General features: G+C 42.0%; 1 protein-coding gene across 3 annotated transcripts; it reads left to right on the top strand.

The window, feature by feature from the left end:
• Positions 1–29,881: 29,881 nt before the first annotated feature.
• On the top strand, positions 29,882–121,890 carry PIK3R1 (phosphoinositide-3-kinase regulatory subunit 1). Of its 3 annotated transcripts, XM_061129629.1 has the most exons (16): positions 29,882–30,021; positions 41,090–41,807; positions 92,391–92,483; positions 92,923–92,997; positions 100,238–100,369; positions 101,140–101,341; positions 101,552–101,631; positions 113,146–113,248; positions 113,781–113,879; positions 113,987–114,167; positions 114,433–114,558; positions 115,281–115,423; positions 115,633–115,809; positions 115,908–115,976; positions 116,685–116,855; positions 117,698–121,890. In XM_061129629.1, exons 2-16 carry the CDS (start codon positions 41,474–41,476, stop codon positions 117,885–117,887), a joined length of 2,175 nt encoding a protein of 724 aa, XP_060985612.1. In that variant the 5' UTR covers positions 29,882–30,021; positions 41,090–41,473; the 3' UTR covers positions 117,888–121,890. The 3 variants fall into 3 exon arrangements, with proteins under 3 accessions (XP_060985612.1, XP_060985614.1, XP_060985613.1); XM_061129631.1 differs by lacking the exons at positions 29,882–30,021; positions 41,090–41,807; positions 92,391–92,483; ... (2 more) ...; positions 101,140–101,341; positions 101,552–101,631 and adding an exon at positions 109,639–109,686; XM_061129630.1 differs by lacking the exons at positions 29,882–30,021; positions 41,090–41,807; positions 92,391–92,483; ... (2 more) ...; positions 101,140–101,341; positions 101,552–101,631 and adding an exon at positions 110,924–111,735.
• The last annotated feature ends 22,289 nt before the right edge of the window (positions 121,891–144,179 follow it).

Genomic DNA, 144,179 nt, shown 5'->3' with positions numbered 1-144,179 from the left:
TTTTCTGGCAGTTCTGTAATGCCTTTTTTCTTTATTCTTCTTTTGTTCTCTTCCTTTGTGATTCATTGATTTTCTATAGATTTTTTTTTCTGTGACTGCTTTCAATTAACAGAATGCAACAGACATGATGTTGTAACAGTGAGGGCTCTAAACCTTAAGAAGGTATTTTTATACAGCGAGTCCTGACCACCACATATGGATGGTGCCGTCAGAGCCTCACCTGAAGCTTACATCCTGTTGGACCAAATGGACTTAACTTACATATATATAATAGGTAGCAAATTTCTTTTATGCTTAAACCTTTATATTCTGTATTTTCTATCAGTTATAGCTGAAATGATCTTTGTATAAGGGCCATTACCAAACAAGAGAGTTTTTATAAGCTAGGCAAATACCTCAAGAGAGGGGTTTGGGGAAGGAAAGATACATGTATGTGTATGGTTGAGTCCCTTCGCTATTCACCTGAAACTACCACAACATTGTTAATCGGCTATACCCCAGTAAAAAATAAAAAGTTTAAAATTTAAGGGGAGAAAAGGAATGTAACTCCTTTTCACTTAGATCACTTAGAGCTGTCTTGTAAGCACAGAAATTTGGGACAGTAGAGGAAGATATGAGGTCACACAGTATCCTATTGCCATTACAACTCTTCATGTCACCTGTTAGGAAGGGAGAATGATGGAAAAGTAACTAAACCTACTGAGCCCCTACTACGCGCTAGGTACTGGCCTTGGTTCTTTATGAATCTTATTGAATCTATACAAAAACCTTTGGAGGAGGTCCTCTTAACACTGCAGATGTAGAAGCTGCAACTCTGAGGGGGTAACTTGGTGAACATTGTGTTGCTGTCAGGCAGGTCTTCCATCTGGCTGCAAAGCTCCTTCTCTTCCCCTCTCTCCTTTGTTCAATCCTGGAAGCACCCTTTTATATCAGCTCTGTTATCTCCACCATTAAGCATAATTATCAGTGAGGATTAGGAAAGGAAGGCATAAAAGCAACTCTGGGCACATGAAGCCCTGGAGATAGGATTAGAGGGATAAGATTTGCCCTCATCCTCACTCTGTTCCTTGTATGGGCTATTACATATTCATGGCCATATGTGTTCCATGTAGAACCACTGAATGTTGAAGCATAAGAGAACTTTGTGTCATCTACTCTTATCTTTTCTTTCTACAGTTGATGAAACTGAATCCAGAAAACTGAAATGACCTGCCCTAAAGCCACACAGTTAGAGACAGTGCTTGAACTAGAACCAGAGGGTGCTTTTAGCTCCACCTCTCTGGACTATAGCATAGCATTATTTCAAAGTTCCGACTCTGGAACCACACTACCTGGGTTCAGTCCTCAGCCCCGTCACTTCCTGAGTGGGTTGGGCAAGTAATTTCCCCACCTGATAAATGGAGCAAATAACATCACCTCTCTCTTGGATGTGAAGCACATAAAACAGTATCAAGAACACAGTGAGGGCTATGTGTTTCTTACCATTGACCAGCTTACAACTCATGGTCTTGGTGACATTGATTCTTTGCCCATTCTGGCCCTGTCTTGAGCACCTCCCAGGAATCTTGCTATACTCCGGTTACCTTCAGTGTGAACTGAATTACAGTCTTTCAGTCATCTGCCTATATCTGCTCTAAAAAAGAATTTTTGATCCATGTGCTATGAGGTAAGGGAGACAATAGGACAAGACCCCTGATTTTGATCCTAATATCTCTAACCTTTAGTTTCCCCTTTTTGCTTTTCTCACCTGTTGATGGCAATAGAAGGAGCGGGGCTCAGAGTTCTCCTCATCTCACCCTCTCAATTTTGAAATCTGCCACTAGGAAAGGATCTGATAAGCTAATTCTTGGGTAACTTACTGATAAGGCCTAACCAATAACCTATGCTTCTAGGAACATTTTGGAGTTTTACAACAGGTTAAAGCCTAAACCAAAAGATCTCTAATGTTAGTGTTTTGGTATGAGTTAGGAGAAGGATAGGTTTGCACTTTGGTTTTGTGTTGCTGGTATGGGACTGAGGAAAAGGAAAGGGAGGAAGCCCATGTCTTTCTTATGAACTCAGGTTCTATCCTCCAGGCTGGGAATGAGCTAACCATGTGGGCACTTGGGGAGAAGTACTGAATTTTTTCCCAGGATTTCTTGAGGCAACTCAACTAGGATAGAAAATCAGAATTTCTTTCAGGGGAACCAAAGAGTGGGGGTAGACGGTGACTCCACCGAAAAATAGAATGTTTACTGAGAACAAAAACATGCATCATATCTAAGCCAGAATAGGATAGAGTGACCCACAAGCAATGCCAGGAATGAGTCTGAGCCCTGACCTTACACTCTTTTTTAATTTGAGCTGGCTCTGTGCACTATGAGACAGTAACAGATTCAAGGTCCCAAAACATGTTCACTTGTTGCTGCCCTTTCTTGCTGTTCTCAGGGTTGGTACACCTTCTAAAGAGCTGTGGATGGAGGAAGCCATTGACTAATGTGACCAAGACTTACTTGGACTCCTGGAAAAGCAAAATTCCAGCCAGGCCCATCCATCAGCCCACACAGAGCTCCCTCTCTCTGCACTTATTTCAAATAAAGTTCTGTGGAAATGTAAGGAGGAAGTGGATCTACAGAAACTAGAAATCCAAATGTAACAGTTCGTCTACTAGAGGAGAAAAGCTAGATCAGGAACCTAGTGATGGGCATGGGAGTAGGGTGGGCAGCAGGAGCAGGAGCAAAAACGCATGCCTTCCTGATTGTGGGTCATTATAGGCCTTTATGCAGCAAACACTAGCTACAGCCTTAATAGATATGTTTTCACACATTAAATAACATGCTGCTATCCAAAAGTCTACAAGCAATAAATGCTGGAGAGGGTGTGGAGAAAAGGGAACCCTCTTACACTGTTGGTGGGAATGCAAACTAGTACAGCCGCTATGGAAAACAGTGTGGAGATTCCTTAAAAAACTGGAAATAGAACTGCCATATGACCCAGCAATCCCACTTCTGGGCATACACACTGAGGAAACCAGATCTGAAAGAGACACGTGCACCCCAATGTTCATCGCAGCACTGTTTATAATAGCCAGGACATGGAAGCAACCTAGATGCCCATCAGCAGATGAATGGATAAGGAAGCTGTGGTACATATACACCATGGAATATTACTCAGCCATTAAAAAGAATTCATTTGAACCAGTCCTAATGAGATGGATGAAGCTGGAGCCCATTATACAGAGTGAAGTAAGCCAGAAAGATAAAGAACATTACAGCATACTGACACATGTATATGGAATTTAGAAAGGTGATAACGATAACCCTATATGCAGAACAGAAAAAGAGACACAGAAATACAGAACAGACTTTTGAACTTTGTGGGAGAATGTGAGGGTGGGATATTTCAAAAGAACAGCATGTATACTATCTATGGTGAAACAGATCACCAGCCCAGGTGGGATGCACGAGACAAGTGCTCCAGCCTGGTGCACTGGGAAGACCCAGAGGAATCGGGTGGAGAGGGAGGTGGGAGGGGGGATCGGGATTGGGAATACATGTAAATCCATGGCTGATTCATATCAATGTATGACAAAACCCACTGGAAAAAAAAAATAATAATAATTAAAAAAAAAGAAAAAAAAATAAATAAATAACATGTTTCACACATTAGATAACATGTTTTCACATATGTATATCACTGGTTTTTCAAACACATTTGGAAGCTATAATGTAGTAACATGATTAAGCTGCTACTAAGTCGCTTCAGTCGTGTCCGACTCTGTGCGACCCCAAAGACGGCAGCCCACCAGGTTCCTCTGTCCCTGGGATTCTCCAGGCAAGAATACTGGAGTGGGTTGCCGTTTCCTTCTCCAACATGATTAATATCATCCCTAATTTATAATTCATTGTCAATGAATGCATAGTAAAATTCAACGACTCTTATACAGGGTTCCATGAACTTATTTTGACTTGCAACAGAGCTTCTTGTTCTTGTAAAGGTTGGAAACACTGGGCTATGTATATGTCTTTTCATTGTCACCACCATGTGATTTCAACCCAGTGCTCGGTGACAACCTAGTGGGGTGGGATGGGGACAGGACAGGAGGGGGATTCAGGAAGCAGGAGACATAAGTATACCTGTGGCTGATTCATATTGATGTACAGAAGAGGCCAACACAATACTGATGTTCTTGATCACTGCCTCCTGTACAACATCACAAACATAGTTCTTCAGGCACTCTGTCTATCAGATCTAATCCCTTAAATCTATTTGCCACTTCCACTGTATAATCGTAAGGAATTTGCTTTAGGTCATACCTATGTTCACAGACAGATTCTTAACCACTAGACCACCAGGGAAGTACTATTTTATTTTCTTTTATTAAAACTGTTGACATCCAAACCAATGCTTATGTATATAACATTGAAGAAGTGATACTTCTTCAAATTTATATCCTCCTTCATCACCTTTGTACTCCTCCTCATCAGCACCAAAGAATCAGCTGCCCTTTGTGTTTTGTTGGGAAATCCATGTTCACAGTATCTGTTCCCATGTTTAGTAAGCAGACTTTGTTTCCTTAAGTTGAGACACCACCTCTGTGACCTGACATTTATTTTAGGAGCCAGAATGACTATTAAATATGAAATTCTTTCAAAACATGTATATATTTCTGCTTCCTCTATCAGATAACACAATCATAAAAGGGCTAATGTACTTTATACTCTCTGAACTCTGAAAGTCTATGATTTGAGAGCACTAATTTGGAGAGTAGGAGCAGAGATGAAGAGATTAATTAACAAATGGTATCAAATCAGGCTAAACAGGAAGTCACTTTGTGTGATGGAGGAAAATTAATAAGACTAATTTTAAAAGTCAACGAGCACCGCACTTAAGTGTGGGCTATGAATAGCGAGTTTGAAGGAACAGTAGTATGGGAGGTGGGGGTAGGGGAGAGGTAACCTTCCAGTGGGGAAATCTGATAAACATTACCTCAGCCATGTGATCAAGGTCAACATCAACAGTCATAGGTCATGTTGATAGTATATACCCTTGATATGATGTGATGAAAATGGCACCTTACATCTGAGGTCCTCTACCAGAACCTATTACGTTAGTCTAATCACAAGAAAAACATGAGACTTGTCCCCAGAGAGGTACATTCTCTTATCTCTTACAAAATCACTAGTATACCTCAAAACTGGCAAAGTCATCAAAACCAGTGAAAGCTTGAGAAACTCTCACAGCCAAGAGGAGCCTAAGAAGACATGGCAACTAAAGGCAATGTGGTGTCCTAGATGGAATCCTGACATAGGAGAAGGACGTTGGGTAAACACCAAGGAAATCTGAATAAACTATGGACTTTAGTTAATACTATTTTGGTATTAGTTAATTGATTATAACAAAGGTGCATTAGTAGATGTTAATAATAGTGGAAACTGGGTGGAGGGTATAGGGAACTCTGTAACACTCAGTTTCTTCCACAAATGTTAATTGTTCTAAAAACTAACAGCTATTTTTTAAATAAAAAATTTAAGAACAATTATTTAAAATAAGAACAATGACAATTTTTTTTTAAAAACAAGCTCACTGAGCCCATACTTGGGTGGTAAAAGCTCTTATTATTAAGAAGGGACCTTTCTGCCTAATGATTCAACCTCATCTGAGTTTTCCTGGAATTCTCTGTAATGAAAAGAATATATAAACTATTGACTTACTCTGTATTCCCATGGCCAACTCGCCTTTTCTAGGCCACAGCCACCTGGAAACTTAAAGTTAAAATTTATAAGCATAAGCTATGTGTTTCCCCCAGAAAGAGTAAAAGTTATTTTATAGTCATACCAGGGTTGGATTTCTGGCTGTACCATTTATAAGCTGTGTAACAATATGGAACATATCACTTAACCTCTCTGAAACTCAGTTTTCTCCTTTCTTAAAAAAAAAAAAGAAAGAAAGAAAAAACAAAACAAAAGACATTGCAAGATTATGACAAGCAAGACAACATGCAGTCCTTAAGTCAGTCTCCAGCACATCTAAGTTCCCAGTAAGTGATAGTTAATAATAAACAGGGTCTACAATCCACAACAAGATGAGATCATCCCTTGGGTTGCACCGAAATATAACTTAGAGCTCTTCCCTTCCAGTCCTCCTTCCCACCCCAGCAGGTCACAGGGCATCAAGCATCTAGAAGGCTTTCTGCCAAAAAACGGTCCTGGTTTGTTATCTCAGGGAGTCTTGGTCATTTAGCAAAGTCAGGGTCTTTGTTATCGTTTTCATCCCCACTGGCCGAGCAGAGAAAGACCAAGCCACAGGATACATCTCTGCCTGCCAAGGTCCTGTGTTCCTGAAACAAAAACGCGCTGAAAATGGCAGTTCGCGGCTTGGGAGCCCGTGGAGAGGGGCTGCTCCCCGTCTTCCTCAGCACCTGTCACTGGGACGGTGGCTCCCGCCCCGGGGCTCCCGGCAACGCCGCCCAGCCCGCTCAGCGACTAGAAAGCGCCCATTGAGGGCTTGCAGCTGCCGGGGCCGCTTGCCCAAACACTACATAAAGCCTCAACTTCAGCTCCAGTGAAGAAGTCACTACTGTGTTCTTCCCGAGCCCCAGTCACGGCTATCAAACATTCAAAGCAAACTGGGGATGGTTAAACACTGCATGTGTTTACACCCCGAATCTTGAATCACAATGGGGAGGCTTGAGCTGCCAAGGCCCGGCTTTATCCTGGACACTGAAGTCTGTTCTCTGACCCACCGAACAGGAGTAGCGTTGAGTAAATACCAGATCACTTTGCTTTTCATAGATGTTTGCTCTCCGGGACTTCAATGGGGTTCGTCTCCAGGCGGGGTTGAAGGGCACATACTTGCAGAGTCAAGATGCTGTCTCACGTGAGTGGGCGTTCAGAAGCTTTAAGGCTTTGGAAGCCATCCCTAAAGAGAAAATCCAAACAGTATAAAATAAAATATATCCAAGCAGATGAAAGGATAACTGGGATCCTTTAAAAAAAGAAAAACTGCTATGAAAAAAGTGAGGAGGAAAAAGAAGGATGGCAATGTGGTTAGTGGGGTGAGCTGAGGGCTGGATGTTTAGAGCTTCGTAACACTGTTCTCTACCTTTGAGAATTTAAACACTTTATTCATTTGAAAAAAATTCTATAATAAGAAAGACCCTTTGCCTCGCCCCTTTATCTAGGATAAAATACAAAACCTAGATTTTCTTTGAAATGTCCCAGTCTGTTCTGTGTTTTTAACTCTTTCAGGTTTTTTATCCTTTACATTACATGTCAGGATTTTGATTTTTCAGACTATAGAAAAGTACATCATCATTGTGATAAATCGAGAAATCCAGCAAGGAAGCATAAAGAAGAAAGTGTAAGTACTATATCTTTGAATTAGAGTTTGTATTTTTGTACACTTCCTTGCCACCTTTATATACAGAGAGAAAGAAAGAAAGAGAAAAAAGTAATTTTAAACATACTTAAATAGACTCCAATTTTGCTTAGCTTTATACTATGTGTTGTTTTTCTTTTTTTTAACTTCTCATGACCATTCCCCATACCACTAGATATTCCTAAAAGAATGCCTCATAATGGCTTTGGAGTATTTTCACCCTATGTTTTTCGATGCCAGAAAAAAGTTCAAAACAGAGTTTTACTTATACCATGCCATACTTTAAAAAAAACAGAACAAGCTTTTTATAGCTAGAGAGTATAAGGAAATTTATTTTGTACTGGATATATACCACTTTCTCCAGAATAATTTAAGAATTGCAGCTGGATTCAACATAGTATTTGGCAAGTACAAATATAGTAGTAAGATGAAGTTTTCTTACCTTCAGATGTGCTCCAAAAGGGAAATGAGACAAAGAATGGAAATTCAGCACAAGGGTGGGTTGTAGATGTGAGGCGCGAAGCCAGAAATGGGAGATGGTGACTCAGTTCTCAGACACAATCTCACACACACACACACACACACACACACACACACACCCCAACTTCTGCAGTCTGTGTACCAGCTGACAGGACCTCTCTCTTTTAAGAACTTTGGAATCAAAACTCAAAGGGATCCAGTGAAAATCATAAAGATTAAGAGGAAAAGACATATTGCATATTAGAAATGCAGAATAACAGAAGAGATGACAGGCAGATCCAGGGACAAGCTCTCCAGCATGGTCTGGGCACTTGCTACACCTACAGCCATACATCAGATACGAAGGTGAAAGAAGAAGCTACAGTGTTCAGCCCCATGGAGCTCCCAGACTAATGGAGAAGATGGGATGTAAGCAAGTCATTTCAGCTCAACATGAGACTTGCACGGACGGAGAACGGAAGGCAGCCCTTAGCCAGCCTGGGAGCAGAAGGATGAGGATTCATGTGCCATCAGAAGGTCTCAGAGAGGATGCAGCCTAGGAGCCAAACTGAGAAGAATGAGACCTTACAAACATAGGAGGAAAGGGAAAATCACGGGGGGAACACTGAGTTAGCAAAGAAAGAGAAACAACTCTATTTTAAAACATCTTTTTGTCATGGGCTTGAGACCCAATGTTATTTAATATAGACTTATCCTTTTTTCCTGTAATATACATACAGAGTATATAATACTCTGAAGCACCCCTGAAAACTTTTGTGCTGGACAAACTTTGATAATTTTAAGCGTATTCCAAATAAATGAAGGGACAGTCATTTAAAGAAACCCTACTTAGTTTGTTGGGATTCCCTGGTGGTTTAGATAGTAAAGAATCTGCCTGCAAGGCAGGAGACTAGGGTTGGATCCCTGGCTCAGGAAGATTCCCCTGGAGAAGGGTAATTTGTTTATCTAGATAATCCCTTATTCCATTATTTTTTAAAAATATAGGATTACACATACACCTGCAGTTGGTGAAATGGTGAAAATAGATGTCTTCCTACTTGTTGCATTTGTTAGTTCGAAACCCAGAAGGACCTTGAATGAATTTTATGTTTATTTTCTGATGCCCTGTCTCTCTCTCACACATACCCACTTACTTAGTCAACTTATACAGTGAATATTAAAATTCAGATAGCAAAGGCAGACAACAGTACAGACAAATGTGGCCAGTTGTTGTTCAGTCCCTAAGTCCAGTCTGACTCTGTGATCTCCAAGGACTGCAGCACACCAGGCTTCCCTGTCCTTCACTATCTCCTGGGGTTTGCTCAAACTCATGTCCATTGAGTCGGTGATGCTACCTAACCATCTCATCCCCTGTCATCCCCTTCTCATCCTGCCCTCAGTCTTTCCCAGCATCAGGGTCTTTTCCAATGAGTCGGCTCTTCACATTAGGTGGCCAAAGTATCGGAGCTCCAGCTTAAGCATCAGTCTTTCCAAAGAATATTCAGGATTAATTACCTTTAGGATTGATTGGTTTGATTTCCTTGCAGTCTAAGGGACTCTCAAGAGTCTTCTTTAGCACCACAATTTGAAGGCATTGATTCTTCAGCATTCAGCCTTCTTTATGGTCCAACTCTCACATCTGTATGTAACTACTGAAAAAAAACAGAGCTTTGACTATACGAACCTTTGCCAACAGAGATGTCTCCGCTTTTTAATATGCTGTCTAGATTTGCCATAGCCTTCCTTCCAAGTAGCATCTTTTAATTTCATGGCTGCAGTCACCATCTGCAGTGATTTTGGAGCCCCCCAAAATAAAATCTGTCACTGTTTCCACTTTTTCCCCTTGTCTGTGGGCCATTAAAAATGTGGCCAGTGTGAATGCAAATTTTAAAGATTAATCTCTTTTTTTAAAAAACAAGTTAAGTTGATTTTGAAAACTACCACATTTGCAAAGCTGACTTGGCAGTTTTAATTCTCAGGCTTTTTTTTTTTTCCAGTTTGCAACCTCCCACAACCTACACAGTGACAGTTAAGGCAGGTCAAGACTATAATTACCACTTAGCAAATAGAGAAACCAAAATGAAAAGGCAAGGTTGGCTTTTAGCTGCTCTCCCAGGTAGACCTTTATATTGTCAGCTGTAAATAGAGAGGTTTTCTGCAGTGACTGGAGGCTGCATCCTCAGATGAGCTCTAGGTCCACTGAGTTACAACACAGCCGTTTTCAGGAGGTGAATCATGCCCTCTACTTCAGTTTAATTAGAACTCTCAAATCTTGATGGTATTGAAAGTATCTATGAATCTATGGCAGGATGGTCAAGGGCCCCACAAACTAGCTGAAGGGACAGGAGGCAGGAGACTATTCTTATCTCCCTATATTACTGTTTCGATCCCCAGGCCAGAAAGTGTTTCACTGTAGTTAAAGTAAATACAGACTCAGGATAACTTTTTTTTTTTTTTCAAACAGAAAAAAAATTTTTTTTTTATTTGTCCAGAAGAGCAGTGGTAACACAAAAGAGGACAAGTGTAGTTGTTATTTAATGAGTCATCTTGGTTTCATTTCTCTTAACTTGAATTTTTGTTGTTCAGAATATAAAGTTCCATGGATATGTTTCTAATTTGAAGGAACTTAAACTACTTCACAAGGTTATACTTTAAAAAAAATAAGATAGTATAGAACATGGCATGATTGTTTATATGGGTTTTAGGTCACTAATACCACTGTTATCTTTTTCTCCTAGAGCATGGACTATATACTTATTGGAAAATTTTCTTGAAATAGAAATATCTCTGTGTTAACTTTGATTCTGGAATAATCAAAGATAATTTCAGTGCCGATGTTCTGGTGACGACTACTGCGTTACACATTACCCTGAAATCAGTAGCTTAAAACTGACCATTTTATTTTGGTCACAGTTTTGTGGGCTGGGAATTCAGGAAGAGCTCAGCCTAGGCAGGCCTTGCTGGGGATTTTTCAGACTGTTGCCATCAGATGTTGGCTGGGGCTCCTACCATCAAAGGCTCCACTGTGCTCTCTCCTGAGTGTGTGGTTGTGGAATTTCTATGGGAGCTTGGCATGGTTCATTAACAGAGCACCTACACCAGCATGATGGTCTTGGGGTGCTCAAACTTCCCAGATGCTGCATGACTTCCCCCAAGCTATCAGTCCCAAGAGAACCAGGCAGTAGCCTTTGCCAACCTAACCTCCGACATCACACAGCATCACTGTCACAGACTCAACGGGTTACAGATGAGTCACTAAGATTGACCCCCCTCTTATAGGGAGAAATATCAAAGACACATTTTTAATCTGCCAGATACATGTCTGTGTTTGTGTGTTAAATAACGACTTGGAGTGTATTATCTTAAACTAGCAACCTAGATCCTCCTCAAGACTGCACAAGTCTGTGAGTTCATTTTTTACTTCCAGTACCTAGCACAGGGCACTGTGTTGTATCAAATGCTCCAGGGCTTCCTTGGTGGCTCAGACTATAAAGAGTCTGCCTTCAATGCGGGAGACCTGGGTTAGATCCCTGGGTCAGGAAGATGCCCTGGAGAAGGGAATGGCTACCCACTCCAGTATTCTTGCCTGGAGAATCCCATGTACAGAGAACCCTGGTGGGCTACAGTCCTTGGGATCACAAAGAATCAGACTCGACTGAGCAAGTGAAACACACACATGTTAAACTAAGCAGAGAACTGACAAGCTAAAGACACTGTAATCCAAATGAAGAAGGGACTTTGTGGCTGCCAAATTTTTACCTTTTTGTGAGCTGGAAGGATGACTGTGCTGATAAAACCATTCTATATAGTAACAACAGAAAAGCTTGGGGGTTTAAAGGTAAAAGGAATCTCAGAAATCCTATGGCCCTACCCTTCTTTACAGCCTTCCTCATTGTACCCCAAGGGCTTCCCTGGATTTGGAAGATCCCCTGGAGAAGGAAATGGCACCCCACTCCAGTACTCTTGACTGGACAATCCCATGGAAGGAGGAGCCTGGTAGGCTACAGTCCACAGGGTCGCAAAGAGTTGAACACGACAGAGTGACTTCACTTTCACTTTCATTGCGCCCCAGTTTTTCCGGCTAAAGCCCAGAGAAAGTAAGTGACATAACTAAGTGACAAATATCAAGTCTCCAGTCATAAATTCTAGTCACTGCTTTTGGTACATTATAAAACGTTTTTGTCAGTCACTGTTTGGGGTTATGACTTGATCAAATTGTAGGGGCTTCCCTGGTAGTTCAGATGGTAAAGCGTCTGCCTGCAATGTGGGAGACCTGAGTTAGATCCCCGAGTCGGGAAGATCCCCTGGAGAAAGGAAATGGCAACCCACTCCAGTACTCTTGCCTGGAAAATTCCATGGATGGAGGAGCCTAGTAGGCTATAGTCTATGGGATCACAAAGAGTTGGACACTACTGAGCACCTTCACTGTGTTCACTGGTTCACTGTGGTTTAGATCTTTTTCATGTATAAGGGTGAATGAGGTTGAGACTCTACCAACCTGTTGACTCAGCACGAGTTCTTTTATTACTGGACTTTTCTATCCATTTCATCAGGTGGATAAAAGTCTTAGAAATGTCTCACTGGGAGGCCCCAGGAGTGGCTATCTTCAGTCCCAGGTCAGAAAACCTAACTTCCTAACGCTTTCCTCCTATCTTGCAATAAAATCTTGTAGTTTCTATGACCAGGCAGTGTGGAATCTGGAAGGCTTCCTGCAATCTACAAAAAGCTGTGAGGTAACGAAGGTGTCCCTAAGATTGCCTAAAACCTGTCACAAGGATCCACTGTATTTCTAGGTAGTGACCACCCGGCATACTGTGACAACGTGAGATGCTGTCCTAGCTGTTTGGAGTCTTGGAAGCAGAAAGATAGCCCAGTCCCCTGTTTTGCACTACATTGATGCCGTTTTGTCTGGAAGAATAGGATTTTTAAAGTGACCACCCAGATAATTAATATAAGGAAAGAAATCACACCTTCTCCTTTGAAGTTTCTGCAGCTCCCTTTAGTGAGGGAAGTCTCCTGCCATAGCCTGTGTCAGGGCCATGTTTGAGGCTTGTTCAATTTAATAAATTCCATAGTTTTGCGGAAAGGCAAGCAATAGAACTGGTGCCTCGGACTTGTTCTTAAACTAATTTCTTAGCTCTGTAAATATGCCTTTAATCCATTAAATTGATGTTTGTGAAAGAGACTGGCTCATAGCATGAACTCAGTACGTGTTAAGTCCCCTTTTCCAATCCCTCAGAACTATATAGTGAGTGACTCATGTCCACAATGTTAGTGTTTCTCTAAAATCTTCTGACTCTTTGTTAGCAATGAAATGTTGTTAACATTTGCTTTCCTGACCTTATTAAGGCAGAAAAATCTTCTGGAGCTCTTTGTATTAGCATTCCCCAGAAAACTAATAGAAAAAAATACAAATATATATATGTATAGAAAGTGAAAGTGGCTCAGTCGTGTCTGACTCTTTGTGACCCTGTGGACTGTAGCCTGCCAGGCTCCTCTGTCCATGGAATTCTCCAGGCAAGAAGACTGGAGTGGGTAGCTGTTCCCTTCTCCAGGGTATCTTCCCAATCTAGGTATCCGACTCAGGTCTCCCACAGTGCAGGCAGATTCTTTACCATTTGATCCACCAGGGAAGTCCATATATATGTATGGAAACATAAATGTACATATGTGTGTGTGTGTGTGTATATATATATATATATATAGAGAGAGAGAGAGACAGGGAGAGATTTATTATAAGGAATTAGTGATCATGGAGGCTGACAAGTCTCCGTGAGACTTGCAGTCACTCTCAATAAAATCTGCATTCAACAAGCTGAAGACCCAAGAAAACCAGTTTATTTCCAATCTGAGTCCAAAAGCCTAAAAGCAGCAGAACCAATACTGTAGTTCCAGTCTAAAAGCCAGCAGAGTTTCAACTTTAGGAAGAGCCAGTCTGAGTTCCAGGGAAGGAGAAAAACCAATGTCCCAGCTCAAGGTGATCAAGCAAGAGGAAATTCCCTCTCCTTTGAGGGAGGGTCAACCTTTTTATTCTATTCAGGTCCCCAAATGATTGGATGAGGCTCACCCACAGTAGGGAGGACAATCTGCTTTACTCCGTCTGCCTGTGCACATGTTCATCTCATCCAGAAACACCCTCACTGACACATCCAAAATGTCTGGGCCCTCTGTGGTCCAGTACAGTTGACACACAAAATGAACCATCACATTCCTCTTCCAATGAGTGCTAGCCAAACTGAACTTCAGGTGAGATTGGTATGGTTGTAACAAAAAGGACTTTCTAGATTAAATGGATGTGTCCCTGAGGATGTGTCACATATCCAGTCCTCCGTGCCATCAGGTGTTACTGTGTGCTCAGAACGTTTCATTCCAGCGCTTTGCCCTTATTCGCCCAGTCGTGTCTGACTCTTTGAGACCCCATGGACTGTAGTCTGCCAGGCTTCTCTGTCCATGGGGACTCTCCAGGCAAGAGTACTGGAGTGGATTGTCACGCCCTTCTCCAGGGTATCTTCCCCACCTGGGGATCGAACCCAGGTCTCCCACGTTGCAGGTGGATTCTTTACCATCTGAGCCACCAGCGAAGCCCACAATAAGTTTGTGGTTATGTAAAGGAGAAAGCGAAAGTCACTCAGTCGTGTCCAACCCTTTGCAACTTAACCTCATGGACTGTAGCCCACCAGGCTCCTCTGTCCATGGAATTCTCCAGGCCAGAATACTGAAGTAGGTGGCCGTTCCCTTCTCCAGGGGATCTTCCCAACCCAGGGATCAAACCCAGGTCTCCTGCATTGCAGGCAGATTCTTCATCATCTGAGCCACCAGGGAATCCTGGCATTCCAGAACATATGAATAAATGTGATGCTCCCCTATCCCTGCCCTGGGAATGCATTTACAGGGATAAGGCAGGGCCAGAGGCAGGAGGATGTCCTATGTAGAAAGTTGCCTCAGTCACTATCCTAGGAAGGGGTGCTGGTGCGAGCCCTCCATCTTCCCTTCAGAAGGTGAAATACTTGCCTTCAGAGGTATCACAGGGCAAGGACAGTATAGTGCACTTCACAGACGTTCACAGACAGCAATGGCATTTTAGTGCCCGTAGTCAGAAGGTAAACCATCTGCACAATCATGATTGATCCAAAATTCAGATGTTGTAAATGTGCCGCACTTCGGTCCTATTTAGAAACCAGAAGCCTTTTCTCATGTGGTAGCAGCAATACTCTTGCCTGAGAAATCCCATGGACAGAGAAGCCTGGCAGGCTACAGTCTATGGGGTTGCAAGAGTTGGATGCGACTCAGTGACTAAACCACCGCAGCAGCAAGTCTGCACCTTAGCGGTTGGGGGTGTTGACTGCAGGGTTCAGAGCCTGCAGCTATTAGGGCTCCTACTGCTGCCAACACAGAAGTGAAAATGGGGAACCTTGTAGAGTTTCAGAGTAGAAAAAAAGTTATAAAAACAATGGCTGAAGAAGCCTTGTGTTAGCTAGAATTTGTGCTTGTGCTAGCTAGAATCCATTATCTTTATAATGAATCGCTAAAGAGATTGTATCTATATAATGTTGTATACCCATTGCACTGTCATCTTCCTCATGATACAGTCTGAAAACAGAAACAGAGAACGTAACGAACTTGTCCTCAGGTCACGCAGCAAGTAAGTAGCAGAGCTCCCTGCAGGGGTTTGAAAAGAGAGAGTCTGGCTCCATGTCTAGTCACCAAACTAGATGTCCTATCTAGTTTGGTGGGTCCTATCTCTGCAACTCAAACTCCCTGCAGGGGTTTGAAAAGAGAGAGTCTGGCTCCATGTCTAGTCGCCAAACTAGATGTCCTATCTAGAGAAGTGGGTCCTCTCTCTGCAACTCAAAACAAAACCACAATCTCCCCCAGTGACCCCACCGGGTTACTGCCTTGTCCTGCCAAGGCCCAGGGGGATTACTGAGCAAAGGTTCTCCTTTTGTGTTTTCAAACTACGCCACGTAAGCCACCGGTAGAAGTTTATGGGGATGAAATGAAGACCAGCCCTGGTGAAGTCAGAGCCTCTCCTCTGGACCCTTCACCTAACTTGAGACTTTTATGCCCTGCCCGCTCCATCCACCATCAACTACAAGCCTCTCAAAGGTTTTTATTGCCCATTCCACTCAGACTTGAATTTCCCTTTGAAGTTTTTGTTAGTTTTCTAACAAAAATCTTGGCACTGAATTTTAATTTCCATAGCAGTAGGGCTGCCCTCAGGAAATATTTCCCTCTCCTCCACTGGTCCTCATCACAAAGAAAGAGGGCCTCCTCTTCTTTCTTTGTGAGGAAAGCTGTGGACTGGAGAGGCAGCGGTGAGCAAAGCAAGCAGGGCCCTGCTCAGATTAGTGGGGAAAACAAACGTGATTCAGAGACTTACACATAAATAGAAAGCTTGCCGTGACAAGTGCTATAAAGGAAAGGTGCAGAGTTCAGTGGGCCAGAATGGGGAGTTGACCTACTCAGGAAGGTCCAGGAAGTCTTCCCTAAGGAGGTGACCCAGAGTGAAGGTCTGGAGAGAAAGGGGAGTGCGTCACAGGAAAAAGCTGCTCAGAGGCCATAGACCCAGACAGGAAGGAGTATGGGGATTCTGAGGAACCAAGAGAAGACCAGCGCAGCTGGAGAATAGTGGATGGGGATGTGGCAGATAATGAGGGAAGAGAAGGAAGCAGAGGCAAGACCATGTCAGCCCGCATGAAGCGGGGCTTATATACCTAGAGCAGCTCTTGCAACTCTAACTTTTCATCAGAATCACCTAGGGAGTGTTTTAAAAATACTGGTAAGAAGATCCCACTCCAGAACAACTCAATCCAGACTTCTGGAAGTGAGACCCAGGCCTAAGTTTTGTTTGTGTGTGTGTTTGCTTGTTGTAAGGCCTCCAGATGATTTTATTGTGAAGTTTGGAATGAGAATCATTGCCCTGCAGCAAAGAGGAAATGATAAAACATTTAAAAGATGTATATTGTGTGTGTTTGGGGGGAGATGGATGTCATCATCAGATTTACACTTCAAAAAGCATCCTTTAACTAGAACCATGGAGTAAGAAATGCTAGGAATTAAAGGTTTCAGAAAGACCAATTGAGTAGCAAGTAAATGATGCAACAATTTTGGATTTGGGTAGCAGCAATGGAGGGCTTCCCAGGTGGTGCTAGTGGTAAAGAATCCAGTGGAAATGAAAAGAAATGGGTAAAGATGAGGGACTTCTCTTTAACTGAACAACTGGGACTGGTGGAATGGTGAAATGATGGACTTGGTACAGGAGAGAGATGATGATTACCGGGATTCTGCTTATGCAGCAGACTAGATAATTGTCCTGTTTATTGAGACAGGGACAAAAGCTAGCCCCAGACATGGTAAGAGTGAGGGTGGGTCTTCAGTTTTGGCCTGCGGAGTATGCTTTCATTGCGTGCTTTACTTCTCTTTTCTCCAGGTGATCAATATGTCACTCACCAGTCCTTGCTATTTATTACCCATTAAAATAAACAATAGCTACGGCAACAAAATTATTGAGCACTTACTAAGTTCAAGTCACTGGCCTTATTAATCTGCTTTCAATTTACTCAAAGAAGCTTACTTATGAGTGAAAAGGCTTTCTTAGTTAAGTATACATATTTCCCTACCACAGTTCTATTTCATCTTCTCCTTAAAATTTTTTAATGCTATTTATTAAGACATTGAATGCCAAGTGACAGAAGCCCCACTCCAATAAGCTTAAATAGAAAAACATTTTGTTGTAATGATATGAAGGTATCCTCGTGGATACAAATTTGAATCTGCAGGAAAAGCTGAAATCAGGAACTCAGGACTCCATGGTCGCTCTCCTCAGTTCCTCCTCTCTGCACAGCTGCTTTGTTCTCTCTCCTCACAAACCAGCTTCCGTGACGTTTCTTGTCAGCATAAAAGAAAATAGGGTAACTGACAATTTGGGAGCTTTAAATGTTAGGGCTCAGACTGACTGACTCAGCACAGAATCCAAAATCCTGAGAAAGGAACTCACTGGCCACATGTCCTCCTTTGGACCAATCAGTTGTGGCCAGGAAGTATGAGCTGAGGAAAAGGGGGTGGTCCTCCCACACTGATTCATAAACCCCACTGCACTCTGGCTGAAATGGATGCTCCTATGATAACCTGTGGGGATTGCATTAATACCAGGCTTGCAAATCTTGGAGAAGCAGAGGCTAGGCAAATAGGGCAAGTTTTCCGATCCATCCCAACTGAGTAAATTCACATATGTGAACCATCAGCTCCATCTGAAAACAGTTTCAAAAAGGTTGATAATTTACAAAATATTTTATTTCTCTGGACTGGTGCTATCATGACATCTGAAGCTTCCAAAATTTCTAGAATGTCATATTAGATAGTGACTATGCCAGTATATTTGTATTTGAATGTATATGATTTGGACCGGCTTCTCTGGTGGCTCAAATGATAAAGAATCTGCCTACAATGCAGGAGACCTGGGTTCAATCCCTGGGTCAGGAAGATCTCCTGAAGAGCGAATGGCTACCCATTCCAGTATTCTTGCCTGGAGAACTCCATAGACAGGGTAGCTTGGCAGGCTAAAGTCCACGGGGTTGCAAGGAGTCAGACATTACCAAGCAACTAACACTTTTCATGATCTGGACTACAAGGTTTTGAATGGATTCGACAAAGCAATGCACTAACTGTGGAATTATGCTGATTTGAAATATCATTTGCACTTCTGTAGATGAAAGATTATATAACAATTTCTAGCTCTTTTGATTCTCATTAATATTTGATTAACACTGACTCCCCAAAGCCCTAAAAGCAGGAGCAGGGGTTACAATTTCAATTGCATTTGGGAAAATATGTACTTTGTTCCCTTGGAAATGAAGGAGAACATATTTAATGACAAGTCATGAAGAAGCTGGTTTTGACAGTGTTTTCTTTTGAAGCTCTAAGATAAAATGAGGACTTTGCACATGACAGATGATGAAGATGATCAGAAATAAAGATTTTGGCTGAGCTTTCTTATGGATGGGCCTTGAAAAACATTAGGAAATAATCAGGTCGATATTTCCATTCTAAGTTCTCAGGGTGGGGCCCTCTTTGCAGACCATACTCATGTATTCATGACTTTTGGAATGTCCCTCAAGGCATTTACCATCCAGTTAGAACTAAATGAATGCATGGTTAATAACATTTATAAAACTTCTACTTCTGAGAGTCCAGCAGACAGTCTACATTAGTTTTAGAGAGAAGTCAAGGGATGGGAATCCAGGCAGGCATGAGTTGCCCTGCCCTGCCAAAACTGTGAAATAACTGCCTCCAGACACTTTTATCAGGCTTCCCTGGTGGCTCAGTTGGTAGAGAATCCACCCGCAATGAGGGAGACCTGGGTTTGATCCCTGGGTTGGGAAGATCCCCTGGAGAAGGGAAAGGCTACTGACTCCAGTTTTCTGGCCTGGAGAATTCCATGGACTATACTCATGGGGTCACACATTTATCAGCACAGACTGGGTTTTCTCACTGTTGGCCTCTCTGATCTTACCTTTAACTTCCTTCTCCATCTTCTGGAGGGTCGCTCTGATTTGTTTCAGTCTTGCTCTCAACTCACCTTTGACTCTTTCCTGCTAAGGCACTAACTGAAAATTGAGGTGTTGTCTCAAACACAGCAGGGCAGCAGATTGAAGGTTTAGATTCTGGATCTGTGTCTGCTGTTATCAGTGTCATCTAGGGATCTAGTTTTTCTCATGTCCCCAGACCTCAGTTTCCTCACCTTTAAGACAAATGGGAAAGAATTAGATGCTAAACTCTCTCCCAGGTATTGCATGTTAGTCTGTGTAAAAACAGCTTTCAGATGTGTTTGTATTCTAAAAGGTATGAGGAGGGCAGTCCCTCTCCCTCCCCAGTATAATTCAGAGGAAGGGTCAACAAACTCTTTCTGTAAAGAGCTAGTAACAAGTTTAGGCTTTGTGAGGCATACAGTCCCTGTTGCAACTACAAACTCTGCCAGGCAAGCATAAAATCTGCACAGAAAATGGGAGTTATTTTTGAACATAGGTGGTAGGCTGGAGTTAACCTGCAAGATAGAGTTTATAAACTCCCGGTTTAGAAGATGCTGAATGAGACCAAGTTGCTCGAGTTGAGTTCAAAACTCAGCTCTACCAGTTCCCTGACCTTTTTGTGCCAGTTTCTTTATCCGCAAAGTGGGAGAGATGGCATAGTGGAGAAATGAATTCTTACGTGTACGGCATGTAGACCAGTGCTTGATTCATAAGAAGTGTGGTTAGCGGTTGTTCTCCTCCCTCTTTTCACATTCATGTTATGTTTCTGCACACTGTCTTTCTGTTGATGAGCTTAGCCCAACAACCTATTCTGCAGGGAGGTGTTACTAAAGCAAGGGCCACTGGCCTGCCAGGTGAAGAAAGACCTATCCCTGGAAGGAAACTAGTCTCTTCTGAACTTTCTACTGGTGGACAGTCACAGCTCTCTCCAAAGCTTCTTACTAGAGCAAAAGCATATGAACTTGGCCTGCCTCAGATGAATGGCTCTCATGCCACCTTGTAGGATATCACCTGAATCTAAGATGAATGGTCTTGTACCTTCTGCAGGGTAGCCTGTTGTTAAGCCAAGAAGTTTCTGAACCCCTCGCTAAGAGAGGATGAATAAGGAATAGCCTGACAAAGCCACCTCTGTCAAAGTACTGAGCTTTGGACTTCCTTGGTGGTTCAGCAGTTTAGACTCTGTGCGTCCAATGCAGGGGTTGCAGGTTTGATTCCTGGTCCGGGAACTGAGATCCCATGTGCCATGAACTATGGCCAGTAAAAAAAGGTACTGAGTCTCAAGATCTGTAGAATAATAGATTTCTGGTATTATACCAAGGATTGGTGAGGGAATGTCTCCTGCATGCGGGGAATGTCAGGACACAGTTTTAATGTGGTCCAACATGGCCTGCAGAAGGGAGATGGTGGTGTTGCTGGGTGTGGAGAGGGCATTTGCCATCATTTTTGGCCAGGTAAATGGTTTGGGAAATGGGCACATATTCTTTTTTCGTTTTGAATTGAGTGACTGAAAAAACAGCAGGAATTGCCATCTCTCTGCCACAGAATTGTGTGGTAGAGTCTTTTATAGCATTTCACATTTAAAGAAGCTTTGTCCTTAGATTACATCATCAGCCTGCATGGTTCCTCCTGTTTTTTCATGTGGCTCAGTGCCTGAATTATGTACAAGATTATTAATCTTTTACAAGGCCATTGTTGACAGACCTGTAGTCAGGTATACGAGTCATAAATCTTGTCTTCCATAAGTCAACAGTGCCTGTTATATCTGGCAAGTGCTTACCAGGCACCAGCTAAACCAGAATCATACCAGTGGGGCCATGGGCCAGACCAGTAAGGCCCTGTATTTAGGAGACGTAGGTTCTTGTCATGATTCCATCACTAACTGGCTATGTGACTTGCAGCATCACTTAACTCAGTATCATAGAGACAGTTATCTACTCTCTCTGAGACTCAGTTTCCTTCCCTGAAATATAAGAGAATTAAACTCTTAGGTTGGTACAAAAGTAATTGCGGTTTTGAATTGTTGGAAGTTTGTTGTTTGATATTGGAATACATTCTTACATGTGGTTATGTTATACATCATTTTAATGTGCATTTCTCGCTTTATGTTTTTTGGTAATGACTTATTACTTGCTGTTTATATTTATTTGAGACTAGGGAAATGGTGTTAGACAAAACGTAAATTCAAGCGATTTTTTTATTGAGTTCAAAATGGGTTGTAAAGCAGCAGAGACAACTCGCAACATCAACAACCCATTTGGCCCTGGAAATGCTAACGAACATATAGTGCAGTGGTGGTTCAAGAAGTTTTGCAGAGGAGACCAGAGCTTTGAAGATGAGGAGCATAGTGGCCAGCCACTGGGGGTTGACAACGATCAACTAAGAGCATCGTCGAAGTTAATCCTCTTACAGCTAAATGAGAAGTTGCCCAAGAACTCAACGGTGGCTATTCTATGGTCATTTGGCATTTGGAGCAAATTGGAAAGGTGAAAAGGCTCAGTGAGTGGGTACCTTGTGAGCTGATTGGAAATAAAAAAAATCATTGTTTTGAAGTGTTATCTTCTTATTCTATGCAACAACAACAAACCATTTCTCAGTCAGATTGTAATGTGCAATGAAAACTGGATTTTAAATGACAACCGGTGATGACCAGCTCAGTGGTTGGACTGAGAAGAAGCTCTCAAGCACTGCCCAAAGCTAAACTTGCACCACAAAAGGTCATGGTCACTGTTTGGTGGTCTGCTGCCCATCTGATCCATCTGATCCATCTGATCCACTACAGCTTTTTTCAATCCTGGCAAAACCATTATATCTGAGCAGTGTGCTCAGCAAATCGATGAGATGCACCAAAAACTTTAGCAGGCATTTGTCAAAAGAATGGGCCAAATTCTTCTCCATGACAACGCCTGACCACACATCACACAACGGATACTTCAAAAGTTGAACAAATTGGTCTGCAGAGTTTTGCCTTATCTGCCATATTCACCTGACTTCTTGTTAGCCCAGCCACCACTTCTTCAAGCTTCTCGACAACATTTTGCTGGGAAAGTTCTTCCACAACCAGCAGGATGCAGAAAATGCTTTCTAAGAGTTTGTCAAATCCTGAAGCATGGATTTTTACAATATAGGCATAAACAAGTTTATTTCTTATTGGCAAAAATGTGTTGATTGTAATGGTTCCTATTTTGGTTAATAAAGATGTGTTTGACCTAGTTATAATGATTTAAAGTTCACAGTCCAAAACCACAATTACGTTTGGACCAACCTAATAGATGCAACAGGTACTTGCCAACTCTGTGATTCAGGATTACCCAAAGACGGAGATGAGGTGTTCCCAGAGGTGTGAAGTTCTCTGATCAGCCCAGATCCTGAGGGAACTTCCCTGGTGGTCCCATGGTTTAAACTTTACCTTCCAAGGCTGTGAGTTCAATCCCTTGTCAGGGAGCTAAGATCTCTCAAGCCTCATGACTAAAAGACATAAAACAAGCAAAGTTTCTCCTGGATTTGTAGTGATGATAGATTAGCTGATAATTGCAATGATTAGATTGAAAGTTGCCTAGAAGTGACTTGACCCAGATTCAGGGTAAGGAGCACATTAACCAAAAGAGAGGTATCACTAAACAACAAAGCAGCACATGATGCAGTCCTAGAGTTTAAAAGCCCCAGAAGAGATTTTATTCTGCTGCTCTCCATCTATGAGACCTGGGTCAAATCACACAGCCTTCCCAAGTCTTCTTCTTCATCTGCAAAATGGAAATCATGATGCATGCTCTGCCTACAATGTAAAGCAGATGCATCGATTGAAAGAATTCATGACCAAGCCCTCTTGAATCATTACAATCCAATGCAAAAGCCATCATAAGTATGCCTCCCTGTTTACAACCGAAAGCATAAGATGTATTTTTCAAACATATCCATGGTTAAAGAAGCTCATGCCCCCCCAAACCATCCTAAATGAGGAGCTGTCATTCCCTCACAATGCATGTTGTTCATAACTGAAGAGAGGAAATCCTTAACATTGTGATACAGTCACCCAACAAAAGATTTTAACTACTTTTAGAAAATTGGTACTGTCAGAATATAGCCTTACCTGATCTAAAGTGTTTTCTTTGCACACCCAGCTTGGCAAGACCTAGAGGAAAGACAGTGTGGTGGAGACTAGACTGGAGAGGCTGATGGTAATGGGTTTCCTTTATTCTGTGAGGCTGTCTGAATCCTTGGGGTCAGCACTGACAGTTCTGGATCCCCTCCAGTGGAGGGAACAAAGGCTGGGGTTTCTTTTGAAAAATTCTTTCTGAGCACTGAGATTGTCCAACACAGTTTCCTTGATAAAGGGCTCATTATCTATCAGTGTGACTTTGCCCTTAATTTTTATGCTGGCAGTGCCAACATGAGCATATTTAAGCCAATCCTTTTACCCAGACAGCTGTAACAGCACCCTAACAATTTGTGCCAGTGCTCAAAGCTTGGGCGTAGAATATAATCAACTATGGGTGAAATTTCCAATTAGTTGAATCACCAAGAAATACAATTTATCAGCTTGCTTTTCATCATATTTACACTTCTTGTCCTTTTCCAAATGCAACCCCATTTTAAATTTAAAAAACATAGAACATTTCAGGATTGCTTCCTTAGCTCAACTGACTCATGTTTATAGATCTAAAGAGGTTGCTTTTGTTGGCGAAAGGTGGCTCCAGACTTTGGAAAAGATGACCCTCTGAAAAAGAAATCCATATTAACAGTGAACGTATGAGCAACCAGCCAGAGAAGGAGAGTCTGTTTATGGTGATGGAGAAAATCTTATGTATCACCCAAGTCTAAACAAGGTGACTACATTTTAGTCTCTAAAACTGGAAGGACTGGAATGTGATGCTAGCTCAGAAAGCTGAAAGCTAACTAAGCATACTGTAAGCTTTGTAAACAATTTTTAATCAAAATGACAAAGCTTCAAGGAGCCTACACAAAAGGGAGTCAAAGAGTATAAGTGAAATAGTACCAAGGGAACGCTTGTGAGGTGGGGTATATAAACAACACCGCTCACTGCTGGGGGAGGGGTGCTCTCCACCGTGTGCCTGGGACACTTTAGAAAGTTTTTCCAAAGCCAGGATGAAACATCCCTCAAGCTTCCCCACCACCATGTAGTATGGATGTTTTCAAGGTTTACCCACGTTGTAGCATGTATCAGAACTTCATTCCCTTTTTTATGGCCAAATGATATTCCATTGCACATCAGTATACTTTAGTTCATCTGTTCATGAACACTTGTGTAGTTTTCAACTTTTGGTTATTATGAACAGCACTGTTATCAACACTGCATGCAAAAGTTATCTATTTGAATCCCTTCTTATTGTGGTTTTAATTTGCATTTCCCTAATAACTAAATATGCTGAGCTTCTGTACACTTTATTCTTGGGTAAAGGGTTCAAATCCTTTGTCTATTTTTAAAACTGTTTTGTTTACTTAAAAAAAAATATATGATTGTGTTGTAAAAGTTCCTGACCTATTCTAAACACAAGTCTTAATGTTGGATATATGTTTTTCAAATATTTTCTCCAAGATGTGGCTCTTTATTTTCATGAGTGGTTTTTGAGGAACAAAGGTTTCTGATTTTGATGAAACCCGATTTATTGATTTTCTTCTCTTGATAGTTCCTGCTTTTTGTGTCCTAATATTTAAGAACCCTTTCCTAAACCTATGTTCTCTTTTAGAGGTTTATAGTTCAATTTTTAAGTGTAGATCTATGATCCACTTTTAATCAATACCCATATTCAGTGGGATACTAACATCAAGGTTGATTTTTCCTTGCATGTAGCTTTCCAGCTGCTCCAGGCCTAGTGATGCTTTAGCACCACTCATCGTCTAGAAGCATTAATGGCCCTGTTGCTCTGTCCTCAAATCTGGTTCAGACCTTCAGAGGTTCTGTCTGAACAACCTTTGCATTCTATTGCTTTAACAATAGCACATACAAGAATTTCCAGTGGTTTCATTTAAACTTCCAGACCTTTCTCCCTTACTGAGTGTCCACAGTGAACCAGGAAGTCTATTATTTGCTGGAGTTATACAAAATACAAGTGGTTCCTGGCATTCAAGAAAATAGCTACAAAATTTTGTTTGCATGTTTCATATTTTATCAACTCAAGTCAGAGTATCATATTAATTTTTTTTTAATCCAGCTTCTTATTACAGGGGATTTTGAGAGCAGATACAGAATGGAATTAACTGGAAACTATCACTAAGGTGGCTCATTTACTTCCATTGCATACTGGTTGATTTATTCAGTTTCCTTCCCAGAGTGTGAGGACTAAAGAGCTGAAAGAGACAAGAAATGCCCAGACCACAGATTACGACCAAAGAACTCTGAGCACAGGTGATGATGATCTGACACATTCAGTGAGGGTACAGTCAGGAAGTTGCCTCTCTTTCTGATCCTTCAACATGGTTATCAGCATGTACAAGCTCAGAAACAGCAGAATGAGAATTCTCAGTCTGTTGGCCTTCTGAATTCTTCCTCTGCTAGGAAGTACTATTCCAGCCAATAATTTTTTTATGCTCCTCGTAATATGAGTTTAACCTGGTTAGCTCACAAAGAGAGGAAAATTTTAAGCTAAATAACACAAAGATTGATTTTTCTCCCATTTTAGTTATCAGGGCAGGAGATAGGGAAAATAAAAATATTGGGCAAAATGTCAGAGTATTTTGCCCCAAGGTTGCTAGCACTAGTATCTCACCCATTACCAATTCTCAGCCATTGAATTCCTGCAAATATTTGGTGTTGTAGAGAACAGAAGATTCGAAATACATGAGCCTTGAGATTAACAGTTTGACCTCAAGTTCATTATCTTCTTGGCTGTCCTTCCTTTTTTATTCTTTTTTAAGGCTCACTTAATTTTATGTCATAGAGCATCATAAAACTATAAACTGGTGGTCATAACTTATGTGGCCTAAACCCAGGGTTCAAAAAATGTTGAATGAATTGCCAGCATTTAATAATTGGGAAATCGCCCATAAAAAAAAAAAAATCTGGATTTCCAATTTCTTTCTGAAAGGCCTGGCAAATCTGGGCTCACATTCCTGTGTGGTCACAGTCAGCTAAACTCTAGTACCAGTTGCTTCCTTTAAGACCAGCCATTTAGGCTCCAGTATCTCCCCCGTTGGCTTTCCTATGGCACCTTTCCCACCTGGGTCCTTTAAGACAGTGGTTCTTGAACCTGGCTTCAAATACTGGAATCACATGAAGAACTTTAAAAGCTACTCATGACTCTGTTCCAGCCCCCAAAGATTTTGATATAATCTGTCTGTTGTGTAATCCAGGCATTGGGATTTTTATAAGCTCCCCAGGCAATTCCAAAATTGAGGACCCCTCTAAAAGCATCTCAGAGTTTAATTTGCATACAGAACACCTGGGGACCTCGTTAAAATGTAGATTGTGATTCAGCAGATCTGGGATTCTGCATATCTAGCAAGCTCTTACACAGTGCCCCTGCTGCGGGCTGTAAGACAAAGGCTTGAAGGCATTTGCTCTTGTTTAATTTTGATTCTGACCCTGAATGACAGACTTAGGTTTCAAGTCTAATGGAAGTTTATTCTTTTTGTTTTAAGTTGTTTATTTATATTTATTTCTCGCTCTTCTGGGTCTTTGCTGCTGCATGTGAGCTTTCTCTAGTTCAGCGAGTGGGGGCTACTCTCTAGCTGTGGTGCGTGTGCTTCTCATTGCACTGGCTTCTCCTGTTGCCGAGTACAGGCTCAGTAGTTGTGAGGCACAGGCTTACACATGCAATCTTCCTGCACCAGGAATTGAATCAGCGCCCCCTGTATCGTCAGGAAGACTCTCAACCACTGAACCACCAGGGAAGTCCTAACGGAAGCTTATTCTAGTACTCCTGTCATTGAAGTAGCTGGAGTGATGGTGACAAACGAGAATATCCTACTGGTCCTCTTTGAGGAGGGTATTTCTCAGATTGCTGTGGCCTCTAAAAGCCTTTCAGTGTTAGGGGCCCTTGACCCCTGTAGGTCTGCCTTCTGAGCCACCTTTGCTGTCACCAACTATAATATCGTGTCACCACACGATAAATCCTCTCTCCCTTTGGAAAACTGTACCTCCTTTGACATTTTGAGCTCTTTGATGGTGGCACTGCTGCCAGCCACCAGTTCGGCTATTACTGATTGAACGGTGGTGTTTGCGCATTTATTTGAGCATTTTATTGCAGTGGTTTCAGTTTGTGTTTCCAGATGCCTTAGGCCTGGAGCAACGGTTCTCACACCCTAGCATGCCACTTGGAAGGCATATTAAAACAGATTCACAGGCTCTACCCCCAGTATGTCTATTTCACTGAAGAGGGAATTTGTACTTCCAACAAATTCCCAAGAAGTAATGCCATCGCAGGTCCAAAGACCTAAAGATGCTCTTGGTCTCACCACATGGCTTCTTATAACAGCTACATTTTGGGAGTCCAGATAAGATTAGATTAAAGGCAAAGGTTATTTTTTTTAAATCTGAATACTGCTGTTCTGGTGACTTTCCCTTTTATTATTCAAGCTAGTAGAAAAATGAATAAATATTTGAATATTAGTGAAATGGTGAAGAGGTATCAATTTAACAGAGATGAAACAAAGACTAAAATTATTCAATTTATGGAAAGAGCCATTTGTCCTTCCATGCAACACTCTATGGACTTATGCTATGTGTTCAAATATGATAGAAAAAAATATATATATACTGGAAATAAGTGGCTGAAGTCTATCTAGAAAAGGAAGCTTGATCAAGGATTTCATGCTATTTTTAGTTTAGGGAGACTAGAACCCCACTAGAGCAGTATATAAGTGTCTTTCCAGGAACTCATTATGTAGGAAAAGAGACAGCTGGTAAGGTTTCTGCAGGCCCATGCCTAACAGAAATACAGCAAATGTCATAGCAGTTATGTCTCAGCTTATTGGATTGGATAAAAGTTATTCTGTCACAGGGTGAGGCCCCTCCTTTCATTTATAAAGCTCATTGTATGAGGTCCTTCATTTCACAGAATGTGTGGGAATGATGTAGCTTGGTAAACTTCATATTTCCTTTTAGATGAAGTGGATTCTTACACAAGTAGGTAGCTGTCTGCTTTTGTATCTCCACCTCAAGAAATACGTTGGAATAACGAAAATGCCAGGCCTGAAGACCCTAAAGCAGAACTAGGCTGTCCATCAGAATGTGAGTCACCTTTAGGGATGATTGTATTTCCTAAAGACAGTCAATAAATTTCAGGATATTCTTCCTCTACTTCCATCGCCCATTAAAAAGAAAGAAAGAAAAGGAAAGAAAAAACACCAGAAAATTTAAAAAAATACCTGAAAAAAAAAACCCCACCAAATTCAAAGTTTGACAAAATTAAGTTATTGGTTAAAAAAAAAAGTAATATTCTTGCAAGGAAATTGGGAACAGGGCTTTAGGGCAAGTAGGTTGGGCGGGTGCAGGTCTCGAAACCGCAGAAAGAGGAATTTGGGAAGAGGTTTTTAAAAGGCGGACTATTACATGTTTTCATGGGCTGAAGAGGAACAGAGGGGGTGGTGGCATCCCATCGTACCGTCAGAGGAAGGTTTGTATCAACAGCAGATTTTTCTTGAGCAACTAAAATAATGAGGACTAGCTGAAAAATGTGCATTGAAAGTTAACAAATTTAAGGAATTTACAATTCACGTGAGCTTCCTCCCACCGACCCCACGAGCAACTGCGGTCTGCCTGAGCGACCTACATTTGCTCCATCATCTCAGGACTGGGACGCATCAGTCAGCGTGCGCCCTCCTCATAAAACTCTGCCCTTCTGGCGGGCCCGCCTGGCTCCCGGGGGCGGCAGTGCCAGCCAGGCTCCTGGAGTTCGAGGCAGGCTGCGGGCGCCCGTCCCTCCGGTTCACCCTTTCACCCCTCCTTCACCCCCAGGCGCCACGCGGGGTGGCGCGGTTTTTCCGCCCACCCCCGCGGCCGCACAGGCCTAGCCGAGAACTGCAGGGCCTCCGGCTTTGGCGAGCCTGGATTCCGAGTCCTCCCCGCCCCAGCCACTGCGCTGGGACGCTGGGGGTTCGAAAGAGGCTGGGTGTGTTTCAAGACACCGCGATTAGAGACGCAGCTTCTAAGTCTGAACTCGTCCTCGGTCTCTCCCAGACCCGCCGCCTCCGGTCTCGAAGACGCCCGGCAGCCGGCTCAGCCCCAGGCGGGGAGCAACCTGGCCGGCCCGGCGGGCGAAAACCCAGAGCACTCGGCCGGGTCGCCCAGGGCATCCCCGCGGCTGGGGGCGGAAGGCGAGCCGGGCCGCAGGAAGGGTCAGCCGGCTCCGAGCTCCGCCCAGCTGGCTCGCAGGCCGCGCGGTGAATGGCAGCGGCGGAGGGCGCGGTGCCAGCGGAGAGGGGCGGAGCCGCGGGCGTTGGTTGGCGCGGGCTCGGAGGCGGGGCGCGCGGGGCGGGGCCGGAGGCGGGGCCTCTGCCGGGCGCTGGAGCTGCGGGCGCGCGGAGAGGAGTCGCGAGCAGCTGGAGCGGAGTTGGAGGAAGCGGCGGCCACGGCTGGCAGCGGGTTGGAGACGGCGAGCTCGGGTCGGGAACGGCTGGCGGGTCTGAGCTGGGCCAGGGGCTCATCGGAGCCGTGCGCGCCAGAGGCTGCCGGTGCAGCCTGGGCCCAGCAGAGGAAGGAAGCCGGCCGGCCGGGGAGGTAGGCGGCGGCAGCGGGTCCGGGTGTGTGCTCGGGAGGGGGAGGCGGTGCGTGCGCGCGCGGCCACAGCCGCTCTCTTCCTGTCACCAGCAGCCGCTTCTCCTTCTGCAGAACCGAGCCGGGGGAAGCGAGCCGGCCGCCGTCCTCCCTGCCGCTGGCATCTGCCGCCCTCCGGGCAGCCGCGGGTCCCGTTCGCGGCCAGCGTCCCCGCGTGCTCCCGGCTCCCTCGCGGCTCCGGTTTCCCTGGTCCTCTTCCGAGCGGGGTGTGCGCGCCGCCGGGAGCATTCGTCCCCGGAGTTGCAGGCGAACTCGGGCTTCCGCCACCTCTCCGTCACCGTACACTTTCCTGAGGGTTCCCCCAGTCGCCCGGCTGCAGTTTTCCGGAGCCCTTAAGCGGAGGAGAGCGCCCTGACCGCCGCCTTCGCGATAGCGGGCCGGATCTCTGCTTTCGCCCGCGCTCTCCGGCTGCACCCGGGTCTCTGCCCGGGCTCTTCCCCGGAGCGGGCGGGGGTCCCAGGAGCTCGCCCGCGGCCCCCGCCCTTCGAAGTTTGCCTCCCTCCTCTTCCGGGGTGGGGGCAGTGTGCCTCGGGGCGGCCGGTCGCTGGGGCCCCGCTCGGCGTGTGATGCCGCCCGGGCCTGTGGCAGGTTGTTGGAGGCAGATTTAATGGGGTCTTCGGACAGCCCGGAAATCTAGCTTTTTGTAACGTGAGGCGAGACCGGAGGGACTGGCCCCGCAATATGGAGCCGGCTAGAGGGAGCGAGAGAGCGTGGGAGCCCGAGCTGAAAGATCGTGCGGGAATTGTCTGGAATCCACAGCTCTTACGCTCACTTCTCAAGGGCAGAAACTGCCCGGCAGATCACAAGACAAAGAGAACAGGAAAGCTCAGGCCAACCGCTCCAGTGCAGAAATGTACTTTGGTAACCAGATTCGATCGTGTAATGAAAGGGTGTGAGCGGAATGGCTGTTACATGTTGAATGCAAAATGTGTGTGAACTGGATTTGGGGAAATTCTGCTTCTCTGGACGCAGTTAATATCAGAAAGCTCTCACTTTTACCGTTAATCTCTGGTTTAGCTGCAGCACTGCTGGTATATAAGTGTGAGTTTACTGGGTTTGGGGGTTTTATGACTTTAGAAGCGATAGGGGTTTTTCCGGCCTTTTTTCCCCCCCTCTCCAGTTCTTTCCTCTTTGTCAGTCTGTGCGAAGTACCAAAGGATAAAACAGTTCCGGGTTTTGAACGCAGCATTAGGTTGTCATTTCAGTGTGATGGGGCTGAAGTTTTAGTTGTCAGGCGGGACATTCACAACGTAAGTGACCCAGGCGTTCTGTGAAGTGGGTTTTTTTGCCTTTTTTTTTTTTTTTTCATTAGCTTATGTTGCGTTTTGGCAACTTTAAAGGTGATTAGGTGTTAGTTAGGAAAGGTCAGAATAGGTAGGTATCAGCTAGAATAGGCCAGAGTAGGAAGACAGGTTTATCAGTCATCATCAGGAATGTGGTGACTTCTGCACAGAAGGCCCCAAACACTGAAATCGTTGAAACACACAAATCATTGAAAGAGAGGGAAAAAAAGCACTCCTAGCCATAATTTCTTGATAGAGTACACTGTCTTGAAATAAATAGTTTTTTAAAAGCAGTAGATGATAGTTTTCTTAGGAACAAGAGTTACTTAAGCTTTGGGAAGCAAGTGGTTTGGTCATTCCAGAGAAAATACCCAGGGTAATTTTTTTTTTTTTTTTTTTTTTTTGAGGGATTCCTCTTCAATTTGCAAAGATATGTTTGGTTCAGGATCAGGTTTAAACTGGAAAGGCCTGTGGAGGAGGCTCTCTGCCTTGCAGAAATGCTGGGTTATGTCAACTACTGGCCTCTTTAGCTTCTATATGCCAATTGCAACTACAGAGTTGTACTTTTTTCCATAGAAGTATATAAATTTTTGTGAATGGAAGAAAGTTTTGTATATCTGATACTGGCTTTCAAAGTGTGTTATCATGTAGCTTTTTAACTTTCAGCTTGATTCGGGACCTGTTCTTGTCAGTTGCATAACAGATATTTGCATTGTACACATTACTATCTGCTGTTTTATCTGCTTTTGTAGAATGATGGTATCACTGTGTCTTTTCACCTCTGTGATGCAGAGAGCAGAGTTGCATTGATTAATTGTATTGTCTTTCTCTAGCTGTGTCTTTAAATTTATTAAGAACGGTAAACCCCTAAAGTATTAAGTTGATTTGGGAAATAGAAGTGGTACAGTAAGTCATAGATGATATGTTTTTGCTTATTGACAGTGGTGGTGGTAGTGCAGATTTATCTGCTGGAAATGTTAACTGCACCTAAGCTGGTTATAGAGGGTTTTGTATTTTCATGCAAGCCTGCTCCACTTACTCAAATTTTGTGTTGTTAAAAATTTTGCCCATATCTTTAATTAAAATTTCATGAATGCCATGTAATTCTTAGGCTAGTATGTTGGTCAAAATCTTTCTTGGGTATTTTAAGGGAGTATTCTAAAAAGATATCTAATCTGAAAGATTGTCCACTTGCTTATTAAAACAGGAACAATTCTAGTTCAGCTCCCATTGTGTTTGCATTTTGTCATATGCAAAATGAATTTTAGTGAAGAGATGGTCAATGAGCAGATTAAAAAAAAATTTCATGGTCAGGTAGAATATTGAAAGCTAAGATCATGTTTGCATTTGGTGTTTTGCTTTTAATTCTCCCACAACTGAGGCATACACAATGCAGAAGAAAAGGGGAAGTGCCTTTTTTAGTATATTATACATTTAAACGGGCTCCCCACAGCTCTTCTGTATTTTGGAGGACACAGGAAGGCAAGAGAATAGAGTGTCCTAGTGAAACCCTTAGAAGCCCTTACTTATCAATGGAAGGAAGGGGTTATCACCTTAGAAGGCAAGGCATAATATCATCTATATGACGGCTTTTAATAAAAAACTTAGCCTGTAATTCATTTTTGAATTATTCATCCTATTCCTTTTTCCACCCACTCCTCTGCATCCCGGTCTCCTCCACCTACATCCTAATGTGATTACTTGCCATGATTCTACCAACACTCTTATTGGAATTACTTGCTTAAGAAAGTGGCAATTAAAGGCTATTTCGCATACATGATGCCAAAGCAGCTGAAAATAGACTGTAATTACTCCTAACCATGTCTGTTTGGGTGATGTTAGGGTTTTTGTGTATTTGAAAGGATAGAGTGAGTGTAATATACCTTTTGCTTAAAAAAAAAAGAAAAATCCTAGTATAAAAACATCTTTGGAGACTTTATCCTCCCAGCATTGTTTTCCTTAAAGTATATCTACATATATGTGCTCCTCACCCCCACCCCCCACACCGGTAGTCAAAATGGTGTTCATCGTAATAATCACCCCAGAGAGTATTGCAGTCACAGGAGTCTGGCAGAAGGGAGGAGAGAGTGAAGAAAGGGAGGTGCCTGGGTCAGGCTGGACCCCTCTCCCTCACTGGACTTCAGTGGTCCCACCCTGGGCTCAGCCTTAGGAGCTAGGGCTGCAACAGGAGCAGCCCCTGCTTTCAGTCCCTGGAGAATTGTGTGAGTGGGATCACCTGTTTCCTTTGAAGGCAGGTAGGAAAGCAGCCACCACAGCTTCCTGAAGAGGAGTGTTGTCCCCTAACTCTGCCCCCTCCTCATACCACCCTCTCACACATCCCTGGCCCCTCCCAGGTCTCCTCAGCCCTGACCTCTATAGAATCACTCTCTGCCCCAGGACTAGATGGACAAAGTCCACAAGCAACCCTTATCTGTCTATCTATTTACTCTGAAAAGGAGTTAAAGAAACAGAGTTTTATTTTGGCTAGCTTCAGGAATCTTTCTGTACAGTTTGCAGAGTTTAGAAGCAGTGCCAAAGGAGAATTCTTGGCAAATGTTTCCAGTTTTAAATAGGAATTGTCTAAGTAGCAATCAATGCTAATAATAATGATAGGAGTAACGATACTGCTGCTCCAGCTGTGATTTACTAGCTGTCTGACCTGAGGCACGCTATTTAACTTCTCTGTGCTGATTCTCCTATCTGTAAAATGGAGATGATAAACTGTACCCAGAATGCAAGAATTGAATGAGTTGATATATACAAAGCTAGAAGGACAGTGCCTGGCCCCTAGTAAGCGCTGTGTCGGTGTTAATTATATTAAGCTCTGATTATCAAGCCCAGAGCTCAGTCTCTGTATAAATAATTTCCTTTCATCTTCCTAATGAACAGTGGCACAGAGAGGTTTAAGAGACTTGGTCAAGTTTGAAAATCTAGGCCCCAGTGGGGACAAGCATCTTTGAGTGTGAAGTCCAGTGCTTACACTCACCTGCTTGCTAAGAATTTTCCACAGTAACAACCTATTTTCACAAGAGGAGAGACGCTAGAGTGTCTTCTTCCTCCCTGCCATTCCAGGGCGGCCTCCTCTCAGGGCTTCCTTGCCCGGGGTGATGCAGAGAACTGGAATGGTCCACCCCAGGGCCTTTTCTGGGTGACAGGATGTGTTTCTCAGGCTCTGGAAGCCGCAGCGCAGCCTCCCTGTGATGACCACTGAGCCTGAGAAATGCGTCCAGCTGGGGCTGTGTTTCTGCGCCTCCGGCAGTGCTGGCGCCATCCCATCACTTTGCTTTCTGGAGAGCCCCATGTCCTTGTTGTTTGACCAGGGCTTGTCCTGTCCCCACACACCCAGCCCCCAGAGAGCCTGCGGGCAGGAGTCGTGGCTCAGATGCCCAATTCCCCCAGAGCCTGGCAGCCTGGCACTCGTTCTGGTTGGTTTGAAAAATGAATGGAGATACTTGAGGATGCTGATTTGGGGCTTCATCCCAGCCCATCATTTTATTTTAATTGAGATGAAATTCACACCCCATAAAATTTTACCCTGAGCCCAGCATTTTAGGTTGAAATTCATTATGTTTAATAAGAAAATTTGATTTTCATGATTTCCAGGACACCATATTTGAAAGGGGAAAAGATTTTTAGATGATGAACTGTGTTCTCTGTTTTTTAAAAAAGTGGTGTGAGTTTAGTTAGGGAGCTTGCCCTACTCAGAGCTGCCACACTGAAGATGGAAGGATGAATTGTAGGGCCGGGGGCCCAGGAATTGATCTGTAGCTTTGCAGCTGGATTGAAGGTCTATCTTGTGCTGAGAACCAGGGCCAAACAGCTGATTTCCTGGCAAGGTAGAATCACATGATCAGGATATATTCTTGGTTTACTTAAAGTGATTTGAAAATGTTCTTTATTTCTGCCTCCCCACCAAGATTTCTAAATCTCTGTCCTTTGTAAATGAGAATGAGTAAGTCAACAAAGTCAGAGGACTTTTCAAAGAGTTGTGTTTGGTTCTTTGCCCAAATGCCTGCAGGTTAGAAGGTTAAATTGAAAATTTACTTTCAAGCAGTTGTACATTAAGAAGTCATGGATTGCTTCTTGTGGGGCATCAGAAGCTACTTTATTCTGAGGAACAGAATGAGAATTGGTCAGTATTTTAGCAGAGAGAGTAAATCTGCCTTCATTGCAGGCAGTCTGTAAAAGACTTGAAAGATAGGAGCAAAATAAATTCCCATGAAGGAACTTTTGAACTGTTTCATATGATGTTCTATAAGAGTAAGTTAATTTGTTATTTGTTCCTAGGTTTTCTTTATACCTTTTGTTACAGTAACTCAGGTTATGCACTGGCTTAGAGCCTATGTCATGAAACTGCCTCCATTATTTGAAAACATTAAATTACAAATGGTGGATACTGTTGTTGTTTAGTCGCTAAGTCACGTCTGACTCTTCTTGCGACCCCATGGACTGTAGCCCGTCAGGCTCCTCTGTCCGTGGAATTTACCAGGGAAGAATACTGGAGTCAGTTGCCCTTTCCTTCTCTAGGGGATCTGCCTGACCCAGGGATTGAACCTGCAGCTCCTGCATTGCAGGTGGATTCTTTACCGTCTGAGCCGCAAGGGAAGCCCCATGGTGGATATTATCTGCATATAAAAACCTAAACTGTGGAAATAATTCCATTGGAACTGAGTGGAAATAGTTCAGTGGACAGGTGCATGTAGCCAAAGAGGTTAGAGATATAAGCTTGTGAACCTGGGGAACATATAGTTTGGGCTCCACACTGACCACAGGCCAGTAATCTAGGCACTGCCAGTGTCCGAGGTTGCAGAGATTTCTGCTGTGCTGGTGCGAATCTGAGGGGGAGAGAAAGACAACTTGCCAGTCCTCTGAACATCATCTCCCTGGTGGCTGTGGATGATGATTTACATCTCCCTCCCCCACCGCCCAGGAGGGACTGAGTTGTCAGAAGTTGTACAGTGAGAGGACTGGGGTAGCAGCAGGAGGCAGTTAGGTGACAGAAGCTGAAGCCTGTAGAGCAGAAATGGACAGGATTCCAGAAGAGGGCAGCCTTCTAGAAGTTCAGTTCAGTCGCTCAGTCGTGTCCGACTCTTTGCGACCCCATGAATCGCAGCACGCCAGGCCTCCCTGTCCATCACCAACTCCTGGAGTTTACTCAAACTCATACCCATCGAGTCGGTGATGCCATCCAGCCATCTCATCCTCTGTCATCCCCTTCTCCTGCCCCCAATCCCTCCCAGCATCAGAGTCTTTTCCAATGAGACAACTCTTCGCATGAGGTGGCCAAAGTATTGGGGTTTCAGCTTCAGCATCAGTCCTTCCAGTGAACACCCAGGACTGATGTCCTTTCCTTTCCCTTCTCCAGAGGATCTTCCCAACCCAGAAATAGAACCGGGGTCTCCTGCGTTGCAGGCAGATTCTTTACCAACTGAGCTATGAGGGTAGCCCTTCTAGAAGTTCGGTGCCCAATATTTGATTCACCCGCTTATGGACTTGTTTGGCAAGGATGCATCTCAGTAAAGTCTCTTTGGAAGAAAATCTGCATGGTCAAGGATGCTGAGTCTCGGACTTGAGGGCACTCCTGCTGAGTTATAAAGGCTTCTCTTTGTGCAGGTGTTTTATTGTGAAAGAGCCACAGATGCCAATAAGGCCACTACCACAGAGAGTAAAAAGCAGAAGATGAGTTTGAGAGGTCTGAGTATGTAGGCACGGAATCTACATGGGTGACCTTATTGACGTATCTGGCCATCCATGGGCATCCAGGGAAACTGAGTTTGAGCAGCAGGTTTAAGAATGTTAAAAGTGATGACTCTGGAGCCAGACTGTCTGGATCTGAACTCTAGTTTTACCTGTCACTTGCTGAACGTTTTCATGGCCAAGATATCACAGCCCAGACACAAACTCTCTGCACCTCATTTCCTCTTGCTTAAAGTGAGAATGTTGGTAGTACCCACCTCATGGTTACTGACCCATTTTAATACACATATAGCTCCCAATAAATATTTGATGGTGATGGTTGAATGGGTTAATACATCTATAGCTCCCAGTATTAGATGATGACCATGATGACAATGACATCATTTAATTGGGCGTGGCCATCAGGAGAAAGTGTACATCGTGCAGCAGAGAAGCCACATGCCCCCTCCCTCTAGCCAAGGCTTCTCTGTACCTCTCCATAGGATGCCCTTCACCTGCCCCCCAGATGGCTAGGCAGCTCTTCCTCTTAATTGGCTTCTTTTAATTGCTCTCCACTCACTTAATTGCCACTGAATCATGGCTGACCTTGGATTGTTTTGATTGGTCTTCCTGGCCTTGATGGTGAAGTCCCAGAAGATAAGAGTGTGCTACTTGCAGCCCTAGAGTCATAGAAGATCCGGGGATGTTTTTTTGTTTTTTCCTTCGGTTGAGGGCCCAGAATTCTGCACAAGATTCTTATACACAAAGTAAGGTGGTTCTTACAAATGGTGAGGGAGGGGTTCTTTGTAGAGACAAGTCTCTGGCATCTAAGGCGAGGATTGTTATTGCTGTCTTAGAGTCTAGCAGTTGCTAGAGTCTTAGGCTTCCTCAGGGTTCTTTATCTCTTTGCAGGGATTTAGCTTCAGGCCAGTGTAAACATAGTTTTTAGGTTTATAAAACCGTGAGCAGACCTAGAGGCTTTTCGTACAACAGTGTCCCCTGGTGCAGGACATGCATAGCTGCAGAGATATGTCATGAGCAAGCCTTGGCAGTTTGCTGAGGCTTTTTAGAGGGGAGAGGAGGAATTGCAGGGGACAGGGAAGAAGGGAGAGAGGGATCATTATACAGCTCATTCTGTTAAGAATCTCACCAAACTGGCCTTCTGGGTTGTTGAAACAGGAAGCCATAGGCAGCAGCTGCCGGAAAGATCTACCCAGCCTACCAGTTGAGGATTCCCGCCCCCCCCCCCCCCCAAAAGACATAAATTGCCAGGAAAAGCTAACAAAAATTTCAAGGCAAATTTGGAGGAATTAAATTATTCTTAGGCATATTGCCTGGTTTCCAGGCATTTAAAGATATGTAGATTTCCATGTTCTTTAGAGTTCTGTGTCTCATTTGTAACAGAGTCCATTAGTACTAAAAATGGGATTTGCTAGTTCTACATTTTCGTGTGAATTTATGCAGTGAATATTTAATTTGATTCTGGATCTGGCAAAAGGAGAGGCTGTCTTCAAACATAACATAGTTTATTTTTCTCATATGCTCTGCTGGCTGCTTTAATTTTTTTTCCTCTGCCGACTGAAATGCAAAGTAGAATACTACCCCAGATTAATATTCTTGCTACACAAAGATCTCCAGTGTTTGTTTTTGCTTCTTTTAATATGTAACTCTCCTAAGAGCGTTATTGTATTACAGCTAAGAGGCTTTAGCCATGTAAAGTTGAATGCTTTACACTTCTGAATGCCAGCATAACAATTAATCTGTGATTAGATTTTGCTTCTTAAGATGCCTGCGCCGCAGAGTACCTATAATATTATACTTCTAAAGGGTTCCACTCTTGAAAACTTACAAAAGCTCTCTTTGACATAGCACACCGACATTGTGAGGCTATTGTTTTCATTGCTTTATTGTTCAGCCAGCTTAACTGAAACCGTGAGTTTGCTTTTCCTCTTTATGACCAAGATAACGTGGAGAAATGAACGGGGTGCGCATAGTGTGTCCCAGCGCACGCTGTTCTCTGCTGTTCTAGCGGCAATCCAAGCTGCTTACTGCCTATCTTAAGAGAGTCTCTTGACTCTGAGCCCTCTGCCTCCACTAGTTAAAAAAAAAAAAAGCAGAAACTTTCATCTTCTCCTCCACTGAACTGTCTCCATAGAGTGATCTGCAGCAGCTATCTGCTTTCTCTTTATTCCTTAACTCCTTAAAGGTGTGCTGCAGTCCATGGGGTCGCAGAGTCGGACACGATTTAGCAACTGAACATCAGATCCTCTATACCATCAGACTAGAGTGGCTTGCTCTGCTTTTCTGCCATGAGTCCACGATGGACGCAGCCCTGGGGTGACCGAGCCCTGCCTATTTTACACTCCCAGAGGCCTCTGCAGGATTTAGTCTTAGAGATCACCTGAACCCTCTTATCCCTCATTTCCAGGACATGGCATTGTCTCCAGACCTTGACTTTCCCATTTCAGCAGCATTCAGTGAGCCTCAATGTTTCATCCTTGGATCTTTTTTTCTTGAACTTTTAATATTTTTTTTCTGAGTTCCTTCATTCCATTGAGTTTCCTTGTGTCTTATTTGCAGCTGATTATCAAACTTCAGGTGTGTTCCCTGTCCTGAATCACAGACCAGGTTTTCAGCTACTCACACGTGGGTTTGGATGCTCAGCATCACTTCTAGCCCACCAAGGCCTCCTGGCTTCCCTTTGCCTGATACTGGTATCTATGGTTTTCTCATGAACTCAGGATCAGTCACCCTTTTTGCTCTCTGTCTCTCTTTTTAAAAATAATATATCATTTTTATTGCTTTTTAATATCAAACAGTAATAACCTTTGGGATAAAGGAGAAAGTGGGAAGGAGAGAACATTTTTCCTTTTTATTTTGTACTTTTCTGTACAGTTTATACTTTCTACTTTGCTTTTTTTTTTGCTTGGAAGTTACCAACAAAATGACCTGTGGTCTGGTATTATATACTAAATGTCTGTGTCTTTTTTATTTCTTTGTATTACTACATACTAACATGTTGCTAAACAGACACACAAGTAAATATTTCTTGATTATCTGATGTCATGTTGAAATGAGTTCTAAAACAGTGGATGGAGTAGCTGATCTCTAAGCACCAGTAGTCAGATCGTGCCTTGAACCTTCACTCAGCTCTGGAGGCTGGGAAGAGCCCTTCCTCTTGGCTTCTCTGTGGTCCTGTTCCTCGTCATGCTGTGGTCTCTCCGTCTCCCCCACTGGGATGCAGTGTCCTAGTCCCAGGTACTTCTCTTTCTCCATCCATGTTTCAGCACTGCTATGCCCCCCCCCCCCCCACCTCTTTGTCCCTTTTCAGTTCCCTCCTTTCCACACCTTCTCCTGCCACTTTGGTTCATGCCCTCGTGGCCACTTGCCCAGATGGCTGCAAAACGCCTTGCCTGGCTCTCCCCATCTGTCTCTGTGACAGCCCCTCCCGTGCATCAGGATTAGAGTGAGATTCTTCACATGTAACCCTGGTCCTGTCTGTCCCCTTTCTCCATGCCTTGTCCTGGCTCCCCATTGCAGTTAGCATCACTCATGAAGTCGCATGCGTGGTGTCATAAACCCCTGCTTATCTTTCTAACTCGGATCCGATGCCTCCTCTTTGGCCTCGCACGTATTGGACTGCCTGTTCTGGCTCTTAGCAGAATGTGACACGCGCCTCCTCACAGCTTCACCTAAGTTCACGCCGCATGTTCTTTCCGTCTTCAGATGCCTGCTCTCCCCTGTTTGAACTCCCTAGCGTTCGGTCTCTGCTCTCTTAGGACATTTACCTCGGGTTACGTTTCTTTGGGTCCCTTCTTGTCTCAGAGATGTTGCCACGTGCCAGCAGCCCTCTCAGCCCGCCGAGCATTCTTAGAAAGCAGGGACTGCCTGCCTCGCTCATCTTCGTTGTGTACACCGCGTCACGCGCAAGGACGCCGGCCCATGTCCGTCTGCCAGACTGGTTAAGCACTTGTTGAATGGCAGTCCGAGGCCAGAGTCTCGCAGATGGCCCGTGTGCCGCTCATTCATAAGTCTTGTTTTCCCTTTGCTAGGTGCAGCTCGCATGCGGCGTGCCCCGGTCAAGTCAGACGACAGATGGGCAGCGTGACGAGAGCGTCAGAAAGGATTGGGCCTCGCCGGGGGCGTCAGCCTGGAGTCGGCGTGTTGACGAGTCGCTGAAGAGGAAGCCGGTGGGGGGACCGCAGCCACAGAGGAGGAGCGCCTTGACTTGAGTCACACCCTTCATGGAGGACAGATGGACGGCCGGATGGCCAATCACCTCTCCTCCTAAGCCTTTGGAGATTGACGCTTTGCCCCCTGCTGGAGGTGTGTCAGGAGCCTTCGCGCGCACTCTGAGTTCACTCCCCGTAGACACGTCAGGGTAGACTGCAGTGCGCAGCCGGCCTCAGCCGTCGCATGGTCCCGGGTCTGCAGCCATGAGCGCGGAGGGATACCAGTACCGGGCGCTCTACGACTATAAAAAGGAGCGGGACGAGGACATTGACTTGCACCTGGGGGACATACTGACTGTGAACAAGGGGTCCTTAGTCGCTCTTGGATTCAGTGATGGCCAGGAGGCCAAGCCTGAAGAAATTGGCTGGTTAAATGGCTATAACGAGACGACAGGGGAGAGGGGAGACTTTCCGGGAACCTACGTAGAATATATTGGAAGGAAAAAGATCTCGCCTCCCACACCAAAGCCCCGGCCACCTCGACCCCTTCCTGTTGCCCCAGGTCCTTCAAAAACTGAAGCAGACAGTGAGCAACAAGGTCAGTATTGACGAGTGATTGCTTCATGACTCCTTTTTTTTTTTTTAAAGGAAAAGTCTCAGATTGGTTGCTGCTACTGCTACTGCTGCTAAGTCTCTTCAGTCGTGTCCGACTGTGTGTGACCCCATGGACTGCAGCCTACCAGGCTCCTCCGTCCATGGGGTTTTCCAGGCAAGAGTACCGGAGTGGGTCGCCATTGCCTTCTCCGCTCAGATTGGTTGGGCTGGGATAAAATGCTCTGGGCAGAAATTGTTTTAGCCGCTTTACTTGAATTTACATATGGTGCATAAAAGCTGGTTAGTTATTACATGGCTAGAAATTTGTGTTCATGGGGTGGAGAGTTGTTATAAAAATAGGACATGATATCTGAGAAACTGTTTAGTGAACGTCTCTGAACACGATTAGAGTCACCGTGGAATCAAACACCTATTGCATTCTTACTCATGTAATTGGTACTGTATATCCAAATAATCATTAGGGAAAAGTAGAGGGTAAGGTTAATGTAAGTATATTTAATGGAAAATGATCTTCATGGAAAATGGAGAGAGTAATAAAATGACCACAGAACTCAGCAGAGAAGAAACCAGTGTTTTTATAACCTGGTGTCTATCTCTTGGTTTCTTCTCCAGGAGTACTGGCTGAAGCTTAAACTCGATCCTGTAGTTAGTATAGAGGCACAGGGAACCTCTTCCGCCTGGTTCATGTCATCTGTTCATGAGAAAAAAAGAAGCCACTGAATGTTTATCTCAAATGGAAACCACCTTGATACACACCCACTCATGGTTTCTTTTTCCTTTATATGTATAATTTTATTCATTTATTTTTGGCTGTACTGGGTCTTCATTTTCCCTAGTTGTGGCCAAAAAGGGCTACTCTCTAATTGCAATGCTTGGGCTTCTTGTTGAGGTGGCTTCTCATGTTGCAGAACACGGGCTCTAGGGCACTTGGGCTTTAATAATTGTGGTTCCCAAGCTGTAGAACGCAGGCTCAGTAGTTGAGGCACATGGACCTAGTTGCTCCGAGGCATGTGGGATCTTCCCAAGTCAGGGATTGAACCCGTGTCTCCTGCATTGGCAGCCCGGTTCTTTACAACTGAGCCACCAGGGAAACCCCAAAACCCGCTCATTGTTGGTTGGAGATGGTCCCCACTTCAGCTCTGAGCACAGCTGTTTCTTAAGGCATTTCACAGGGGCAAGCGTTTTGCTGCTTTGCTGTTAACAGCCTTGTCAAATCATTTCTTCACTAGTAAATCTCAAGCATTATTCCCCCTGTATAATTTTTTGCCCACAGACTGAGAAAGGTATGGAAAGATGTGTTTCTAATGGGTGGACTCAACTGCAGTGGTTTTTTGTCAAGTAAAACTGACTGTATTTCTGGATAAGCTCCTGGTACTCTTGCGTCTTCTTTAACACTGACTTATTCTAGCGCAAATGAATGAAGTACCAAGAGTGAAGAAGCAGAATGCAAGGGTAAGTAGAATTGGGAATATTTTATAAAAGTCAAGGAACTCACTAAAGATACTTGAGGAGAAGAGCTTTTCTCTTCCATCACAACCCAACAGGGATACTTGTTTTATAAACATTATACCATTTGTTAGAAGTAATGCCCAAATGATACATTTAACTTGACAGTTCAAAACAAAAGTTAGTTTTTCTTTCTAGATAAGTCAAAAAAGTTTGACAGATATATACGTAATTTTGTCAACCATTCTGTTTCTTGCATAGCTTCACTTAGCTGGGGAGGAGGTATGTGCATAATTGTTTATTTTTTTCCTACCAACTACATATTCTTCATTTGACTTTTGATATTTTAAGTTAGAGACACTTCCTTATATGGAGACTGATTCAAAAGGAAAAATAATCAGCATGTGAAAGATTCAGTCAGTTCAGTTCTGTCACTCAGTCCAGTCCGATTCTTTGCAACCCCATGGACTGCAGCACACCAGGCTTCCCTGTCCATCACCAACTCCCAGAGCTTGCTCAAACTCATGTTCATCGAGTCTGTGATGCCATCCAACCATCTCATCCTCTGTTGTCCCCTTGTCTCCCTGCCTTCAATCTTTCCCAGCATCAGGGTCTTTTCCAGTGAGTCAGTTCTTCGTATTAGGTGGCCAAAGTATTGGAGCTTCAGCTTCGGCATCAGGCCTTCCAATGAATATTCAGGACTGATTTCCTTTAGGATTAACTGGTTTGATCTCCTTGCAGTCCAAGAGACTCTCAAGTCTCTTCTCCAACTCCACAGTTCAGAAGCATCGATTCTTTGGCCCTCAGCTTTCTTCATAGTCCAACTCTCACCATCCATACATCTCTACTAGAAAAACCATAGCTTTGAATAGCCGGACTTTTGTTGGCAAAGTAATGTCTTTGCTTTTTAATATGTTGTCTAGGTTTAATATGTATGTCTAGGTTATAGTTTTTCTTCCAAGGAGCAAGCATCTTTTAATTTCATGGCTGCAGGCACCATCTGCAGTGATTTTGGAGCCCAAGAAAATAAAGTCTGTCACTGTTTCCATTGTTTCCCCCATCTCTTTGCCATGAAGTAGTGGGATTGGATGGCATGATCTTAGTTTTTTGAATGTTGAGTTTTAAGCCAGCTCTTTAACTTTCCTCTTTCACTTTCATCAAGAGGCTCTTTAGTTCCTCTTCACTTTCTGCTGTAAGGGTGGTGTCATCTGCATATCTGAGGTTATTGATATTTTTCCTGGCAGTCTGATTCCAGCTTGTGCTTCATCCAGCCTGGCATTTCTCATGATGTACTGTGTATATAAGTTAAATAAACAGGGTGACAATATACAGCTTTGACGTACTCCTTTACTGATTTGGAACCAGTCTGTTGTTCCATGTCCGGTTCTAACTGTTGCTTCTTGACCTGCATACAGATTTCTCAGAAGGCAGGTAAGGTGATCTGGTATTCCCATCTCTTTAAGAATTTTCCACAGTTTTTTGTGATCCACACAGTTAAAGGCTCTGGTGTAGTCAATATAGCAGAAGTAGATGGTTTTCTGGCACTCCTTGCTTTTTCTGTGATATAGCGGTTGTTGGCAATTTGTTTTGGCTCAGATGGTAAAGAAACTGCCTCCAATGCTGAAGATCCAGTTTCGATCCCTTGGTCAGGAAGATCCCCTGGAGATGGGAATGGCTGCCCTCTCGAGTATTCTTGCTAGAGAATTCCATGGATGGAATTCTATGGGCTAGAGTCCATGGGGTCACAAAGAGTCGGACACAACTGAGCGACTTTCACTTCATTTTCATTTGTCACAGTTTGGGACTTCCCTGGTGGCTCAGATGGTAATGCAGGAGACCAAGGTTGGATCCCTGGGTTGGGAAAATCCTTTGAAGAAGAGAATGACTACCCACTCCAGTGGGTACTCCAGTATTCATGCCTGGAGAATTCCATGGACAGAGGAGCATGGTGGGCTCCAGTCCACGGGGTCACAGAGTCGAACATGACTCAGTGACTAAGCATGCACACATTACGAAAGATTACAAAATCGTAAACATATCTGAGTTGGAGTAGAAAAGATTATTTAAAAGGTGGAAAGGGATGCCTTGCCAAGATTAGGGACAAAAATTTTGTAAAAATAACTGCTAAACAAAAATTGCATTTGATATCTGCTGTCAGGTGTAACTTCATTTGATTATAGCATATGGAAAAGCCAGTTTTTCCTTCAAGTTTTCTCTTTGTAAGATATAAAATATTTTATAATGCTTTCTTTCTCATGTACTGTGGTAACAATTGAGATTTTTAACAGCTTTTACTTTTTTTTTTAATGCATAGAAAGTTAGAGTAAAATGAAAAATTTTAGCAGAGTTTAATAAGAAAGAGACTCATAATGTGCACTAAAGTAAAGAGCAGGCCTGAATATAAATGAGAAATTAGGAGCCATTGAAAGGTTGAAAAGGTAGTATCGGGAGGTTGGGTAGGGAGTTGAGATGCTAAATATTAGATTTTCTAGAAATTTTAATCTTGTCTTCTGAAGAGGATTCAGCAGCTTATGCTAGTTGCATGTCAGATTGATGGGGAAAACAGTTGTAAGGACAGATTTGTTGGAACCTGTGGGACTCTAATTTCTTTTGCCTGAGAGTGTGTTTATTTGAAAAGTGTTTGCAGGGACAAATTATGTGAAGGTGAGAAAGGATGGTTCTTTTCCTACTGTAATTGAATTCTTCGCCTTTTTTCCATTTTTACTCCTTTACCCGACTTAGCCTGCTTTTTAGGTTTGACTGTCTTTATTTTATTGAGGAGTTACCCCTGTGACTTGCAGGTCTCTTTCGTGGAAGGAGTGTCCTGGGGATGGTGGGCACGGCACCCCCACCCCCATGAGCTTGGAATAAAAGGAGGCTGCAGGGATGTGCCTTTAAGGCTCCTCACTGCCTACCCTCTTTGTCAAAGGAAGTTGTCCGTAAACTCTGCCCACAAGTAGAATCTGTGTGAGAAGTTCCCCCTTAGATATCAACATGCTTTCCCCACTTTTCTTGTATGTTCCTAGAAATAAAGCTGTCATGTTCCACTTTGGGGAAGAAAAGAGGGTCACAAACCCATGGAAGGTCTGGCACCCAGTTCCTCTCCGGAAACGGTACCGTCCTCCTATCTGGTTCGCGTGCAGTTTTCTTACGAAGCGCTGGCCTCTTGTCTGGATTGAGTTTGTACACTGGATCCCCTTGTGTTTCCTGGAGTTTAAATAAACTGAGCGCCTATTCTGTGCTGAAAGCAGGATGAACGATGAAGTCAGGACCTGAGAGAGGTGGCGTGCCCTCTGGTGCACCTCCCAGCCCCCCTCAAGCCGCTCTCCCACCCTGTGCTCTGCTTAGACACGCTCTTGGCTGATCTCCTCTCCACTCTTTGCTTAAAGCTTTCTTCTCAGGGAGACTGGCTCTGCCCACCTCAGTCTCTCGTGGCAGCCTGCCTCTCCGCTTTGGCAAAGCATTTGTCATCTGACTTACTACAGAATTTACTTGTCGTGTCATTTCTTTATTTTCTGCTCCCTCAGGTAGCCTGTAAGCCCCATGAGGGCAGGGGACTCTCCATTATCCCAGCAGGGCCGTAGATGCTCAGTGGGTGGACAGATGCTCGCTGTTGAAATGCATCATCTAACTGGTTCACAGCCCACGTGACTGTGGAAATGAGCCATGTGCTTTGTAAGTCAAGTCTGTCGCAGCCCATTTCTGTTTTTAGACATCATGGTTTATTGTTCATTCACATCATTCACATCTGAGGAATCTTGCAGTCTTGGCTTTGACCGGTTGCCTGGTTGTCTCCAAAGCTTATTTTTTGTATCCCATTTCCTAGAACTGGTAGTTCTTCTGGCAGGAAAGTTTGTGGAGCTGAGAGTGGGCTCTGTCAGCCACTTAAGCAAAGTGAATAGAACTTGTGTCAAGATCAGCAAGTGTCCTCGGGCACAGATTTTATGCTCTCACTCTCCGTCTTTTATCTCCTCTTTGCGTGGAAGCTAAAGTTGCAGCTCTGAGCAGCACATTTCATTTTCCCAAAACCCAGTCAAACCCTGTTTTACCTTCTCTGGAGAGACCCTCTTCCCTGCCTGGTGAGGTGATGGGTGTGCACAGTGGGTGGTACTCGTGAGCTCTGAAAAAGCCATCCTTCCGCCCTCTCTACACCAGGCTGCTCGCACAGGACAAGGCATTCCCATAAACACAGCCCTCTTCAACCACGCTGCCGTATTTCCCCTGACACCAGGAAATGAGTTGATGGAAGTGGGGATTTAGGGATAAGAGAATCAAAATGTGTTTCTTTCAGATAGCGTCCAGTGGGGCTATTTCTCAAGACAGTCTTCTGCAGTCCTTTAATTAAAGTCACGCTAATGTGGAATATTTAGACTAGCGAGATTCCATGACCACGTTGGTTTGTATAGGATGTTGAAATCCGCTAGCCTGAGTGATCACTTAGGAATCTGAGTTCATCCCCACCTCCATTCCCCCATCCACACACTCCTCCCCTCCCCTAGCTCCTACTTTGGACTCTGACAGTGGGTCCCAGCTGGTCCCACATACAAAACATAAAGCACACATTTGGTGTGGCTTATTTTAAACTTTGATCAAAATTCTTTCAAACAGAAAAGGAGAAAAGCCTGCAGCTTGTGTTTGCTCTCACGGTCTCCCCAGGCACGTGATTTTTCCATTTTTCACACTCGGCATTTGTGTGTCCCTTCACGGTTGTCGTTCCCTCGTCTGGGAAGCCAGCTGTAGTAAGTCACATAAATCAGCTACACTGTACAGGGGTCACGGAGGATGGCGACCTGATCCCAAATTAGACACCTCTGCTGAGCCCCGTGGTAGGACGTACTGCTGTTACCCACAGAAATGGTACCCGTGAAAATAGTTTGCTTTGCCTCACGAGTTCCTGCCTTATGAATCCTGTTTTAGTTAAGAATCTGCTTTGTCACAACTTTCCTTACCTTCTCTCCTGCTTAAGTGAGACTTTGCTGCGACTCGGGAGGACTGTGGTTAACCACCCCCAGTGACGGGGTGAGACCTTTCACTTCGGTGCTGACTCCCTGTTTTTCATCAGTCACTCTGCTTAGGGGAGCAAGCAGGCCTGGGTATAGGATATTTGAAGATCAGGGCCTTGGAGCCCTGTCTTTAACTTCTGACCAACTAGAAAAAAATCAGAACAATAGACATTTTTACCCAGATATTAATATATAAGTGTTTCTTTGTGGAGGGGGGGGCGGTGTGGAGATCTTAGTTCCTCGATCAGATATTGAACCATGGGCCCCAGCAGTGGAAACACCCAGTCCTAACCACTGGACTGCTAGGGAATTCCCAATATATGTGTTTGCTCTTTGTGTTTTAGTAAGAAGAGAAAAGTACTGCTGAAAGATGTCATAAATGTAATTGACTAAAGAGCAGGCCTGGAGTGGGGGAAATGTGATAATCATTTTTTATAAAATCAGGTGAGCCTAACCACTTCTCTTATGATAGACTATGTCACTCAGGCATTTAGTTACATATTATAACACAATTCTCTCTCTCAGAAGCACCAACATTTCTATTTTTTTTTTACTGAGTTCTGTAGGTTTAAGATGTGTCCCTGTTACTTTTAAATTTATTTATTTTGTTTTCCCGGAGGAAGTAACCCTAATTAACGGTTTCCATATCCACAGTTATTTGAAAAGGAAATTGACAAGAAGAGAAAGGATTCTCACCTTTGCTGCTTTTTAGCAGGAGGGTTCCACCCTGAGCTGACCCAGCTGCGTTAGAAACTTGCAGGCCACCCCAAGGTGAAAAGGAGCCGGAAGCTCCCCTCTCGCAGGTGGGAATGAGCTGGACCCTCTCCTCTTCTCCTAGAGAGTTTAGAATCCTCCCTCCTCCTTCCAGCCTGTTATTAGAAGAGAAGGTCTTGATATTCTCTTTCCTGGAGCTTCGGTGACAACTAAGTTCAGGGTTACAGACAAGACAAAGCTTTCCTACCAGGCTACCATAGCCTGTGTCATTTAGAATCCCAGCTGCAGTATGAAAATTATTGTTAATTTTTACTTAAGTGAGTTGTATTTCAGAGGCTTTTATTAAGGCTACTGGCTCTAGAGTTTTCATTCTGTGTTCTTTTTTCCAAAATGGGTAAAGGGTCCAATGTCTATATCTCTGCAACCTAATAAAGCCCTCCCACTTCTGATTCAAACAGGAGCTGTATAAGTGGAGTGATCCTATTTTGTTTACTAGCAACCTAGCTAATGTTAATGTTCTGATACAGTTTTCTTTGTTGTGAAAGTAGAACACTACATGTTAAAAGTGTTTCTATTTTAACTGTTTAGCTTAGTTGTCAATAGATCCTTTGATAACTTTGATGTCTTTCTTTTCTGGTTTCTAAGTGAACGCATCTTTGTCTAAAACAGGCACACTTCTGAATTCTGATTAATAAGCACTTTTTCAATAAGTCAGAGTTTGAGAAAATAAACATTCAAAATTCTGAAATTCAACAACACATGGCACCTTATATGCTAAGTAGCTTCCCCAAAGGGGAGAATATGGTACCTCTGGCAAATAAGAATACCAAGTATTAGATGCTGTTTACATATCCATGTTTTTCTTAGTAAAACAAAACAGATGTTAGCAGTACAGCTGGCTGGTGCATATTTGTGTGTTTTTGTTGCTAACAAATTTCTATGAGGAAGGACATAAAATTGGTTTGAAGGCTAAAACAGGAGAGAATAAGTTGATATTTTAACTAGAAATGAGAGGCACAGTTACATGATGGATTATATCTTAATTTTTGAGATCTTGATTGAATTTATAGCATTCAATATCAAAACAGTGTTTTCAGCTTTCAATGAAACTAATCTAAATAGAGGAGTTCAGAGTGAACTAGAAATTGGCTTTATTTGAATTACTCGGTACAGCTCCCTAAACTGTCACGTTTAATGAAATGTTAGAATACTTTATATAGTAAATGTGTTATTCCTAGTTTATATAAAAGACTGTGTTTTGCATCTGCTATGATAATTGCGTGCAGTATACATTTTTAAAACGTTCTCATAAGACATAACTTTGCAGTTAAAAACAAAACAGGCAAGCAGAAGATCTTTATGTTTAATTTTTATATGCAGAACTTTGTTGCACTGACTTTGTGCCACCTGAAGTTTGGCTGTCATTTTCACGAATACCTTGTCTACTGTTTCTTGCTTGGGGGTGTTTGCATTCATCTATTTTATCTATTCTCGGTTGGCCGCTTGTATGGTGCAGCACCTATAGATTCTTCTGTCCTGTCACAATCTGATGCATGTTGAAGTTAACACTGTGAATTCATTATACTCTATTGTAGGAGACTGTAATTTGATGATCAAATCTGATACACAAGATGGTGAAGATGTAGGCATATGTGAAATAGAAATCCCTATGATATATTATTTGAACCAGAAATTCCACTCGGCTTTGCTTTCTGTAAATTATGTAACCCTTCTTATCTCACTGGTCTCTACTTGTAAGATAAGATGTAGATGCTGGATCTTTTGAGTTCTGGCTATATTTTTATTTCTTAGTAACACTTGACTGGTAAAAGTTTCTCCATTCCTGTTTATAAGAATTGTTGGGGAACCAAAACCCAGAAAACTTAAGTTCTCACAGTAGTGTTTCCCCAATAATGCAACCCAGGACTTCCCTGGTCCTCCAGTGGTTGAGACTCCCATCACTTCCTGTGCATGGGGCACAGGTTCAGTCCTTGGTCAGGGAGCTGGGATCCCACATGCTGAAGGGCACAGCCAAAAAATGTGTGTGTGTGTGTGTGTTGCTCAGTCGTGTCTGACTCTTTGCAACCCCATGGACTGTAGCCTGCCAGTTTCCTCTGTCCATAGAATTCTTCAGGCAAGAATACTGGAATGGGTTGCCATTCCCTTCTCCAGGGAATCTTCCTGAACCAAGGATCAAATCTGGGTCATTCCTGCATTGGAGGCAGATTCTTTACCGTCTGAGCCACGAGGGAAGTCCCCGCCAAAAAGTAAAAATAATAATAATAATAACAATACTGTAACCCAGAAGCTAGAAGAGAAAATAAGGAAGGAACTCAGAGAAATAAACAAGGACAGTAGAGCAGATGTGCTCACGTGACCTCACGCAAGATCTGATTGCAGGTCTTTTGTACTTGGGATGATGTGGGATTGTTGCTAATGAAAGTGCCAAATTGGTACCAAGTTTTTGCAGATCTATGTACTGTATGATTTTAAGATCTATTTCACCAGTGTGAGAGTTTATGCCCTCCCTTTATTGCTGGCATCAGAATTGGTTTGGGAGTCCTCCCGTTGTACATATTGCAGTTCATCAGTGAGTTAAAGACATTGATGAATGCCTCCCTTGAACTGTGTCTGTGTAGCATAACTGAATTTGTTGACGTGATATGTGCTCAGAGCTCCTAGGGATTTTTCTAGTGGGTTTTTTGTTAAATTTTCCAAGGCAGGAGGTGATGTTTATAACATTTGCCTATTCAAGTTTTAAAGATTTATTTAGACTTCTTCCAATTTATGATAGAAGTATTAAAATATCTACCCAAGAGAATAATACTCTAGCATAAGCATTAGGTGAGTGTGCATTGTAAAACTAGAGGGACTACTGGGTGGTCAGTGTTATCTCCCAGACTTTACCCTAAGAAGGAAAACAGCATAGTGCCCTCAGACTCAGCATGTGGGATCATGGCCACAGCAAGAGAAAGGCAGCATTGGTTCCCACTTGCTACTGTGTTTTGGAAAATGCAGTTTTCAAAATGACCTCAGGTTGTTCATAGAGTAATCTGTTGTGAATCTGCACTAAACACTCGTGGCTTTATTTTTATTCTTTTAAAAATTTTTCTAATGTTTAAGAATGTTGCTTCTTTTATCAGTAAATAATTCATTTGAAATTTCTTTCTATTCCTGTGTCTTAACTATGGAAATGTCATTGAATATTTGTATCATTGTTAATTTGTAATTCCAGAGTATTTTACAGCATGGTTAACTTAGGTCTTACCATGGTTTTTCCCAGGAGCAAAAAGTAAATTTTCCATTTTCAAAGGAGAGAGGTTCAAAGAAGTTAGAGCAAGATGTGATTTTATTGGTAAATTGCTCAGTGATTATCTACAGGGTACCAAGGAATGAGATGTAATGAATTTAGTTATCAAAGTATATATTAAGAGTCATTGTCCCATGTTTTCCCATCTTATTTGTTTAAATACTGAAAGTGGCTTTTTCAAAATACACCCTAAAAATTTGCTGACTTAACAGTTTGCTAAGCATTCTGCTAAGCATTTGAAAGACATTTTTCCTTTGATCCTTATAGCCACCCTGCAAATATGGCATTATTATAACCATTTCCCAGATTAAGAAACTAAAGCTCAAATGATTGTATAAATATTTGAAAGGGGGGGCTTCCTAAAAGGAGCATTCAGAGGTTCAAGAACACTCCAGCCGGCAGTTGGGTGGGTCTTGTGAAGCAGTCTTTTGTGGAGTTACCAGTAACTGAAGAAATCAGCTATTTTCTGCTTTTTGGGTGGTCTGTAATTATGTGTATTTAATCTGTTAAGTTTAATTGGCTGTTACATTCATACAATCACACAAATTATCTTATTTTACCTACAACTTATAGAGTTTTCTTATGTTGCTAAACATATGAAAGAGTTGAGTCACAAAGAGACTGATAATGGATAAGGCCATGAACCTGAAACAAAGTTTGGGGTTACATGTGTGTATGTGCAGTTTTTCTCAGATACTTAAAAGCTATGTACCATTGATAAGTGATTAGTTTTGAAGAGGTTAAACGTCCGCTTCAAATGTTTCCCTGAGCTCCACATTTTCTGACTTCTGAGTCAAAATCGAGTCATTTTAGCTAAAATTGAGCGCAGGCTGGTTATTTGCCTGCTTCTTAAAAGCCCAAAGCTGAGGATATCCAGCATAAAAATTATGTGTTTTGGCATGTGGATAGCAGCTGCTTAAAATTCCTAATTATAAGAAATCTCAAATGAAATCAGGTAAATATGAAGTCTTGTACCTGAGTTCTGTCAAAATTAGCAATAAATGCCATTTTTAGAGTTTGGCTAAACAACTAAATTCCTTTGAATGTCAAACTGTATTTCTCAGGAACGTTAGTCACTGCCAAGTTTATAACATAAACATCGTGTTTTTGTTACCTGAATTCTGACGACAAGAGGGTAGATGAGGGCAAGTGAAAGGCTCAGGTGAATTTTATTTCTAGGTGTTTAATTTAAAAGGGCACTGTGACATTACACACAGAAAGTCTCCCTAGGGATATGAGTGCCAGTAAAAAATCTTGGGTGCTTTTATTTTTGATTATTTTTCTTTCAATTAAAAAGGAAACTTATTAAAAGTTTCCTGATTTAAAAAGGTGTCTGCCTGGTAGTCCTGACATGCTTCTTGCTGGAGTCTCTAAGAAGGTAGAGAAAAGCCCTTACATTCTAAACAGTTGTAAAAACTAGAACTAGCTGGAGAAATGTCTACTGTAAACCAAACGGAACTGGGTTTAAAAATACAGGCAGAATAAGTTTTGACGCCTAAAAATAGGTAGGCAGAGCCATGTCCTTGCTGACTCTGCCTGTAATTCAGAAAGAGCCTCCTAGCAGCTGTCCCCAGAATGCTCTTCCCTTCCTCTTTCTAAGCTCCTCCAACAGTGCCTTTTATTCGGTGGAAGGTCATAACTCAGAAAATAACCAGGCAGAGCTGGGGGTGGGGTGGGTAGGGGCTGTATTACTGTTACATCCCGAGACTCTTAACTCCATAAAAGTCAAGTGCTGGAGGTCGGGTAGAGTTAGAGCTGTGTTTCCTGAGGGTTTGAGTATTGTTTGAGTCTACCATCATTCGGACCCTCAGAAAGCCTTGGCAGTAAAGGCCGGAGAAGGTTTGCTTTCAGCAAAACCTTGAAATGAAATATTGAAATGAAAATCACATTGGAAATTGGCCTGGGAACTATTCAGCTCAACTTGCCCACCAGCTCTCGGTCTGAAGCCAGCACCCATGTGGATCAGCAGTAGCTCAAAGCAAACACCAGGGCTAGGCAGATATCTCCCTGTATAGTGGCCAATAAATAGAAGGGGGAAAATAGCTGCAAAACATTGCTTTGTAAAGGAAAGGAGAGATCACTGGAAAGATTTGAAAGAAGAGCAGACCGCCAACAATGGCCCAAATGAAAAAGGAGCAGGAAGCAGTTAGATGATAATGAGCTAAAAAGAATTAGATGGGATGAAATGAGAGTGAAACCATTAAGAAAAAATTGTAAAGAAATTAAGAATGCTGTATAGCACATTAAAATCCATAGGGGATGGCAATAAAGAATAGAATTAACACTACTGAAAGTAAAATTAATGTCGTGGAGGAGAAACTCAAAGCTCTTCCAGAGTCCAAAGAGAGAATAAAGAATAAAGAAGATTGTAGATGCATTGTGGAAAGATACAACCTGGGGATTTTAAGTGTTGATAAATGAGAAAGAAATAAGTCCTATCAAATGGGAAAAAAAAAAAAAAAAAAAAACCATAAGAATAAGCCTATGGGTATTTTGTGCTGATTTGGAAGTGTTACATTGTTCAGATAAGATCAATGAAAGGCCACCTTTAGATATGTTTTGACAATTTAAAAAAAAAAATTTTAAGAATACTATCAAATGTCTTGCCAAAATATCTGCTTAACTATCACGAACCCAAATTCAGGCTTCCTTCTCTTTTGTACCAGTAAAGCCAAGATGGTGGATGGAGTTTTGAGGAAGAAAAATGGTGACGCAAGACCTCAATGTGTCGCTTCCTTGTATGTCATGTGGAAGGAATTGAGAGGCGCTCCCTGGTAATCAAGAGCTCAGGGAGATACATTCAACTTCTCATGTCAGGAGGGTGAACTTCAAAATTGCTGTTTCATGAAGTTTTATAATTAGAAAAGCATAGATTGAAAAGGAATTCATTTTGATTATCTTAAAAAATAATTAGCAAAAGAGTAAAACTGTAAGATATATTTTTTCCAAATACCTATGCATATTTATTAAAAAAAAAAAACAACTAGACAACAAAGGGCAAAACTATTATTGACATGGAGAAAATGTTTACTGTGTATGAAAATTTAAAGAGATACATATATCAACATATATATACATAAATAAATATAAGATTGAATTTGTACCTACCTGTATTTGTGTGTTCAACAAATGCTTGTTTTGTGTCAGATGCCATTCTAACATTTTGCTACATTGACTTGTTACTTTTCATTAGGTTTCATGACATTGGCCTTAATATTTTACCTGCTCTAAAGATAAAGAAATTAAAGCTTAGTTAATGGCCCATAGTCACACAGCTTATGCAGGAGTTAGGGTTTGACCCCAACCGTGTGACTTTTGACCCAGCTTTCTTTCTTTCTTTCTTTCTGGCTGTCTGGCTGGCTGTCTGGCTGGCTGGCTGTACTGGGTCTTCGTTGCTACATGCAATCTTTCTCTAGTTGCTGTGAGTGGGGTCTTCTCGTTGCAGTGGCTTCTCTTGTGGCAGACCACAAGCTCTATGGTGTGCAGGCCTTGGGAGTTGGAGCACACAGACTCAATCGCTGGGGCTTGAGGGCTCCAGAGTGTGGGCTCAGTAGTTATCACTCACCCGCTTAGCCGCTACGCAGCATATGGAATCTTCCTAGACCAGGGATTGAACTTGAGTCCCCTGCATTGACAGGCAGATTAACGCTGAACCACCAGGGAAGTCCTGACCCAGCATTCTTTTTTTTTTTTTCATTTATTTTTATTAGTTGGAGGCTAATTCCTTTACAGTATTGTAGTGGTTTTTGTCATACATTGACATGAATCAGCCATGGATTTACATGTGTTCCCCATCCCGATCCCCCCTCCCCCTTCCTCCCCGTCCCATCCCTCTGTGACCCAGCGTTCTTAAGCGACGGTGTGATGCAGTGGAAGGACCTTCGGGCATCGTTTGTGCTGTGTGACAGTACTGTGTTTCTGGCCACGGTCTGTCAGCCAGAAGGACAAATCATCTCCTGGTTTGCCCGTGACCTGTGCTGTGGTCTGGTATGGGGTGGGGCGGGGGGGGCGGGGAGAGTTAACCAGGTTTTTCCATTCTCAGGCAATAGACCCAAGAAAATCTAAAGAGCATAAAACAAATGCACGAGTTACTCTTGGTTCCAGCAGAAGAACCTCATCAGAACAGACTGGGAAGAGGTGATTAGTTTTAAGGGCCAGTTCCTTCCCTTGGCAGTTGGAAGCTGTGGGGCTTATTAAATGGTTGAAATATTAACCTTTGCATTAGCCCTCACTTGGCTAGGGTTTCTCAAAATGTTTTATATATCTATATACATAGATATATTATTATATATATATATATACATTATATCATAGATATATAAAACATGAAACATAAACTTATAAAATAGTATAACTATTTTGGTATTATAAATGGTATAACATAAATGGTATAACTATAAAAATGTAACAGACATAAATGATTATATATTATATACATTATTATATACAGTTGTATAATTTATGTGTTTAATAGCATATAGACAGTGTTTATGTAAACATCTATCTGCTAGTGCAGTATATAAGGCAATATAGTAAAGTCATTGTTGGGTTGATTATGCAAATATAATTGATCTGCTGTTTCACTAAAACAGGCTTTAAAGGATTGAAAGCTAGCTCTAACTCTCTACTTTCTGACCATTGCTCTTTGCAGTTACACGCACAGTTATATTGTAACTGTCATTTGTGGTCTAATCTTCCCCTCAAGGGAAACTTGAGAAACCTGGTCAGCTTTAACATTTAGAGGAAGTTTAAACATACTGGAACATAAAATGTACAGTTGTTTAGGTTAAAACTCCGTTTCTTGTCAGGTCGCATCTCTCCAGCTCTTCTGTGATTAGAGTCCTCTGACTTTGACCTGAATTAAGGAAGAGCCTCGCAAGACACCCAAAATGTTTACTCTTGTTTTCTTTGCCAGCTTCCGGAGACTGTGCAGTGGGCTGAGACCTCTGCTTATCTGAAAGCAGTGTGGCCACATAAACCAGTTGTCACTGGTTAACTGTTTTCATCCCCTGAGCTGCTTTTGGTGAATTTCAGCCTAGTAACTACATCCCTTTGATATTTCCAATAATTTATATTCTTTTAAGAGTGAAGATATTTGTGGGTTTTGTGTTTTTTTTTTTTTTTTTTGAGGGGGAGGGGTTAGTTATAGTCTAGCTATGAGGCTAGTTCCTTTCATATACTCCAGAAGAGAAGGATAGGGTCAGTTTCACAATGATCTTTTTCCAAAATGCAAAACCGCTGTCCTCATCTCTTGGGCAACCCCTGCTCAGCCCATTTTCTAGAAAAGTTAAAAATACAGCCAAGGCTTTTGCTTCAGAGTCTCCGGGTCCCTAAAGACCATCTTTTGCCTGTGTCAAATGTTGTGTTTAGTTTGCATTTTGAAATGTTCTGAATTTTATATGCTAGTAAATATAGTTAATAGTCTTCAGATTATGTTGTCTCACATTTGTGTATAATTTCCTAAGAAAGGGAAATGGAGAGGGTGGGGGTGGATAGAGTAATTAAACCTTCTTAAAATGAAGGGGGGAAATTCTCTTGTTTATATAAGTTGAATAGACCACTACTGATTGATGTTAGTCTTTTCCCAGAAATCCATCTCACAGAGTTGATACTCAGTGTTTCAGAGGTGGTATAGGCTCTGATAATTTTGCTGCCTTATTTTAGACCTTTTATTCATGGTCATGTAGTTGAATGATGAGGGCTCCCTTGTTGGCTCAGTGGTAGAGAATCCGCCTGCCAATGCAGGAGACCCAGGCTTGATCCCTGGGTTGGGAAGATCCCCTGGAGGAAGGCATGGCAACCCACTCCAGAATTCCATGGACAGAGGAGGCTGATGGGCTACAGTCCATGGAGTCGCAAAAGAGTTAGACATGACTTAGTGACTGAACAGCAAGTTGAATGATTACATGAGTTTTTGATTTGCTAAAAAGGTTGTATATGCAATTTTAAAAATTTTAGTTTTTAGTTCATTGCATCTGAATGCTGTCTGTTTCCTTTCTTAAATATGTGTCAGATGAAATGTTTTACCTCTGAGATGAAAAGTTCCAAGTTTATTCTTTATTGATATGTTTGCTAGCATGCGTGAGCATTTACTCTGTGCTTTATCTCCATTTTTTATTTATTTAGTGCTATTTATAGGTGGTGGCTTAGAAAAAAACAACCTAGTAGATGGCATTAGTAGATGACAGACAGCTGAGACTTGGCTTGCAGACTCTGAACTGAGGATGTGTGCCTTCCAACCTGTATCATCTTCAAAGGAAAATGGGGGAGGAAGGAACCTCTAGTGGAAGTAACTTCTCGAGAAATCATGTCATTAAAGCAATCCCAGGTTCTGAAAGCAAATACTAAAAGGCAGACATTTTAAACACAGTCTCACATCTTTGTGATCTTTGCCCCATAATCAGGTTACCTTCAAATTAATTGAAAAATGTTAAAAGACAGGTACTAAAAATGCTTGATTGGCCGATATTTTGTCTCTGTCAAGATCATGTGCTTAAACCATATGTCAAACCAGAGACTTTTTTGAGACAATTTGTATGAAAATGGCAACTTCAACAGTTTTCTTGCAGTAAAAAGGGAAGAATATGAAATCTATAAGTTAAAGCAGTGACCTCATTCCATTCATGCAAAAGTGTTGTGCTTTCAGAACAGTTTCAATGTTTAAAACTGGCGTTGAACTCCTTGATAGCAGTGCCAGTCTAGAAGAGTACATGTGTTTTAATGTGTTATTTAAAAGGTTAACTGTTAGTCGGAAAAGAGAGCAACTCTGACTGAGAACAGTTGAAGCTAGAACATGGATCAGGGGACTGACTGAATATTCCCATGTGGCCTCTGGTTGAGTCTTCCTCAGGGAACACAGTAGCCAAACTTCAGTTCATGTCAGTCATGATGGCAGAAGCCAAAGAAAAAGTCCTAGGTGCTAGGTGGTTTTGTTAAGTCATCAAGATGGATTTAATGTTTTTACTTGAAGCATTACTTCCAGTGAACCACAGCTCAGGAGAGTTCTTCCAAGGGTAGACAGGCCCTCAAATGCTTTTCCAGTGTCCATTACTGAAATCTACTTTAACTCTAAGGCTGAAAACTCCTCTCAACTCCTCACCGCTTAGAAGTTAGGGTATCCTCTGTAGCTGGGATAGGGGAAGCTTCACTCCCATTAAATGGGAGGTATGAGGGCTTGACCAATTAGCCCAGAGCTCAACCATAGACAAGGATTTCTCAAATTCACAGGGCCTCTTTCTTAAGCTTGTCTTCTTTCAGACTTAACCCTCAGTTTCTGGGTAAGTTGCTATATATCTATAGGGAAAGCCCCTGGTTTGAGTTTAGTCAAGCTTGCCAGAGAATACTGGATCTAAGCGGGAATAAAATTTACTGACCCCTGTTCTCAGAGGTTAACATTTTCGTTTATGTTTGACATGACTCATTTTAAATTACAGTGTTCTACAGATATAGAAAGAAGCCTTCCTCTTCCCACCCTCCCCCAGACACCACATAATGGAAAAAGCAAGAATTTTCTGCATAAGCAAGACTTTTTTCTTTTTTAAACAAAAAGCCAGTCTCTGATGGGACTTTTTTTCCTGCCAGAATTCCCACTGGTCCACTGTTGCAATATTTACAAAAGGCCACGAAGAAAGAGGAAGGCCCATTTTTGAACACTTTGCCTCTGTGTTACGTGAAAGTAACTTGGATTTCTGTTCTTGGTATCAGAAGAATTGTTCTTTTTTCACTTCTCTGATAGATTTGTAAACCTACTAGGCCCTCTTAACTCTTAAGGTATCATTTTAAGAAAAGATTTGTTCCTCTGCTCTAACCAGACACATAAAACTTTGAAGGGTTTTGATGTTCTATTTCCTGTTTTAAAAAAAAAGTGTCCTCTCTTGCGAACTCCAAGTAGATGAGAGGATTTTCCTCAGAGAAAATTCAGCTTTGGGAAGAACCATCCATGGAGGTCATAACCTAGAGCATTTTTGAAGGGAAGTTTCAGTGAATTAAAAGAGGGCAGGCTTAGGAAACAACGTTCTGTCCTACCAGAGCTGCAGCTAAATAAATCATTTCACTCTAGAGCCTGGGCAGTATCATAATTTGTAGCCAATTGTCCACAGAGGTCACTGATTACAGTTCATTGTAGAGGGGAGAGGAGGCCTGGACCCCACTAAGAATTTATATTAATAGTTGTATCTTTCCCAGAATGTTTTCTGGAGAGCATTCTGTTAACCACTGATCCTCAATGATCTTTTATTTCTACATCAGTTCAGTTCAGTCGCTCAGTCGTGTCCGACTCTTTGCGACCCCATGGACTGCAGCACGCTAGGCTTCCCTGTCCATCCCCAACTCCCGGAGCTTGCTCAAACTCATGTCCAACGAGTCGGTGATGCCGTCCAACCATGTCATCCTCTGTTTCTACATAAAAACTTTTTAAAATGGAAATAATTTGACTTGATTTTTCTTTTTTTTAGTTAGGTAAAAGATAAATGAATCTGCTCAAAGCACAATTAAAAGAAGTGTATTTGCTTGGGTACAGGACTGAGAGATGGAAAATTTCTGTCCTTTCACTCAATGGGACAGTGTAAGCAACTGTGGTAAACGCATATATCCCATTGTGCAGCTTTTTTTCTACTTTAGAGACAGCCTGATAATAGTGACCAAAAAGAGGCTGCATCACGACTAGCTTCCAGCCCAGGGCTTTAGCATAAATCAAGTGCTCAATTCACTTTGGGGGTACAAGAGGGATAAGCAAGTTAGTTTTGGGATCCAGATTCTGAAGAGTCTGCTGTTGAACAACCACATGGACCCAGGTGACAAGAGACTGTTGAATTGAAGCTTCATAAAATGGTTCCTTAAGCTTCATGGACAATTAAGTAATTTCAGTTTCCTCTCTTTACTCTTGTTTACTTCCTGCTCTTCTAGAACCGAGCATTAGGTACTCTGGTCTCTTACAATGAGAAGATTAGACAGCTGTAGTTTACATTAAAGCATTGATTTGGAGTGTTCTGTAGCTGCATTAATTATATCTTTACTAAGATTACATTCCTGTGGATTCGACAGATGCATATGAGCAGCAGCATGACTTACCTGGGGCAAACCCAGATTCTGTTAACCATTGAGCTTTGGTGGTCTTTTATTTATACATAAAAACCTTTTAACAATGAAATAATTCACCTTGATTTTTTTTCTTTTTTTTTTTTTTTTAATACTAGTTAGGTAGAAAAACAAAAGAGCTGGCATGGTGCACAGTTGTGAAGAGTGTTTGCATGGATGTAGGACTGAAGTATGCGTGAAAAAGTCTGTTCCTCAGTCAGAATTAGCAGGAAGCATGTGTTGAAAAAGTTTCTCACCTAAATAAGTCATAATTACAGACTTTAGGATTTATTTCTTTTAATTAGAACATGAAGCTCACTTAGTGGTCCTTCTGAAAACTTTGCTTCTAACTGCACATTTTATATCGAATAGTAAGCTAAATTTCTCATGTAGAAGAGTTTTTTTTTTTTTTATTGTAACTGTAATTGTAGCTCATGCTGAACACATCAGTGCTGCTTTTCCCTAAGTAGTCCCCTAGTCAGCTTTTAAGTTTTCTTCCTTTGTTTTCTAAGAATAGTCTTAAGACGGTGTATGTTTTTAGAAAAATGCATTTGTTTGGAATGTCTCAGATCTACCATGACCATCAGTGGGACTAGAGGTGAGAAGTTATAGCCTTAACTGGACAGCATCTAAAATTCTGTAATATTCCATTGCATGACACAGCCCATGTGTTTTACAGTTTCTGAGAAATTCAACATTGTGTGCAGTTTTATCAACCTCCCTGTATCCCTGGAGCACAAGGAATTATTTTTGTTACTGAGGGGACAAAACAGGGGTGAAGTGACTCACAGTTAATTGCCGGATTAAATCAGGCATCTAAGCCTCTCTGCTTTGGGTAGATTCTCAGACTCAGCTGCTATCTTCAAAAGGAAGAAATATATTGCAGCATCCGAAAAGAACATAGCGTGCAATATGTGATGGGTCTTGTTAACTATCCCTTGTTTTCTAATCAAAATAGCCTCTGGGTTGGAGGAAATTTTTGAACTTCTATAGTAAATTAGCACATCTCTTATTATATTTCATCATTATTTATAGCATTGTGAATGAATATATTTAACAGTGGCAAGTTGTGGTAAGTTGAGGAATTCTGATTTTTTTTTTTTTTTTTTTTTAATTTTAAGACGGTTGAGTTTTACATAGGCTAAGTTTTGATCTCTGTGGGCTTGTGAAGATGCATCGGAGAATGCGTTCGTTACTGATGTTACAGGAGCACCAAAGCAACCATCACACTTTTGTTCAGCGTCCTTCTTCATTGTTCTTGCTTTCATGGAGCCCTGTGCACCGGCCTAGCATCTCAGGGCTTTGAATAATGCCCTTTGCCAACGGTTAGTCCTAATTGCTGTAACTAATTTGCTGCGTGACCTAAAGACAGTAACATCCTTAACTTTGGTTTTCTCATCTGTAAAATAGAATTAATGACACTCTACAAGCCAGGGATTTCAGGGAGGCATCATCATCACATTTTAATTAGAGTATTAAAAACCAAATATTTGGTGAAAGCCAGATATACTCTGATGCCAGTCAAAACCATGAAAAACACATTTGCCACAGACACACACAAAATATTGCATAGACGTAAGTGATATGTTTAGACCTGAAGGAAATGAAAGGAATTGAAGTTGTTGAGCTACAGGAAATAAAGATCTGGGGCCGATTTAAACAGTTGAAAATTATTTGAAGAAGTGTTTTGTCTCCATAGTAATGAGTTCTTTTTTAGCTTCTTTTGAGGCTATCCAAAGAAGAAGTGAGATTCAATTACAGCAGAATTACATAAGTTAGACAGCAACGGTAGTGGTACCAGTTCTTCGTAAGACACAAACTTGAGTATTTACCTCAGTTTCAACGAAAAGGCCAGTGAATTTGCCAGAGTTGTGTATGCGTTGCCTCAAAAGAAAATCAAAAAACCCCCACAAAAACACTGGGCTAGTGCTCTGAAGATGTTTTCTAGTTAACCCCTGTATTCTTTTTCTATTTGTATGGCTTCGTTACCTGTACAGTTTCACTGATAGACATTCCAGAATTTTTATTATGCTATCTGGGTATATTGTGTACTTTTTCTTTGCTGTACTTGGAGATAATACTGTCAAAACCATGCTGGGTCCCTCCCCCCTCCTGCCCCCCCCCGAAAAATATCTCCTGTTTTTGGTGTTTATTCTTGAGGAGATTTCCAGGTTGTCTTTTTCTCTTCCAAGCCAAAATTAAAGTAACTTAGTAAATTACAACTCTTTTCATTTTTTTACCATTACTAATCATTTGTCAAATAGCTCATTTGTTTAAAAAAAAAAAAAAAAAATTCTGAGCCTTGACAGGAGGAAGAAAAAAAACAATCTTACCCAGCTGAATCTTTTGCCTGAATACTCTTGGCAATAAAGATTGCCACCTATTGGTTAAAGAAAAGAACTAAAACTAAAAAAAGGTTTGCCAATCCCAAGTACTGAGTGTGATCAAAACAGAATTATTTCGATGGTGCTCTGGGTGGAGGTATTTGAAAATGTGTGATCTGATGAGAATCTTTATTCCTTGCTTTGAACTTCACACAGCCAGCATCATTAAAGTATAGCAGATATTTAAGGAGAGGATCCCTTAAGTATCTGCTCTCAGGATCCCTTTTAAACATGTATTTTTGAGACTGTCAGAATTCCGTTTTAGTGGGATACTAAGTGGGTAAGTGCATTTTTAATTGGACAAATGTTGGAAGCTTGATTTTGAAAACATTTTTCTAACTCTGTAGTTTGGGCTTCCCTTCAGACTTTGAAATCCAGCATTTCCTGTCCAACCAAAATGAGATGGGGTTGGTGACATTGGCTTTTCATGCTCCTTGGTGCCAGGATATGTTTTTTCCAGATCACAAACAGTACATAGAGCACAGCCCTGGGTGACGTCCTCTTTCCAGTTTCATCAAGTGTCCTTTCAAGGTGCATTTGATGATCAAAGAAAAAAGTTCCTATTGTTGAAAAGTCCCAAATGGTTGCATACTGGGAAAATGTTCTTTTTAATTATTTTTTCCCAATATTATATATGTATTTATACATACATATAAATTCAGTTATTAGGAATACTTCTACTAAATATAAAACACCAGTGTACCAATTCTTTGTTAATACTATACCATCTTAAGTCTGCCTCCCTCTGTGTTTCCTCAGCATCTAAATACCCTTTACATCTACAGATAATTAAAGGTTACCCTGGTGGCTCAGAGGTTAAAGCGTCTGCCTCCAAAGCGGGAGACCCGGGTTCAATCCCTGGGTTGGGAAGATCCCCTGGAGAAGGAAATGGTAACCCACTCCAGTGTTCTTGCCTGGAGAATCCCATGGACAGAGGAGCCTGGTGGGCTGCAGTCCACGGGGTCGCACAGAGTCGGACACGACTGAGCGACTTCACTTTCACACTGTTTTCTCAGTGGTTGTGTGTTACACATGTCTATGTAGGCATAGACCCTAATGAATTTAGGACTAAGGCCATCGCTGCTCCTGCACTGTTTATTTTTTGCTCATGTTGTTTGTATTTAAAGTGTTAAGCTTTTTCACCTTAGGTACTTCCCAAATAATTCGATGCCCTTTGTTGGCATCATCTATTTGGTTAATAAATTTGACAAAACCTGTTTATCATCCTTCCTGGCTAGGGAACCAAGTACTCTTTAATAGCTACAGAAGAGGTGGTACAAGCGAAATTAGGAGAAGAACCATATGTTATTTGACTTAATTTGTACATAGCACACCTATATGTGTGTTAAAAATATACATAAACTGTTATAAAGCAACATATTGATGAATTTAAATGAGTAGGTACAATTAAACACAAAAATCAGGCAGAAGAGTGGTTGGAGTGAGGCCATAATAAATCACGGAATGTTTTTCAGCAGATTCCTATGGATGTCGGGAGTAGGCTTATATACTTTGAAAAGCTGAGATAGGGAAGAAAGGTGGCTTTGTTAACATTGTCGAAGAATTTAACACCTGAGCATTTTTATGTAGAAAAGTTGGAATGCATTGTTACAATCAGTCTGTGTAATTTCCTTCTGTAAAGGCCTGCCCATTTACCAGTAATGATACCTTATTTCTCTTCTATTTTTGTTCCTTCCTTTAGGAAAAGGAATATATGCTTACTCATTATTTAAAATTCAGAGTCACTTTCCTGTTCCAGCTGGTGGGGTTCCTACCATTACAGAGAGTGCTATTAGGTACATGTGAAACTTCAGCCCTCCTTAACTTGGACTCTTTTCAGCTACCCCACTTGTATACCTTTTAGAATTCCACTGCTCCAGCCATCAAGTCTGTATAGTGGTTAATCTCACCTTGGTCTTTTTGTAGTTTGTTTCCATTAAAGCAGATGTATTGGGCTTTTTCAGTTGCTGAAATGATCTGCCTTGGCACTAAGAGGTGCTGTCACAGAATCCAGTGCTTAAACATACAGGATTGAACTGTTTAAATTCAAACTCATGTATGAAGAATACTGTATAGGGCAGTTGAACGTCTTAGCTAAACAGTTTCTTTCCCCAAAGGACGTGTTAGTCCAACAGGCCATTCTAGGACTTCTACTAGCCCAGTAGCTCCTGTTACGTGCTACTACGATAATGATTTAATCTCCCTTAAAGCTGCATTTTAATAGGTGTTTATAGGCATCACTCACCAAGCGTTTCAAGTACTCTTTGGATGGAAACTGCTGGGGGAAAATGTTAACACAGGTATTTTCTCAATCAGGCCACCATTTGAACATTTTACATAGAAAGCAGTTGGTAGATGATTTCGTGAGTAAGTGAATATAGTCATTTACATTCAGATGGTATTTGTTTACCAGTTAATAATATTTATTATGCAGATGGGTAAGTGAATACCCAGCTCAGGCCAGTGACCTTCAGTTCCTGTGGGGATGTGGAGGTGACTCCACACCGCTGTTCACATTTATTATGCACTTATTTTATGCCCCATGCCAGGCTGGATGCTGGGGTCACCATAATGAATAAAGCATCTTCATTGCCTGCAGGGAAGCTGCAAATGTGCGGCAGACAAAGAGCGTGAGCGGAGTGCCGCCCCCCGCTGTGTGCACAGCGGACCTTGGAGATGGAGGGAGGTGCTTGCTTTCACCGCTGCGCCGAGCCCCTCTCCTGCATCACTGCCCTTCTCCCTGACCTAGGTTGCTGGGGCTGCACCGCCCCCTCCTCTGCTCACCCAGGCAGGAGGAGGGCGGGGGGTGGCCTCTCACAGCGTCTGGGGTGTGAGGGACAGTCCTCAGCTGGATAGAACCCGCAGGTTGCTTCCTGGCATCGCTAGGGCTCTTCTGACTCTTGCTTCTCACCCCTTGAAATTCCCCCTGCTCCATCATTGCCTGTGCCTCTGAGGTCATTGGCAAAGGGAGGGAGGTCTGGATTATTCCTGTTGGTCTTGAAATACTTACATAGAGAAATTAGTACAAGTGATTTCTGTGTTTATTTACTATAAATTCTGTTACCCATGGTGCCATGAAATACACTAATTTGCAGTCGTCACCCATGTAGTTACTGAAAATAGCTTGTGAAATAGACTTTGGTGGTCTAATCTGGGGAACCTAACCACCTTTTATAATGTTTCTAGGGAAAATGTGTTTCAAGTTTTGCACAACCAACTTACAAATGAACTTGGGAAACACAGTTCATATGTAAGTCAGAGACTTCCAGTGTTGACATTCAGCCACGCTGGGAGAGCGTCATTTTGCTAGTGCTGGTGTGTCCCCAGCCTTCTGCTCCCAAAAGCAATTTGAAAGCAATGATGCTGGGGATTTTGAATTGATTCTGGGATTCTTGAAGTTAGGTACACAGTTTCAAAATCTGCTTACCAGCACCACAGAGCTAAATGAAACCTAGTTCATATCCGAAATGGTCCTTTCAGATCAGAAGTCTGTGTTTTTACCTTTTATGCATATACTGAAATTAACCTGGTGCTCCCAACAACTTTGTTGCCTTGTGATGCTCTGAGGCACTAGGGAAGTGAGGGAAATGATTAATTTCCTGACACAGTAATCACCTCTTGGGTATTAAAGATTTATCTTCAAAACCTCTCATCATACAATGGGTTACAAAGGTAACCCATTGTAAGGATCCCATTTAAAGTGCTTTAGGGCTTGTATTGTTTATTTGGTTGAGGTTTTTTTTTTTTTGCCAGGAAGATTCTTGTAAAGTAGGTGATTCTTAGTTAAAATTCCTGGATTCTAGATTTGATTTTAAAATAGCTATCTGATAATGTGTAATGTATTCTCTATAAAACCTTTCCAGGACATCTCTGGTGGCCCTGCTGTGGACGAGATGACCCAGAGTTTCTTGGTTCAGCAGATGCAAGGTGTAAACAGTGTTTCTGAGTTGGTTTTTCAATGTACCCTATGTCTTTAAAAAAACTTTATAATGAATGTCTTTTTGAGCCTTACTGGTCCTCTTTGTTTTTATTTATTGACTGAACTAAGCAGGCTGAATGTTCCTGAGCCATTGACTAATACAGGAAGTGCATCAAAGTCAGTCTAGGTTAGAGCTGGGCGAGTGGAAAGGCAGGTTCCTGGAGCCCTGGATTCATCAGCCACTGATTTTGGATAGTAGACCCAGCTGCAGAAAGTAGGAGGCCTCCCTTATGGGCTAGAACAACTCCTGTTCTTTCTTTCAAAACTTCTAGCGTTTTCATTAGTCCATTTTTCAGATTTTGCAAGATTGAAAATCAAGTCTTTCTGTATCCAGAGGAAGGCACAAAATTGTCCCCACTGAGAGAGACAGAGCGAGAGAGAGATTGGAGGGGTCTCATGTCCTCCAAGGCGGGCCTCAGATTTGGAGGTCTGCAGGTCCCCCACCCTGCTGGGGGTGTGGGGGGTGTTGGTGGAGCATTGGCTGTGTGCGGAAGGAATGGCTGGCCTGGGAGATGTTCCGGCTGAATCATGCATTTGGGCTTGGAAAGCCCTGCCTCAAGTCCACCGGCAAGAATGAGGCAGAATTCACGATGTGTTGTCTTGCCAAGGGTTTGAGCAATCCTTGACATCTGTGGAAGAGAACTGTGCCCTGTCCCACAGTAAGTCCAGCAGAGATGGAAAAGGTCAGTCCCTTGCATCTCTCTTGTGCTATTTAGACCAAGACGTCAGCCTTGCTGGCCCACTCTTAGCACACTGTCCGGAACCTGAGGACCAGCAGAATTACAGGCCCAATTTCAGGCTGACTTGAGGAGTTGGTGTCTGATGACGGGCAAGTACCTACATGTGTCTTTCATTATTCTGTTGCCTTTAGGAGATGCTGTTTAAGTTGGCAGATAGACTTATTGAAAGCAAAGCTTGTCACTGGTGAGATTACTGATTTCACTAAAAAAAAAAAAAAAAAAAAGGATTAAATGCCAAGGGAGAAGGAGGGGCGTGTGTAGCATTTAAAAGTGTGGTGAAGCCATCAAGTTAACAAGAAAAAGTAGAATAAAATGTGGTTTCAATTTGTTGTACTGGGCTTGGGATGATAATGTTTCAATAGTAAACTGTAGGGAGAAAGAGTTTTCTGAATTTCAAAATCCTGGAAGTTATTTAGGGGGTTTAAATTTGCTACATTTCCCAATTCTATACTATAGTAAGTCAGGATTTTTTGCAGGACTTGCTGACGATGAGAACAGAGGCTGGCAATTCCTAGGCTGGAGGTCCTCAGCCTCTTTGTGGAGAAAAGTTACTCTTTATCTCCTGAAGCCTTGTGTGTGGGGCAGAGCATGTTGGGGGTGTTGAATGCCTGGTCCTAAATCTGCACACTTCTTACCTACGTGACACCCAGCGCCATCCAGTGGCAGCTGCTGGACAGCGCGGGAGCTGTTCAAAATTGACCTCGTTTTGTTCTCCCTTCAGGACCGTCCACTTCTCTGCTGCTTCTGGTTTGGGGGTGTTTTCCCCTCGATAATACCTAACCCCGTCTTTGATGGGAAGAATTGACTACATGTCTAGTTTCAGTCTTTCAGGGTATTTGTGCATTTCTTTACTTTGTCCCTTCTTCCTTGTGGTGCTAATTATTATCCGTATTGATATTTTCCCTCCTCCAGTTAGCGATAATGTGCATACTTTTTCCTTGCATGTTCTTGTTACCTTGGCTAAAGAATTAGTGCCTGATGGCATTTCCCCTTGTTACAGTTTTAATTCAAAGTGAGTCTTCACTTATATCTTTGTGTTTATGCTTTGAGCTGTGGTTTCCCAGTTCCCAAGTATGTTTCATGACACTTATCCTACATTTCAGACAAGGATTTGTGTGTCCCATAGGATTCAAGCTGGATTTGGAGAAAGCGCCAACTAACAAATGGAATTATTCTGTCTTGTGAAAGGTTCCAGCCCTTTTAAAGCTTGACTCAGCGAGATAGAAAACAAATATTCTTGGGAAGAAACTGGGTTTGTTAGTACTTGGCGAGAAACTTTCAGAAAGGAAAGAACATTTCCCTTGGCCTCAGGAGCACATTCAATGTGAAATATGACTGTTTTTTAAAAGAGTTAAACTTAAATTTATCTTCGGGTCACTTATTTGACTTGAAAATAAATGGATCTAGTCCTTACTTTAAAAAGAAAAGATTCAGAATCCTATTTTAAATAAGATTATAGTTCACTACATTAGGCAAGATGCTCCCAACATCAGCTCTTCACTGAAAACAGCTGGGATTCCAGGGGTGTTTGCAGAAATCCTTACGAGCTGGGGGATGGGCGAAATGTGGCCAAGTTAGTTCCAGCTGCACACATTTGCCTTGTCTGAGCTCCTTATGGTAAGTGGAGCACACGCTTCAGAATTAACTGTGGTGGAGTCAGATTCTCTCAGCAGCGGACTGAGCAGGTGGAAAGTTTATTTAGTGAGAGGAATGACTGAGAACAGTGAGCTATAAATCCATCAATAGCCATTCCAAGAAAGAGCTGTTAAATGTCTTCTTTTTATTTTCCCACATATCCCATTTTGGGGGCTTGTTTTCGTATTTTTATAACCTTTCCAGAGTCTTGAGTGATTTTGAAATGCTTGCCACTTGGTCATAAATGTGACAAGTGAATAGGAGCCTGCACACTTGGATGTGATTTAGAGCGGCTGACCCGCCAGCGCTGGGGGTAACTTCTGAAGATGGCTCTGTGAACACCCTTTCTCCTGGCCCCAGCAGCAAACAGGAAGTGGACCAGGAGAGATTTGTTCTTGACAAAAGAATGATCTGTATCCTAACTCTGAACTTCACACACTGTTTAGATGTTCCTGTGTTTGGTGTGGTCAGTTCCCTTCTCTTGTCCTCTCTTCTCTTTAATTAGGGTGGAAAATGGAAAGTTTACTGAACAGAATTTTGAGTGGAATTTTAGATTGGAAAAGGACCATAGGGATCATCCAGTCCAGATTGAAAGGGAAAAAAAAGTCCAAAGAGGATGAATGATGTCGTGTTGGGATACTGGAATCTCTTCATAAAGCGAGAATCATCTTAAGGTGTCTTCATCTGAGACCTCTATCCAAAAGGGTAGCTTTCCAAAGACTGCTTTAGTGAAGTCTTCAGTTTAAAAAAATGGCTCTTTGTCAGGCATTCTAAGGACAGGATAATGGGTATGTTTCTTCAGAGTGCAGTGCAGGAGACCTGGGTTCGATCTCTGGGTTGAGAAGATGCCCTGGAGAAGGGAATGGCAACCCACTCCAGTATTCTTGCCTAGAGAATTCCGTGGACAGAGGAGTCTGGAGAGCTAAAGACCATGGGGTCACAAAGAATCAGACACGACTGGACAACTAACACTTTCACTTTCAATATTTCCTGAACACTGGTTTAATATTGAAGTCATTCTTAACCTTGGTGCTGATCTGAACAGACTAGTAATTGAGTTAGTCATCATCTGTAACTTACTTTGTATAATTTTAATGTGATTTAAGGGAAGACACCCTTGGAAGTGCTTAGCTATGGTTCATGCCCATAATCAATCATATTTATTTTTGGTCTTAAAACTTTATATAATACAGGGAAGTAGATTGCACAAGTACAGTCTTTCTTTTTTTTTTTTTTTTTAATGAAGTAGAGGAAACAGTATCTTAAATTAAATAAGGGTTTCCTGAGGATCCGGAATCTTATTCCTAAATTTTCCCCTGGGTAACCTCCAAATCCTCTCTTGCCTTTGTCCCTCGTTGACACAAGTCTGGTCACAATTTACACTGTGAATGGATACTATGCTACTCTGAGGTGATACTTGCTAGGCAGGGAAAGATTTCTTCAAGGGAAATAAATCCAGACTGGAACGTTAGTTGCTGGGTGGCTCCAGAAGCATTTCATTAGAGCTTAACTTCTGAGATTTTTCAGTAAGGGGAATGAAATTTAACAGTATATAATTTTCTAAAATTACTGAAAGAAAATAGTTTCAGCCCCTGATTTGCAAAGTACTTACTTTATAGTACTCTTGAAATTTTTGTTGGATACAGATTTTTCCATGCCACGGATGTGGAGGGAATGGCCCACTCTTGCTGATAAAGGGAAGCTAGTGTTGGACAGGAACAAATGGTGAATTCAGGGCTTTTCTGGAGTCTTTGGAGGTATTCATTCTTGACCAAGCTATATGCGAATAGCATCTTTATCTGGGTCTGCCTCTGATTCATCCTCACAGTCTCCTTCAGCAATGGATTAAACAAATGTCACTTGTTAGCTGCTTCTTCCTGACCCTAATGTACCAAGATTAATTTGAAGCCATATTCTATGAAATAGTCCTTGGGGGACATGGGTCAGTGATTTTATAATGATAGTGGGGGTTGGAGAACATGCTTAAGCTTGCTCATGGTGATTGTATGTATCTTCATTTTGATTCTCAGCTTCACTACTTTCATAGCATTCTTTTAGGATCCCAGCCTGACTTCATCCACACTGCACTGCTTCTTTTAACTCAGAACCTGAGGGCCACAGAGAAACATGCTGGCCGTCGGGGTGAAGCAGCTTTTAGCATTGGTGTCTGTGGTCTTCTATCACTCTTGTAATGGAGAGATTATAATATATACATTCATCAGTGTTCTTAGGTTGGCTGGAGTGTTATTTATGCTTCGCAGAATTCCCAAGAGTGGTGCTTGGGACTTTGGTCTGCAAGCCATTTCGCATTAAAATGCAGATAGGATCTTTAAAAACCACAAAGTCATGGGCTTTGCAGGCTTGGTAACCGAGTGCCTCTGCGGTGTGGTTTTTCTCTTTTTTTTTTTTCTGATGTACTTGGTTGCAAGTAGTGGGACACTGAACTCATAGGGGCGTATACACCGAAACCTTTAAAAATAGTGTCTATTTGTTCCACATAGCACGTTGTTCAAAACAACTTTGATGACCCCAACTGGATGTTTTTCTGGTCTTAAATGATAACATCCTGAACTTATTAACCTGGTCTTTCTCCCCCTTGACCACTCCCCTCTGCTTTTTTTCTTTATCTAGTTTCTCTCTCGAGCATCTCAAAAACAAACACATAGGAACTCATTTTGTAATCTGTCAAAGGGTCTAGAAATTGAAGGCGTTATTGTTATCCTTCTTTCTTTTACTGGTGGTGTTGCCGAAGCACTAACAGCGAGGATGGTTGGGTATCTTCAGTGATCATCCAGTCTCAGCTTTGCACACGCACCAAGAACCTGAGCATTTTAATGATCTTAATTAGACATGTTCTGATGATTCATTCATAGCAAAGTACTAAAGGGCCATATAAGTGGGTGTATGTTTTCAGAGAAGATCATGCTTGGAGTTTCTGTAGAAGAGGTTTGCCGCAGACCCTATTAAAGTCAGCCCCGTCCCTCTGACAGGACACAGAAAGCTTTGTTGGCAACTTCCATTTCAGTGATTGTTTATCAGACCTTTCCTAAGAGACTGGTTTCTGAGTGGGGGCGGAGGGCGGAGGGGGTGGGTGATGTGAGAGACCACGGGGCACTGGGCGGGAGGAGGGTTAGCGAGAGAGCGGGCTGATGGGGGAAGAAACGTTTGCCAAGCAGGACACCGGTTTAGGAGGGGAGGATGCAGGTGCTCAGGACCAGCCCCCTGGTTTCCAGTTGTTTTCGGCCTTGCCCTCTGGAAGGAGGCCAGTGTATGCACCTGGCCAGGGGTGGCTCGATGACTGGCCGGGTCGGGGTCACATTCGTACTTGTCCTCCGCAGGGCGTGGCCACACCCTGGAGAGGCAGACGTGCTTTATGGGGGCACCCTGGTCGCTTCTGTGGTGGGTACCACAGGGACATGGGCCACTGCATGGTCTATAGTCTGAGGTGGGAACCCCAGAGAGGGGGGGCTGCAGGGCCCAGCCAGGCCCTGCTCACCTCCACATCCCGTCATTCCTCTCCTTGTCAGTATTTTGAATTACAGGAGCAAGGAAAAGGGCTCATAACTCAAAGAAATGTGACAGACGGACAGGGAAGCCGCGTCTGCATCGGGAGAGGTCACAGTCCCTCTACCCACACATTTCACCCCCTCTCATCTACCAAGTAGCCTGCTGAAGTGCAGACTTTACCATGAAAGACCAACCAATTAATACAGGCCTGACCTTTAACGTTGGTCCTAATGCCTTTGGCTTATTATCTGCGGAAGATCCTAAAAGGGAGTGATAGAGTTTGATAGTCGGTAGGATGGGGAAAGGGACTTTCACTCCTCTGAAGTTATGATGCTTTTACTTGCATCTTGCAGAGCAGTATTCTCCTTCCTTTTTAGACAATTTTTGCAGAACACATTGACATTTTCAAACATTTACTGTATATGGTGTTGCTTAGATTTTTGTTTCATTGTTTTTTTTCTGACACCATAACATAATTTTCTTGTTCCTCAGTAACCTCTGAGTTATTCATATACCATCTTCAAGTGCTGAGTAAGGAAAGACCTGTTACTTATGGTTGTTAAAATCTTGGTGCTTTGTTACATTAGGTATTTTAACATATTGTTAACAGAAATGCACAACACAGTTGCTCAGTTATTTTCAAACGGCTAGTTCAGTTCTTAACCATTGTTCAGAGAACACTTGAAAAGATCTTAGAAATGATAACCCACTCCTTATAGTTTATGTCCAAGAAAACTGAGATCCAGAAAGAGTCAACTTAGAGGAGTCCAACATGCATTCATTAAAAGACTTTTGCGTATCAGGCACTTCAGAGAGTGCAGGGTCCGGTGATGGTCATCCTTGCTCTCATTCCCCGCCCTAGAGATGCCACCCGGTGCAAGAGAGGTGGAGGTGTCATTTGAACCTGGGTCAAACTAATTCTAAAGTGATCGCTCTTTCATTAAGTACCTAAGTTCTTAATTAAGCACCTCAGATGGATTGTGATCTGTCCAAAGTTTTATCTTCCAGTGGTCCTCATAGAACGAGAGTTCTTAAACATTTGTGGTGACAGGGACCCCTTTGTAAATGCATTCGGTCAGCTGATCACATCCTCTCTGTCCTTGTACAGTGAGTTTGGGGCACATTTCAGGAGTGATCTCCCCAAACCTATATTCTCTTCATGATCTTGAGCCCCTTTTTGGAAATACAAGTTTGCAGCTGAAATGAATCTCCTGGCTCTTCAGTGTAGGTGGTATGGACTTAGTTTTACAGGCCACACTCTTCAGCCAGTTTTCCTAGGTGTTACCACCACCAAGTAGCTCATTATACCAGGGTCTTCCCAAACCCTGAAACCATTCACACTGACACCTCAAAAGCCATGCTACCTCAAAGAACTCTGGGTCAGCTCCCTTTCGGGGAGCCAGCTCATGCAGACTTTTGCTTAGAAGTTCAGGTAGTTTGGAAATTCGTGCTGCCTTCAGACCTATAGACCTTATGCCAGAAAGAGCCCAGAGGGCTCAGAAGGATGCGCTCACTGGAGATTTCTATTCTTTCCTCATTGCCTTTCCTGCATGAGGAATCTTGATTCGGTGCCTTTGAGTTCTCTCTCATGTTATCACATCATCTGAATTGGAGCTGCTTGCCTCTTCCCGCCTCTGCCACCCATGAAACATTTCACATTTGGAGAAAACAATAGCAGTTTGACTTTCTAAAGGAAACAGCTTCTCTTCTGGGATCAAACTGGAAGCAGATATTTGAGCTGTGAAACTTTTTTTTTTTTTTTTAAGTGTCAGGAGCTGAATTGAAGCATCATGTTCCATGTACTGGGACAAAGTCAAGTTTTAGGGCTAGAAGCAGGCGGCGTGGACACCTGCTGCAGAAGAGACCACCTTGGACAGTTCAGTCTGTCCCTTAAGTGTCTCCACCCTTGTCCACAGCCCCATGTTTTAGCTGAAGTTTGAAGCCCAGAAGGCACTTACTATTGAACCCATAGGGCTTAGTCTCCAAGGTTTTATAAGAAGGGATACGTTAAATTATACCTTCTGAAAAGAATCAGTGTGTTAAGAGACTGAATATAAAGATGCTGGGTAGCACATTGGACCAGCTTATCAGAAGGAACGCTCTCTAAGGCGCCTGCCTCTGCCCATCAGAGTAGGTAGATATTTCCACCTCCATCCTTTTGTTTTGACTTCTGTTTATTTATCCTGCAGCAAATATCAGACATGTTAACGAACCCTAATTTTATAAATGAAATTATTGCAGCTCACGCTGTCAAGATGTGAACCTAACCAGACCTCAGATTTTCTGACTTAATAGCTGGACTGTAGCAGCCTTTCCCAGATAATGGAAGCTTCTGTCAACTGCAGTCAGCCACCTGTTTCTAACAGGAGGCACCCAGACACGCAGAATGCAAATTCTCAGGGTAGCCAGTAGCAGATGGAGAGCCACCAGATGAAGCAATTTCACTAATCACGGGCATTTCTGAAGAACCGACTTCCAGGTCTGGCCTCATGTCCTGACCCCAGGCCAGGCACTGTGATGGACCCCAGGCATCTGCTGCCTCATAGTCCAGAAGGTTCTTAGTGTATGATGAACTCTGCAGGTGCCCCAGCCTCCCAGTCAACCTGGACTCAATGCCTTCACAGTAGGGTTAAAGCTGGTTGTACTCATTATACACAGTAATGAGTAAAGAAGAGTAGAACACTCAGAACTCTTATTTGATCTTTGGGGATCTAAGGAATATATTTCTTTTTTGTCTGTTTTTAGTTTTGATCCCACAGCTCACATCTTTTGCAGATTACCAAACTCACATGAAGACAAGCCGAAAGCTCCCCTTTGTTGGGCCGTGCTTCCCGGTACAGGGTCCACCAGCCACGTGTTTCACAGTCACCCTGAGCCATGGAAGTGTGGCTGTGAGTATGAAAAGAGAAGCGAAAACTGTCAAATAGCTCATTAATAACTTTCATATCGATCATATGTTGAAATACTAATATTTTGGATATATAGTACTAAATAGAATATTAAACTTTGACCTGTTTCTCTTTGCTGGTAACGTGGCTAGTAGAAAATTTTAACCAACATGGCTTCCATTTGGACCTCACCATTAAAGGTACATGGAGTAGGAAATGGCAACCCACTCCAGTCTTCTTGCCTGAAAAATTCCGTGGATAGAGGAGTTGGGTGGGCTACAGTCTCTGGGGTCATAAAGAGTCAGACATGACTGAGGAACTGAAGCACATTAAAGGTACTGAGAGCCTCTCCTTTCTCTGAGTTTCTATAAACTCAGTGACTGTTTTGCATATTCTGTTGGATTCCATTTCATGTATGCATATCTGTGTCTTTTTTTCCAAAATGAATCGTCACTTACTCACAGACAGGACCTTGGAAATAGCCTGTCTCATACCATGATTTTCAGCAGCGGAGAGGACTGGTGGTCCCGATGGCTGGAGGGGCCTTCTCTCCTTTGTGAGTACAGAGCACATACGCGCAACATCCCATAGACTGTCACAGAGTTCAAAACACATGGTTAACCAGGGATGTGGGCCAGGCAGGGGGTGCTATTCCTGAGCTCTCTGCTTTCCTGGTCTGTCCTTGGGAGCACTCCAGACAGCTTTGTGTGTTTCTTTTGTTTTTTTTCCTTTGTGGTTCTGCCTCTTGGCTCTACTAGTTCCCAGAGCAGACAAGAAAAGGTGCAGTCTTTAAGGAAATCACTCGCCCTGTGTCCTCAGGGGGAATGACAGTACTGAAGAACCTTTGCAAGGCAAGTGCTGGTTGGTTCTCCAAACCAGATAACCCTTCTCAATTAAGTCCTGGCTCTGACTGGTACAGCCGTGTGAGCCTGGGCAAAGCTCTTAACTTCTTTGAGCCTCAGTTTTCTTCTGTGTAAAATGAGAATACTGATAGAACATTCCTCATAATCAGATAATTTCAGTAAAATAACTTAGCACAGTATCTGGCACATCATAAGTGTTACCCATTGTTGTTATTACAGTCATGGTAATGAGAGCCTCAGCTACTAAGCAGTCTTAAATTTTTTTTTTTCCTCATCTTGTGTAATTTAGGATTATTCCTACTGCCACATTTTTGAAAATGTATCATATTTCAAATGATAGAATGGTACATCCCAAGTCCATAGGGGACTGGGTAAACTCACAAAGATCTGGGGTTTGGGGAACAGGGCAGTTTCCTCTGAGCATCTCATTCTGTCCCTCTGCCGGTTTTATCACTGACATTTGTACTCACTGACTGCACAGCAGAGATCGCAAGCTGATTTTGCATGGACTCCCATTTACTGGAGCCCAGTGTGCTTTGCTCAGAAATCTCAAGATGTTGGAAGGAGCTCGGTTTACAAGCAACTCAATTCAGAAACTCAGAAGAGGGTGTGTGTGTGTGTCTGTGTGTGTGTGTGCGCGCGTGCATATGCATACTTGAACTCAGTTGTGTCCGACTCTTTGCAACCCCATGGTCGGCAGCCTGCCAGGCTCCTCTGTCTGTGGGATTTTTCCAGGCAAGAATACTGGAGTGGGTTGCCACTTCCTTCACCAGGGGATCTTCCAGACCCAGGGATCAAACCTGGGTCTCCTGCACTGTAGGCAAATTCGTTACCGGCTAAGCCACCAGGGAGACCCCAGAAGAGGGTGAACAGGAGAAAACTCCCTGGAGGAAAATCACAGGTGAAGGAGAATGAGCAGGGCCCTTGGATTCACACAGACATGGGTTGTAGTGTCTGCTCTGCCAAACACTAGTCAGTTGATCTTGCTGTAGCCATCTAACCTGTGTCTTTCCCACATACACAGTGAGATGGATGGACTTTGCAAGGCTGTTACCAGGACTAGGAAGTGACCTACATGACTAGAACAGTCTAAGCCGATGTCTACTCCCCACCTCCTTCCTCACTTGGCCTGACCCTCACTCTTAATTTCACGATCTTTCCTCCCCACCTCTGCCCCCTTAAATCGTGGTATATAGCAGGGGTCCGCAACCTCTGCAATCTGATGCCTGATGATCTGAGGTGGAGCTGATGTGATAATAATAGAATTAAAATGCGCTTGAATCATCCCAAACACCCCCACTGCCTGTCCATGGAAAAATTGTCTTCCACAAAACCGGTCTGTGGTGCCAGAAAGGTTGGAGACTGCTGAATAGAAACCAGTTAGTGTTACATTTCCTGACTTGCAGCAGCAGTGACTTTGGAGTATACTTAAGAACATGTAGTTAGTAGTCTTCCATGAGATTCACTTATAGAAACGGGAGAGAGATTTTAGTTCTTTTTGAATTTACTATTCATTCTGGAAAAGTGGAAGTTTATATCTCACTTAAAAACACTTTCAAAAAAGTTTCCCCTCCTCTGTTAGAAATGATGGGTTAAAGTATAAGAATGAAATACAACTAAATGTTGCCATTTTCCTACTTACTTTATTTAGTTTACCCCCACCCGGTTGTTTGAAGTAAGTTTTTGCTTGGGGCCAGCTGTCTCCCAGGAACCTGTGATTTTTGTCAGATTTACAGCAACATGGTGGCTAGCTGGAATATAGGGTTGTTTTTACAGTAATTTATGATTAAATGCAATTTAGTATTTTATATTGGGCATATGATCTCCTTGACTTTTTTCTTCAAATCATGGAATTTTAAGGACTAGTAGTTATTTTAGAACTTATCTAATCCTTAGCACTTCATTGATACAGAAGTGAAGACCCAGAGGTATTAAATGTCTTTCCCAAAGCTCCCAGTGTGATACTGACAGATCTAGAGCTCATGTCCTTGCCTTTGTCTTTTTTTTCCCTACTATGACACAGTGGCTTCTGGGTTGTCTTTCATCTGATACAGTAACAATCTTGCATAGGTATGGCATTTTAATAGTGTGTTGGGTTTTTTTTTAACAGAAGTCACAGAAAGTCTGGCAGTGTATTTTAAGACCCTAATTTTCTGTTTCTTAAATAGATTACATTCAAGTAATACCCAGAAAGTATTTTACAGGCTGAAATGAAAGCGTTTAGTCTTTAAGAGACTAATGCAAAAAGTGACCAACAGGGGGAAACCTTCTACAGCCTTTTGGATTAATTCGCTTAGGTTTAGCCCCTTTGAAAAGCTCCTGTTGAGGTCAGCAAAAAACATCTGTTGACTTATTTATAGCCACAGTTTCTAAGAAGCATATTCTATAGCAGATGAAAAAGTAGTTGACAGATCATAATTCATAAAGTTACTGAGGCCTAATCTAATAGAACAAAATGTACAAAACTGGCTCCTGTGGTTCAGGCCCTATCACTTCCCTTTCAACTGAAGACAGAACGGTGTAACACAGTGGAGCACAGTTTGTTCTGGTGGTTAAGAAAGAGGCCACTGGGTCCTTGTTCATGAACAACGTCACAGGTGTTTCAGTTGTAGGAAACCACGTTTTTCTGACCAATCTCACTTGTCACTGGGATGTTTAAACACGGTCATACCTACAAATTGTTACTGGTGTATTTTCTGTTAAGAATCTAATATGTTGATGGGAATGACTGATTGAATACTTCTGTATCTGGGTTAAGCTTAACTTTTTACTTCACTCCTCTTCTTTGACCACGTATTGTATTATAATATTTGACAAAGCCACATTGCCCTGGCTGACTTCTAAGCAATTACTAAAATTATACCTAAAAAAATCTGTATTTTTTAGCTCACTCTGGTCTTTTTGGGAACGTAGTCAGATTTCTTTCTATAATTAATCTATTTTATATTTTGCTTCTGTTCTGTCTGTAGGACCTCCTGTATATCACAGTTGGTTTTTTTGTTTCTCGTTTTCTGTTTTTTGTTTGTTTGTTTTTTAGTCACAGTTTAGGGGGAAAGAAAATGGTATATTGGTCTGGCACAGTTAAGTCCCTGTAGCATAGTACTATTTATTACCCTGTGCTTTTTTGAGAATTTAATGATAGGATCCAACTGCTGCCAATACTGACCCATCTAAAATTGTTATCCTTAAAAAGAAAATTATATCCAGAACAAGTCCATAGACTTCCTTAGCTGCGGGGTGAATAGCCTTGTGTTCATTTCACAAATGATTGTTGTACATTGTGAAAATGGAGAATTTATTAACTCACCAGAATTACTCACATTTGTCTGAGGTAGTAAAAGTATCACTCTATTTTTTAAAAACTCTTGATTCCTCACACAATTGTTAATGGTTGTGTTTGCTTATATCTCATAGTTGCTATCCTTTATTGTATATATGAATTGCTTAGTTTTCTGTGATTTTTTTAAAAAAAGACATTTAATCAAAAAGTGTGATTAAGTTATCTCTTCCTTCCTTAGTTTTCTCTGTTAGTTGACAGGGTATTTCTATTCAGTTGTTTTCAGGTCCCTTCTCTTTTTCACCTTTTTCTTTCTAATCCTGTGGACACATCATCTTTTTCCTTTTCTCTGCCTCTTTGATCATGAGCATTTTACTCCCTTCATATCCTTATTAAGCAGGCATATCACATTAATACTTCATTTTGGACTCTTTGAAATATAAGTTACTATGTAAGTCTTTAATTTTTTTTTTTTTCTTTTGGTAAATTATTTGCTGGGCCCTTTCCCCATCTGATGATTAACCAAAATAAGTCCATCTGTACCTTGCAGAAAGTGATAAGTTAGTCAGCTATATTTAGCTAAATAAAACCCATTACATCCTTGGGGAAGAATGTGCTTAGTTTAGCCTTATGAGAAAACATTTAATAAATGCTGTCCTGAAAATATTTAGCCTGGCTGAGTAGACTGGCGAGGGTTCAGTCCTGATAAAGCTGAGGTGATGGTGAGAAGCTGACCCTCTAGTCCAAGCTCAGGTTGAACAATTGCACCTCTTATCAATAAGGGGTGTAGCTGTGGGTGTCTCCTGTATTTACCATTGGCTTCCTGCAAGGATTTTCCACCCACTTCTCATGACTCGTAGCCTCCAGAAGGACATATGCAGTGTGTCTGCGTAAGGAGGAAATGAGGTTCATGGAGTGGTTTTATGGCCAACGTGCTGAACTTGGCCTCAGTTTCCTCCTCTGTAAAATGGGGACAATCATAATACCACACAAAGTTCTGCACACTAAATGAGGTGAAGCACATCTAGTGCTGAGCAGTTTCCAACACTAGTTGTTCAGTACATAGAAACTACTGGTTGTAGTGGTAGTAACTTGTCAGGCCAGCTTTTCTAATGTTTCCTTACCTTCCTCCCTCCCACCCACCCTGCAGTTTAACAAGCTGAGTCCTCTGAATGTGGCAAGGTAGGAAAAGCTCTTGTGTGGGCATCAGAACTGGGTTCTAGCCCTTGGCCTGAACTTCTGTGGGACCTTGGGCATGTTGTGACCCAAGTGATCTCTTCCCACACAATGGTACACAGAGGCACAGAGCAACAGTAATAAGATCACACCTTGGTCTCCATTCTGTGGGTGATCCTTAGCTTTGGAAGAGAAGAAGAATGCTCATCTCTCTCTTTTGATATCTTCTTGGATATGATAGCAGATCTAGTTAGAATTGAGAGCCAGACCCATCACCTGCCTGACACATTTTGAATATTGGACTGTGGGATCTGGTGTAAGGTCAGCCTGTGAAGCCCAGGGCAATTTAAGCAACAAGCTATCAGTGTGTGAAGGTTAATTGTTGGGAGTTTGTCTCCCACAGGGATCTGGATTTTCCCTCTCCAGTTGGTGGGCCCAATCCTTGCTATTCAGAGTGCTCTGAGGACCAGCAGCTGGGCATCACTTCGGAGCTTGCTGGAAATGCAAAATCCCGAACCTCACCCTGATCTACCGAATCAGGTTATTAATACACATTAAAGTTCAGGAAGCACTGCCCCAAATGGCTGCCATGGGGAATATTCTATCTGACACAGAGGATGCTTACTAAATACCTATAGAATTGGTATTTGGCGTTTATTTATTTTTTCCCCCCTAGATTTATAGCTTTTTCCTCTCTTTGGGTATAGTGTGTTGATGTGTTAGGTAGCTCAGTTTGTCATGACAAAACACCATATCAAAGTGGCTTAAATAGCAACAAAAAAAGTAGTTTCTCAGTTCAGATCATGTGGCTGAAAGTCTGAGATCCAGGTGCCAGTGTGGTTGAGTTCTGGGGGGGGGCCCTTTCCTGTACTATGTACAGTAGCTTGTTTTGTGTTCTCACATATTAGGGCGGGCACTAGTGGTAAAGAACCCACCTGCCAATGCAGGAGACATAAGAGACGTGAGTTTGATCCCTGGGTCAGAAAGATCCCCTGGAGAAGGAAATGGCCACCTGCTCTGGTATTCTTGCCTGGAGAATCCCACAGAGAGAGGAGCCTGGAGGGCTACAGTCTATGGGGTCACAAAGAGTTGGCCATGACTGGAGTGACTTTAGCACATATTGGGGCTCGCTGGTATCTCTTCTTACAAGGGCACTAATCCCATTGTGATGGCCCCCACCCTTATGATTTTATCTCAGTTTAATTACCTCCCAAAGGTTGCATCTCCAAATACCACGCTGGGAGTAAGGCTTCAATATATTAACTTGGAGGGATGTGGTTCAGTCCATGGCAACTGATTTCTGCAACTTACTTTGAGATTCATTCAAAAAAGTAAAATAGGCAGGTGGAAAGATACGTAATAAATATAGTAAAATATTAATAATAAAATCTAGGATGAGGATATATATTTATGTCCACATTTACTGTACAGTTCTTAATGGCATATTCAAAATTGTCAGAGAAAAAGCCCTGCTGTCTTTAGTTACTGGAGTGAATTTAGTGGTTCTTTTCTGTGATTTCCATCCAGGCTTTCTTAAAACGGCCTCGCTGGACAGCTTTGCCTCTTTGGCAGGAGCCCCCTCTGCACGCCCTCCTTGGTCGGGTAATGTCCTGCGTCCACACTGTTAGTTAGAAGGTTCCAACCTCCAGTGAGATGCTTCATTCTGGCCTCCGGTTTCCCCAGTAGTATCTTTCTGCTCGGTTTCTCGTTTACATTGGCCCTCTCCTAATAAGAGGATCCTTCAATTCTTATGAGGTTGGGGCTTCTCAAGTTTCATTGAAAGAGCCTACATAAAGCATTTCTAACTTTCTCTGCACTTGACTGTGAAATCTATTATCAGATGAAAGTGGGAGAGAAGGGTGTTCCTCCGTGGTCCACCCTGCTCCTGAGAGACAGCGTGACTCGCCTGGAGCCCCCCCCCCCCCATGTTATTAACGGGGCTCCCATTGTTTTTAGGACCGTCAGGATCTGAAGTTTAGGGTATTTTCTCGTGAGGGGCAATGTACTGACTTGTTTATTTGGTCAGTTCCGTTCAGTCACTCAGTTGTCTCCAACTCTTTGCGACCCCATGGACTGCAGCACGCCAGGCCTCCCTGTCCATCACCAGCTCCTGGAGCTCGCTCAAACTCATGTCCTTTGAGTCGGTGATGCCATCCAACCATCTCATCCTCTGTTGTCCCCTTCTCCCCCTGCCTGCAATCTTTCCCAGCAACAGGGTCTTCTCTAATGAGTCAGTTCTTCGCGTCAGGTGACCAAAGTGAACATTCAGGACTGATTCCTTTATGGATGGATTGACTGGTTCAATCTCCTTGCAGTCCAAGGGATTCTCCAACACCACAGTTCAAAAGCATCAATTCTTCATCGGCGCACAGCTATCTTTATAGTCCAACTGTCACATCCATACATGACAACTGGACAAATCATAGCTTTGACTACAAAGACCTTTGTTGTGTAGTGGTAATGTCTCTGCTTTTTAACATGCTGTCTAGGTTGGTCATAGCTTGTCTTCCAAGGAGCAAGCGTCTTTTCATTTCATGGCTGTAGTCACCATCTGCAGTGATTTTGGAGCCCCAGAAAAGTCTCTCACCTTTTCCATTGTTTCCCCATCTATTTGCCATGAAGTGATGGGACCCGATGCCATGATCTTAGTTTTCTGAATATTGAGTTTTAAGCCAAGTTTTTTGCTCTCCTCTCACTTGTATCAAGAGGCTCTTTAGTTCCTCTTCACTTTCTGCCATAAGGGTGGTGTCATTTGCATATCTGAGGTTATTGATATTTCTCCCGGCAATCATGATTCCAGCTTATGCTTCATCCAGCCCAGTATTTCACATGATGTACTCTGCATATAAGTTAGATAAACAGGGTGACAATATACAGCCTTGACATACTCCTTTCCCGATTTGGAACCAGTCTGTTGTTTCATATCCAGTTCTAACTATTGCTTGTTGACCTGCATACAGATTTCTCAGAAGGCAGGTAAGGTGATCTGGTATTCCCATCTCTTTAAGAATTTTCCACAGTTTGTGGTGATCCACACAGTCAAAGGCTTTGGCGTAGTCAAAAAATCAGAAGTAGATGTTTTTCTGGAACTCTTGCTTTTTTGATGATCCAACGGGTGTTGGCAATTTAATCTCTGGTTCTTCTGCCTTTTCTAAATCCAATTTGAACATCTGTAAGTTCACGGTTAATGTACTGTTGAAGCCTGGCTTGGAAAATTTTGAACATTACTCTGCTAGCGTGTGAGATGAGTGCAATCGCGTGGTAGCTTGAACATCCTTTGTTTATTTGGTGGGGAGTGCAAAAACTGGTATTATTAGAGTCATTTTACTTGAAGACACCAGAAAGTATCAATACTATAGCTGCCCACTTGGGGAGCATCCACTGTGTGTCACAGGAATCCCTTGTTGCAGTTACCCTTAAACTAGGGAGCCTTGGTGGGAAATTTGGGGAAACTTATCACAGGTTTCTGTCTTTGAAAAGAAGAAATAAGATTCTGGTGGAAAGAAACAGGTTCAAGCTGAACTCGGGGACACTATTCAGGAGGTTTGTGATTGAATGACTTCATTTCTCTCAGTCTCCTTACCTTTAAATTGAGGGTGATAAGGAACTGCTATGAAAAATAAGTGAACGCCTGTCTGTAAGATGCTTAGTGTGGCGGTGTGATTCATGAGTGATGTTCAGTAACGTTCACTCACTCAATAAATGGTCAAGTGCCCGTTGGGTTTGAGTCACACGATTCTTCCTCTCTTTCCTTCCCTTTCGGGACCTCTCAGCACACTTTGTATGAAGTCTTTCTAAGCCAATCAACCAAAGGATCCCAACTTTCCTTATAAACCATTAGGTTCCCAGATCCTAGGGACTCAACTACAAATTATTTTCCGTGTGGGGAGAGGGGGAAGTCTTTTTCTCTTCACCATTTATCTCTCGCCCTGCATCTTAATTTGCTCTATGCTATAAATGGTAATCTTTAAATCAGACTCCAATTTAGGTGATAAGAATCACAATTAATTAGGCTAGCCTGTCAAAGATTAAGTGTAATCTTGCATTTCAATTATCTCAATGCCAAGACTTCAGCCAAGGCCATCAGAAGTGAAACTCTAATGTCTGCTTATGTTTAATAAAGTCTTTGCCTGCTGTTTGTTTCCTGGACTAGTCTCTTGTCTAGAAATAAATTAGATGGACAGAGGATCTTAGATCCCTTCCCCCCACCCCCCCCCCCACCCCTGCTGTGGAGCAGAAGAGATACATGGGAGAAGATAAAACTTAAAGGTATTAAAGACTAATTAGTTTAGGGGATCTGAAAAGATTTGCAAACTTCTTGTTTAAATCTGTTGACAACTCTTTAATTCCCTCCAACTAGTTATGCCTAAAAATAGTGCAGTTATGGCTGAAGATTTTGACATTTACTTTCTACTCCCATTTTCAGTTGCTCGTATTTTTTTTCTTCCTCCTATTCCAAAAGAAAAATCCTAGTTTTCACCAAGTTCAGTATCATTCCAACTATATTTTTCCTTTACATTCAGAAAACTGAAACACAGTAACTCAGATAGATTGTCCTTATAGGGGGAAAGTACACTGTAGTGAAAATCATGTGATAATTTAGGTATGATTTCTGAAAAGATACTGAGTGTTTTTTTACATATAGAAAGGCAAAATGCAGATATCTACTCTAATTAAATGTTTCCTGTTTGTCACCTTAAAGAAAAACTTGAGAATTCTGTCTTAATTAATAATTTCTGGTGTTAATACTTACCATTGCTTTTGGGTATTTTAAAAATCTATGAATAATAGAAAAGATTAAATGGATGATTCAAAACTAATAATAGCTACCCATTAGCTTGCGCTTGCTACATTCTAGGCACTGTGCTTACCCATGTTTCTTTATAAATTATTCATTTAATCCTTGGTACACTTAAAATTGTTCCCATTTTACAGGTGAAGAAACTGGGGTTCAAGTTAATTAACATACCCAAGATTATACTCAGTAAGTGGCAAAACCAAGATTAAAACCCAGGTCTCTTTGGCTTTAAAGTTGTGCTTTTAGTAATTTCTCTACTGCTGATTAAACAGTTCCAAAGTTAAGGAACTCATGATTATTTTATCTTGGTGGGGTTTGTTTGTTTGTTTTGTTTAGCTTTTTTCTGCGTTGTCTTAGCCAGCATTTGTTACAGCTTTGCCCATAGAACTTGAGAAGTTTAAACGTTCAGAGTACTAACCATTATAAGCATAAAGTATGAATGTGCTTATAAGATTTATTTAAGAAAAGTATTTTGGGGATTAGATTTTAGTCTACCAGAATGTCCATTTTTCACTTGAAAGAATGAGAGAGATTGTTCCAGGTGGAAAAAAGTTTTGATTGAGCAACAGTTAATAGGCAAGCATATTGATTTAATACTGATCCACGCTTTGCATATACTTTCTTTTCTGTTTATTTGTACTACATTTGAAAAGGTAAGTGGCAGCTTTTTATGTACTTCCAAGCTGCTTCCATCAGTAATGAAATACTTGGCTTGGGCCATTTCTGGAGTCCCAGAATTTCAGCTTAAATTTTCCGCTCGTCCCTGCCAGGCCCTAATTCTGAAATATCTTTTTTTATGGAGAAGGCCTCCAAAAGGTGCAGCTGTGCGCTGGTTTCATCTTGCACTTCGTAGCGGCGTTGGCACTGTTGAACGTGAGGAATGCCACTGTCTCCCACACACCACTGGCGCCCAAGGACTGTTCAGGCCTGTCCATGTTGGTGATTTGGGAAGGGCCTCCGTCGGGAGGGAAGGCTCTCTCCTGTTCCATGCGATTGGTTGTCGCCAGGGCAAAGGGGGGGAAATAGAACTAGTGGAAAATGCAGCATCTGATGAGTTTGAGCAGGCCCTGGGAGTTGGTGATGGACAGGGAAGCCTGGTGTGCTGGGGTCCATGGGGTTGCAAAGAGTGGGACACCACTGAGCGACTGAACTGACTGACTGATGTGTCCTCAAGAATGCTTTTCTGCAGCCCGGGACAGCTAATTCATTAGTTTGTTGTTGTTCAGTCGCTCAGTAGCATCTGACTCTGCGATCCCTTGGAACTGCAGCACGCCAGGCTTCCCTGTCCTTCACTATCTCCTGGAGGTTGCTCAAACTCATGTCCATCCAACCATCTCATCCTTTTGTTGCCCCGTTTTCCTGCCCTCAGTCTTTCCCAGCATCAGGGAGTGGGCTGATGAATGGGCTCTTAAACAGTATGAATAGTCCATTGGTGTTCCTATAAAACGCTGATGCCTCTTTTTTTTTTTTTGAAACAAGACGCATCTTGGCTTTACCACCACTTTTAGAGCCTTCTGCTTTTCTTGTCTTCTTTCTCTCTGAGTAATACTGATATCTTTTGATGAAAAGTGATTCAGCTAAGTGGAAAACTGGTGTTGGCTTACAGTGGAGGAATCTAAAATTCACCCAGCTTTAAGAGTAAACTTGGCTCTCCACACGTGTACACTGATTACAGCAGGATTCAAAACCAGAAAACATTCCTCATTCAGGCATACAAATCTGTCTGTAAGGTGAAATCAAATGAGAATTTATATGTAAACTTGATAAGGATTACGCTCTGCTAATTTGTGTTTTGTTTAATGGTCACCATATATGACCTCTATATTGTGTATGTGTGTGTGTGTGTGTGTATATATGACTTCCATTATGTTTCAGTTTATTGACCTGTATGATGTACGTTATCAAGGACTTTTCAAAGAACAACTTGCCAAATTTGGTACTTCCTAGCAGTTGTCATTTCCTGCTGAAATTCTTTAAAATGGGATCTAACAGAAGTGTAAATATTGACCTTGAATATTTAATAAAGGAATAGTTGATTTTAGGATTGTTGAAATAATTAATATTTTGCTTTAAAATGCTTTTTAGACTTTCACTGTTAATTGAGCCTATTACTCAAAGTAGAAAAGGTGAACTTCAGAAGTTTCTCGGGTAAAGCTTCCACATCCCCTGTGTTTAAATATTTTAAAAGGAAATGGACTGAATCATAGATATTGTACTACAGAATAGGAAATCCTTGCATTGTTATTTTTAAAAAACCTTGTGTCTTTGTAAAATTTACTTTTTAAAACTCCCATTGCAAAACTTTAACCAGTTGTAATGATTTATACATTTGAGTAATAAGCTTTCTTCAATATTAAAAAAAAAATTCAGTGATAAATTCACTCAGTGTGTTACAAAGGAGTACCTGTACTTCCTACTGCATACGTCTAGTATTTTTCTTTTTAAAATATTCTGGGGTGTACTTTTGAGAAAGGTGTTGAGAAAGCCATCACAGTGCTTTTTAGAAACTTCATGTCGCACTTGTATGCGTGAAACAAATGATACTTTGCATCTCAGGATATGGAAAGCAAACTACCATGTTTTGCCAAAGAAACATTGAAAGGACTTAGAAAAGAATTTTTTTTCCCCTCCTTCAAACTAAAGTGAAGAAATAAGAGTGGTAGAAACAATTTTATATGTAGTATTTGCCAGCCCAGTAATATAACAACTGTTGTGTGCACATTTCAATCACAGTTAGGTGAAATCTTTAATTACCACTTAATTTAACTTTCATATTTGCTTGCAGAAATGATCATGTTGATAAGATTCTGGGAGAAGATAAACTTTTATTAAGCAATTCCATCTTTGGTTGCCAACTTTTTTTTTTTTAATTAAAAAAAAATGCTTCTGTAATTTATGAGGGAAGAGAAAGAGGAACAAGACATGTTAGTTGGATGAATGTTGTGCAGATATGTGGGTTCGTGTATTTACTATTTAATCTTTAGCTTTTTGCACTTTGGTATACGCTGAGATCTGTAAGTTTGAGAAGGTTAAGAGATGATCCAGTCAGTCCTAATTAATAATATTTTTCTCCTGTTACATGTGCTGATAGGAAATTTCATTTTGCTCAGTGTAGAAGGCATCTGTAGGGGAGGATAGTTTTGTGAGCTGATAATCTAAGGCAAAAGGAAATAGTTTATAGTTTATCAGAGGAAATGAGAGGCTGTGCTCTTTTATGGTATTTCTTTTTTTATTTACAGTGCTTTTAACTAAAAGACTAGTTAAAAAGAAACTTTCAAGATATTTGCATTTTTTACTAAAGAATAGGTGATTTACAGTATCATGTTAACTTCAGGTGTGCGGCATAGCAAGCAATTCAGTTTCATATATACATGTATATAGTCTTCAGATTTTCCTCTGTACAGGTTATTGCAAAATACTGAGTTCCCTGTGCTATACAGTAGGTCCTTGTTGATTATCTATTTTATATATAGTGGTGTGTATATGTTAATCCCAATCTCCTAATGTATCCCTCCCCCCACCCCAAGATACTTCTATTTTAAGGACTTTTCAGGTATACTCATATTTTAACAGATTTGGGCAATGTCATTGCTGGATTTTTTTTCAGGCAGTGGGTAGGGGTCACTTGCACGGATTTGCGTCTCATAATAGCATGTCTTAAAACTTATTACTAACCCAAAACAGATGACTAGCTCCATTCTTGGATATTCTGATGCTGGGGGTTTGTAGTTGTACCAGCAGTCTGTCTGCATGACGAGTTCTCCGGGTGATCCATAGGCTCAGGTTGGTGGCGGAAACACAGGTGAGGCGAAGTTCCCCCTCAGCTCTCTGCATCGTGACTGTCTGGCAAGTCAGTAGCATGCCTGCCTTGCTTTTATGAAGTGCAAAGTGTGTTCAAGTGCTGTTGCAGTAGGACAAAGTGGCCCAGGAAGCTCAGTGAGAAACCTTGTGTGCCCTGTGTTCAGACGTTGTTGAGTCCCATGTACCAATGCTGGGTGCTTGGGGCTGGCCCTATAGTGGGGTTTTTGTAGTATGAAGTCAACTCAGGAATCTTTCATGTGCTTTTGACGAAACTTGCCCTTGTTCAGGCTATGGGACTCTGCTCTTCAGGACTGTGGTCAGTAGTTGTTTACAGCTATTTCATTTTAAATCAATAGACATTAAAAATTCTCTTCTTCCATTGCAGCAGTTACATTCCAAGTGCTCAGAGCACTTGCTGGGTAGCACAGCTAATAGATCATTTCCCTCATCACAGCAAGTTCTTCTGGAGAGTGCTGCTATAGGATTTTCTTCTGTAACATAGCTCTTTTCTTTTTATCCACGGTAGTTGGTATGGCTAACAGAGTTAGGTGACAAGACCACGTTACTCTCTCAGGGAAGAGAAGGGTCTTATACTACAGGCTCTGGGTTTCCAAAATCACATCAACAATACTTAATTTTCTGAGTTCAAAGTTTAACATAATCTTACTTGACTGTTGTGAATCTGTTGTTTCTCTGTGCTAACTCACTATTAGAAAGATGGGCTGCATTAGAAATTTGCTTAACATGATATATGGCTTAAAAAGTCACACCACTGAAATCTCATTGAAACAAAATTGTCAATATTTAGTCTTAGATTATATAAACTATGTGGGAGTACATATACAGCTATGAACCTTAAGTGTCTAAAAGTGATTTATGGGTGGCTGATAAATAGACTGCACAGGTAGGTATTTTCATAAAGACTGTTTACCTATATTTTGCATTTTGAGAAATTTGAGGTGCGTATATTTAGCTCCCTCTTCTGGTATCTTATGAGAAAAGTATTTATATATATTTTTTGGAGTGAAAAATACAGTTATCAAATGTTGAAGGACATAATGTGTGTCACCCAATTAGATTTTTTTCTTTTGTTATCATTTGGTAAAACATGTAAATAAAAGCGTGGAAAGAATACTTCATGACAGTATCACATGTGTTAAGCTATTGACTGACCAAAACATGTGTAAGCCAATAAAGGCATTTCAATAGCAGGTCCATGGGGACTGGAGTGTTGGGTGGCCAGTGATCATTTGTACCTGCTTCATATTTGATATTACACCCACCTTGGCATTTGTGGAGCTTGGGCTAAAACACAAAGGAGGCTCAAGTGACGTGCATCTGAATATTTGAAAATTAAAAATCACATTGACAGACGGTTTGATAAAAGCGGTTCCAGCCTCCTACGTTGACAGTTATTTCTTCACGATAACCGGGAAGCTGGATTTGAATTTAGATTTCTTGGGTTCCGAGTTCTGCCTGAGAGTGTGGTGGCATGTGGAGAGCTGGTCCACGCCTGGCTTGGCCCCGTGCTGCCGGAACCATGCACGGCCAGGCTCCCTTCCATCCTGAGCCCGCTCCTCTCCGCCCCAGCCCATGCCTCGGGCCAGTGGGGCACGCCGGAGCAAGGTCTGCACTCAGAAGGATGGGCCTGAGGCAGAGACCCGAGAAGCCGCTGAGGCAGGGGATCTGGGCTTCTGGGGGAGCCTTCTGATCGTGTCCTAGGAGAGGAGCAGCAGGTGTGTCCCACAGGCAGCTCACTCGTGGGAAGAGGCAGCGCTGGAGGGTGGTGGCCTGAGAGGAGCCTTCTAATAAACACAGGGCCCCGCGCAGGCTCCCTCTTTCGTCCTGGCCTGAGCTTGCTGCTGTCGTGATTGCAGTCAGTGACCTCGTGTTGGGATCGTTTTCACTGCTCTTGACTGCACTGGACTACCCGTGATCAAACGTAACCGCAGGATTGTTTGTGCTTGCAGCTTCCACTCTCCCGGACCTTGCAGAGCAGTTCGCACCCCCTGACGTTGCTCCACCGCTTCTTATCAAGCTCGTGGAAGCCATTGAAAAGAAAGGTAATCCAACTGGTCAGGGACATCAGCTCACGGGTTATGGCCTGATCTCGTGGGTGTTACCATTTATATCTGTTGCGTGGATGTTCATTGAATCCACTTCCTGCCACCTGTGCTGGATACATAAGCTGTTTGTGGCCGTGACCTGGGGAGATAGTATTGCTCTGACTTCTCACTCCATACTGTTGTGTAGTTACTATATGGAAACTTTTAAATTCTCCCTGTTTTAATAAATGGAATTAACTTGTTCCTCAGTGGCCAGATGATTTTGCCAAAATTATTGATATGCCAAATAAGATGAACAGTGGGAGTTGACTTCCAAGAATGCTTGGTACACATCTCAAATAGACACTGGATGAAAACTGGAATGTCTCTCTGGCTGCAGGCTTGCAGGTTCCCCAGAGAGCTGTGTTTTGCATACTCAGTCTGTTTTGTGTCCCAGGTCTGGAATGTTCAACTCTATACAGAACACAGAGCTCCAGCAGCCCGGCCGAGTTACGACAGCTTCTTGATTGTGGTGAGTGTCAGAGAGCTGGAAGTACACAGAGGGAAAGACGGTTCTTACCTTTGTGTTTCAGGTAAAGCACAAAACACTTGAGCTTAAACGTGCAACGTTCTCAGTTTGGAGGGAGCTCAGAAATCCTGCACACTTCCCTGTGTGCTCTTCCTGTAAGAGGGCAGGCCTTTGATGTTTGTCTCCTGAGCAGGGGTGTCTGTGCCTGTCTGCCTGCAGGTACATTGGCTGGCATCACAGCCATGAGCCTCTTGGGCCTGCAGAAATTGCACAGGAGAGAAACATCTTGGGATTTCTCTGATTCTGCTCATCTGTCATCTTTCTCTGACCTTGCCATTGGCTACATTTAATACATCTGGACTAGTTGAAAAAGTACTTATAAACCTGTCATTTAGCAAAGGTCTCTTCTGATCTTTTCACTTCTTTTCTTTCTGTCTTCATTCCTTTCTTGCTTGCTTGTCTTTTCATGCCATATTTTATCAAGTAAAGTGAAAGTCACACAGTCATGTCCGACTCTTTGTGACCCCATGGACTGACTATACAGTTCATGGAATTCTCCAGGCCAGAATGCTGGAGTGGGAAGCCTTTCCCTTCTCCAGGGGATCTTCCCAATCCAGGGATTGAACCCAGGTCTCCCGCATTGCAGGCGGATTCTTTACCAGCTGAGCCACATAACCACACTGTAAAGAATCTGCCTGCGATGTGGGAGACCCAGGTTTGATCCCTGGGTTGGGAAGATCTCCTGGAGAAGGAAATGGCAACCCACTCCAGTATTCTTGCCTGGAGAATTCCATGGACAGTATAGTCCATGAGGTCACAAAGAGTTGGACACAACTGAGTGACTAACGCTTTCAACATAATGATATTATTATATTTAGTAGTGTGCTGGTAAACCAATTCTTGGAGAAGTGGGGGGAAGCCGCCCTGGTTTGTAGCATTTCCCCATTTCTGTAGTGTAAATATTCCTACGTGATTAATTTCATGTTACCAATGTGTTACCACTTGGGAAGAATTGTGAGCCAATTCAAGTCAACTCTTAGCACACCATTGGTTAAATGGCATCCATTAATTTAACCAGATGGTACCTTAACTATTAGTTCCTTCCCTCTTTGCCATACAGAATACAACTATAAAAATATAAATTTATTTGCCGTCATTCCAGCAAGTCATCTTCTACATCAGCTTCTGGAATCTCTTAGACCCTTTCACTTTAGTTCAGTTGCTCAGTCGTGCCCGACTCTTTGCGACCCCATGAATCGCAGCACGCCAGGCCTCCCTGTTCATCACTAACCCCCGGAGTCTACCCAAACCCATGTCCATCGAGTCGGTGATGCCATCTAGCCATCTCATAATCTGTCGTCCCCTTCTCCTCCTGCCCTCAATCCTTCCCAGCATCAGGGTCTTTTCCAGTGAGTCAACTAACTCTTTGCATGAGGTGGCCAAAGTATTGGAGTTTCAGCTTCAGCATCAGTCCTTCCAGTGAACACCCAGGACTGATCTCCTCTAGGATGGACTGGTTGGATCTCCTTGCAGTCCAAGGGACTCTCAAGTGTCTTCTCCAACACCACAGTTCAAAAGCATCAATTTTTTGGTGCTCAGCTTTCTTCACCATCCAACTCTCACATCCATACATGACCACTGGAAAAAACCATAGCCTTGACTAGATGGACCTTTGTTGGCAAAGTAATGTCTCTGCTTTTAAATATGCTGTCTAGGTTGGTCATAACTTTCCTTCCAAGGATTACTCTTTTAATTCCATGGCTGCAGTCACCATCTGCAGTGATTTTGGAGCCCTAAAAAATAAAGTCTGACACTGTTTCCACTGTTTCCCAGTCTATTTGCCATGAAGTGATGGGACCGCATGCCATGATCTTAGTTTTCTGAATGTTGAGCTTTAAGCCAGCTTTTTCACTCTCCTCTTTCACTTTCATCAAGAGGCTTTTTAGTTCCTCTTCACTTTCTGCCATAATGGTGGTGTCATCTGCATATCTGAGGTTATTGATATTTCTCCCGGTAATCTTGATTCCAGCTTGTGCTTCATCTAGCCCAGTGTTTCTCATGATGTACTCTGCATATAAGTTAAATAAGCAGGGTGACAATATACAGCCTTGACATACTCCTTTTCCTATCTGGAGCCAGTCTGTTGTTCCATGTCCAGTTCTAACTGTTGCTTCCTGACCTGCATACAGGTTTCTCAAGAGACAGGTCAGATGGTCTGGTATTCCCATCTCTTTAAGAATTTTCCACAGTTTATTGTGATCCACACAGTCAAAGGCTTTATTCCCTCCCAATTCTTTTCTTTTTACTGATAATTTTTTTTGCCTTGCACTGTTTTAACTGAGTTTGGGTGCTTAAACCAAAAGAAGTAAAATCTAGCTTTAGAAGAAGCATTTTCAGATGTACAGTTATGCAAAGAATACCCACGTGATATTTAATAAATGAAAAAATTTGAAGTGTGAGGCAGCTTCAAAACGAGGCAGCTTATGAAAATTTCTAGAAAAGATGTTTCTGGGAAAAAAGGGAGATTAGATCTTCATCAGTCAATAGTTTGACTTAAAACACACCACCCAAATGTTTGAAGCTTGAAAAAAATTTTTTTAACTTTCATTTTTCCTTTGTACATGGAAATCAGTCTTACACACAACACAGGGCACATCCTCCTACACATCCAGAGTAGGTCATTAGAAGTTGACTGTCAGAAAAAGCAAGGTGAAAAGCCGTGGGTTTTTTTTTTCTAACAGCTTTACCAGAGTGTTAAGGAAACACTGAGTTTTGTCCTAGCCAATTGAACTAGAGATACATGTTTTGGTCAGAAAATTGGTCAAATTGAGCATGTTAAAAGTCACAGGAAATGTTTAGATTTCAGACACTGATGAAATGGGGGTTATTTGAAAAAGAGTGGTTATGTTTTCAAATGTGACCAAAAACGAAATGATCCAGTTGAGCTTTTAAAAAAAATCTTCACACCACCGGTAAGATGGAATAAATAACCCAAAGTCAAGTCAACAAGATATTTTGATAGACAGCTTTCTGCCCCATTTGAGATCAAAACACACACAGAAAACTGGTTTTCCTTGGATTCTGTGCTATAAAAGTGAATTTTGTGGCAAAACAAAAAGTGTAAACATTATCTCAGTTTAGGAATGAGGATCCTCCAGGACTATTTCCAGCTTGAGGATTTGTCTATTTTAAAAAATTGTAATTTCCAGAGATTAAAAACTTATCTCTGGAGGAAGCTCAGAGATAAGTCACTTAAACTCAAAAACAAAAAGCATGGCTTTTAACTAACCCCATGAATTACCAATGTCAGAAAAGGGTGGACGTGGGTAGAAGACAACAGCCCACTTTTATTAGCACCCACTAAGTTACTTTATTTCATCCCCACATCAGTCTTGTGTATAAAAGTTACCACTGCTTATAAAGCCATGACTTGCATCCAGACTGTTCTGACCCTAAAAGTCCTTATTCTTTTTTCCCCACAGGTCTTTTTAAAAATTTTAATGGTGTGAATTATTCTCCCTCTCCCCACCTTTTTGGTTTGTCTTAACCTGATTCAGGTTTTTTTCTTTAAAAGTTCTCATCACAAGAAAAAAATTTCTGTGTGTGTCTCTGTGTGGATATCAACCAGACTTACTGTGGTGAAGCTTTAACAATGGTATATACAAATAAGAAATCATTACGTGGTAATCACATGTCAAGATGCCTCAATTTTAAAATTCAAGCTTTTTCAGCCTCAGTGTGTGGACATTTTAGGATGGATAATTCTTTGCTGTCAAGGAGCTGTTCTTAGCATTGTAGGATTTCAGCAACACTCCTGGCCTCTGCCCACTAGATGCCAGTGAGATTGTATTCTGCTTGTGACAATCAGAAGTGGCTGCAAGTAATGGCTGATGTCTCCTAAAGTCAGGAGTAGGGCAGCAAAATTGAGGACCCCAACTGACAACCCTTGACTCAGCTAGAGATCAGTCAGGGAGGGGACTCCATTCCAGTGGGAGAAGGGCTGAAATGTGGGAGAGGTTACTGGGTTACCTGTCAGGCGTAGACTCAGTGAAAAGCAGGTTGGAAGAGAGTGTAAATGCCCCCAACCCAGACCTGAAGACTCAGCCAACTTCCACAGTCACCACATGGCAAGCTGGAAAAGCATGTTAGGATAGCTTTAATACGGAAAAGGAGACTTAGAACAGAAGTCAGAAAGTCCAAGGAGCTTTAGAAGTTATCTGTAAATAAACAGAACATACTACATCAGCTCTGGTGGAATTTGACATAAGGTGAGCTTACCTAAGGACTCGAAGTAAGGTTATTTCATTCAAAAGCTATAAAGTCTCTTTGGAATAATACCTCATGTGTTGGAGAAGGGCTTCGGTGAGTTAACATCACTCTCAGGACGTTTTGTAGCTCAGCCCACAAACATTTCACAAGCACATTCTGTGCTGAGCCCTGAGGGATGTGAGAAGAGCAGGTGAGAGCCACAGTCTGTGCCCTCGAGGGACGTCAGCCTAGGAGTACCCATCAGTCTCTGGGGGGAGAGAGAGGGAGAGATCATAATTACCATAGTGGGAAGTGTCCCAACAGAGGGATGGCTTATCAACCCTGCTCCTGCACAGAGAAGGCAGCAGATAGCCTGCCTGAGGGAAGGACGTGGGGAATATTTAGCATCTTAAAGTTTATACCTCATTGCAAAAATGGTTTATTACCCTTTTTAGGATGAGCAAATTAAGAAATATGAATTTTCTGGGCAAAGTGATATTAAATGGAGTATACAGGTGATTTGGCTGGTGGGGGGCTGGGGGCGGGGGGGGGGGGGGGGGCGGTGGCCAGCAGCTATAGAATGCTCCAGTAGGGATGCACACACAATTTTGACAATCACACTAGTAGTTGTATTACTTTCCACATGGATCCTTTACACAGAGACCTAGTCTTGCCCTTGCCCACACTTACTAAAGATGTGATATGTACCTGGTTTGTTCTTTGTGGAACATTTAAGTGGTTTAACCCTTTGCTTCTCCACCTTTTCATTCTTTTCCTATCCTTACTTGCTACTGGATGGATATCTCTGAGCTTTATGATATTATATGATTATCTTTCATAAGATCCACCTAGCTGGTGAGACAGGTTTGGCTTATGATGACGATGTGTTCAAGGAACTCTGGTAGCTTCCAGCTCAACCTGAGTGCTTTGTAGTATCACCCTGGTTCGTGGGCATCCAGGATGCTGCTGCTTCTTCTCAAGCTGAACATCTCTAAGTGAACTTTGATTCTCTCTCATCCTCTCCTAGGCCACCACCCAGTCCCATCAGTCTCCTGGTTAGGTTACTTCCCCTAGTTACTTTCTAACTGTCTTGGAATCCAGATTACCAAAAGTGGTATCAGCACTTCCAGCAGTGCTCCTTTAATAAAGCTGTTTAACAAATACCGTGTATTAATGAATATGTGTGTAGTCTAGACAAACGGTACTGATGATCCTGTTTGCAGGGCAGGAATAGACGCAGAGAGCTGACTTGCGGCAGCGGGGGAAGGAGTGGGGGGACAGACAGAGAGTGGCGCTGACGTGCGTACGCTCCCGTGTGTGAGATAACTAGTGGGAGCTGCTAATGGCAGGGCTCGGTGCTCTGTGGTGACCTCGAGGGGCAGGATGGGGGTGGGAGAGAGGCCACAAATGTATGAAAGCAAAAGCTGCTCAGTTGTTTCCCGACTCTTTGCAACCCCATGGACTACACAGTCCATGGAATCTTCCAGGCCAGAATACTGGAGTGGGTAGCCTTTCCCTTCTCCAGGGGATCTTCCTGACCCAGGGATCAAACCAGGGTCTCCTGCGGATTCTTCACCAGCTGAGCTATCATGTATACTTAGTAGCTGACTCACGTTGTTGTAAGCAGAAACTAACACAACATTGTAAAGCAGTTACCCTCTAAAAAAAATTTTTTTTAACGAAAAAATGAATAAATAAAGCTGTTTAAAGATGTAGCTTTTTGCTCCTCAGCTTCGCTTTCTTCACTGAGTATACAAGTCCCCAGATGATTGCTCTTGAGTCGTCTTGCCCATCACTAGTGTGCATCCTTCAGCAGTGACTGTGGTCCCTCCAGCCCCCAGCACCACTTCTTCCGCCTGTGCCGTATGCCTCATTCTACAGAGCAGCTATGATTCACATCACCCCAGGGTTGAATTGCCTGACCTCTTTTCCAGCTGAAGGATTTACTGGACAGATTGCATATCTTATATTTCTTTCGAGATAGTTCGGTGCCCACAAGTTAAATTAGTAATATCTTAATCAGGATACTCTGTCAGTACTAGGGAGAAACATTCTAAGGATGTTCATGTTATTTTTATGGCTCTTCTTGAGATTGCTAAAATTCTGTAATCGCTTGCTGTTAAATCAGTCTGTACTCTCTTGGGTTAAATTGATACTGATACTGAACAACTCAAATTTTAGGAAATCTGAGGACAGGATTGCATTTCATGTTTCCAAATTGGGACTTTAGGAAGGTTTTACTATGTGCTTCAGCATCCTTAGACAAAACCCTTCTCCACCAGGGCAGAACCCCCATCTCTAGAACGTATTTGCAAATGATGTGTTGGCTGCAGTAGTTTGCCATGGCTGCTGTAACAAAATTCCATGGACTGGGTGGTTTAAAAAACAGAAGTCTGTTTTCTCACCATTCTGGAGGCTCAAAGTCCCAGCTCAGGGCAGGTTTGGCTTCTTCTTGGCTTAGAGGAGGCCGCTTCCTTGCCGTGTCCTCTGTGCATGCGCCTGTGGTGTGTCTGTCTAAATTCTTTCCTTTTATAATACCAGTCAAGTTGACTAGGGCTCACTCTAATGGCCCCTTTTATTTAAACACCTCTTTAAAGGCCCTGTCTCCAAATACATCATATTTGGAGGTGCTGGGAGTTGGGGCTTCAACATAGGAGTTGGGGGGACACAATTCAGCCCACAACAGAGGCACTATTTTCTGTTGCCCTAAAGTCTGGGAATGTGTTCTGACACCATGGGCAGGGGCAGGGGCCTTCATGCTAAAATGCTTACAGTGTGGGCGACAGTCCTGCACAAGGAGAAAATGCTCTATTCGAAATGCCAGGAGCAACCCCTGAGAGAAACACTGCTAATAAATGCTCAAGCATCTTCTGTTTGTCCTCATACTGCTTCCTTTCACGTGTCACATTTAAGTTGCACATTCAGAAAATCGCCCCAAACAATGCATAACATGTCTGATTTTTTTTTTTTTTTTTTTTGCACATTTCTATCATAGATGTTGCCTCCTTGGACTTGGAGATGTTCGATGTGCATGTTTTAGCTGATGCCTTCAAACGCTATCTCCTGGACTTACCGAATCCTGTCATTCCGGTAGCCGTTTTCAGTGAACTGATTTCTTTGGCCTCAGGTATGTTGTCTCTTCTGAGAGTCTCCTTGAACAGATGTGGATGGACTTGTAAATTCAAGTGCTGCAATATAAAGAGAGATTGCTTAGAAAATGTCAGTAGGACTCTGTCCCTCCCCACACACCCCCCCGCCCCGCCACCATCAGCACAAACTCCCTCCCTACCAGGGCATCCAGAAGAAGACCTAGGTTCTCATTTGCTTAAGAAGGCCATCCCCATGTTGAATGGCTAATCGTGAACCTTTTGTCGGTTTTTAAGGCTCACTACATCAGAGAATGCCTCAGAGTGCCAGGTATCATCCCTGGATTCAGGGGACTGGACTGGGACTCAGGGACTGGAGATGTTGGCTTCACCTTCCTCCATTAGAACATGAGTTGAGGGAAGACTCTCCGTTTCAGGAGCTAATGCTCAGTTGAAGTGCTCTGGGGACAGGAAATTGTGGTTCGTAACCTTCAAAGTTAAAACCTGCGATACTTATCTGCTGCTCCTCGGAGTTAGCCAATCACACTCGAAGCTGGCCCACAGCAGGCAGCACACCCAGAACCTCCTGTGGTTCTGCACACCCAGAGTTTCTTGCGTTTCCATTTGACATGAGATTTCAACTTTCTTATAATGCCTTTTCTAATGAGAAGAGCAAACGTACTCTCTGCTGCTCCTGGTGCCTTCATTTTAAACGACTCATCTGTAGCTAGAACAGAAATCTAGGTGTTTAGTCACTGATAGCTACCAACAGGCTCAGCCTTTTCCTTGCTTTTTTTGTTTTCATGCACAGAAGTGCAGAGTTCTGAAGAATACATCCAGCTGTTGAAGAAGCTCATTAGGTCACCCAGCATACCTCATCAGTACTGGCTCACACTGCAGTATTTGCTAAAACATTTCTTCAAGCTCTCTCAAACGTCCAGCAAAAATCTTTTGAATGCAAGAGTACTTTCTGAACTCTTCAGCCCTCTGCTTTTCAGATTCCCAGCAGCAAGGTAAGTGATAGAAGAGAAACCTGGATTTGGGGATGATGAGGGTAGTCCTAAGTTGATGGGTCATTAGGCTTCTTCTAAAGATACTAGTTCACAAATAAATTTGCATACTTCCATCAGACACAGTCACCTGAATGTGCAGAAATGAAAATGAGTTTGTTGTTTAGGGAACAAGGTTTCTAACAGACCTCTCTTTTTTTTTGTTTTTTGTAGTTCTGAGAATACTGAACACCTCATAAAAATTATAGAAATCTTAATCTCCACCGAATGGAATGAACGCCAGCCTGCACCAGGTAATGCCTTCTGAACTTTTAAAATTTCTTCACTGTTGTTTTTTAGAGCCTGAAAAATGGTGGCTTTCAACCTCCTTTGAAGTAGCATGTTTCTCGTGAAATTGAGATCGATAATAACATGTTACTTAATGATTTAAAGAAAAAAAAAAATCTGGGTGCTGCATATATAATCAGTATTATCCTGCTTTTGAAATTTGTGGATTTTACATGATCTTGGTTTCAGATGAGGGCTGTTGGGAGCACTCCCCCGACCCCTTCAACTTGATGCTTCTGGTTGCTGCATAAATTATGGTGTTCATTTTACTTGTTGACATTTCTGTTTTTCTTCCTAATACTTACAAAGTAGGGAGTTTATAATTACTATATAATTTAAAGTATTTTGGAATGTGTTTTATTTGGAATCAGGTAGGCTAAGAAATGTCTTGTCAAAATAAACATTTTTAGTAATGAAGTATGAAGCTAGGGGTCGACTGCAACAAGTTAGAGCAAGCCATACGCTTCCGCGAAAGCAGCTTGGCATTCAATTAGCCTTTTAACAAAGTGGGAAATGTAGGTGGAACTAGCAGTGGATTTTATCTAAACTGATGTATTTTTCTTGTACTGTGGAAAGTCTAAACAACCTTGCTTTGCTGTATACTGGTTAAAAGTGAACTGGTCATATAGAAATAGTGATGAGGGTCCTAGGAGTGAAGTGAGAGGTTTCAGGACCAGTAATATCGCTTGTAGTCTGAGTTTATGTCTTGAATTTAATTAAAACATCATGAATTTGTTGCTTATTACAAGTAACTCATGCAAATTACCAAATTCATCTCTGTATGAGCAAGCAGTGGGAACCCAGTTATCAGTCATACATTGGTACATTATGTTGTGCTCGTGTGTGTGTGTGTGTGCACGTGCGTGTGTGCATGTGCACACGGATTTTTTTTTTTTAAGGGTGTTACATAGCCAGGCTTAGTTGTATCTGAATTGTATCTGGGTGGACAGAGAGGGGAAGGCCTCAACTTAAAACCCACCTAAAGGATGGGATGGGTAACCACTCATGATGCAGGTATTGGTCAGGGCTTCTATGGACAGACCCAAAATATGGGATCCACAGGTGAAAGCTGTAGCAGAAACAGTCCATAAGGCAAGCCTAAACGTTCCAGATCCCAGCAAGGAGGATATCCTGGATTGTAGGTCCACTGCATCGGAGAAATCTGTTAACAGGTATGGCCCAGGTGTGTAGTCCTGAGGGTTGGCCTAAAGGTTTCATCTGTGTGACTGCTCAGATCACTTGATAATGGGTAGGGAGCCCTGTGATGGTGTTCAGAGGCTGCCTTTGGGCTCAGTACGAAATGATGCAGTGACAGGTTAGAAGTACTCTGGGGCGGGGATGGGCCTGTGTGAACATAGCACTAGAGCTGTTTATAGACCACCCCCTCTAGACTGATCACAAGGGTGGAGAAGGAGAGGACCAGCAAGAACAGGACAGGACCCTGGGTCAAAGCATCAAGCTGCCTCCTTTCACTCCCTCCTGATTCATGTGGAGGTCCATCTCAGAGAAAGGGGGAGGTTCCTAGTCCTCTCAGCACCCCACTCCACTCCAGAGAAGAGGGGAAAACATGGAAGTGAAAAGCCAGACCCGGCTTGACGGAGACCCACAAACGATTTCATTCCATGAGAGTTTTCAAGCATTTGTACTGCACGGGGTATACTAGAATCAGTGATGGAGTTTGATACTTCTGCTTCCGATGTAAAACTGGCTAAACATCTTTCTCAGTTTCAGCCTAATTCCACCCAAGAAAAGCTTGCTCTGCAACTGTGTTTCATCACGCACTCTCAAGACTGCTTGCTATGTCATGGACCCTCCTTACATCTTTCTGCTAAGAATTTACTGTGCCAATTTCAAGGGTGGATTTGTTCCATCAGCTCTGTTGAAAATGATCGATAAAGCCTTGAACATTTACTCGACTATCCCAGAACTCATGCAGCCTCTCCCCCCCAAATTGCATCCAATTAATTTTTAAACCCGAGTTGCAGGCATTTCCCCATTTGTGTGATATCTCATGTGATTCTGGACATCATATAGAACCTTTGGAATTAACTTGTTGCCTCAGTGCCTCTCACTGGTGAAAACAGACCACCCACCCCAGGACAGTATCTCCTCATCCACACCTTTGTATTCAGGAATGGCTCCAGTGTAGATGATTGGCGGGACACCCCGGGTTAGAAAACTGACTTCTTTGGCCTGGTAGGAACGTGATGTTTTCCTGGAGTCTCCCGTCATCACTCTGACACGTGCTCGTCCCATGGGGCTGGGAAGAACAGCACTGGCGCACCTCCAGGGAACAGTCATAAATCATTCATTTGCAGTAACTTTATTATCGTGAATAGAAAGAATGCCTGAATGATATTTGGGGGATGGAGGACAAGCAAGACTGTTATGGGGCAAATAGATACCTTTTCTAGTTGTTACCAGTTAGAACTGGAAATGAAAGGCAGAACAAATGATGTGTGAGGCACCGTGTCATTTCAAATAAGACCCAGCAGCACATAGCATCTCATTAAATTCTAGGTGGGAGGTTGTGTACTGGAAGTATAAAAAGAAATTGAGAGATGTGATTGGTGACTTTTTAGGGTAATTGAATAGACAGAAAAAAACTCATAGGAAAAAACACAGAACTTGAAACGGGCTTTGAAGAATAGGTAACAACTTGAAAGGGGGCAGAAGAAATAGCATTTCATTGAAAGAGTTTCAAAGATTTATTCAAAATAAATTGTAAAGGATAAAAATAACGGCTCGATATTTTTACCAGGTTTGAAAAAGCAGTAAATACTTTAAGTGACAGCATCATCCAAAGTGTCGCTTTAGAGTTGAAAGTATTGTCCAGCTCTTGGCTTGTACCTGAAGGCCATAGAGCTTGATGGTTTCACCTGGGGCCACCCCAGCCAGTGTGAGCCAGGGCTGGGTCTGCAGGGGGTTCCTGGCTCAGGACACGAGCCCACAGCTCTGTCTGCTGCCTGGACTTCCGGAACTTTCCTTGGCAGCAAGGCTGCTGTTAGTGTGCACTGAAAAAGTCCTCTGAAGTTTCCAGCAAGTAATGCATTAAAAATAGGTGACGTTTGCGCCCATGGATCACATAGAGGGAACAGCCCCAATGCAACTGTTAGGGCTTTTGAGATCAGGCTCCAGGTTGCTCCATCCTGCTTCATACATCATGCAGTGGAGAGAAGAGGATGAGTCAGATAGACCTGGGTGTTTGAATTCCAATTCTTGCTGCTTCCTTGCTGGCTTCATCGCCAAGACCTTCATTCATCCTTTCCAAACTGTTTTCCAATCTGTGAAATGGGAATAATGCCTCTCTCCTGGGATGGTTATGAGAATTACATGAGGTGAGGAGGACTGAGGCTCGTGACAATATAGTATGTCTTTAGCATCCTCATGTCAGCTCTAGTGTTGGTGAGACCCTGCCAGAGTTGGCCTCGTTCTCAGCTCCATCTCCTCAAGCCACCTCCCTGGTTAGTGCTGTCCAAATCCTAGCAGGCAGTGCTCTCCCCACTGAAGGCCTGGAGGGGATTTAACACAGATCTGAAAAGGACACTCTCTGGGCAGTCGCTGCCCCGTGGGCGCACTGCTTGGAGGTCTGATGCCCTCGGCTGTGTGTGCAGCTGGGTGAGTGGAGGCGCCTGGATTTCAGGACCAGCCCTCCTCCGCCACCTGGCCCCGGTGCCCTTAACTCAGTGCACACGATGTATCGCCGTACCCAGAAGCCCTGACAGTGCCATCCTCTTCTGTGGCACCCAGGGAGCTTCTCCCCGCTGGATGTGCAGGTTTCTGACCCATTCAGTACATTTATGTCCTTACGTCCCTACTCCTCTTATATTTAGCCGTTCAGTAGTGTTCTGTCTGTTTCATCTGCTCGGCTACATTTCTCAAGGACAAAGCCTTCTTTTCGGCTCTTCCTAGCGTAGAACTGGGCATAGCATAATGATCCTCCAAATAAAATTTTTAAAAATTCTTTGATAAAGTTCCCTATTGTCAAAGAATTCTTACACACCACCCCATTTAATGCAAGCAGCACACCTGTGAAGTAAGGCTTCTCTCCCATAGGGAGGGAAACTAAGGTTTGAAAGACTAAGCACCCAGTATGTTCTTAGAACTTGGTTGACAGTTTGCTGTTCTCTTTGTTACTAAGAGTCAAAAATGGTTAAAGCAGAGCAGCAGGTTTTCTTGAATCACTTTGTGTTATGTTTACCCTACTTGATCCTTAGGTCACTAAAGCAGATTTCTATAGGGCAACTAAGGTAAAACAGGGGCTATTTAACACAGGGTGCCTTTGAATGAAACCCATTGTAAGTGTATTTACATATTTCAGATTTCACGGATATATTCAGAAATATTAATGTAGCATAATTGAAGTCTAATATTGCACCCTCAAGCCCAGACCGAAAAAAATGACTTTCTTTCTCCCCCTTGCCCTTCTACACCTGTCAGAGTTAATTTTTAACCACTGGTGCATTGCAAAACATTTATCCTGAAGAGCCTGATTCATAAATCTTGTTTTAAATGCTCGGGGCTTGGTTTGCAACCAAGACTAAAGCAAGCACTAAGCCAGAGGGAAATGACTTTCAAAGAGTTTTACTTTTCTCTGATTTATTTTTTATTGGGTTTAAAATGTGGTCTGACATTAGAGGCTTGTTTCAAAGGTGAGAAATGAAACCTTGAAAAAACTGTGTGTGTTTAATAGATGGGTAGGAGTAAACAGGCCAGGCGTGCTAGGTTTTGACAAAAAATAGGAAGTTTATTTGTGCTCTGAACAGCAGGAGCATGTCTTGGAGGGTATGGTTCACTTTTACTTTTGTTTTCACAGTGCAGCCTTCTTTGTCCCAAGGGACAGCTGAGAGGGGAAATTGTGAAGGGGCTCTTTTTTTTTTTTCCTGCTAAGCAATGGACACACCTTTTCCGATAGTCTATAGAATGTATAACTTTGGTGCATCTGCAAGCCTGAGTTTATGTATAAACTCAACTGGACATTTTTCTTACTATAGGGTCATTAAGAGCCCTGGATGTGGACTGGAGAATTGGCATCACCCTGAAAGGCCCTTCTACTCTAAGTTGTCTTAAGTTAAAATTAAGAAAAGAGGCATTAGTTTAACCCTTAAAAGATTTGGGTTCATTTATTTTTTTTCTCACTGCCTTTTTTTTTTTTCAAATGGGCTTTTGTTCATAAATTGTGGCCCAGAAAACCATTGAAGAAGCTGTGCAGGTTGAAAGCTGCCTGTGGAGCATTGGCTACTCAATGGTGATTGGCACACATGAGATTCAGCGTTCAGTCTGGAACTTTCACACTATATTAACAATTAAGAAACCTTTTCCTGACTAGCTCACACCTGCTGAGAAGTGCCACATGGCCTATTTTGCCTCTGAAATGAGTTTTACAAAACTCTGAGGAAGGGGAAAGTCCTAAGACTTAGTGTTTTGAAGAATCTAGAAGGCAAAGTTGGTTTTCAATTGAGTAAGTTTTCTATTGTGGAAACCCAGATTTCTGAAATCTCTGGGTTTCAGAAATTAAACGTTTTCTTACAAGAGTTTAGCAGGCATGTGTAAAGTATTTCCAAGATTGTTATGACATCTGTGCATTTATTTGTTTTTTCTTAGTGAATCATATAGATTAAATGACAGTTGGGCAATTATATTTTTGTGTGTGAGCTTTTGGACACAGTGGGAGATGAGTGAAATACACAGCAAGTTTTCTTTGGAGCCAAAGTTACTGATTCTGTTCTACCAGCAGAGGGCTCCCTTTTTAAACTAATAAATAGCATGTGTTTTGCAGATTACTAAATTGACCAAAATTGAATGGGAAGAGACTCTTCTCATACTTTGAGTAATTAATAGAACCTGTATGGTAGATGATTGTACATATTGTGAGAAATTTGAAGCAAAGTTTTCAAATCTTTTTTAAGACTTTCTATAAGTACAGTGTGCTGTTTCCCAGTGGATAATTTTCTTCTGACACGGGAAACAGACCGTTGGACTAGAGAACATTTTAATCTTGAAAGGTTTTGACATGACACATCCTGTGAATCCAGACAGGTATGTGTAAGTGACTGACATTTCCAAGATACCCAAGCTTTAGAAAGACTTTTTTTTTTTTAAGGTAGGACAAGATTATGCAACTCAGGATGCAAGGGTATTCTCTGAACTAACCCTATGTCTGTAATCAGCTGGCAGGAACTAGGAAATTCACTTATAGACTGATTTTTCCCCCATTGGAAAAGTAGGTGCTTCATAATCTATCAACTGCACCAAAGCAGAGCTTGTAAAATCACTCTCATTGAGTTTGGCAGCATTTCCCAGATATTGCAATAATTCTGAAGCTGGTTCCTCCCTTGTGGACTCTGGGTCAGCACTTAGATCTTCCTTTATCTTGCATGTGACCTTTGACATTGCATGTCACCTTCTTGTATAGAGTCTAAGGGTATCACAGAATGCATATTTCTTCGAAGATAATTAGAAGGCAGCTTTTTAAAAAAATTAAAAATAGGGAACAAAAAAAAGTCGGTTTTGTTCTAGGTGTGAAGTTTTTTGCATGTGGCTTAAAAGAAATTAACTTCAGTTTCACTTGTTAATTTTTACTTTCTCTGGCAGAGGGAAGTAAAGAGCAGGGCCAGTGGGTGGAGAAAAAGGAGTTTAGGACTAGTGCTATAATCTTATGCAAACCACTTCACTTTGGGTCAGAAGAGTGTGTGTGTGTTGTACCAGGGAATTGCTTGAAGTGATCTCTTAAATTTTATTCTGGTTTTCAAGCGAGTGTTCTGGTTTTCAGGCGTGTGTGTGTGTGTGTGTGTGTGTGTGTGTGTAGTAGGAGGGAATTGCTTGAAGTGATCTCTAAATTTTGTTTTCGTCTTCTAACAAGTGTTCTGGTTTTCAAACGTGTGTGTGTTATAGTAGGAGGGAATTCCTTGAAGTGATCTCTGAATTTTGCTCTGGTTTTCAAGCTAGTGATTCTGTGATTTTACATTGGGTTAAGATTCTTGAGATAACAGTAAAGCCATCTGTGCTGATGTGAGTGAAATTTTTCTTTGGCCAAATTTTAGCTTTTTTTAAATAGGAGCCAAGGGTCCCAAGTTTGGTTCCTTGTAACTTTTATTGAGTAAAGAGAAAAGAACCGTCTAGAATGGGGTGCCATCTCCTTGCCCTCCCACTCTTTGCTCTCTGTAGAGTGTGCATGAGCCTAAAGCATTTTTATGGCCGTTTTAACTGGAGTTGAAATGGACACCATGCCAATAGCTGCAGAGTCGAGTTTTTATCTGAGAGTGTCTCTAATACTGTGGCACTTCCTGCAGCCACGCCGTCACTCGTCCCGGGAGCCTCCTCCTGTGGACCAGTTTGCAAGCCTGTTCCCTGCAGGCGGCGCCCCGGGGGCTCCCCCGGGACACCTGCGGGGCTGTGTGCTGGCGCGTGGGGGAGGTGGACGCGAGCGCGGCCTTCTGGGCCCTGCTGAGAGGTTCGGGCCTTACAAGCAAGGCTTTGATTCTATTTTCTGCCGAACGAGCTCAGCCACTTCCTGTGTTTGGCAGCGCCTCGCGCCTCGCTGCGCTGCGGCCACTCGAGCCCCTGCGAGCCGCGCGCCGCCGCAGCCGCTGGAGGACCTATTTTAGGCCCCCTGACAATGGCCTTCTCACTTCCTCGGCGAGGAGGAGGAGGAGGAGGACCCGGGCTGGCACCGGCCACTTGTTAGCCGATGATGGCAACTTGGACTTGGGCTCCCCTCCCCCACCCGAAATCCCTAGCTCAGCAAATATTTGAACCTGCCCAAGTTAATCATGAAGCCGAGATCTGTATCTGAGAGGGACGTGCGAGCGCCCCGGCTCCTTCTCTTGCCGGCGCAGCCCGGGTCCCCGGCGGCCGGCCTCTGCACGGGCTGGGGGCGCTGAGCCGCGCTGCCGCGGGGGACGAGTCCCGGGGTCCTGCGCCGCCTGGCAGGAGGAGTCGGTTTGGGTTTTTTTTTTTTTTTTTTCCATTGTCGGATACAGCATTTCCAAGGGAAACCGTTGAAATGCATAACCTGCAAAGTAAGTTGCCTTTCATTTGTGCACTGTTCTGCCCCTTGGCTTTTGCACTGTTTTTTGGAGACTCTTTTGGAAGATTCATTTCTATAGTTTGTGTGTGTGTGTGTGTGTGTGTGTGTGTGTGTGTGTGTGTGTGTGTGTGTTTCCCAGGGAGAGGGAGAGACAGTAAGCACTGCATGAGGAGGGCAGATGAGAGATTAGGGGAACCACACCCCATTTCCTTGGGCACAGTGTGAGGGAAAGATGGGGCTCCAGTTGGAAATGGGCAGGGAAGATAATTACCAAGTGCTGGTCTGGAAGTTGGGGTCTGGCCAGGCCTGGGAGAGACGTGGACAGTCACCTGTCTCCCTGCCCTCCTCCCGGCTCTGTTTGCCACATGGGCTCCAGCGGCAGGACCGGTTTGCACCAAGGGTGCCCAAAGGCATGGGCTGGGGGAAGCCCTTGGGGCTGTCGCGCTGTCCTTAGCTGCTGGGAGGACTTGGGTCAACGTTTTTATTAAACTCGGAGTTTTTTTTTCCCCCTAAATCTTTTCTGAGGGCTTATCCTCTCCCCCCGCCCCCCCCACCACCACTTTTACCATTTTACCGTTTGTCTTTGCATTTCTGGTTACTTAAAGCTTTAGGCAAAGAGAGCATGTGAGTGAGAGAGAGTGGGAGGGTGTAGGATGCATCTGCCTTCCTCCTTCCTCAGTGGGAAAATGAAATAAGCTGGAAGAGGGACACGTGAGCAGTGCTCAGAGGCTGCCTTGCTTTGCTATTTCTATATATTTTATGATTCCAAATTTGACAGAACTTCTAAGAATAAATTTCAAGGGCTTCTGTGTGCTTTAAATTGTCACAGAAATATGTGACAGGCACACGTACGCAGATCACACAGCCCACTATAGTTTTTTAAATTAGCTACATTTACATGGGTGAGGGAAACCTTTTCTCCCTTCCTCCCTGCTCATTATAGAAGAACTAATATTTAGATTTATAGGGGAGTTGATTTCTTTACATTTAATACTGTTAAGAAGGAATAATAATATTTCTTCCCAAAGTGAGGCATTTGAGATGGAAGGGGGAAAAAAAGTACCCCGTCCAAGTGATTACATCACCCACCCCCTCAAGCAGTATTTAGCACAGTAAATCTGAAGATGGGCTCATCAGTGAGAAATACTTTTCAAAGATAACTCTGCCTGTACTCTGCATTCTGATATATGGCCTGTCTTTTTTTTGGTGGGGGGAGTGCGTTCCATATTCTCTAAAGTCTAGCTTCAGCTGCAGTGTTTAATAGAGATTTTTGCCTCTACATTTTCTTTTAATTGTGCTTCCTAATGTAGTACATTTGTGACAGTGTGTAAGTTCTGAGTGTGCAGTAAATTATGGAGGACTGAAATGAAATATCCAGAGAGTTCTTGATCCTTCTTGCTCTTAATATATATCGGAGGCATTTTAGGACTGTAAAACATATCTTAAGTATACCATTTGGATGCCTTTGTAAGATTTTTTAAACCAAGAAATGATCAGGCTATCTGTAAACCCAGATGCACTAGGGGGAGGGGGATAGAAAAAGCTACGTGCTGCTGCATATCAGCTTTTGTCAGCCTGCCAACAGTGGAGCATACCATGCTGCAAGGAGCAATAAAAAGGGAATTAGAAAACTCACGGCTCAAGAAGAACAGTCAGATTAAACACCTTTTTGAAACGAACAGCGTTTACACATTGCAGCTCTGTCAAATGTAGGATCTTCCTGAGGTCGGGGCTGTGTGAAGGCTGGTAGGGAAGAGAAATGATGAAGCAGGAGTGGTCTGGTGACATTTTTGTGACTTGATTGGCTGGGATGTGTGATGTCATAGGTTACAGTGCAGCCCCTTATAGGTTTTAAAATGAATTCCAAGACACCATTACAAAGAAAGCCGGACTCTTTTCTTATAACTGAGCTCAGCCAAGGAAACTCTCGCACAAATGTACAACACTGTTTGGAATATGGAAGACCTGGATTTAGAATATGCTAAGACAGATATAAATTGTGGCACAGACTTGATGTTTTATATAGAAATGGACCCACCAGGTAATACTGCAGTATTCTTTAGAGAACTGGTTAATGTTGTGGCATTTAATTTTTTTGACAACTGCTATAAACAGCTCCTCTTTGGATGTCTGTTTTTATTAATTTGTTCTAATTTAATAAGAATGAGTTTGCTCACAGTGTGAAAATGAAACAAATGGTTTGACTGCCTGTGGAAGCAAGCAGGTCAGGCTGTGTTGGGTAAATGCTTATTCTTAGTTGAATGGATATAAATTGGATTCCAGTTTTTCACCTGTGTCTTTTGTTACTGGAGCTCGTTTGCTGTTTGGGTTCTATTGTTGTATATCGTTCCTTTATTAAAAGGCTGCATCCTTGGTGCTTCTTTTCTGACAGTGGTTGAGGACAGTGTGGCACTTTGCAGTGATAACACTCGGTACTTTAGAAAGCATGTCAAATGTAGCAGTGATTGCAACTCAGTTCTTGGTGCCCTGAAACTATTCTGAATCAAATATTGAGACTTTGTCTGCTCTCTCTTAAGATACTGCAGTGAGAGAAGTTAGCTTTCCCTTATTGAGTCTCAGGCTTTATAAGATTACCTGCTAGACTCCTGAAATAATTTTTGCTTAAAATGTTAACAGTGGCGCTTTAAAACTTATGACTTAGAATTTAGCAAGATATCCTAGACTTACTTTACTTTCTGTTATTTCAGCCTTCCTCCCAATTAGGAAATTCAGAAATACTGCAGTCTTTATTTGTCACCAATTGATATATGAATACTGATTTGACATTGAGGAAGAGGGGATATGGTTTTTAATCAGTCTTGGCATAATATAGAGCATAGTTACCCAATAGAATATTAACATGAATACTAAAGAGATTGAGGTCACAGAGGAGTCTCTTCAACTGGCATTTGGCAGAACAGTGCCTGAAATACTAAGATTAGAGAAACCCAATTCCTCCTCTTAAAACATACTGCTGTGTAGATGAGCTTTTTTATTACCGCAACGGCATTTGTGGAGGACAGAAAGGAAATTTGTCTTTTATAATTAAATAAGAGGAGGAAATTAAAACTAAGCCATGTGATTCCTCCTGCTACTCTGTTCTTAGTTTCTTACTTTAGATAGATTTGACCAGATATGAAACTTTAATACAACTCAAACCTAAAAGTAGAAGATGTCGTGACTCTGGATTTACTTTGAAATTCATTTATATGGCCAGCCCATTTTATTTTCTAGTCTCTAAGCTCTTTTTTATAATTTTAATCTGTAGTCAAAGATTTCTGATTTTTTTTTAAAAAAAGGAAAGTTTCCTGGACTTGTACATTACTGCTGTGTTTCATAGCTAATCTTTTCTACATGAAAATGTTATTTATCTAAAGGAACTTGGGTAGAATTTTAAATGTTTATTTGCAGTTGGGATTGCAAAAACTTTTTCTTTCTCCTCCATCTACAGCACTGCCTCCCAAACCACCAAAACCCACTACTGTAGCCAACAACGGTATGAATAACAATATGTCTTTACAAGATGCTGAATGGTACTGGGGAGATATCTCGAGGTAAGGCTATAGAGACTCTGAGTTTTTTCAGCAGAGCTGGGGAGTTTAGATGAAGAGAAAGAAAAGCAAAAGCACCAGCTTGCTAAATTCCATTTTTAGGATATCATCCAACATAAGCATGAAGCATAGTTGGTTCCCTTCCAGAGACGACCATAGAAGTCACTGAGCTCTGGGGAGCTGTGGGTGCTGGATGCCGCAGGAAATTAAATACCCGAGAAGTTTCATTATTGACAGAGATGTCAGGGAGGCAGTAGGGTGAAGCGGTACTGCCTCAAGGCAGAGTGTAAAGTCACTCTCTTTATTAGACAAAAACTCTCAGAATTAACGTTAAACGTAATGAAGTGGCATTTTTAGTCTAAGCTTTTTTTTTTTTTTTTTTGGAGGGGAGTAAACGGGAAACCTTTTGGGGATCATGATTTTCTGTGCTGATTTGTTCAGCGTGACTGAGGTGTTGATTCTGAAAATGCCTTTAAAAAACATGAGAACATCAAATCTTCGAGGTGAGCATTGTCTCATGTCCTTTTCACTTCAGGGAAGAAGTGAATGAAAAACTTCGAGATACAGCTGACGGGACCTTTTTGGTACGAGACGCATCTACTAAAATGCATGGGGATTACACTCTTACACTAAGGTGAGTTGGGGCACGTGGCTAAAATTGGCGTGTTCAAGGTGATAGTAGAATGTACTGGGTTTTTTAAAGAGAATTCTAATGCCATTATTTTTATACTGCATTTGCAGGAAAGGAGGAAATAACAAATTAATCAAAATATTTCACCGAGATGGGAAATATGGCTTCTCTGACCCATTAACCTTCAACTCTGTGGTTGAACTAATAAACCACTACCGGAATGAATCTCTAGCTCAGTATAATCCCAAACTGGATGTGAAATTACTTTATCCAGTATCCAAATACCAACAGGTAATCACATACCCATGTTATAATATTTGTAAAAGATTCTTTTAATGCTTAGAAAATATTTTGAGGCAGACGAATTCCATGTCATTAAACTCCAAAAACTTTCAAACTGTAATTTTGTGATCACAAGTGTATAAAATGCTTCAACAATAAAATACTGTAACAAAATATCTGATGTGGGAAAATCCTCCAACAATGGTCATTTAAAAATACCTTATCAACTGAATTTATTTTTCCCTTTTTCTTCCAATCTGTATAATCCTTCTAGGATCAAGTTGTCAAAGAAGATAATATTGAAGCTGTAGGGAAAAAATTACATGAATATAACACTCAATTTCAAGAAAAAAGTCGGGAATATGATAGATTATATGAAGACTATACCCGAACTTCCCAGGTGAGTTTTCTGTGAAAATCAAAACTGTAGCGTTCTTAATTATTAGAATCAAGTGCATGTTATATTCGGCTCCAAAAAAAGACTGTAAAGTGTTTTTTTTCTGGCAGTACAGAAGAGAGATCATCTATTTGTGAATCATTGTTGATTATTCTAGTACTTACTTAACTATATCTCTAAACCTTTTAAATGAAGCCTGTAAGTGTCAGGCTAATAAATTAAGTTGGTTTGACATAATTGCTGATTGCAGAATTCTCTTTAGCGTAAAAGCTAATAACAACTGGAAGTTCTACAGACTTGTCTAATCTCTGAAATGGGGATTTAACCACGATAGGGTAGGTCCTGCTGCAGTGAAAGGTTGAGGCTACATTTACTGCCTTGTTTTCCTAGAGGCTTAATCTCCTCCAGGCCATCACATATCTGGGACCGCCAGAGGGAGCAGAAGGATGCCATAAACTGCTGATAAAAGTGGAATGGTTTTTAAAAAAGATGAAAACTGTAGCAAAGTGTCAAGCCATCATCTTCCATAGACTGGGAAAATTCTCCAAAGGAAATGTGTGCTTCTCTGATACTATTTTAAGGAGTTTTATGAATTAGAGTCCCACCTTGCTAACACAGGACTTAGATGTCAGATGTTCCAATCAATTGTCTTCAGTAATGTCTTGCCATAAGAAATTGTCTGTTGTGAAAGGAATGACCTTGTCTTATTAAAATTTGTGTTGCAGGAAATCCAAATGAAAAGAACAGCTATTGAAGCATTTAATGAAACCATAAAAATATTTGAAGAACAGTGCCAAACCCAGGAGCGGTACAGCAAAGAATACATAGAAAAGTTTAAACGTGAAGGCAATGAGACAGAAATCCAAAGGTTGGTGACCTGGGAGGGTTTCCTTGCCCTTGTGCTTGAGATGACCACAATCCTCTTATGCTGTCTAAAGGTGACCTCTATTTCTGTGAAATGACAGGGAGAGAAAGCATTCTTTACCTGAGGCAAACTGCTGGGAATCAATACTGAAACCTTGGGGGAACTTGCCATGATTCTCCAGGTAATTACAGATGCATCTCTCTTGCCTACAGGATTATGCATAATTATGAAAAGTTAAAGTCTCGAATCAGTGAAATTGTCGACAGCAGGAGGCGATTGGAAGAGGACTTAAAGAAGCAGGCGGCTGAGTATCGTGAGATTGACAAGCGCATGAACAGCATTAAGCCAGACCTCATTCAGCTAAGAAAGACAAGAGACCAATACTTGATGTACGTACTGGAAGTGGGATCCTGCCCGTGCATGGTAGGTAATTGCGAAAATAAAGGATAGGTTCTGAATGCATTTTCTTTTTAAAACTCTTTTCCAGGTGGCTGACTCAGAAAGGTGTTCGGCAGAAGAAGTTGAACGAGTGGCTGGGCAATGAAAACACGGAAGAGTAAGTAGTTAGTACAGATGGGAGGGGGCAGGGCTGTTTTTTTCTTTTGAGGAAAATGCATGACTTGCTTTCTGCAGAGCAAGTGAGAAATGGACTATCTTGTAGGAGAAAATACATCAGTCTCATTACCCAGTATTTTAAAAACGGAAAGTTTAGCAAAGGAGAACATAGATTTATCTGCACCACCTCCCCACCCCCACCCCCTGCATCGGCTGGGGAATAAGTGACACTGTCCATAATGAAGCCCCAGAACCATCTGGAAAATCCCAGCATATTTTGGGAACAGTCAGAGGGGAGTTGGGAGGGAGACAACTGCTGTTTAATATATTTTTAAAGCTCATGTATACCTTTTGTTCCAATTATTTAAAAACTGGCGTTCCTCCTAGTCAGTCAATTTCCTGATCTGAACTGGACAAACAGGATTGTTTAATACCGTCCTCTCTGCCCAGGTAGCTGAGCATAGTTGCTGACTTGAAAACAGGAAGAGTCTCACTTGGTGCTGCTAACTTTGTTCAGGGGGTTGAAGGCTCAACGCGATGAGGAAGCTCAGGCCCGAGGAGCTGGTTGAGGCAGCCCCGTGACCGCCAGCCTGACTCGCTCAGAGGAGAGGCAGGAACTAGGTCGAGGCGACAGGCGGGCTCTGTCTCAGAGGGGCAGGCTCGCGGCCGCCATGTGCACCCCTCTCAGAAACCTCTTCTTCCTCTTTAGCCAATATTCGCTGGTAGAAGATGACGAGGATTTGCCCCACCATGACGAGAAGACTTGGAATGTTGGAAGCAGCAACCGAAACAAAGCAGAAAACCTGCTGCGGGGGAAGCGGGACGGCACTTTCCTCGTCCGGGAAAGCAGCAAGCAGGGCTGCTACGCCTGCTCGGTGGTGTACGTATCTGCAGCCAGCTATCCGTCTACCCTCAGGGAGGTGTGCCAGCCAGCCAGTCAACCTTGGGGGCAAGGGCTTGAAAAAGTTCTCATTTTCAAGCATTACGATAGTGTAGAAGAGGAAATAAAACCTAATATTGGAATATCTAAGCAGGAGTATCTGTTCAGAGGGTCTCGTAGAAAGAAACCTGCTATTCAGGTGGAAAACTGGGGCTCTGGGCGGCAATTCAGCGGCCGTCTCATCACAAGAAGCCTTGTTTTTCTTTTCTCATCTTCAAAATGGAAACAGCCATACTTGCTGTTTCGGGGCTTCCGTCTAGTTAAAAGCAGAGGAGAGTCACGTGGAAGCACCACCGACAGGTGAAGTCCCCACCAGGGACAGGTTAAAACGGTAAGAGAAAGGGCTCTGCTCGCTGTCCCCGCCATCGGTACACCCGAGAGAAGACGTTTTCCTCCGAGGGCCGGTTTTCCTTTGTCTGTCGTCATGGTCTGGGGAGTCCCACGAAGGGGGAGAGGCTGGATCACTAACATTATTTCAGAGAAGCGAGCGGCCTGCGGAAGGGAGAGGCGCTCAGGTATTGTTTTAGCCTGTCATCTCCCTCCATGTAAGCAGAGGGCTACTGCCACAGGAAAGGGAAAAGACCCTGAATGGAGACGAGTCACTAGGAGAATGGAGAGTAGGTGGAGAGGCGTGAGGGCAACGCCAGAGCCGGCGCGCGGTGACCGCCCAGCGGCTCAGTGAGGCCGGGTGCCCCCCCGGGTCGCGCAGGCAGCCCCGGGTGTCCCTTCCGCGCCGCGCTCCCCTCCGCTCACGCGGCCCGTGTGCTCTCTCCCCCACGCAGGGTGGACGGCGAGGTCAAGCACTGCGTCATCAACAAGACGGCCACGGGCTACGGCTTCGCCGAGCCCTACAACCTGTACGGCTCCCTCAAGGAGCTGGTGCTTCACTACCAGCACACGTCCCTCGTGCAGCACAACGACTCCCTGAACGTCACGCTGGCCTACCCGGTGTACGCGCAGCAGAGGCGCTGAAGGGCCGCCCTGCAGCCCGCTCTCGCCTTGACCCCCCGAGGCCTCTGGCCAGCACAGGGCTCCCCTGCAGCCTGACCTGGGACTGAGCTGCGGACACCCAGCCGCCCGTCTGCAGATGGGACTCGAGCCTTCGACCCCACGGCAGGAGGGGGAGACGCACCGCAGGGCCACGCGCCGGACAGCCGCCGTTCCTCGTCTGGAGTGCTTCGTCAGCCTTCCTTTCTTCCCTCTTTCGGTTTCGGTTTTGGTTTTTGTTTTGTTTTGTTTTGTTTAATTTAAAGCCACAACCACACACAAAGAGAAAAAGAAATGCAAAAATCTCTGCGTGCAGGGACAAAGAGGCCTTTAACCATGGTGCTTGTTCGTGCTTTCAGAAGCTTTACCAGCTCGACAGTTGGGACCTTGGAGACCGGAGCAGGGACGGGCTGAAGAGCCCTAGCCTGGGGTCGCTCGGTCCAGCCTGGGTGTTGCCACGCACGGTGGCCCCAGACACACTGCACTGTGGATTATTTCATTTTCTAACGAAATGAACCGATATGTAGCAGAAAGGCACTTCCGCTCGCAGGGAACACGTGAGGGAACGTCTGCTCCGTGCGTTGAGAGGAAATTCTGTTGTAGCAGAGTGCCAGAAAGTGTTTTGTTGACATTCTCAAACCAAGAAGACCCACCAAGAGAAATGGAGCTTCGAAAACAGGACTTCAAAATGACGTTTAGTATATAAAATATGTACATACTATTGGATGACTAACTATCAAATAGATGGATTTGTATCAATACCAAATAGCTTCTGTTTTGTTGTGCTGAAGGCTAAATTCACAGTGCTATGCAATTCTTAATTTTCATTGTTGTTATCTGTTTTAAATGTACCTTCAGAATAAGCTTCCTCTGCCCCAGTTTTTGTTGCTTGAAAATACTGTCCCTGATTTTTTTTTGTTAATATTCATTTTGTTACTCATTTCCTTTTTTTTTTTTTTTTTTTTTTAAGAAATGTACAGGATGCCAGTTTAAAAAAAATGGCTTCAGAATTAAAACTATGAAATATTTTACAGTCTTTCTTGTACAGAGTACTTGGCTGTTAGCCCAAGGTTAAAAAGTTCATAACAGATTTTTTTTTTTTTTTTTGGACTAAATGTTTTGTTGGGCAGTGCCTGATAAGCTTCAAAGCTGCTTTATTCAATAAAAAAAAAAAAAAGATATATGAATATGACAAAGTATCGCTGAGTTCAACAATGTTGTTTCAAGACTTAAGATACGGTACCTGGCAATGTTTGTTTCGTAAAGAATTGTGAACTTCTTGAATCTAGGGAGGGGGATGTAGCAAAGGGTTGTACAAGCGGGGTGGGGGCGGGTTGGCGAGATGGCATGCACTTTCTCTTTCTTGTGATTACGGAGAAGTGGATCACTGCAAAGTGAAGTCTCTTCCCACTTTGATCTGCTACTTACTATGCCCTCATGACAATTACAAACCTACTGGAACGCTAGTTCTTAGGAAGGCAGGCAGGGTCTTCAAGCAGTGCTTATCCTTCTTGGAAACACTGATTTCAAAATATCATTGCTGCATTTAGAAAACCTGTCTCTCTTTAACATCAGACAACCCATTAACAACCAGACAACATCCATTTTAAGAAAAAAGCATGACCTGAAAATGATATTTTTATCCGGATATCTGCTATTTTCCTAGCTTTCCATTCAACTTAGATCAGAAAGCCTCACATGGTCATCATCGTTCCTGCACCAATTGTGGGGAGCTTGTTGAAGTCATGGCCGTTGTGGGAATCATAGTAACAGTCCTCATTCACCCAAATAATTGTATGTGTTATACTTCATTGTGGGGAAGAGGGAGGAATTGTTAGAGTATTCTTTCCAACTTAAGGCAAGAGCAAGAGGCCTCTATCCCCCACTTATGTATGTAAAAGCCTTTCAGTTTAGTGGGAACTGTGCCTACACTGGAAGGAATAAAGGGGAGATGATTAAAATGGAATCTTACAACTTCAGTTCTTCTTGCTCAATGTTAGATTCTCCACAGCTTTGTTTCTCTTTCCTTCCAACTACTGGGGTAAGGGGTTTTGTTTTGTTTTTAATGTTCCTTTGAAAGGATCAGTCCAGCAGCTGACTTAACTGTAGAATGTTGGTTTTTTTTTTTCCTTTTTACATGAAGCTACTCATATCAAGAGCAATAGTCAGTCTTACAGCCAGACTGTCAATCCTCAAACTTGACTGTACTGACCTGACCATCTCCCTTTCATCTCCAGACAATTGATGATTCCCCTAGTTTCTTCTGTGAGTGTCTGCTTTACAACTAACCTTCCATGTCATACAGAAGCCCAGCCATTAGTTAGCAGTAGTTTATCAACTAGGTTTATTGCTTTTTTGATAGCACATCCATGTATATTATTAAGTAACTTTCATTTAATTTCTAAAATATCTGAGATGGAGTATTTTGTGAAAAAGCTACCATTCTGTTCACATTTTTGCTTCAACACTTTGCAAGATGGCACAGTATTAGGCACTTGCCTCATATCTACATCTCATGAGCATAAATGCAGTAGATTTTTCTTTGAACAGCAAAGGCAGAATTCATGATTTCCTATCACAGTGAGTCAACCTTACCTAGGATGCTATGCCTCTGCCCGACGCCTTATTGATCGTGTATAGCACGCCATCACATCTGTCTTTGTAGATGTTTGACCAGCAGGGATCTTTGAGTCCAACCATTCATCTTACAACACTGAGTGGCTTATGAGTATAAATGGATACAGCAGAGGCATTCCTGATACATGCTTGCATCCATGCGTTGATTTTCCCCACCCAGTGTAGCATCCTGAAGGTAAAGGACAGAAGCTGAGCTGCAGAGAGGCTGTGATGGGGCTGTAGAAGGGGGAGCACTGTGACCTGACATTGCACACCAGGGAAAAATCACAACCACGTGGAAAAGGCAAAAAACTTGTTTTTGCAACATCTGACAACTTCATGGCCCTTGATATATGTATATATGTATATGTGCATGGACTGTTTCCAGTACACCTTTCGGCCAAAACAGATCCACAGTCGTTGAGTTCAAGTACATAAAGAGACAATGTCTAGTACAGTTCTTGTATATGTGTATGGGGTTTTTTTCTTTGAAGTTGTTTTGTCTTACAAAGGTGAAAATTGTTTGCAAGTGGAGTGAGAAGTTCATAATTCTTTGGCTTTTTTCTGTTTAAAAGTTACTCCTTTTGGGTAGCTGGTCTACGTGACTCACTGAACTTGGAAATCCTTGTTTTCAGTGTCTCAAGTCAAATATGTTTATGTGAGCTGTCACTGTGGGGAACCAATTGCTTTGTCATATAGCTGGTTATGAACTAGTAACGTGTTGGGGAAGTCCTACTGATGTTCCTTGTTGGGAGAAAAATTCTGCTGGTTCTAACAACTGTGCTTCTGCTATGCATGGTATCCAAGTCAGTTGGAAAGCAGACCCTGAAATTTGAGTTTAGGGTCATTTAAGAAAGGGGCAGTTTATAGCACAATGCCTCACATGAGACAAAGTTCTGAAATGCCAAATTCTTATTTTTTAGAAATCTAGTTAAATCACTAGTATAAATGACTAGTAGGAACAGAATTGGGTTCATTGGAAACACTAACCAACTTAACATTGAGCTTGTCTCCATGAGAGAGCATTAGCTGCCCAGGATGCTGCTATTTTAAAAAAAAAAAAAAAAGGCAAAAATAAAAATAGCTCATTTATACGTGTGTATTTTTTAAAGCTACGATCTGTTCGGTGTTTTTACAAATCTGTTTCTATGACATTGTTAAAATAACGTTGGTCTTTTGACGAGAGGGAGGATGTCATGGTCAGTTGTAATTTTGCCTTTACAAGGCACCTGGGGCGGGGGGGCGGGGGGACTGTGCCTCCTTGACATTTGTTCAAGCTATAGGTTCAATGGAGCTATGTCTTGTTGTTTTAAGTTGCTTTAATGCATTGTATTAGGTCTTCAAACAGAATAAAGGTTGTTTTGAAACTGAAGTCATGGTTTGAAATTTCAACAATCACCAAAGAAATTGTTAAACTCTCTTTGCTCTTTCCGTTAATAATGTTGCTTCTCTTTCTGTAGTCCCCCACCCATCCCGTCACCGTCATTATATTATGTTATCTTTGTCCAGGGAGAAAAATAGGAGTGGTCACATGAATGATGGGTCAGTGTCATTTATGTCATTTCACTATATCCTTAATGATGGAAAGAAAGAGCTCTAGGTAATATCATTTCAAGGCACTGCTCTTAGTCTAAGAAAACGTAATCACTGTCTGTCAATCCCTCCCATTCACTGTCCATCTCCAAAGCTTCAGAATCGTTCTCTAAAAACTGGTTGGTGAAAGTAACCTCTTTGTCCGTCTGTTCTACGGGCTGCATATCTGGGCCAGCCGCAGCACAGGGGTCCTGTGAGGACGGCAGCATGCAAAGGTGACAACGGACCTCTAGACAGGCAACAAAGGTTCGCTCCAGATCCTGCTTTCACATTATAATGTGCTATAGCATCTAGTCAATATATGTAAACCATTCTTAATCTAAGATAACTTTCCCACTTGTTTTGCTTGCTGACTGAAGTTATAATGAGGTCATTCTGCATGCACCTGGCACTCAACGCCTCAGCGCTGTGAGGGTCCCAGACATGCAGGCATGGTCTGGTGACAGCGATGAGAAGGGCACATAGTCATTACAGTCACGGCAACAATGACTAATACACCAAGGATGGCAGTAACTCTTTGGATCCATTTCCTGCTCTGGTCTGTCTTACAGAGAACTCTATACCCAGAATCTCTTGATCTCGGGCTTCTAGGTAGTAAATCTCCCTTGTTTCACTACCTGGGTAGTACATCTAGGTAGTGAATCTCCCAGCTCCTGCCAGAAAGACTCTTGGGGATCTGAGCAGCCTTACTATGTCCCTCTCTCCCTCTCTGTTCCTCTGGCAACAGTGTCTCTTCCCATTTTGTAGTTGCAGCTACAAAGGTGTAGTTGCAGCTTTCTGTTGTTGCTAAACCTCTGGTTTCTCTCAGAACTCCCACTTTGGTTTCTGAGCCAAACCTAGTCTGGTTTCTGTCACCTAATAGCCAGCCCTCTTTATTCAGGCCTTTCTTTAAGACTAGATTTCACTTCTTTTTTTCCCGATTGCTCTTTGATTGATAGACCAAGTGACTATTCTCCATTTAAACTATGTATGTGTTATCTGATTTAATAATTCTTTCACAATGATGAGTTAGAAGACAATATCTCAGGGGGGGAAACTGAAGTATTGAATCTAGGTGACATCCAAGGTCATGCAGCCATATGACCACAGAGTCCCCAGGCAGTCTGACTCAAGCTAGAGCTCTTCACAACTAAGTGCTGGAAAAGGCACTCGGAAGTTCAGAGAAAAGTTCACTGGGTGGTCTTCCTGCTGGGGGATCTAACCATATGGCTCTCAAACGGTGGAGAGTGTACAAGCGGCACATAATGAATGGCAAGAAATGGCATGGGTTTGCTTTAGACCAGTGGTTCCTCCAGTGCGGTCCCCAGACCAACAGCATTAGCATCAGAACCCCGTGGAAACCTGTTAGAAGTGTCTATATAAGGGCCCCACCCCTGACCTACTCACTCAGAGTGAGGCCAAGAAATCAGTTTCAGGAAGTTCTCTGGGTGACGTTAATGTATACTAAAATTTGAGAATCACTACTTAAGATCACCAGATAGCTGAAATAGTGCTTCTTATATTTTAATTAGAAGTCACTACCATTAATGAGTGATACGTAGTCTTACTTTATAATTTGTGTTCATAGCATAGACTCTATATAGGGATGATAATAGGTCCATTTACAGCTTAGGAGGTCTAGCTAGGTCAGCTCTTTCTTTAACCCAGCTGTAGGAATTTGACCAACTCCATTTATCTGTCTAGACCTCCAATTTACACCTGTGAAGTAAGGTTATGAGAAAGTCCAGAAAGTCTTCAGGACTCCTAGAGCACATGTTGTGTATTTAATGAAACAACTCAGTTGCCCAGTTCTCCACTTAGAGAATTTTGCCAAAATTATAACCCTCAACATGACTGTGACTATAGACCACTAAGATTGTAGTACGGCCCTTTATCTGTAGCAATGGCCAAGAAGCATTATAGCAAAATTAGAATCCTCTTACCTTGTTCATATCTTAACACTACACTTCAGATGAGTCAAAATGGGAAGCCTAGTTCTTGATAATATGATGAAGAATACAGTTGGAGATGGCACTTTGTCCATCTATCTAAACCACAAGACCCTGAGTCAGAGAACTTGGCCTACCAAATCTTCTGGACATGGTTGGAGTTAGGTAAGTATAGTAAGACTTGATACTGTGTCAACTGAAAAAAAAAAATTTTCCCCCTCAGACTTGCCCCTTAAAAATGAAAAAGTGTCTAAAAATAAGAATCCTGTAAAGACTTAAATGTACAAGACCTGAAACCATGAAACTCCTAGAAGAAAACAGGGGAAAAGCTCCTTGGTATGGGTCTTGGCTATGATTTTGGATCGGACACAAAGCACAAATGACAAAATCAAAAATAAACAAGACAGACTTGTCTCATCAAACTAAACAGCTTCTGCACAGCAAAAGAAATAATCTACAAGATGAAAATACAATGAACAGATGGGAAAAATATTTGCAAACCACATATTTTATAAGAGGTAAATATCCAACATATATAAAAAATTCACACAACGCAATAGCAGAAAGCCCTACAAATAATCCAAATGAGCAAGAGACTTGAGTAGACATTTTTAAGGTATTCAAAAGGCCAAAAAGCACATGGGAAAAATGTTCAAATCACTAGTCATTGGGAAATGCAAATGAAAACCACAAGCTGTCCCCAGAACGGCTATTATCCATAAGTGATGTCACCCAAATGGTGACATAGGTGACTCCTGATTTGACTTCCCCTCACATGAGGAACAATTTACACCTATTCATGGACGAGACACAACTGAGAATCCCAGAACAAGGGAGGGAGGGAAGCATGCCCCTGTGCTTCAGTAGTTGTCCCAGTCAGCAGCTTTGCCCATCTGTAGAGCCAAGCCAATGGCCCAGTTTGGCTAAGGATACAGGTCTATCTGATTCAAGTCCCCTGTGGAAGAGTTCTGCCAGCCCTGGAGCCTGGTCTGCTCACACCCAGGCAGAAAAGCTGAGTCACAGGTCTACCAGCTGCAGAACATGGCTCCCATCCCCATATGACAGGAAGGGCTGGTGAGGACATCTGGAAGCTGTGAAACCCAGCAACACTCAAACTGAGAGGCAGGTGGACAGAGCTGATCACCCTCAGTGAATCTAGTGGACCTGTTCAGCCAAGAAACTTGTGGCACACATCTCCGTGAGTCAAGACCACAAAGAGCTTTTGTGGCTTTGGAGCAACTTTTCTCAATGTGCCCAGGCAGGGAAACAAATTCATAGCCCTGCTCATTGCTGAAGACAGCCTTCAGCCTGTCTGACCAGGGAATCTAACCAGAGCACACAGGATGCTGCATAGCCCATCCAATAATCCTACTTATATGGGAACTTCAACAGAGAGCATACCCCATGCTTTCTCTGTCTCCAGAGCAAAACTGGTGACCAAAATATTCAGTGCACAGTGTTGCCTGATTCAGGTCCAAAACAATGAGCTGTGCAGGCTATGAGTCCCATCCTGCTGCCCTGCCAGGGAAGGGAAGCTAATCCATAGCCCCACTTACTCCTGAGGACATTACTCAGTCCCTGCCATCTAGTAAACATGACCAGAGAATCCATGCAACTGTGCAGCCCATCCTAAAGCATCATGTGGGCAAGTAACCAAGCTAGCAGTCTTAGCCAGCTGTTCTCAGGCAGTGGCCCATGACCCCACCCCTGACCTCAAAGCTCAAACTGCTGCCTCACTCCAAAATAGACCGTAATAGCAGGCTCAGCCTGCCCAAGGTCATCACCAGGATCCCTGTCCAGAAACCCAATCTGAACTAACTGGTGAAGAATTATCTCTATCAAAATGTACACACAATGTCTGGAAGAGGAGGCTACATACTCAAATGCACAGATACCAGTGTAAGAAATCAAAAAAATGAGGTGAATGTCATACCACCAAAGGAAACTAAGAAAGCCCTAAGAGCTAACCCTAAAGAAATAGAACTCTGAATTGTCAGAATTTTCAGAATAATTCTCCTAAAGAAGTTTAATGAACTGTAAGGCCACAAACTAAACGAAATTAGGAAAATCACATGACCAAAACATGAACTTCAACAAAGAAACAAATCATTAAAAAAGACATCCTAGAGCTGAAAAAAGTGAGGATTCAATAGAGAGCTTCAAAAATGACTCAATCCCATAGAAGAATCAGTGACTTGGAAGACAATATATTTGAAATTAACCAGTCAGAAGAGCAACAAGACAAAAGAAGAGAAAAAGAGTGAAAAATGCCTACAGGACTTATGGGACACAATGAAAAGTAAAAATATTCATATTATGGGAATTCCAGAAGGAGAAGAGAAAGAGAAAGGGACAAAGTCTAACTAAAGCAACGACAACTGAGAAGTTCCAAAACAGAAATAGATGTCCAGATTCAAAAGGCCCAGAAGACCTCAAATAGGTTGAACCAGCACAGGGCGTCACAGAGACACAATATAATTAAATTATCAAAAGACAAAGAGCAGCAAGAGAAAAGAAAGGAATTACATACAAGGGAATCCCTATAAGACAATCAACCACATTCTCAACAGGAACTTTTCAGGCCAGGAGAAAATGGGATGACATAGTCTACATGAAAATGAAAGTGAAAGTTGCTCAGTCATGTCCAACTCTTTGCAAACCCATGGACTATACAATGCATGGAATTCTCCAGGCCAGAACACTGGAGTGGGTAGCCATTCCCTTCTCCAGGGGATCTTCCTAACCCAGGTATCGAACCCAGGTCTCCCACATTGCAGGCAGATTCTTTACCACATGAGCTACCAGGGAAACCCAATATGTAGACTATTTTTCTACATATTGAAAGATAAAAACAGTTGACCAAGAATTCTACACCTGGTGAAGCCATCGTTTAGAACAAAAAGAGTAATACAGACTCCCGAACAGACAAAAGCTGAGGGAGTTCATTACCACCAGAACTACCTTCCAAGATATGCTAAAGGTAGCTCTTTGAGTGGATTAAAAAATGCTAATTAACATCATAAAAACAAAATTGGGAGAGAAAATGGCCAAGTAGAAGGACATCAGCTCACCTGCTCTCACATAAACACCAAAATCACAAACAACTGTTGAATAATCATTGATTAAAAAAACACTGGAACCTATCAAAAGACATATCCTACATCCAAAGACAAAGGAAACTACAATGAGATGGTAGGAGAGGCACAGTCTTTGATAAAATCAAATCCCATAGTCACCAGGTGGGCACCCTCAAACTGGGAAATAGTTATATCACAGAGGTTCTCTGATAGGAGTCAAAATTCTGAGCCCCACACCAGGCTCCCCAGCCTGGGAGTCTGGCAGTGAGAGGAGGAGCCCTCAGAGCAGGTGGCCTTGAAGGTTAGCAGGGTTTGGTCATAAGAATTCCACCAGACTGGGGGAAACAGAAACTCTACTCCTGGAGGGCACACACAAGATCTCATGTGCACCAAGACCAGGGGAAACAGCAGTGACCTCATAGGAGGCTGGGTCACACCTACCTGCTGGTATTGGAAGGTCTTCTGCGGAGGCTGGTGGCATCTGTGGGACAAAGACGCCAGTGGCTCTAGTTCTGGGGAGTACTCACTGGCATGAGCCCTCTCAGGGCCACCATTTTCTCACCAAGACACTGCCCCACCCAAAAGCCTGCAGGCTCCAGTGCTGGGATGCCTCAGGCTAACAGGGCAGAAATATAGCACCACCCACCATCAGACAGGCTAGCTAAATTCATCATGAACCCACAGCTGTCTGCTAAACACACCCCTTGATATAGCCCTGCCCACCAAAGAAACAATACCCAGCTCCATCCACGAGTGGGCAGGAATAAGCCCCACCCACCAAGAAGCCTGCACAAACCTCTTAGACCAGCCTCACCCATCAGGGGCCAGAGAACAGAAGAAAGAAGAATTACTACACTGCACCTTGCAGAATGAAAACCACAATCATAGAAAGTTAGACAAAATGAGATGGCAAAGGATTATGTTCCAGACAAAGGAACAAGATCTAACCCTAGGAAAACAATTAAGTGAAATGGAGATAGGCAATCCACCCAAAAAACAATTCAGAATAATGATAGTAAAGATAATCCAAGAACTCAGGGAAAAAATGGAGGCACAGACCAAGAAGATATAAGAAATGTTTGACAAAGAGAAGATCTAAAGAACAGACAGAGATGAACAATACAATAATTGAAATGAAAAATAATACTAGAAGGAATCAATAGCAGAGTAAGTGAGGAAGAAGCACAGATAAATGAGCTGGAAGACAGAATGGTGGAAATCACTGCTCTGGAACAGAATAAAGGAAGAAGAATGAAAAGAAGTGAGGACAGTATTAGAGACTTCTGGGACAATATAAAATGCACCAACATTTGCATTATAGGGGTCCCCACAAGGAAAAGGCAAAGAGAAAGGACCAGAGGAAATATTTGAAGTGATAATAGCTGAAAACATCCCTAACATGGTAAAGGAAACAGTCACCCAACTCCAGGAAGCACAGGTCCCAGGCAGAATAAACCAGAGGAGGAACATGCCTAGACACATAGTAATCAAACTGATAAAAATTAAAGAGAAAACATTAAAAGCAACAAGGAAAAAGCAACCAATAACAAACAAGGGAATTTCCACAGGGTTATAAGCTGATTATTCAGCAGAAATTCTGCAGGCCACAATATATTTAAAGTGATGAAAGGGAAGAACCTACAACCAAGAACATTCTACCCAGCAAGGCTCTCATTCAGATTCAATGGAGAAATCAAAAGGTTTACAGATAAGCAAAAGCTAAGAGAATTCATCACTACCAGAAGAGCTTTGCAACAAATGTTAAGGATCTTCTCTAGGAGAAGAAAAAGCCACAACTAGAAAGAAGAAAATTATGAATAGAAAAGCTCATCTGTAATGGCAGGCATACAATGAAGGTAGGAAATCATCCACACACAAATATAACATCAAAACCAGCAACTGTGGGATATCCCTGGCAGTGCAGTGGTTAAGACTTCACGCTCCCAATGCATGGGTTACAGGTTCAACCCCAAGTCAGGGACTAAGATCTTGTATGCCACACAGCATAGCCAATAAATAAATACATAAAAGTAAATAAAAAATAAATAAAACATAATTTAAAATAAATAAAAGTATTTAAAAAAAAAAACAATTGTGAAAAGAGGAGAGTAACCAATTCAGGATATTGGAAATGCATTTGAAATTAAAAGACCAGCAACTTAAAATAACCTTGTGTATCTGTATCTATCTATTTGACTCATATATCAAAACCTCATGGTAATCACAAACCAAAAATCTATGGTACAAACACACACAAACACACACACACACAAGAAATTCAAACACAACAATACAGTTAGTCATCAAATCACAAGAGAAAAGAAGAAAAGAGAAAGGGAAGAAAATGACCTACAAAAACAAACCCAAAACAATCAACAAAATGGCAATTACAAAACATGTATTGATAGTTATCTTAAACATAAATACTGTAATGAAAAGATATAGACTGGCTGAATGCACACAAAAATAAGACCCATGTGCATGCTTTCTACCAAAGACCCACTTCAGATCTAGGGACACATACAGACTAAAAGTAAGGAGATACAAAAAGGTATCCATGCAAATAGAAGTCAAAAGCAAGGTCTAATAGCAATATTCATATCAGACAAAATAGACTGTTACAAGAGACAAAGAACACTACATTATGATCAGGGGATCAATCTAAAAAGAAGATATAACAAGTGTAGATATATATATGCACCCAATATAGGAGCACCTTAATATATAAAGAAAATACTAATAGCCATAAAAAGATTAATCAACAGTTACACAATAATAGTGGGGGAACTATTATTGTACACTCCACTTTAATCAATGCACAAATAATCCAGAGAGAAAATCAATAAGGAAACAGAGGCCTTAAATTGCACATTGCACCAGATAGGCTTAATTGATATTTATAGAGCATTCCATCCAAAAGCTGCAGAATACACCTTCTTCTCAAATGCACATGGAATATTCTCGAGGCTTGATTACATGCTGCGCCACAAAGTGAGCCTTGGTAAATTTAAGAAAATTGAAATCGTATCAAGCATGTTTTCTGACTACAATGCTATGAGATTAGAAATCAAAAACAAGAAAAAATTGTAAAAAAACACAAACATGGGAGGCTAAACAATATGCTACTAAACAACCAATGAATCACTGAAGAAATCAAAGACAAAAATCAGGAAATAACTACCGATAAATGAAAATTAAGGCACAATGATCCAAAACCCTCCAGGGTTGCAGCAACAGCAGTTCTGAGGAGGAAGTTTATAGCAATACAAGCTTACCTCCAGAAACAAGAAAAGTCTCAAGCAATCTAAACTTACTCCTAAAGCAACAAAAGAAAGAACAAGCAAAAACCAAAGTTAGTAGAAGGAAATAAACCATAAAGTTTAGAGCAGAAAAGAAATGAAATAGAGATGAAGAAAATAATAGGAAAGGTCAATGAAGCTAAAAGTTAGTTCTTTGAAAAAATAAAATGGATAAACTTTCAGCCAGACTCATCAAGGAAAAAAAAAAAAAAGTAGAAGGCTGAGATCAATAAAATTAGAAATGAAAAAGGAAAAGATACTATTGACTCTGCAAAAATACAAAAGATCATAAGAGACTACTACAAGTAACTCTATGACAATACAATAGACAACCTGGAAGAAATAGACAAATTTTTAGATGAGTACAAGCTCCCAAGAAGAAATAAAAAATACTAACAGACCTATCACAAGTACTGAAATTGAAACTGTGATTTAAAAGCTTCTAATAAAATCCCAGAACCAAACAATTTCATGGTTGAGTTCCACCAAATGTTTAGAGAAGAGCAAACATCTATCCTTCTGAAACAACTGCAGAAAGCCTTCAGAGGAAGGAACGCTCACAGACTCATTCTATGAGGCCACCATCAACCTGATACCTAAACCAGACAAAGACATTACAGGAAAAGAAAACTACAGGCCACTATGTCTGATGAACACAGACACAAATATCCTCAACAAAATACTAGCAAACAAAATCCAGCAACTTGGCTTCAGTACAAACCTTATCATATTGCCAATGGTATTTTTCACAGAACTATAACAAAAAAGAAGGAAATGGCAACACTCCACTATTCTTGCCTGGAGAATTTCACGGACTGAGGAGCCTGTCAGGCTACTGCCCATGGGACTGCAAACAGTCAGACATTACTGAGCAACTAACTCACTTAGAACAACAAAAAAAATTTTTTTTTTTGCATGGAGACACAAAAGGTTTGAAATAGCCAAAGCAATCCTGAGAATGAAATATAGAGCTGGAGGAATCAGATTCCCTGACTTCAGACTACAAAACAAAGCTACAATCATCAAATCATTATGGTACTGGCACAAAAAATAGAAATATAGATCAATGGAACAGAATAGAAAGCTGAGAAATAAACCCATGTATCTATGGTCAAATTAATCTAAAATGTAGGAGGCAACAATATACAGTGGAGAAAAGAGAGTCTGTTCAATAAGTGGTGCTGTGAAAACTGCACAGCTACTGTAAATGAAACTAGAACATTCTCTAAAACCATACATAAAAATAAGCTCAAAACAGCTCAAAGACCTAAATGTAGACAGAACACTCCCTGACATAAATCACAGCAGTATTTTTTTGGATCCACTCTCTAGAATAATGGAAATAAAAACAAAAATAAACAAATGGGTCCTAATTAAACTTAAAATCTTTGGCACAGCAAAGGACACCATAAACAAAATGAAAAGATAACCCACAGAAATGGGAGAAAATATCTGCAATGTGACAGACAAGGGGGGTTAATCTCCAAAATTCACAAGCAGCTCATATAGCTCAAGATGAAAAAGACAAACAACCCATTCAAAAAAAATGGGCAGACCTAAATAGACATTTCTCCAAGGAGGACATACTGATGGCCAAGAAGAACAGGAAAAGATATCCAACATCACTAATTACTAGAGAAAAGCAAGTCAAAATGAGGAGATACTTCACACCAATCAGAATGGCCACCATCAAAAAGGCTACAAACAATAAATTCTGGAAAGGATGTGGAGAAAATGAAACCTTCCTACACTGTTGGTGGCGATGTAAGTTGGTATAGCCACTATGAAGAAAAGTACAGAGCTGCCTTAAACAACTAAAACTAGAGCTACCATATAATCTAGTAATCCACTCCTGGGCATGTATCTGGAGAAAAACATAAAAAAAGACACATGCCATCCAATGTTCACCGCAGCATTGTTTACAATAGCCAAGCCAGAAGCAACCTAAATGTCCATTGATAAAGGAATGGATAATGAAGATGTGGTACATATATATAATGGAATATTATTCAAGTATAAAAATAATGAAATAATGCCATTTATAGCAACATGAATGAACCTAGAGATTATCATACTAAGTGAAGTAAATCAGACAAATATATGATATCTCTTACATGTGGAATCTGAAAAAAAGATACAAATGAACTTATATACAAAACAGAAACAGACTCACAGACATAGAAAACTAACTTATGGTTACCAAAAGGGAAAGGGTTGAGGGATAAATTACAAGTGTGGGATTAACATATACACACAGGGCTTTGTATATTAACATATACAAAATAGGGCTTCCCTGGTGGGTCAGACATTAGGGTTTACTCTCTAAGTAACATCTAACCTTACAACATTGTAAATCAACTACACTTCCATAAAAAAGAAATTAATTAAAAAATACATTGAAATATCACTTCATACTTAGTACAGCCATCCTCAAATAGAAAACTGAGAATAAATGCTAGCAAGGATGTGTACTGTTGGTGAGATTATATACTAGTGCATTATGTACTAGTGAGGATAAAAAAAAAAATTAAAATTACCATATGATCCAGGAATTCCACTTTTGGGAATATATACAAAACTAAATAACAACATGAACTTGAAAAGATATCTTCACTCCCATGTCATAGCAGTTACTTAAAATAACCAAGACATAGAAATCACGTAAGTGTTCACTGATAGATGAATGGATAAAGAAGTTGTGATACATATACATATATATTATGCACACATATCTAGTGTATATAATGGAATATTATTTAACCATTTTAAAAATTACAAAGAAATCTTGGTATTTGTGATAACATAGGTGGGCCTTGAGGGCGTTAGGCTAAGTGAAGTAAGTCAGACTGAGAGAGACAAATCCTGTATGATTTCTCTTATTCGTGGACTCTAATAATAAAAATAAAAAACAAACTCACAGAAAATGATCAGATATGTGGCAACCAGAAGTGAAGGGTAGGGGGAGGCAGAATTGGAGGAAGGTGGTCAAAAGGTACAAACTTCCACTTATAAGATGAATAAGACAATTAATGTACATGATAATTATTGTTAACATTGCTATATGGTATGTATGAAAGTTAAGAGAGTAAATTCTAAGAGTTCTCATTACAAGGAAAATAATTTTTGTTTTGCATTTTCTTTTTATCTATATGTGATGATGGATACTAACTACATTTATTACAGTAATCATTTCCCATTATATATAAGTCAGGCCATTATCAGTTCAGTTCAGTTGCTCAGTTGTGTCCGACTGTTTGCGAATGGCCACTATCGAAAAGATAAGAAATAACAAAAGCTAGGGAGGATGTGGAGAAAAGGGTACATTGTTAGTGGGAATGTAAACTGGTGTAGTCACTATAGAAAGCAGTATGGAAGTTCCTCAAAAAATTAAAAATAGAACTACCATGTGGTCCAGCAATCTTGCCTCTAGGAATAGATTCAAAGGAAACAAGAACACTATGTCAAAGAGATACTTGCACCTTAACCTTAATAGTACACACACACACACACACACACACACACTCACACACACTCACACACGCATGCACACATGCGCACACACACTAGAATAATACTCAGCCAGAAAAAGAAGAAAATCTTGCCATTTGTCATAACATGGATGACCTTGAGGGCATGATGAAATAAGTCATGTGAATATAAGTGTGAAATAAGTCAGAGACAAACGCTGTATGACCTGATGCATATGTGGAATCTAACTAAACAAAAAACAGAAGAAGAAGCAAAACTCAAAGAAAAAGAGGTCACATCTGTGGTTACAAGAAAGAGGGGTGGGAATTAGATGAAGGTGGTCAAAAGGTACAAGCTTCTAGTTGTAAGGTAAAAAAAGATCAAGAATCTAGTGTGCAAAATGATGTAGCTAACACTGTGTGGTGTATCTAAATGCTGTTAACACAGCAAATCCTAAGAGGTGTCATCACAAAAACGATTTTCCTTTTTCTTTTTCTACTTAGATGACAGATGTTAACTTTATATGTCAAATTATTATGCTATATACATTAAACTTATACTCTGCTCTATGTCAATTATATCTCAATAAAACTATAAAAAATAACAGAATCCTGTTGTGATGTCTTAAGTATACACAGATATTTAAGTATTAACCACTCAAACTTCAGATAATTTTCTCAAAAGATAGCAGCTTTTTTTGTTTTTTTTACCTCCAGCTTGGTACTGATGGCATAAATCAGCTCAGCAGAAAACTGCTGAAATACTTTTAGGAGCAAAAAAAGAAGAGGGGGAGGATAAATGAGTAACCATCAACATGCATATCTGCATTTAGTTTCCAGAAGGAAATTCAGAAATTCCCTGCTCTGTGCAGCACTCACTCACAGCTGTCTGAAGCATGACCTCAGGTTTAACTTTCTCTTAAATAAAAATTTCTAAAGCTGTACCTGCTTTGACATGTGTAAGGTTTTGGTCTGTGAGACAAGACTAGGACAGTCAACCTCCAACTGCCACCACGCATCACATTAAGAGTAAAGTTACAGGATAGCTCCGTTCATCACCAAGACTGTGCATGAGAATTCTGGTTTTGACTGGGAAATATACCATACCTTCTATGACTAACCTACTGGAATCAATTTATTTATAGAGCTCTCATTTCAGAGCTCAATGATTTATAGTCCAAACCCTCACAAACCAAAAAATATGGATAACTTCACCACAGTGGAGAAAATGTGCTGGTCACTTTATTTCATATTTACTTATCTTGAGAGGCCCTGTGACTTACGGTTTGGTACTTTAAACAGTTTTTGTTGACAGAGGTGATGATCTTTTTCACAGAGACCAATGAGTTTGAGAAGTCTGATAACCGCCTATTGATTCATTCAACAAATCCTTATTAAGCACCTATTAGGTACACCATATTACCCGTCCCTCTGGCTTCCCAGGCAGCACTAGTGGTAAAGAACTCGCCTGCCAATGCAGGAGATGGAAAGACATGGGTTCGATCCCTGGGTCGGGAAGATCCCCTGGAGGAGGGCATGATAACCCACTCCAGTATTCTTGTTTGGAGAATCCCATGGTCAGAGGAGCCTGATGGGCTACAGTTTACAGGGTTGCACAGGGTCAGACATGACTGAAGTGACTTAGCACGCACGCACTGGAAGTCCATCGATAAAGAAGTCAGGCAGCTGCCTTCAAAGACCTGGGTCTGCTGGGGAAGACATACTCTTAAACAACCATTGTCTATCATGATAAGAGACACGGTAGAGAGGAATGAACAGTAAGCCTGAAGAGGCCACAGGGAGCAGTTAAGCAAAGCCTCAGAGAGGAGACACCTTAACATGATACCTACTTTGGAAAAACCACCTCTCGTCCAGGCTGCTCCTTGCCTTAGCTTGGACTTACCATCACAAAAATACCCATGGCTTATAAACAAGAAAGAACAGAAATGCATTTCTCACCATTCTGGAGGCTGGGAAATTGAAGAGGGAGGAGTTGGGGAGGTAGGCCTTATTCTAAGTCTTCCTCTTTTGGCCTGCAGTTCTCTGCTCACGTGCCCTCACGTATGCGTGTAGCACATGTGTGCTTGGGGCGGGGAGGGCACTTAGGTGTCTATAAGAACTGGTATTAATCCTGTCAAGAGGGCCCCACCTTCCTTCATTTCATCTAACTTTAATTGGGGCTTCTCTGATGACTCAGACAGTAAAGAATCTGCCAGCAATGCAGCAGACCTGGGTTCGATTCCTGGTTCTGGAAGATCCCTTGGAGAAGAAAATGGCAACGCACTCCAGTATTCTTGCCTGGAGAATCCCATGGACAGAGGAACCTGGTGGGCTACAGTCCATGGGGATGCAAAGAGTCAGACAGGATTGAGTGATTAACATTTCCACTTTCAACATTAATTACCTCCCAAAGGCCTCATCTCCAAATACCATCACAACTGTGACAAACCTCAGAAAATGAATTTGGAGGAAAAGAAACAACACTTAGCTGATAACTCTCCTCCTCGGCCTTTATGAGAGCTAGTACTGTCAAGGCTAAGCCGTTGCACCTCTTTAATATAATCACATTTCAAATATCGTTTATTTTTCCTTTTCTCTGTAAAAGTACTGTCATAGGCATTACTTCCATTGCAAGTTCTCCAGAATTGAAAGCCTGCATCTGTGGTTCCTATTCTGCAGGTGGTCTCAACAACTGACATCATACCCTCTGCTGCAGGCAGGCTGCTGTCCTGCCCATGCATGGACAAATGCCATGGCATCATTTATCTCTGCTTTGCATGCTCTGCATGCAATGTGAATTGCATGCAGTCACACCTATTTCTTTTACTCTGAATTAGGAATTCTCAGCACAGGCTGCACATTAGAATCAACCTGGGTAGCAATTTAATAAAAACCTGACCCAGTGAGTTGATGTCTTGGGGTGAGGATTAAATAAGATGATACACAGAATGCACCTGGAACATGGCTACAACCTAATAACTAGAAGCCAGGAATTATGATCACTGGAAAGACTTCCCTAGCCAATAAGATTAGGTTCTCAAGAAACCATAACTTTAGATTTTCTGAGTTCTTAGCATAGGACTGAACATTTGGTAGGCCATTCCAAATGTATTTGCTTAACTCTTAAAATATTTATTTATACCTTTACTAACTTCCAGAAAATATTTCATTGCTTTACTTCTATTGGATTATTGGTACACAGCATTGGACTACCCATAATTCAACAAACTAAAGTCAGTGATCCATACATGGTTGGCTGTTCTATTTAGGTATTTATTCTGATAAAAATATAGTGTAGCATTTTATTAATTACAAGTATGATGAGTGAAGGAAAAAAAGGACCAGTGTAAAATAGATACAAAACAGGTAGTGAAGGAAGAGGGGAAGGGAGAAGTTACTGAAAACAAAATTATACCCACGGAAATTTTCAATAATTGAAGGGAAATGGAGCTTCCTTTTAGTCAGGCAAAAATAAAAGACCACACAATGGTTCCATAGTCCTAACACTCCAATAGAAGGAACTTGCTAGCTCATTGTGAGATAAACATTTCCCTTGCCCTGATTCTTGAGAGGAATCTGTCAGAGTGGACTTTGTAAATGATTAGTGCCTCTTACACAATGTTCTTGAAGTTAAAAAATTGTTTCATAGATATTCCCTGTATAGGACTTTCTTATTTGCCCTGTGGCAGAAGCTAGGCATTGTTCTAGAAAGGGGGTTCCATGGCTTGGCTCTAAAATCATATTGCAATGTGTTCATTTCCTAGCTGCACTTGCTTTAGCATACCTGATAAAGGCTGATCTGCGAGTTCTTCAGAGGAAAGGCAACACAACTGCAGACCACAACTTATATGCTAGACTGTTCCAGGCTGAAAGCTCAGTGGAAAATCTCTCTTGACACTTAATGTTCATTTTGGCATGTGGATACTAAAAGTTAGTGCAAAATAAAAGCTAATGCACCTTTTCAAGAAGCCCATATGACATCCCTGGCAGTGCCAGATGGCAGAGGTGTGGGGAACCAGATGCTACCGTCTCTTACCTATCTGCCCATCAGCTTGATCTGGTCTAGAGCCCAACCTCACGTGACACTACATCCGGCTCATCGTTCTCCCACAGGACTTCCTAATTCAGTTCATCTGTACTATTCATTTTCTTTTTAACTTCATCTCTCACAGATCAATTTCAATGATACATTTCAGCTACAGTAACACCCATGAATCTTTGACAGTCCAAGTTTTTTGGCCTCTTCCTTAGTTAAGGACTTATCGTCAACAGGAAGAACTTAACTTTTGATAAATTTCTACAAAAATTTGTGAGCACAGGCTAGGATGAAAGGAAGTTCTGATCAGTCTACGATCAAAGGCTTTAGAAGGATAGGCATCTCTGGGAAGTAAATGGCTACAAATCTTCAGCAGGGCCCAACAGCACATCTCTCTCTCCCCTGATTTCAGAGAAAATTGATGCTAGAGGTGACGGTGAATCAACAGAAATGGGTAGAAAATGATCAACCATCAGCTCTCCCCCACATCACTGAATGGGGAATTGGGAAGTGATACACAGGAGCACACTGATACTACTTAGTATTGCTACCATATGGATACAAGAGATAAAAAATATCCTCAAGAGCACAGATAATAAAATGCTGTAAAGCAACTAGGAAATGGTGAGTTTTGAATGTACATTTGATTGTTAAGTTTACATGATTTAATTTTTAATAATACTTATAATTTGTTTTTCAGTTTACTTACTTTTAAATAAGAGCTGTTTATAACAACCAAATTGCAAAATACTGGAAAACATAGTCAGTGGAGTTTTGAGTCAGCTCCAGCACACTCCTAGCTACAGGAAAGGACTAATCTTAAATTTAAGGACACTTCGGATGATGCGCTGGTTATCTACATACACCAATGGCTAGTGGACCTCACACTCTGCTTCTGCTTAGAAGGATGGTTGCTAAGAAAAGCAGAAGGATCCCCATACCAGATCCCTAGCAATATCAGTTAGGAAGAGGATCAAACTGTGTCCTGGCTAATTCAGTACTATTACAATAACATAGAAAACAAATAGAAGCAGTGACTGGTTTTATTTAGGAGTTCTGCCTTGTTTCATCACAAAACAATGGTCTTCTAGTTTAGAAAAATGTTTAGAAATTCTTAGATGATTGAAAGTTTTATAATTTTTTTTAAATTAAAAACTTTAAAGTATTAAAAGACATTTACGTAACTCTCTCTATCCCCCACAATCTCAGGCAGAATTCATGTGTGTTCTCAGTGATAAACGCCCTGCTGCAGAAATTTCACAGCCAATCTCTGGGCCCTTGAAGTTTTAGTAATTAAAACAAAGGGGACATTTCTGGAGGGTTAGAGCAAACATCTTCCATATAAAACAAATTGACTATAGGAAAAAAACAAAAAAATTAAAATATTTTCTCAGTGAAAGTTGATAAAACCTTGTATTATGTGAAAAGAAAATAATTTGAGATCAGGTCTCGCAGCTATCATACTTCCCAGGTGGTATTAGTGGTAAAGAATCTGCCTGTCAATGCAGGAGATGTAAGAGACATGGGTTCGATCTTTGGGTAGGGAAGATCCCCGGAGGAGGGCTTGGCAACCCACTCCATTATTCTTGCCTGGAGAATCCCATGTACAGGGGAGCCTGGCGGACTATAGTCCACAGGGTCACAAAGAGTCAGACACAACTGAAGCAACTTAGCATGCAGGCACGCACACACACTAGCTGCTATCAGATGAAAAACACTACTAGCAAAGTGTAAAATGGAAGGTTGTCGGTAAAAAAAACACATCAGAGCCTACAGAAACTTATACTAATGAATTAGAATTATACTTCAAGGGATTTCTCAGAACACAGAGAAAGAAGAAATGAACATGCTAAGTGGAAAGAGAGAAGACCTAGTGAATGAACAACATGGGTTTGAACTGTGTGGGTTCACTTATAAGTGGATTTTCTTCCAATAGTAACTACGACATAGACCACAGTTGGTTGAATTCAAGGATGCAGAATCATGGATACTGGAAAAAATCACCTATACAGAGGGTTGACTATAAGGTATATGAGGTTTTCCCCACTGCATGAAGTGTTGGCACCTCTAATCCCCATCTTGTTCAAGGGTCAACAGTACTCAGAGTTTCAGGGAAGCAGGGCAGGCAGAGGAGCACTAATGAAAGAACTGCTGGAAAAAAAAAACTTCCTTGAGTTGAAGAAGGATTGAGCCCACATACAGAACCCACTGAGTCACAGAAAATAATTAACAACCTCAAATTGCTGGTAATTCTTTTTAAGACTCAAGATAAAAAAAATTTACAAGTAGCCAAACAAAAACACAGACTATGCTAATAAAATATTTTTTAAAATAAGGTTAATGATGACTTTTCTTCAAGCCACTTAATGACAGAGAACAGTGGAAGAATATCCACAGTGTTTGAGGGAAAAGGATTATGACATGACAACTATATGACCATCAAATGACTGATCATGTTTGAAGGCAAGAGAAATTTAAGAAAATGCCCAAGAGTGCCCAATTTTACATTTTCTGTAAAAAGAAAAAACTACTAAAAAAAAAAAAATCCTCTAGCCAAATGAAAGGAAAATCAAGATAAAAAACACTATATGGAAAACTGTCTTTAAAGAACAGTGGAAACAGTTACAGTAGTAAAAACATCTATTATCTGTATTATTGCTAACACATAATATATGAAAAATAATGAAGATGACAAAATGATTATTGAATGAGGTATTATTGAAATGTAAAGGCAAATTAAGATGAAACAGAAGAATATAGATCAAAAAATTGAAATTGTTCCAATAATCCTGAGAGTTAGGGGAGGAAATGGATAACTGAATGAGTGTGTATTTATATATGAGCAAGGATATATAGAAAAAGAAATGCAAGGCAAAATAGTTGTCTGAGGAAGCCTTACAAATAGCTGAGAAAAGAAGAGAAGTGAAAGGCAAAGAAGAAAAGGAAAGATATACCCAACTGAATGCAGATTTCCTAAAAAGATCAAGGAGATATAAGAAAGCCTTTTTAAGTGAACAATGCAAAGAAATAGAGGAAAACAACAAAGGGAGAAAGACTAGTGTGATCTCTTCAAGAGAATTAGATACCAAGGGAATATTTCATGCAAAGGTGGGCACAATAAAGGACAGAAACGGTAAGGACATAACAGAAGCAGAAGAGATTAAGAAGAGGTGGCAAGAATACACAGAAGAAATGTACAAAAAAGGTCTTAATGACCTAGATAACCACAATGGTGTGGTTACTCACCTAGAGCCAGACATCCTGGAGCTGGAAGTCAGGTGGGCCTTAGGAAGCATCACTACAAACAAAGCTAGCGGAGGTGATGGAATTCAAGCTGAGCTATTTCAAATCCTAGATGATGCTGTTAAGTGCTGCCCTCAACATGCCAGCAAGTTTGGAAAACTCAGCAGTGGCCACAGGACTGGAAAAGGTCAGTTTTTATTCCAATCCCAAAGAAGGGCAATGCCAAAGAATGTTCAAACTACTGCACAATTGCACTCATTTCACATGCTAGCAAGGTCATGCTCAAAATCTTTCAAGCTAGGCTTCAATAGTATGTGAACCAAAAAATTCCAGATATGCAAGCTGGATTTAGAAAAGGCAAAGGAACCAGAGATCAAATTGCCAACATCCATGGATCATAGAAAAAGCAAGAGAATTCCGTCTCTTCTTCTTCACTGACTGTGTGGATCACAACAAACTGTGGAAAATTCTTGAAGAGATGGGAATACCAGACCCCTTTACCTGTCTCCTGAGAAACCTGTATGTAGGTGAAGAAGAACCAGTTAGAACTGGACATGGAACAACAGACTGTTCAAATTTGGGAAAGGAGTACACCAAGGCTGTATATTGTCACCCTGATTACTTAACTGAAATGCAGAGTTCATTTCAGTCACTCAGTCGTGTCCAACTCTTTGTGACCCCATGGACTGCAGCACCCCAGGCCTTCCTGTTCATCACCAGCTCCCGGAGTTTACTCAAACTCATGTCCATTGAGTCAGTGATGCCATCCAACCACCTCATCCTCTGTCATCCCCTTCTCCTTTCACCTTCAATCTTTCCCAGCATCAGGGTCTTTTCAAATGGGTCAGCTCTTCGCATCACATGGCCAAAATATTGGAGTTTCAGTTTCAGAATCAGTACTTCCAATGGATATTCAGGACTGATTTCCTTTAGGAGGGACTGGTTGGTTCTCCTTGCAATCCAAGGGACTCACAAGAGTCTTCCAACACCACAGTTCAAAAGCATCAATTCTTTGGTGCTCAGCTTACTTTATAGTCCAACTCTCACATCCATACATGACTACTGGAAAAACCATAGCCTTGACTAGATGGACCTTTGTTGGCAAAGTAATGTCCCTGCTTTTAAATATGCTGTCTAGGTTGGTCATAACTTTCCTTCCAAGGAGCAAGCATCTTTTATAATTTCATGGCTGCACTCACCATCTGCAGTGATTTTGGAGCCCCCAAAACTAAAGTCGGCTACTGTTTCCACTGTTTCCCCATCTATCTGCCATGAAGTGATGGGACTGGATGCCATGATCTTAGTTTTTTTAATGTTGAGCTTTAAGCCAACTTTCTCACTCTCCTCTTTCAGTTTCATCAAGAGGTTCTTTAGTTCTTCTTCACTTTCTGCCATAAGGGTGGTGTCATCTGCATATCTGAGGTTAGTGATATTTCTCCTGGCAATCTTGATTCCAGCTTGTGCTTCATCCAGCCCACCGTTTCTCATGATGTACTCTGCATACAAGTTAAATAAGCAAGGTGACGATATTTATAGCCTTGACATACTCCTTTTCCTATTTGGAATCGGTCTGTTGTTCTCTATTCAGTTCTAACTGTTACGTCCTGACCTGCATACAGATTTCTCAAGAGGCAGATCAGGTGGTCTGGTATTCCCATCTCTTTCAGAATTTTCCACAGTTTATTGTGATCCACACAGTCAAAGGCTTTGGCATAGTCAATAAAGCAGAAATAGATGTTTTTCTGGAACTCTCTTGCTTTTTCGATGATCCAGCAGATGTTGGCAATTTGATCTCTGGTTTCTCAGAGTACATCATGTGAAATGCCAGATTGGATGAATCACAAGCTGGAATCAAGAATTCTGGGGGAAATATCAACAATCTCAGATATGCAGATGATACCACCCTAGTGGAAGAAAGGGAAGAGGAACTAAAGAGCCATTTGATGAAGGTAAAAGAGGAGAGTGAAAAAGCTGGCTTAAAACTCAACATTCAAAAGTAAGATCATGGCATCCGGTCCCATCACTTCATGGCAAATAGATGGGGAAACAATGGAAACAGTGACAGACTTTATTTTCTTGGGTTCCAAAATCACTAAATATGGTGATTGCAGGCATGAAATTAAAAGATGCTTGTTCCCTGGAAGAAAAGCTATGACAAACCTAGACAGTGTATTAAAAAGCAGAGACATTACTTTGCTGACAAAGGTCCATATAGTTAAAGCTATGGTTTTTTTATTAGTCATGTATGGATGTGAGAGTTGGACCATAGAGAAGGCTGAGCACTGAAGAATTGACTGCTTTTAAAACGTGGTGCTGGAGAAGACTCTTGAGAGTCCCTAGGCCTGCAAGGAGATCAAACCAGTCAATCCTAAAGGAAATCAACCCTGAATATTCATTTGCAGGACTGATGCTGAAGCTCCAATACTTTGGCCACCTGATGTGAAGAGCTGACTCACTGGAAAAGACCTTGATGCTAGCAAAGATTGAAGGCAGGAGGAGAGGGGATGACAGAGGATGACAGTTTGAGCTAAGTCCAGCAGATGGTGAAGTACAGGGAAGTCTGGTATGCTGCAGTCCATGGGGTCACAAAGAATCAGACATGTCTAAACAACTGATCAACAACAACACAAAAAGGATGCTTGCTGATGCATTCCTTTTAATAACAAATACTGTAATTCATCTAAATGGAAAATCATTTGTTGAATAAAATTATAGTATAGATCAGAAGGAAACCACAAGCAATTAAAAAGGTATATAATATGGTATCACTCATATGTGGAATCTATCCAAACTCATAGAAATGGAAAGTAGAATGGAAGCTGCCAGGGATTAGGGGATGGGGGAAGTGGGTGAAGGTTTTCAAAGGTACAAGGCCCCAGTTTTAAGATGAATAAGTTCTGGTCATGTAACATATAGCATGGTGATTATTGTTTCCAATAGCATAATTTATACTAAGAGAGTAGACCTTACACGTTCTTACCACAAGGAGAAAAAAACAGGTAAATATATGAGGTAATG

Source organism: Dama dama, chromosome 25 (genome assembly GCF_033118175.1).
Source record: "Dama dama isolate Ldn47 chromosome 25, ASM3311817v1, whole genome shotgun sequence".
Taxonomy (NCBI): Eukaryota; Metazoa; Chordata; class Mammalia; order Artiodactyla; family Cervidae; genus Dama; species Dama dama.
This window is presented reverse-complemented; position numbering and strand designations above follow the sequence as displayed.

Excerpts from the sequence above, each read along its gene's own strand:
- PIK3R1 (XM_061129629.1), top strand. The coding sequence starts at position 41,474 with ATGAGCGCGGAGGGATACCAGTACCGGGCGCTCTACGACTATAAAAAG. Across the intron at positions 41,808-92,390 it reads AGCAGACAGTGAGCAACAAG|CTTCCACTCTCCCGGACCTT; the intron begins GTCAGTATTGAC and ends TTGTGCTTGCAG. Across the intron at positions 92,484-92,922 it reads GGAAGCCATTGAAAAGAAAG|GTCTGGAATGTTCAACTCTA; the intron begins GTAATCCAACTG and ends TTTGTGTCCCAG.